The sequence below is a fragment of the Oenanthe melanoleuca genome, chromosome 28 (genome assembly GCF_029582105.1).
Source record: "Oenanthe melanoleuca isolate GR-GAL-2019-014 chromosome 28, OMel1.0, whole genome shotgun sequence".
Classification (NCBI taxonomy): Eukaryota; Metazoa; Chordata; class Aves; order Passeriformes; family Muscicapidae; genus Oenanthe; species Oenanthe melanoleuca.
This window is the reverse complement of record NC_079361.1, coordinates 2,255,693-2,388,079: the sequence shown is the minus strand read 5'-3', so window position 1 is coordinate 2,388,079 and position 132,387 is coordinate 2,255,693. Positions and strand designations below refer to the sequence as shown.

The 132,387-nt window shown below is 53.4% G+C and overlaps 5 protein-coding genes across 22 annotated transcripts; 3 read left to right on the top strand and 2 right to left on the bottom strand.

Annotated features, from left to right (window-relative positions):
• The first annotated feature begins 259 nt into the window (after positions 1-259).
• MAST3 (microtubule associated serine/threonine kinase 3) lies at positions 260-27,559 on the top strand. Of its 9 annotated transcripts, none has more exons than XM_056512817.1 (28): positions 260-303; positions 3,234-3,265; positions 12,819-12,907; positions 13,144-13,216; positions 13,398-13,418; positions 14,550-14,628; positions 15,563-15,720; positions 17,471-17,546; positions 18,427-18,636; positions 18,715-18,816; positions 19,313-19,445; positions 19,954-20,021; positions 20,339-20,424; positions 20,554-20,762; positions 21,051-21,189; positions 21,385-21,517; positions 21,619-21,784; positions 22,019-22,120; positions 22,387-22,509; positions 22,829-22,938; positions 23,079-23,224; positions 23,818-24,050; positions 24,172-24,372; positions 24,456-24,682; positions 24,786-24,908; positions 25,031-25,167; positions 25,467-25,648; positions 25,755-27,559. In XM_056512817.1, exons 1-28 carry the CDS (start codon positions 265-267, stop codon positions 26,717-26,719), a joined length of 4,362 nt encoding a protein of 1,453 aa, XP_056368792.1. In that variant the 5' UTR covers positions 260-264; the 3' UTR covers positions 26,720-27,559. The 9 variants fall into 9 exon arrangements, with proteins under 9 accessions (XP_056368792.1, XP_056368791.1, XP_056368789.1 ...); XM_056512816.1 differs by lacking the exons at positions 260-303; positions 3,234-3,265 and adding exons at positions 4,083-4,187; positions 4,648-4,737; XM_056512814.1 differs by lacking the exons at positions 260-303; positions 3,234-3,265 and adding exons at positions 4,083-4,187; positions 4,648-4,737 and having other exon boundaries at positions 25,464-25,648.
• A 1,489-nt stretch (positions 27,560-29,048) lies between these two features.
• PIK3R2 (phosphoinositide-3-kinase regulatory subunit 2) lies at positions 29,049-50,471 on the top strand. Its single transcript, XM_056512777.1, has 16 exons — positions 29,049-29,265; positions 37,197-37,918; positions 41,857-41,949; positions 42,339-42,401; positions 43,375-43,506; positions 43,707-43,908; positions 44,200-44,285; positions 44,568-44,673; positions 44,770-44,868; positions 45,021-45,201; positions 45,388-45,513; positions 45,780-45,922; positions 46,122-46,298; positions 46,517-46,588; positions 46,803-46,973; positions 47,230-50,471. The coding sequence occupies exons 2-16, from the start codon at positions 37,579-37,581 to the stop codon at positions 47,420-47,422; spliced, it is 2,184 nt and encodes a 727-aa protein (XP_056368752.1). The 5' UTR covers positions 29,049-29,265; positions 37,197-37,578; the 3' UTR covers positions 47,423-50,471.
• Positions 50,472-51,046: 575 nt separating this feature from the next.
• IFI30 (IFI30 lysosomal thiol reductase) lies at positions 51,047-53,062 on the top strand. Of its 2 annotated transcripts, none has more exons than XM_056512871.1 (7): positions 51,047-51,269; positions 51,969-52,148; positions 52,223-52,297; positions 52,372-52,467; positions 52,553-52,705; positions 52,786-52,854; positions 52,937-53,062. In XM_056512871.1, exons 1-7 carry the CDS (start codon positions 51,135-51,137, stop codon positions 53,000-53,002), a joined length of 774 nt encoding a protein of 257 aa, XP_056368846.1. In that variant the 5' UTR covers positions 51,047-51,134; the 3' UTR covers positions 53,003-53,062. The 2 variants fall into 2 exon arrangements, with proteins under 2 accessions (XP_056368846.1, XP_056368845.1); XM_056512870.1 differs by having other exon boundaries at positions 51,096-51,269; positions 52,768-52,854.
• A 1,072-nt stretch (positions 53,063-54,134) lies between these two features.
• Positions 54,135-56,777, bottom strand: LOC130264504 (la-related protein 6-like). Its single transcript, XM_056512733.1, has 3 exons — positions 56,330-56,777; positions 55,864-56,062; positions 54,135-55,345 (listed from the first exon to the last, which is right to left on the bottom strand). The coding sequence occupies exons 1-3, from the start codon at positions 56,494-56,496 to the stop codon at positions 54,470-54,472; spliced, it is 1,242 nt and encodes a 413-aa protein (XP_056368708.1). The 5' UTR covers positions 56,497-56,777; the 3' UTR covers positions 54,135-54,469.
• A 1,890-nt stretch (positions 56,778-58,667) lies between these two features.
• On the bottom strand, positions 58,668-129,245 carry LOC130264502 (DNA-binding protein RFX2-like). Of its 9 annotated transcripts, none has more exons than XM_056512731.1 (18): positions 129,120-129,245; positions 91,287-91,387; positions 88,611-88,700; positions 87,608-87,687; positions 85,279-85,381; positions 81,184-81,258; positions 75,416-75,597; positions 73,195-73,314; positions 72,193-72,308; positions 71,361-71,479; positions 70,932-71,044; positions 68,747-68,898; positions 67,720-67,817; positions 66,756-66,905; positions 64,907-65,115; positions 64,454-64,607; positions 62,457-62,499; positions 58,668-61,031 (listed from the first exon to the last, which is right to left on the bottom strand). In XM_056512731.1, exons 2-18 carry the CDS (start codon positions 91,380-91,382, stop codon positions 60,925-60,927), a joined length of 2,007 nt encoding a protein of 668 aa, XP_056368706.1. In that variant the 5' UTR covers positions 91,383-91,387; positions 129,120-129,245; the 3' UTR covers positions 58,668-60,924. The 9 variants fall into 9 exon arrangements, with proteins under 9 accessions (XP_056368706.1, XP_056368707.1, XP_056368705.1 ...); XM_056512732.1 differs by having other exon boundaries at positions 85,105-85,381; positions 91,287-91,390; positions 129,120-129,234; XM_056512730.1 differs by having other exon boundaries at positions 91,287-91,390; positions 129,120-129,226.
• Positions 129,246-132,387: the final 3,142 nt, after the last annotated feature.

The following is a 132,387-nucleotide window of genomic DNA, read 5'->3' as shown; positions in this document are numbered from 1 at the left end:
GCCGTGCCAGCCCCATGCCATGTCAGCCCATGCCGGTGCCGTGCCAGCCCCGTGCTGTACCAGCCCGATGCTGTGCTGTGCCAGCCCCGTGCCGTGCCAGCCCCGAGCCGTGCCGTGCCGTGCCAGCCCCGGGCTCGGTGCTGATGCGCGTCCGGTGACGCGCTGGGGCCGCTGGGCGGCGCCCCGGGCGCACCGGCGGGGCGGACCGGGCGCACCGGGCGGAGCGGGCGCAGCGGGAGGCGGCGGCGGCGGCGGCGCGGCGGGATGGACGAGCCCAGCATCCTGCGGCGCCGGGGCCTCCAGGTGAGCACCGGGCACAGGCACCGGCACCGGCAGCGCTGCCCGGCGCGGCGGGGGCGGGAGGGAGCGCGGGCAGCCCGCTCCCGGTGAGCCCGGGCTGGGGGTGCTCGGGTCTGCGAGGGGTGGGCGCTGCGGGGGCGCGGGGGGCGGGCGCCGTGGGTGGGAGGTGGGTGCTGTGAGTGAGAGGTGGGTGCTCCGGGTGGGAGGTGGGTGTTCGGGGTGAGGGGTGGGTGTTCCGGATGCGGGTCTGCGGGGGGTGGGTGCTGTGAGTTGAGAGGTGGGTGCTCCGGGTGGGAGGTGGGTGTTCGGGGTGAGGGGTGGGTGTTCCGGATGCGGGTCTGCGGGGGGTGGGTGCTGTGAGTTGAGAGGTGGGTGCTCCGGGAGTGGGTGTGCGAAGGGTGGGTGCTGTAGGTGAGCAGTGGGTGCTCCGGGTGCGTGTGAAGCGGGTGCTGCGTGTGCTATAGAGGGGTGCTGCGGGTGGGAGTCGGGTGCTCTGCGTGAGGGTGCGGGAAGTGGGTGCTGTGTGTGAGAGTGGGGGGCTCTGCGTGGGTGCGTGTGAGAGGTGGGTGCTGTGGGTGAGAGGTGGGTGCTGCGGGGGCCAGAGGTGGGTGCAGTGTGTGAGCAGCGTGGCACAGGTGGGACGGGAGCCGGGCACCCACCTGGGAGCCTGGCCCGGTCCGAGCCCCAGCTATGCCGTGGGATGTTGCGGGGGGGCTCCCGTGGAGCACCGTGGTCCCTCCAGCCCCGCTCCCGATGCCGGTTCGTACCGAGCCGCTGTGCCAGTCCTCTCCGAGCCCCTCTATTGCCTGGCGTTCCTGCCCCCTTAGGCAGAGGGACACCGCTCATCCTCCTGCCCATCCCGATCCGCTCCCGCAGGAACCCGGCGCTCAGCGCCGCGCTCGGAGCGGGGATGACCGGGGACCCCCCGGCTCGCAGAGCTGAGTGCTGAGCCGGATTTTCCGGGTGACCTGACGCCTCCATCCCCATCTGCAGTATCCGGGGGGCCCGGGCGGAGCTGTCGGAGCTGTTGGAGGATGGCACGGCGCTGCCTTCATCCGAGCTGGCAGCTCCGCGGGCAGCTGCGCTCCGCTGCACGCTCAGCCCGGGAGAGAGCCCTGTGCGGGAGCTGCCTCCCCGCGGATGCGGATGGACAGAGCCATGGCCGTGGGCTTTGGGGCTTCTGGCTGTGGGTGTCGTTCCTGGCAGTCCCGGGAAGCGCAGAGCCGTGGGACCCGGCTGGGTGCCCACATGCCCACGGCAGGAGGGGTGGGAAGGGACTCCGAGCAGGGGCTTAATCCCACAGCGCTGCCCGATACTGCCCCAATGCCATCGCCGATTCCATCCCTGATGCCATCTCTAATGCCATCACTGATGCCATCCTCTGTGCTGTCCCTAATGCTGTTCTCACAGGGATCAGCTGATGGTTAATCCTGGCTCCCACTGGCACTTGCTGAAGGGAGATGCACAGTGCTGGACAGGAGCATCAGGCACCCTGTGGGTGCTGGCCCTGTGACACTACCCCACATGGGTCCTCTGGGCCACGGGGGGATGCTCTAGGTGTCCCTGGGGACACAGAATGGCCGGAGAGCCCCTGGCAGTGAAGGGTGTTGGGTTTTCTGTGCTCTTGCACTCATAGACGGATGTGGGGGAGCACAGGGGACAGTCCCCTGTTCCATCTGAGCAGTAAAACCTCAGCGTGACCCTCCTCTGCCTCCTCCCCCGCACAGGGCTGGTGGCCAGCGGCACAGCTCCGGGTGCGGGTGGGGATCCGGGCTGGGTGACAGCGGGGCTGGCTGAGGGTGCTGGGGGGGCTCCCCGTCCATGCAAGAACCCCTCATCCCCTCGCCCAGCCGGGTTCAGCCCGTGCTGGGTGCGCAGGGACACCCACACCCACGCCTGTCCCTGTCCCCGCACCCACAGACAGGTCCCCCCCACCCCGGGGCAGACACGCACCCGTGGGCCCGGGGCTGCCGAGTCCCCGTGCACCCAGGCATGATGTCACCCGTTGCCATGGCGATGCTGCTGCATCACTGCGTTGCAGCGCGCCCCAATCCCGGGATTTCCACAGGGGCTGCGTGGCGTGGGCAGCGGGATGGGGCACGGATACCCCGGGGATTGAGGGGTGTATGGGCGCTGCTGGAGGCCCCCGCACGGGGGGCAGCAGCTCCAGCCCACAGGGAGCTCCGTGCCTGTGCCAAAAATGGGTCTGGGCTGCTCAGGGGTAGAGGAGCAGTGGGCACATGATCCGGGCAATGATAGGGCATTAACCAGCACTTGCAGCTGCCACAGGTCCCTGCGTCCCACAGTGTGCCAGGGCACACATCAGCCTGTCCACGTTGTGCCACTCACAGCGTGCTGGTGGAATCTGTGACACTCTGTGGGGTGACAGGTGGCACACGGGTGGGCACCAGAGCAGTGCTGGAGTCTGAAGGTGCCCAACACGCCAGGAGGATGGCACTGGCCTGGGCTCCTGTCCCCAGGTGCCCTTTGGCCCGTTGCACCACCTGTGAGCAAACAGTTCTCACAAGAAATATTCCCAGAGGCTGGAAAAATAAATAACGTAGGGGATGTTGGCTGCTTCCCGCACCTGGGATGGGGGGATAAGGTGGGGGACAGGGTGAAGCCACCATCCTGGGGCCATGCTCCAGCTGGGCACAGGGGTGCTGCTCCCACTGCACCACTCTTGTGGCATCACTCCTGGGCCTGGCCACGGGGCCACCAGCCCTGGGGACATTAGAAGATGTCCTCTTGTGCTGGCCCGGGGTGGATGATTTGCCACCCTCCCCTGGCACTGCGGGTGGGGATCGATCCTGTGGTGACAGCCAGGTGTGGCAGTGGGGGTGCTGCCAGGTGTGTGGGTGTGGGGTCCTGCAGGTGGGCACCCCCTGACTCCCAGGGCCACACTCTGACCCCCCCTCGCTTTTTTGTTGCAGAAGGAGCTGAGCCTGCCGCGCCGAGGAAGAGCGTAAGTCCCCGAGCTGGACCACCCTGGGCGAGGGGTGGGGTGTCACCGAGAGGGCCACACTTGGGGACACAGCACTGGCACCGTGGGTGGCAGCAGGAATGGCTGTTGAATGGCACCAGGGCTTGTTGTCCTGAAATCTGGAGTGGCATCAATCATATTGTCTGGCACTGGAGGGACCTGACTGCTCATCTCCTAGGGTGCACTGGGATGTGCTGGGGTGTACTGGGGTGTACTGGGGTGTACTGGGGTGTGCTCTGCTGTAGGTGTGTTGGGGTGTTCTAAGCAGTACTGGGATTGTACTGGGGTGTGTCGGGGTGTTCTAAGGATTGGAGTGTACTGGGGTGTAGGGGGGTGTACTGGGGTGTGTTGGGGTGCTCTAAGCAGTACTGGGGTGTATTGGGGTACCCCGGGGTGTGGTAGGAGGCTGCCGAGCTGCCCTGGGTGTTTGTGCTGGGGATGCACGGCAGGAGCACCGGGCCGGTGTTAGGGATGCACTGCAGCCGCAGCGGCACGTTAGGGATGCACCGGGGCTGTACCGAGGCTGTGCCGGGGCTGTACCGGGGCTGTACCAGGGCTTGCGGGGTCTCGGCAGCGGCAGCGCCCCTTCACATCCCGGGAGCGGCGGGGATCGGGGCCGGGTACGCGGGGACCCGGGGGCTGCCGTGCCGAGCCGAACCGAGCCGAACCGTGCCGTACCGACCCGAGCCGTACCGTACCGTGCCGTGCCGTGCCGTGCCGTGCCGAGCCGCGGGGGCGGGCCCGGGCCCGGCGGGCCGAGCAGGGAGCTCCGTCGAGGCCGCCGGTGCCGCCCGCCCGCGGGAGCCGCCCAGCGCGGGGGCAGCCGGTGCGGCGGGAGCGGAGCGGGCGGCGGCGGGATGAAGTCGCGTCGGGACAGGCTGAGGATCCCCTCGCTGACCTTGGAGTGAGTCGGAGCCAGGGCGGGGCGCGCCGGCACCGGCACCGGCACCGGCACCGGCACCGGCACCGGGGGAGGGCGGCAGGACCCCGGCCCATCCCCGTCCCGCTGTTTCCCTGTCCCGGCACATGCCCCATCCCGGTCCACTCCTACCCCGCTGCACCCCCACCCCCGGGCCGCAGGTCCTGGTCCTTTCTCCCGCAGTCACAGCCCCGGACCCTCCCGGTGACGGCCCCCGCGGCAGAGCCAGACCACCCGCTGTCTTTCTCAGACCCTGCAGTGTCCCTGCTGTCCTCTGCGCTCCACCTGCAGCCCTGCCTCACTTTGCTTGCCTGAACCCCCACAGCCCATGTCCCCTCCTCTCTGGGCCCCCGGCCCCCTCCAGAGCCAGGGGACTGTGCCACCGGGGGGCCGCCAGCGCCATCCATCACCCACTGACACCGCGCCGGCACGTCTTGCCTTGCAGCTTGTCTCCGAGCAGCCAGAGCCCGACGCTGCTGAGCCCCTGCAGCCCCTGCAGCCCCTGCAGCCCCTTACTAACCCTGCACCCCTGGAGGTAAGAGCCCCCCAAACCCTCCCTAGGAACCGTGGCCACCTCCAGGGAATGAGGGGGAAGAGGTGGCGATGGGGACAGAAAGATGGGTCCTCTCCACCAGGGATATCCTGGAGCGCCCCAAAAGGGTATGACTGTCATTGATGGGACACATGGAGTGATATTGCTGGGTCTGTGCCAACCCCTGCACACCCCAAAACCAGCCTGGCTGTGCTGCTGGCTTTGTTCTGCTACTGACTGGTCCATTTTGGGGAGCCCCAGTGGGGATGCTGTGGCAGCAGCTCAAGCTCAGCTCTGAGCACCCTGTTGTGAAGGGGCTTTGAGAACGGACCAGGGCAGGGCACTGTGATGGGAGCAGGATGGGAGTGGGGATGGCGCCTGGGAAACCTCCTTTGTCACCTTTCATGCTCCACTACGGGTTGAAGGTGAGGAGGGGCTGCTCCGAGGGGGTGAGTTCCGCCTGTCTACTCCCTCCTCTACCTTCCCCCAAAAAGCCCCTTGTGGTGCCGCGCCGGTGGAGGCGGTGGCCGGGCCCTGTGCCCTGTGCCAGCTGCGCTCTGCCCTAGGGACAAGGTGCAGCAGCTGTGCTGGCACCGGCGGTCACACCCCGCCCCGTGTGCCCCGTGGCACCCGCGGCACGGAGCTGCACCCGGGGGTGCCGCCGGTGCCTCTGTCCGTGCCGGGGAGCGAGCAGCTGGTGCCGGCAGCGCGGGATCCGTGGGGAGCTCTGCCGCTGCTCAGCAACAGGCAGAGCCATTTGTGGGCAGCTCGGCAGGGGCCCGGGTGCTGCCTGTGCCCTGCCTGCACACGGGAGCCCTGCCTGCTGGCCCCCTCCGCTAGCCCTGCCTGGCCACCGCTTGCCCCACAGTGACTGCAGGGTGTGGGAAAGCCAGCGTGGCCTTGTGAATGCTCAGCTGAGGTCTTGAGAGTTTTTGGGATGCTCGCTGTGGGGATGAGGTGGTGACAGGGAGGGGGATGAGTATGGGGACAAGGACAGGCAGTCTGTGCTGGTGGCTCCTGGCTGCTGGGCAGGATCCAAGGGGAAAGGTGCTGACCCCTGCCCAACCCAGCAGCACCGGGATTTCTGGCTGTGGCACCGGCCTGGTGAGTGTGGCCGTGCCATCCCACACAGCTCGGGAGGTTCTGGTGGCCCTGGAGTGCCACCATGCAGGAGGATGGGTGTCACTGGGTCTGTGCTGGGATCTCCCTGCTGAACGGGAACGCTGCTGTGGTGGGAGGCTGCAGGGTGGGTGCCCTCGGAGGATGCATCCCATGGGTGCCAGGGTGCTCCCAGGGAGCCCCAGGCTTTGGGGCTGCCCCCACTGGCTTATTTGTACCCCTCGAATGCATCAGCAGCCGATGTTGAATCTCCCTGGTAATCCTGACCCCATTTTGGGGTGCTGCCCTGTCTCTATGGTAACCCGAAACCCATTTTGGGGTGCTGCCCCATGTCTGGGTTAACCCTGACCCCATTTTGGGGGGCTGCCCTGTCTCTACGGCAATCTCCATCTCCTCTTGGGGTGCTGCCCACCTCCAGGCCAGCCCTGACCTTACTTTGGGGTGATGCCCCATCCCTCCCGTAACCCCGACCAGTTTTGTTCCGCTGCCGCCTTTCCGCGGTAACCCCCCCCACCCCCACTTCCTCTCCTTTTGGGGGGTGATCCCCCCATCTCCATGGAAACCCCGACCCCGTTTCGGGGCGCTGCCCGTTTCCATGGTAACCCCTTCGCCGCCGGGCGGGAAGGGGCGGGCGGCAGCGGGAGGCGGCGGCGGCGGCGGCGGGAGCCCGGCCCCGCTCCCGGCCCCGCTCCGGCCCCGCTCCGGCCCCGCTCCGGCCCCGCTCAGGGCCCCGCACGGTCCCGGGGGCGCCGCTCGGTGCCGGAGGACGCGGCCGGGCCCCGGCGGGGCCGCGATGTCGGACCCGAGCTGCTGGGGAGCCGCCCCGCCCGGTTACCGGGGCCAGCGGGCGGCCGGCGCCCTCCTCCAGCGCTCCAAGAGGTACCGGCGGCGCCACCGGCAGCGGGGGGCTCCGGCGGGAGGGCTCCGGGTGGTCTGGGGAGGGTTCACCGGGGTGTGTGGTTTGTGGGGGGATTCATCGGGCTGCGTGGTTTGTGGGGGGTTCACCGGGGTGCGTGGTTTGGGGGGTGGGCACCGCTGTGCGTGGCTGGGAGGGGGGGATGTGTCTTTGCACCGGGGGCACACGTGGTGTGTGGGTTTGGGGGTCCTTACACCGCGGGGATGTGTGTTTTTGGGGGGGTCTGAGTGCACCAGAGGATGGAGCAGAGTGTGTGGTCTGGGGGGAGCACGTGTGTGGTGTTTTAGCACAATGGGGTGTGTGGTTTGAGGGGGTCTGTGTGCACCGTGGGATGCAGCAGGGTGCTTGGTTTGGGAGAGGCAACAATGCATGGGGGGCTGGGCACCAGATTGTGTGATATAGAGGGGGGCTGTGCACCAGGGTGTGTGGTTTTTGGGGTGGTCACAGCACTGGGGGCCACATGTGGGTGTGTGGGTTTGGAGGGGCTGTGCACCACAGCTGCATCTTTTTGGGGGGTGCTGGTGGAGGCAACATCCTCCAGATCCCGAGTGTGGTGGGGTGGGCTGGGCAGTGTTGGGTGGGTTGCTTGGGACCCCAGTGCCATAAGGGATGTGGGGTTTAGGGTTCTTGGGCATTAGGGGATATTTTGGGGTGCTCTGTATCCATCCTTGGTGTCTGTGGGTTTGGAGGGGGTGTCTTACACGTTCAAGGGGAGGCATACCCTGGTGACCCCCTGTGCCAAGGTGGGATAGTGGTGGGATGGATCCCATGTGGCACATGGGCTGAGCCAGGGTGAGGGTCCCCAGGGTGCCTGGAGGGGTGGGAAGGCACCAGGGCTCCAGGGGGACAAAGAACTCCCACCCCCTTTGGCAGCAGGGCTGGGGCAGTGCTGGGGGATGCATAAATGGGGTGCAATGGGGCTCCCCAGGTTTCCAGCTGCAAGGCCAGGCCTGACCCAGGCAGGCTGGGGGGACACACCCCTGAGAAGGGGGACAGGAGGTGCAGAGCACCCCCTGAGCTCCCCAGGTGTGGGTGGTGGAGGCTGGGACCTCCATCCAGCAGGCTGGGGGGGCTGTAGCTGGCTCAGGCATCAAACCCTGCCAAAGCTTTGTGTGACTGAGGTGTTGAAGCCGCTGCGGAGGCAGAGCAGAGAGATTCCCATTGTTGCTGTCTCTCAGTGTCAGTGTGAGCTGGCACAAAGCAACACGGTTGCTTAGCAAAGGTATCCATCCCATCCCAGCCCTGCCTCACCTGGGCTGTGGGAATTCCTGCTGCCAGTGCACCAGGACAGGCAAAAAGGGCCCTTAATAATTAAGAAAAGGCACTGGATGGGGTTTTCCAATCTGAGGTGGCCAAGCCGGGGGGGCTCTGGGAGAGATGTGTAATTGGAAAGATGATCTAGGCAGTCATCTGTCTCCAGCTGAGCATGATGAGGTTGTAATTCTCATGAAGGGCAGAGGATTTGCTCTTCTTTCATTGGTATTCCTAGAATCCACGGTGAGGATCGCTCTGGCCTATTTAACAGAAAGCATATGATGTTATTTAGGGGGATTAAGAGGTTTGAGGGTTCCTAATTTCCCGTGGGGGGATGTGGAGATGGGCAGGAGAGCTGGTGCTCGATGCTGACGAGGTTCTCCTTCTCCGTGGATGCTGCCCGTGGCTGCTCACACCTCAGACAGCACAGGAGAACAGCCCAGCTCACCTGACAGGTACATTTCCTACCCACCCCAGGGAACCCGCGGTGCAGGGATGGGCAGGGATACTGCTGGGCAGGTTCTTGAGGCTTTCTTTGCAGTGCAAAGAAATAAATCAGTCCATACTCGCCTTGTTACCCTGTGATTCCCTTTGAGGATTTAGGATTTTGCTCTTTGGAGGTGCCTGATATGTGACTTGGTTCTCCAGGGTGGGTTGATAGGAAAACCCACAGTGCTTTTGGCTGGGGTGGGATGAGAGGTCAGAGTGAAGGTGTGGTGGGGTCTGTGCCAGGCAGCGAGTTGCATTTCACCATCACCATCCGGATCCTATTCCTCTTCCCAGCCCCATTCCAGCCCTCTCCCATCCCCATCCCTGGGGGCAGCCGAGTTCAGCGCTGTCACAAGTCATGGAGGACAAATGTCATGGAGAAACTTGGGATGCAGCTGCTTGGTTCAGCGGGTTTCAAAGTTAAACATGAATTTTTCCTATTGGAAAGCAATTTTTTTTTTTTCCAGAACGCGGTGATCCATGGCACTTCCCCAGATCTCCAGGCACATTAGAGCTGTTGGGGGATAAGGAGCCAGCAGGGAAGGGAGCTGGGAGCACAGACACGTGCTCCCGGTCACGCAGCAGGAGCGGAGCCGCCCGCTCTGCCCTTTGAGATTGCGCCTATTCCCTTATCACCGCCCGACCCGCCCTGCTCCCTCCACCCCGCACCCACTGTGTCCCAAACCGGCTGTTTTCTGCCTGGGATTCACCTGCCTGCAGCGCCCGGCACGGGCTGGCAGCTGGCACACGGTGCTCTGATATCCTGGGGAGTTTTAGGGGCGGAGAGCAGCGGGAGCTGCAGCCCCTTTGTGCGTTCCCACAGCCCTGACCCCGAGCCGCCCATCCCTGCTCGCCCAGGTCCTGGCAGAGCCCTTTGAGCCAGCCGAGCCATCGGCGCTGTGCTGTGCAGCCGCATCCTGCCCTTCCCTGAGCTCCAGGGAGGATCCCGCGGGAGCATCCCCAGGGAGCTGCTCGTGGTACCCAGCCTGAGCTCCAGCAGCGTTTGGACAACTCCAAACAGGCTCCAGGCGCTCCAGGCACAGCGTGGGGATGGGTGGGGTGTTCCGTGCAGGGCCAGGAGTTGGACTCGGTGATCCCTGTGGATCCCTTCCAACTCCAGGATATTCTGGGATTCAGTGGAGCCGCCAGGTTCTGCTCCATCTCCTGCCTCTGGACATCCCGTGCCGAGGCCGGTGCTGGAGATGCCGGCTCCTCCTCCCAGGCAGCCTCCGGACGGGTGACACACGGTTTTGCTGCAGGCTTTGGGGTCACACTGGCTGTCACACACTTTCCATATCCCTTGAAACAAGCGCTGGATGGCAGCGGCAGCGCCGCGGCCAAGGCAGCCTCAGCACGGTGCGGGAGATGCTGACAGCGATTTTCCACTCCATTTTTGGTACCGAACGTGCAATTAAGTGATGGAGGCAGAACGGGGAGGCAGAATCGGGGCTCGGCAGCTCGGCTGTGCCCCGGGGCTGGGTTTAGCCCGAGGTTTCCGTGCGGGAAGGATGGGAAGCAGCTGTGGATGGTGCTCGGGAGGGGGGTTGCAGTGGTTGTGGGAGTGAGGGTGGAGCGCGCGGAAACAGGAAACGTCGGCCCCGCTCTGTGTCACCATTACTGGAACTTGCTTCACTAAAGGTTTGTTTTCACTTCCAAAACGAAAGCGAGGGAGGAGAGGTGAGCCCCTCGCTGTCCCCTGTGCAGGGCACAGACGCACACACCACGGTCCCTGCGGCAGGGCTGGCAGTGGAGCAGTGTCAGAGCCGGCAGAGCTCTTTGCAGCCCCCTGCTTCCCAAACCCCTTCCTGTGCCCCTGCGGTGCTGGGGCAGGGCTGCTCACGCTGCCTCAGTTTCCCATCCTGCAGAGCCGAGGCTGTGGGTTCTGCCTGCGAGTTTGCAGCTCTAATTGGGGTTCAAGCTTGGGTTTAAGTGAGAAAATCAAGCGGCAGAGGCAGGAAAGAGAGTAGGGTTAGATGGGATGTTGGATTGTTCCCTGGGAGGGTGGGGAGCCCTGGCACAGGGTGCCCAGAGCAGCTGTGGCTGTCCCTGGATCCCTGGCAGTGTCCAAGACCAGGTTGGACAGGATTTGGAGCAGCCTGGGGACAGTGGAAGGTGTCCCTGCCATGGCAGGGAGTGGGATGAGAGGTCTTAAAGCTCTCTCCCAACCCAAACCATTCTGGGATTCTGTGATTCCAGGAAGGGGCAGGGGAATGGTCAGGGAGGGGAAGGTTTCTGTCTCCCCCTCAACATCTCAGCCTAAGTGATGAGGGTGAATCTCTGAGCCCTCCAGGGTCACTGCAGCTCCTGGTGAGCTCAGAGCAGTCCCAGGAGCACTCACAGAGACCCCTCAACCTGGGTGCAGGAAGGTGAAGAGGAGAGGTTTGAGGGGCCCCAAGCAGCTTCCCTGGTGGCCAAGACCTTCAAAGAGGTTGGGGCTCCTGGTTTTAGCCCCACTAAAACCAGAGCAGAAGGAGCCCTGCAGGGGAGAGATGCCAGAGGGAGGTAAGGGGTGCTGGATGTCAGGCATGGAGCTCTGTCCATGTGTGTGGAGCTCTGTCCATGTGTGTGAAGCTCTGTCCATGTGTGTGGAGCTCTGTCCATGCCTGTGGAGCTCTCTCTATGTGTGTGGAGCTCTGTCCATGCCTGTGGAGCTCTGTCCATGCCTGTGGAGCTCTGTCCATGCCTGTGGAGCTCTGTCCATGTGTGTGGAGCTCTGTCCATTCCTGTGGAGCTCTGTCCATGTGTGTGGAGCTCTGTCCATTCCTGTGGAGCTCTCTCTATGTGTGTGGAGCTCTGTCCATGTGTGTGAAGCTCTGTCCATTCCTGTGGAGCTCTGTCCATGTGGTGGAGCTCTGTCCATGCCTATGGAGCTCTGTCCATGTGTGTGGAGCTCTGTCCATGTGTGTGGAGCTCTGTCCATGTGTGTGGAGCTCTGTCCATGTGTGTGGAGCTCTCTCCATGTGTGTGGAGCTCTGTCCATTCCTGTGGAGCTCTGTCCATGTGGTGGAGCTCTGTCCATGTGTGTGGAGCTCTGTCCATGTGTGTGGGGCTCTGTCCATGCCTGTGGAGCTCTGTCCATGCCTGTGGAGCTCTGACCACGCCTTGCTGGCACTGGCTGCTCATCAGTGTCTTGTACATCCACCTGGAGGGACCTGTTGTGAGTCACTGTCCTTTACACCCTGGATGCCACATCTGCCACTCCTTCCTGCTTTTGGGATCTGTGGAGAATCCCTTCACTTCCATTCACCACCTCAGTGCTGTGGGTGTTTGTGGCATGGTGTGATGTTAAAGGTGTCCTTTAATTAGCAGCATCTGTGTGGGTTCCTGTTCCCAGCTTGGTGAGGAAACTCGGTGTCTTTGCGGAGTCTGCAGCTTGGGGAAGCGGAAATAGAGGAAGGGGAGGGTTGTCCTCGTGCTTGAGCTTCTGCTCTGTGCTTTGGATATTTGCAGTTTCCTCTTGGCAGAGTGAAAGAGAACTTAAGTGAGCCTGTGGTGTTTTAAACCGGGTTGAAATGTGGGAGTGGGGTCAGACAGGAGTGGGGATTTTTGAGGCTGAGCCTCTCTTGCAAAGCAGCCTTGGGCTCAGGGCTGAAAGGAAAGGAAGAACAAAATTCCTGTGAGGATTGAACCTAGGAGGGTGGGAATGGAGACAGGGATGTGAACACCCCAGATGTGGCCTTGCAGAGATGCCCTGTGGGATGCTGGGCTGTGGTACCAGGATGGGATTTGGGGGAGTTTTGGGGTGTCAGGGTGCTGGTGCTGCTTTTCACCTGGAGCTGCTGCACATGGCTCCCTCCTGCTGCCAGACAGAGCACGGCCCAGATGGGGCAAAATTCCCACAAATTCCTGGTGGCACTGCAGCCTCAGAGGGCTGGGACTGTCCTCTCTGCTGTGACATGGGGACCACCAAGGACAGGGAGGTTTATAGGAACTGGGGGTATTTTCCATGCACTGGAGCAGGCCATTGTGGCTGCTTGGGATTTCCACTGCTTCCTCCTTTTACATCCCTTTTTCTATTCCTGTCCTGGGGCTGTTGCCCAAGGTACCTCCTGCTTCTGCCCTCTCCAGCAGCCAAAACCAGAAGTGGGACCTTGATGGGACAGTTCTTTGTTAAAAATAACCCTGTCTGCCCATCTCCAGCAGTGCTGGGCCTGGGGATGGATCTTCCCTGTGGCAGGAGATCTGTAACCAGTGGGGTGGCAGCAGCTGTGTTCTCTGGCACAGGAATTCATGTGCAAGCAGATCCTTACGTGCCTGAGCCCACCCAGCTCTGGCTGGCCTTGAACTCCCTCTCTCTCTCCCCCAGTTGCCGGAGCAGCAATAGGAAGAGCTTAGTGGTGGGCACCCCCTCTCCAACCCTCTCACGGCCTCTCTCCCCGCTCTCCGTGCCAACAGGTAAGGGATTATCCCAGTGGAAGGGTTCAGCATCTCCCAGAATTACCCAAATATTTTGCAGGGCTTCAGCACCTTGTTAGCAGCAGTGGCCTGGCTCCTGGATGCCAGGTGCCTTTTTCAGGGAGGAAATAGGTTGGGAAGTGACTTAAACACTTTCCCCTGAAGGAGCAGCCTGAAGCACCCTGGACATTGTCCTGGGGTGTTTTGGAATGAATTTTCCCCTTTTCTCCCTGCAGCTGGGAGCAGTCCCTTGGACAGCCCACGAAACTTCTCTGCCAGCACCTCCATCAACTTCCCCTTCGCTCGCAGGTGAGCTCCCAACCCCAGTCCCAGAGCAGTAAATTCTCACTAGTGAAGATCATTTCCCCATTAGGGAACTGTTCTGTTGATCACAAGTGACTTGTTTTGCTTTGATTTTTGTTTTTATTCTGCCTGGTTTCTGGCCTGGTGGTGTTTCCTCTGCCACGACTGGTTCCTCCCACCACCCCAGCCATGCTCCTCGGACTGACAGGCAAGTACCAGGGATGGCCATGGGCTGCATTTTGGGGAGGTGTCTGTTCCACATCATCAGGGACCTTCTTTTCTAAGTGTTCAAGGCCAAGCTGGACAGGGCTTGGAGCAATCTGGTCAAGTGGAAGGTGTCTCTGCACATGGCAGGGAGTGGCACTGGGTCTTTGAGGTCCTTTCCAATGCAAACCCTCCCATCTGGGACTCTGTGATTCTTTGTTTGCATCCCTGGGTGGGAAATTTTGCAGCAGGACTGGGCTGCCTGCAGCTCTGGGGGCAGAAATGACACAGTTCCCATCACGTCACCCCTGGCCATGTGTTCAGCCCCATCTCAGACTCCTGATGGATTCTCAGGGGTGGGTGCTCATCCAGATCCCCACAGAGACAGATCCTGCTGCTCCCCTCCCCAGCTCACACTGCCCCAGATGCAGCCACCAAACCCTGTTTAACTAATTAATTAATTGCTGACATGGAGAGCAGCTGGCTGATTTTAACCCATCGATCGTGACATGGAAAAACGCCGGAGGCTCTGGCGTGGTTCACACACTCCTGCCAGAGGGAGCAGCCAGGCTGTGGGGTCAGGAGTTTGCTGGAGCTGGATGTGGCACCCTGCCAGCTCCTGCTGTCCTTGACCCCGCACGGGAAATGCACTGGGAGGTGAAGGGCCTGCTCTTGACCTGGATGTGTCCCCATCCCTCGGAAGCATCTCCAGGAGGCAGCATTCGCCTGCAATGAGCAGTTCCCTTCCTGTTTATGGCCAGGATCTGCTCCCCGGCGCCTGCTGTCTCAGGATGTATCTTTGGGAATCCCAGTTTCTCACCAAGAAAATTCCCAGAGGGCTGAGTTTTGCTCTAATTAAAAATCAGACTCTGTCAGGCATTTCTTTTTGCCTGACATGGATTTGATGCTCTGTCCCTTGGCAGTGACCCTGCTGCCTGCCAGTGTCCCTGCAGCCCCCCTTGCCTGCAAACCCCTTATTTCATCCAATTTCAGTCCATTCTGAAAAGAGGTTTCAGGGCTTTATTCCTCAAGCCATGCCTATGTCCTGTTCCCTAGCTTTTGGCTCTGATGTTGTTGATTTGCATTTAGATGTTGGGATTTTCCCTGTGTGTGATTGTCACGTTTGCACTGGCAGGGCTGATGGCAGAAGGTGGTCACTGGCTTCGTTACCCTCCTCTGGCTATGGGACCAACACCCCCAGCTCCACGGTCTCGGTAACCTCTGCTTTCTCATGGTGGTGGATAAGATCCTAAACCCCCTGATTTTTGGCCAAATGCCTCCCAAGCTCCATGGTGCTGGGTTTTAAAGGATGATGTGCTTTAGCTGCATCCTGCTTCCCAAATGAGCTTTTAAGAAAGCCATAAGGCTTGGCTGTGGGCTTGCAGCATCCCTGGGGGTTACAGTGTCCCATTGCAGCATCCCTGGGTTAACTTCATCCCTGGGGTTACAGCATCTCTGGGAGTTACTGTGTTCTAGGGTTACAGTGTTCCTGGGGTTACAGCATCCCTGAATGTTAGAGAGTCCTTGGGAGTTAGAGCAACCCTGGGCATTAGAGCATCTCTGGGAGTTACAGCATCCCTGGATATTAGAGCATCCCTGGGGTTACAGCATGTCTGGGAGTTACTGTGTCCTAGAGTTACAGTCTTCCTGGGGTTACAGCATCCCTGGATATTAGAGCATCCCTGGGAATTACAGCAACCCTGGGCATTAGAGGATCCCTGGGGTTACAGCATCTCTGGGCATTAGAGCACCCCTGGGAATTACAGTGTTCCATTACAGCATCTCTGGGTTAACTTCATCCCTGGGGTTACAGCATCCCTGGATGTTAGAGCATCCCTGGACATTAGAGCATCCTTGGGAATTACAGGATTCCTGGGAGTTAGAGCATCCCTGGGTGTGACAGGACTGAGCTGCCTGGGATGCTGGAGTTACCAGGGATGGGGCTTAGTGGATCCAAACCGAGTGGGAGAAGGGAGGATTTCGGGCAGTGCAGACCTCCCCAGACTGCTCCTCTCCACATTCCACACTCCCAAGCCCAGCCCCTGCTGCCTGCCAGTGTTTCCACCTTCCTTAGAGCCTCCTAACTTCCCTCACGGGCTTGCTGCTTCCCACCCCATCCACTGACGCCCTTCACCCCTCTCTCTGCAGTCATCTTCATCCTCCCAGGAGCGCCTGCACCAGCTGCCGTACCAGCCCACCCCCGACGAGCTGCATTTCCTTTCTAAGCATTTCCGCAGTACGGAGAGCGTCACGGACGAGGAGGGCAGGCACTCGCCCTGCCTGCGGCCCCGATCCAGGAGCCTCAGGTGGGCCACCTGGCCTGGGGGGCTCCCAGCACAATGCCCTGGGTGCTGGCACAGCCAGGGCATCCTCTGTCCTCTCACCAGCTGCTCCTGGAGTGTCCTGGTCCTGCTGCTGGCCCAAACCCTGATACGGGTTTTCCCCTTGCAGGGAAGTGGAAAAACTTTAGTTTGAGGTTGTAGGTGCCTCATCCCTGGAAATATTCAAGGTCTGATTGACCTGGCCTGGTGGAAGGTGTCCCAAGGGTTTTCCCCTTGCAGGGAAGTGGAGAAACTTTGGTTTGAGGTTTGGAAATATTCAAGGTCTGAGTGACCTTGCCTGGTGGAAGGTGTCCCAAGAGTTTCCCCCTTGCAGGGAAGTGGAAAAACTTTAGTTTGAGGTTGTAGGTGCCTCATCCTTGGAAATATTCAAGGTCTGAGTGACCTGGCCTGGTGGATGGTGTCCCAAAGTATTCCATGGTTCTGTGATCCTAAGCTCCATGGTCTGGTTCTGAGCATCTTCCCAGCTGTTGGGACAGGGCATTGCTCTCCTGGCAGCAGGCAATACCTGTCTCCTAGAGCTGAAGCTGGAGAAACTGGGGTTTGTTCCACAGTAGTTGGTTTGCAGCCTCTTGCTTAGTTGTCTGAAGGATTTTGGAGGTGAGGAAGGGATCACCAAGCAGAAGCCCAAGCAGTGGCCATCCTTGTATGACTTGCCTGCTGTTAAAAAAATAAAAATCCCATTTCTGGGCTTGGATCAGAAAAATCACCTTTTCTTGCTGGGACTGGCCTTTGCCTCTGCAAAAAAAAAAAAAAAAAAAAGAAAAGAAAAAAAACCTACAAGGAGTGCAGGTGAATGGACATGTGTGAGCTGGAGAGAGGAAACATTTGGAGAAGGCATGGAGCCAGTGGCCATAGCATGTGTGAGCTGCCCCTCAGCTGTGCCTGCTGAGCTCCCCTTGCAGGCAACACCTCAGCCTGTGCAGTGAGCCACACACATTGCCCAGCACCAGAGGCTTGTGCTTTTTGCAGGGGATGTTTTGGTTAAATCCTCTTTTCCCTCTGAAAAATCTCCTGACCCTCTTTGCTACCAGAGGCAGAGCCACAGCCCTGCATGTTGCTGGCCTAAATTTCATTAAAATCAGATTAATTATCTGACAAGGGTTTGTAGGTGGCGAGATTTTCACTGAGGAGATGCCAGTTCTGCAGTTGGCACAGCAAAGGCTGGGGCAGGGCTGGGGCTGGTTTTAATCACTATTTTATAGTGGTTAATGTGTTGCTGGCTGCTCCTGTGACTTGCTTTGCATAACGGGATCACCAAGCAGAGCCCTGGGAGGGGCAGTGCTGGGTGAGGGAAGGAGGAAAGCCACGTTTAATGAAAGTTGCTGTGTCCACCACAAGGTTCAGTTGGGTTTTTTGTTTGCTGGTGAGCTGCAAAAATGGCAACAATGGCAAGAAACTGTGGGATCCAGAGGAAGGAAAAAATGAGCTTGTTCTTCAAGGCTGAGTGGATGATGGGACAGCCTCTCAGTTCTGGATTTCCAAGTGATTTGTGTTTAGGGACCTGGGTTAAGCTTCCCTAGACCACATCCCAGGGATCTCCAGTGGCTGGGATGCTGCTGGGTGTGCTGGCCCAAGGCTGATGGCTCCACTTGTATAAGTTTTTACCACTTGGAACCAGGAGTTAGGAGGAGGGACCAGACTGCTGTCTAGGGTAGGACTATTTGCACAGATGTAAATGACCTGAACCTCTAACACCTCTGTTCTCCCTCTGCAGCCCTGGAAGGACGGGTGGAACGTTTGATAATGAGGTGGTGATGATGAACCACGTCTACAAGGAGAGGTTCCCCAAGGTAACTGCATCCCCAAGCACCTGGGGCAAGGGGGTTGGTGCCTCCATGCATGGGTAGATCATGGGGGTGTTGGACACTGGAGACATAATAAACCTGTGGTTGGTTACCCACACAAGCAGGCAGAGGTCTCTGGAGATTCTGGTGGAGACTTGGCAGCCTGTTGGAAGCTGGGTCCCTGCTGGGGCTTTGATTTGGATATTTGAGCTGCAGGAAGGGGTGGGATGAGATTCTGGATGGTCAAACACAATCCAGGAGGTAGAGTGAGATCCTGGATGGTCAAATCAAATGCAGGAGGTGGTAGAGTGAGATCCTGACAAAACCCAATGCAGGAGTTTGTAGGGTAAGATCCTGACTGATAAAACCCAGTGCAGGAGGTGGTAGGATGAGATCCTGATAAAATCCAGTGCAGGACTGATAAAACCTGTGCTGACTGATAAAACCCAATGCAAGAGGTGGTAGATTGAGATCCTGGGTGCCCAAATGCAATCCAGGAGGTAGACTGAGATCCTGGATGCTCAAATCAAATGCAGAGGATGGTAGGATGAGATCCTCATAAAACCCAGTGCAGGACTGGTAAAACCTGTGCTGACTGATAAAACCTAGTGCAGGAGGTGCTGATTGATAAAAGCCAGTACAAGAGGTAGGGTGAGATCCTGGATGGTCAAATAAAATGCAGAGGATGGTAGGATGAGATCCTGATAAAACCCAGTGCATGAATTTGTAGGGTGAGATCCTGACTGATAAACCCAGTACAGGAGTTTGTAGGGTGAGATCCTGGCTGGCCAAGCACAGTCCAGGAGGTGGGGTGGGATCCTGGCTGGCCAAACCCATGGCATGGGGCCGTGTGTTCCTGGCCATCACCATCCACTCCTCCTTGCAGGCCACAGCCCAGATGGAAGAGCGCCTGCAGGACACCATCACAAACTTCTCCCCAAGCAGCACCCTGCCCCTGGCAGATGGGGTGCTGGGCTTCATCCACCACCAGATCATCGAGCTGGCCCGAGACTGCCTGGCCAAGTCCCAGGGAGCTCTCATCACCTCCCGCTACTTCATGGAGCTGCAGGAGAAACTGGAGAAGATGCTCCGAGACGTGAGTACAGGGCCACCTGCCTGGGGCCACCTCCTGAGGCCACCAAGAGACACCTGGCTTTGTCTCCATCCCCAACAGGCCCAGGAGCGTTCTGAGAGTGAGGAAGTGAAGTTCATTGACCAGCTGGTGAGGAAGCTGCTGATCATCATCTCCCGCCCTGCCCGACTTCTGGAGTGCCTGGTAAGACATGGAAGCTGCTGTCTTGTCTTTCATGGTCTGTGCCAGCCTGGAGAGGAGGCAAAGACTCCAGGATGCTCCTGAATCCCTGGAAATGTCCAAGGCCGGGTTGCATTGGGCTTGGAGCAGGCTGGGATAGAGGCAGGTGTCCCTGCCCATGGCAGGGGGTGGAACGAAATGAACTTTTAAGTTCCCTTCCAGCCCAAACCATTCTGTGATTCTGTGGTTTTCAGGGCTTTTTGTTTGCTGTTGATTTGCTGAATTTCTAAAGCAGTGACCTTGTGCTGTGGTTCCTGATGAAATTTTCATCTCCCTTAGTTTTCCTTCCAAGGCCAACTCACAGAGACACAATTTTTTTTTTTCACATCACCCTTGACATGGGGAATGACGGGGGAACGATGCATCCCACCCACGCCTGTCCCCAGATACAAGTGCTTAGAGGAAAAGTTCAACTTTGCAAAATCTCTCTCTTCAACTGTGCTTGGTTTTCCCCATGCAGGAGTTCGACCCAGAGGAGTTTTACCATCTCCTGGAAGCTGCAGAAGGGCACGCCAAAGTTGGACAGGGAATAAAGACCGATATCCCCCGATACATCATCAGCCAACTGGGGCTCGTCAAGGACCCTCTGGAGGGTAGGGAAGCACTTGGGCTGGGGGATCTGAGGTCTGCAGCAGGGTGTGGACTTCCAGTTTGGTCACTGGTGATCACACCTGAGCGCTGGGAGGTGTCAGGGAGACTTGTAGGGCTGAGCTGGTGTCATGGCGGGGAGGTCACAGCAGGACCAGGATGATGGCCAAGTCCTTCTGGCCAGCCCCACATCCCTTATTATTGCTTCCAACACGTTCAGCAAAGCAGATTAAGCTCAAAAACACTTAATCCGTGGCCCTGGGGGGGAATCATAATCCCTGGAGAACGCAGGAATGACTATCAAAAAAAAAAAAAAAAAGAATTATATAAATGTTTAACCTTGTGCTGAACCTCTTAACGTCATGACCTCAATTTCTCCATACAATGGCTTGAGCAAAGCATGTGGCTAAATCCCCATGGGGTCTCTGAGTTTGGAGGGAGAGTGGTTGGGCAGGGGGTGATTTTAGGGGTGTTGAGCATGAGGAAAGTGAATTCCATCCCTGTGATCTGCAGAAATGGGGCAGCTGGATCACTTTGACAGTGGGAACACCATCACACCGGAGAACGATGACACCTGTGAGGTGAGTGTGGTCCCACCTGGTGCCTCCAGCTTCAATCACCCCACACCAGAGCTCCTTGCAGCTGTCCTAGACTGGGAGATGTTCATTTTGGATTGTCCCCTGGGGTGATTTATGCATTCAAGGGGAAGATCTCACAGCCCTCATTTGGCTTCTTGAGTGGACAGAGCTCAGAGTGGGCTCTTGATCTGCAGAGCATCTTGGGCTTCTGGTTTGGGGTTTGTGGCTGGAGAGGGCTCTGGCAGAAAGAAGCCTCTGGAGGTGGTACATGATGGTGCTGGTGAGTTCCTGCCTGCATTAAAGACCCTTGTCTTCCTCAGAGCCAGCCCTCGGTCACCGTCCCGCGGAGGAAGCCCTGCGAGGGGGACTTTGAGACCATCAAGCTGATCAGCAATGGGGCTTATGGGTGAGTTGGGGAGTTCCCATCAGTTGTCTCCATCTGTAAATGACTCCAAACCCCCTCTTTGTCCCAGCCCCACTGTGTGGGGTGGCTGGTGGCTGGAGGACCTGTGCTGAGGTCCAGCTGTTCCTCCAGGGCCGTGTACCTGGTAAGGCACAGGGAGACGCGGCAGCGCTTCGCCCTGAAGAAAATCAACAAGCAGAACCTCATCCTGAGGAACCAGATCCAGCAGGTGTTTGTGGAGAGGGACATCCTCACCTTTGCTGAGAACCCCTTTGTGGTCAGCATGTTCTGCTCCTTCGAGACGAAGCGACACCTCTGCATGGTGATGGAGTACGTGGAAGGTGAGAGCAGCACTCGGGGCTGGACGGAGCAGGGAGGAGGGGAGGATATCAAAATCTGAGCATCAAGGACACCACCTGGACATCTCCTGCCCTGCTTTGCTCCAGGGGGCAGAGGAAAGCACAAGGAGATGATTTTGGGATCCTGATCTTGATGAAGGTGGTGGCCATGGTCACCTAGGAGAGCGTTTGTGCTCCATGCCTGGGGATCAGCTGCTCAGAGGGGCTGGCTGGGAGCCTGCTGCTCCTGTTGACCTCACTGCCTTCCCTGAGCCCTCTGTGCTCCCACAGGGGGGGATTGTGCCACGCTGCTGAAGAACATGGGCCCACTGCCCGTGGACATGGCCAAGATGTACTTTGCTGAGACCGTCCTTGCACTGGAGTATCTGCACAACTACGGCATCGTCCACCGGGACCTCAAACCTGACAAGTGAGGATGTGGGTCAGGTCTGAGCAAGGGTGGGGGTGGCTTTGGATGGGGAAGGGCCAAAGGGAAGGGTTTTGTTCCCCAGAGACTGGTTCTGTGCTGTTGCATCAGGACCAGAGGCCCTGGGGTGCGGCTGGTCCACCTCAGGTCTCCCCAGAACAAACAGCAGCATGGTGGGGTGTCTGTCTTCTCCTGCAGTTTGCTCATCACCTCCATGGGCCACATAAAGCTGACAGACTTTGGTCTGTCAAAGATTGGCCTGATGAACATGACCACCAACCTCTACGAAGGGCACATGGAGAAGGACACGCGGGAGTTCATGGACAAGCAGGTACGAGGTCCTACTCCTTGTGGGTGACCTGTCACCTCAGATAGCCTGGGGATTTACTGCAAAGATCACTGCAGAGGTGTCAGCCCCTGCTTCCCACACAGGTGTGTGGCACTCCAGAGTACATTGCCCCCGAAGTCATCCTCATCCAGGGCTACGGGAAGCCCGTGGACTGGTGGGCCATGGGCATCATCCTCTACGAGTTCCTGGTGGGCTGCGTCCCCTTCTTCGGAGACACCCCCGAGGAGCTCTTCGGGCAGGTCATCAGTGGTGAGTGTCAGGGGCAAGGTTGTGTTCCCAGCAGCCAGGGCTTGTCCTTTAACACGTGGGAAGCTTCATTCCTTCCTCTCACACTCGGCTGAACCATTGAGGAGGCTCCTCAAGCTTTGATTCCCACTTTGGGAGGGCCCTTCCTCTGCTGCAGCTCCCAGGCGATTTTCCTGTTGCCCAGAAGTGCCCAAACCCTTTCAGCCATCCCAAACCCCTTTTGCTTTTTCCTTGCAGATGAGATTATGTGGCCAGAAGGGGACGAGGCTCTCCCTGCAGATGCCCAGGACCTGATCACACGGTTGCTGAGGCAGTGTCCCCTGGAGCGCCTGGGCACTGGTAGGCACAGCAGCCCCCTCAGGGGGTCACCTGGCACCTTGATTCCCATCACATTTGCATGGCTTCATGTCCATAGCATGTCCTACCATGCTGAGGGTGCTCAGAGGAGTTCTCCTGCTCGGGGTTCCCCCCAGGAAGGCTGCACAGGGCTCCTGTCCATTTTTTTTTAAGCTCTGTGTGGAGGAGACACTGTGCTGTTTGGGGTGGGAGTGGGAGCATCCTGGATCCCACCCCATGCCTCTGACACAGGGTTCTCTGCCTGGCAGGAGGTGCACATGAGGTGAAGCACCATTCCTTCTTCCTCCATCTGGACTGGAACGGGCTGCTGCGGCAGAAGGCTGAGTTCATCCCCCAGCTGGAGTCGGAGGATGACACCAGCTACTTTGACAGTGAGGCCAAATCCATCCCTCTTCCTCCTCTGCCAATCCATTATCCCAGCTGCACTTTGGATACTCCCATGGGGGATGAAAATCTCCTGGGTGGAGCTTTACAACCCAAGTCACCAAGCAGACACAACCCTATTTCCAGGCTGCTCACCCTTACCAGCTTCCTCCCCCCAAAACTCCCCTGGGATTTGGGACTGGGCTGTCACCCTGTGGGTGCAGGTCCCACCTGGCCCTGCTGCAGGCAGGCTGTGGGGTGTTGCAGGCAGGCTGTGGGGTGTTGCAGGCAGGGTGACATCCTTTCCCCTCTGGCTCCTGCTTTCAGCTCGCTCCGAGAGGTATCGTCACTTGGATTCAGAGGATGAGGAAACCAACGATGAGGAATCATCAGTGGAGATTGGGCAGTTCTCCTCCTGCTCCCACCGCTTCAGCAAGGTGCTCCAGTCCCTCCTGCAGCACCCAAAATGCTTTGGCACTGCAAACAGTGTGGCTGTGCCGAGCATCGGTGTCTTGGACACTAGAACACCCAGATTCCAAAATTTCTGCTCCTTGCTGATGGCTCCTCTCCTTCTCAGGTGTACAGCAGCTCAGAGTTCCTGGCAGTCAACTCCACCCTGAGCCTCTCCTCCTCTGACCGGAGTCACTGCGATGACAAAGAGGAGCGGTGGGACCGGCACTCGGGAGACGAGGACAGGAGCCGGCCAGCGGGCACTGAGCCCCGGTGTGTGCTCAGGGGCTGCACTGCTGGGCTGGCTCTTGCCAGTGCCCAGGGCTGTGACAGCACCCAGGGCTTGTGACAGCACCCAGGGCTTGTGACAGCACCCAGGGCTTGTGACAGGACCCAGGGCTTGTGTCAGGAACAAGGGCTTGTGTCAGAACAAAGGGTTTGTGCCACAACCAAGGGTTTGTGCCAGGACTAAGGGTCTGTGCCACAACTAAGGGTTTGTGCCAGGACCAAGAGTTTGTGTCAGGACCAAAGGTTTGTGTCAGGACCAAGGGTTTGTGCCACAACTAAGGGTTTGTGCCAGGACCAAGGGTCTGTGCCACAACCAAGGGTTTGTGTCAGGACCAAGGGTTTGTGTCAGGACCAAGGGTCTGTGCCACCACCAAGGGTTTGTGCCAGGACCAAAGGTTTGTGCCAGGACCAAGGATTGGTGCTGACATCACGGGTTTGTGATGCCACTGAAGGGTTTGTGTTATTTCTAAGGGTTTGGTGAGGTCAGTGGGATGTGTCCTGGGGGTGCTGCAGTGGCTCAGTGCCACCCCCCTTGCCCACCCTGGTTTGTCCTGAGCCCTCCTGCTCTTCCCACGCAGCCTCCGCTCCTGGACGTCGGGCAGCACCGCGCCGTACACCTCCCGGCACGAGCGGAGCCGCAGCCCCACCGCCCTGCCCAGCACCCTCAGCCTGGACACCATGCCCAAGTTTGCCTTCTCCTCAGAGGATGAGAGCCCTTGTGTGGCGTCCTCCAAGCCAGAGAGACCCAAGTTTGTGGTGGGAGACTCGGACGCGGGGACTGGCGGCGCGGTGAAGCAGTCGGCGTTATCTGGTGCGTAGGCTGTGGGGTTCTCTGGGGGCCAGTGTGGGGTTCTCTGGGGGCAGCCAGGGTCCTGCATGGTATGAAGTGGCTTCTCCACATCCCCAAACTCTCCCTCCTCCCCTCTGTGCAGCCGATCTTGTCAGCCTGAACCGCATCCGCCTGCGGAGCAACAGCACCGGCACCAAGAACTCGACTCCCCGGAGCCTGGAGCCGAGCGGGGGCCGGCGGCTGAGCACCCAGAGGGACGTGCCGGACAGGCAGAGAGCCTCCCTGGGCAGCCGTGTGCCCAAATCTGCCTCAGTCTCAGCCCTGTCCCTCATCATCACCTCAGGTCTGTGTGCTGTGGGATTCATCCTCCTGCATGGCCACTGTTGCATGGTTTTACCAGGCTGAGCTGGCTCCTTCTGCTTGCAGATGACTTTGGTGGTAGTGCCCTGATGAGCCCCATCTCCCCTCACTCCCTCTCGTCCAACCCCTCTTCCCGGGACTCGTCCCCGAGCCGAGACTCCTCGCTGGCCATCGCCAGCCTGCGGCCGCCCATCATCATCCACAGCTCGGGGAAGAAGTACGGCTTCACCCTGCGAGCCATCCGCGTCTACATGGGCGACAGCGACGTCTACACCGTCCACCACATGGTCTGGGTACGTGCCCCGGGGTCCAGTGGTGCCAAACACTGCCTTTCCCAGTGGGAAAACCCCAGGAGGAGGCTTGCATCCAAATAAAATGGCTGTGTTTGGGTTGCAGAGCGTGGAGGAGGGGAGCCCTGCACAGGAGGCCGGGCTGAGGGCAGGAGATCTCATCACACATGTGAATGGAGAGTCTGTGCTGGGTTTGGTGCATCGGGACGTCGTGGAGCTGCTGCTGAAGGTGGGTGACCAGAGCCACTCTGCTCTGCCAATTCTGCAGCTCCCTGGCATTGCCTTTGCTGGCAGCTGAGGCAGGAGATGGCACGGATCTGGTGCTGCAAAGATTTGTTTTCTATCCCCCAGAGTGGGAATAAAGTGGCCCTGCGGACTACTGCTCTGGAAAACACCTCCATTAAAATTGGTCCTGCACGGAAAAACAGCTCCAAGACAAGGATGGCACGGAGGAGTAAAAAGAGCAGGAAAAGGGATGGCCAAGACAGGTAGGTAAAACCAGGATAAAATGGCATTTGTTACAGTGTGTGGGGTACTGGAGGAATGCTCTGGATCTGCCATACTGGCATGTTCAGTGGGGTCTGGTCCTGTCAGCACTGGGTTGGATGCTCTGGATCTGCCATACTGGGATATTCAGTAGGGTCTGGTCCTGTCAGCACTGGGTTGGATGCTCTGGATCTGCCATACTGGGATGTCCAGTGGAGTCTGGTGCTGCTGCCACCAGGTCAGCAGACTTGAGACTAACAGCTTTAAAGAGAAGCCAAAGTTATTCTCGTCCCCTCAGCAGGAGAAAGTCCCTTTTCAAGAAGATCTCCAAGCAGTCGTCGGTGCTGCACACCAGCCGCAGCTTCTCCTCTGGTCTCCACCACTCTCTGTCCTCCAGCGAGAGCCTCCCGGAGTCCCCCACGCACAGCCTGTCCCCGGGTCCCACCACGCCGTGCCGCAGCCCCGCTCCCGACCTGCCCTCAGGTACCCACGGGGGGATGCTGGCTCGGGGCAGGGCAGGATGCTGCGTGTCCCTCGGGGAGGCCGTGTCACTCCGCCCCTACAGTGACCTTTTCTCTTTGTACGGCAGATGCTGTGTCCCCTCAGAGCACCTCTCCCTCCTCCAGCACCCCAACGTCACCCGCCGGCCACGTGCGCCCCAGCTCCCTGCACGGGCTGGCCCCCAAACTGGGTGGGCAGCGCTACAAAGTGGGACGTCGCAAATCCACCAGCAGCATCCCCCCCTCGCCCCTGGCCTGCACCCCTTCCTCGGCCCAGCGCCCGCCTTCGCCCCAGCGCTCCCCATCCCCGCTGCACGGGTACCCCAAAACCCCGCATTCCTTCCAGGGCAAGACCCTGTCCCCCCCCACCATCGTCCGGCAGAGCTCCCGGCCCCGCAGCGCCGACTGCCCCCGCTCCCCCCTGCTCAAGCGCGTCCAGTCGGCCGAGAAGATCGTCACCATCCTGGCCGAGAAGAAAACCGGCGGCGGCCGCAAGCTGGGGCTGGAGATGTCCACGCTGGATGGGGAGGCCATCGGGGAGGGCGACCCCGGGGAGCACGGCTACCACCCCGCCAGGCACGACCGGGACCAGGAGATGGTGGTGATGCGGCGCCTGAACCTGTCGGAGCGCCGGGACTCCTTCAAGAAGCAGGAGGCGGTTCAAGAAGTGAGTTTTGACGAGCAGGAGACGGCGGCGGGGAGCGAAGACAAGAGCGAGGAAGGGCAGGGCGCGGCGGAGCCGCCGGCGAGGCCCAAGCCCAGCACGGTGCCGCAGATCGCGGTGCAGGGCTCGGAGAGCGACGAGCAGGAGCCGGCGGTGGCCGAGTGGGAGTGCCAGGGCTCCTACCCCATCAGCAGCGCCGAGCAGCCAAACAGCAGCGTCTCCTCGCCGTGCTGGGATGGGTGTGAGCACCGGGACCGTGGCTCCCAGCAGCAGCGGAACTGCGGGCAGGGGTCACCCGGCCACTGGCAAGTGCCAGCCCAGGGCCAGCAGCCGCCTGGCGCTCATCTCCCGGCTCCCCGGGGCGTGTGGAGCGGGGCCAAGCACGCCTGAGCCCCACGCTGGCACCAGGGATGGTTCAGGCTCCCTGTGACATCCCCAGCACCCTGTCCTGTGCAGCAGATCCATGAGAGAAACGTCCCCGGAGCCACTCTGGACGCTGGCCGGGCCGGCTGTGCCCCGGCTCTTCGCCCCCCTGGAAGGCTTTTTGTACTCCCTGAAAGATGCTCATATTTTTATAGAGATGCAGGAGCTTTTCCGGCAGCGGCTTTTCCCCAGCTGGGCCCCAACCTCTGTGTACAGAAAGGACTCGATGCAAATATTCCTTAATTAATTTATTACTTTTTATAAGCTAAACGGGCAGTGCAGGACTGTCGCAGGGGCCAACCCAGCTCTGGGAGTCCCAGCCTTTCCCGTGCGTCTCCCAGCTCCCAGCCCACTGTTTTCTAACCCACTCGCTTTTCCCTACTTTTTAACTTCAATTCTAGCTGGAAACAGCCTGGATCTCTTAAGAACCCCATAATTCTAATATTTAAAATTAAATCAAAACCCCAAATCCACAGCAACATCCCCCAAATGCTGGTGCTTCAGGCTGGGATGCAGAGGGGGGGGATATTTTTTGCATATGGATCATCAGATGATGAGCATATGGATCATTTTATAAGCTTATAGGAGATATAAAAAAGGTTCAGTTATTTTAATTTAGAGGTTTTATAGCAACCTGGCTCCATTGGCTCTTCCAGGTGAGGAAAATTCAGACATTCCACAGGCAGGAATATTAATGGAATTTTTAGGGTCAGTTTTTGCTCTTTCCATTTCTCTCACACAAAATCCCATGGTGTTGCTTGGTGAGTGTACAGACACCTACAAAATTCCAATTTATCTTTTTTTTTTTTTTTTTTTAAAAAAAATCACCCCAACCCAGTGAGCACCTATGCTGCTTCACTTGTAATTTGGGAATTTCATCCATTTCTTTCCCTCCCTGTTGCTCTTTATCCAACAACCAACAGCTCAACCCAGCATTTCTCCCCCATTTCTACTGGTTTCTGGGATATAAACGTTTCCATTTGTTGATGCATGTTCTGGCTTTCCCCCCTCTGCCGTGGTTTGGTGCCGTGGTGATCTGAGCACTGTGATGGTGACAGGGGGACATCCCTGGTTTGCCATCAGGCATCACCGTGCCCCCGGTGGATTTTTGGGCTGCGTGTTGGATTCTCTTGTGCACGTGTGGTTTGTGCCAGGCTCTGTATCCCGCTTCTCCCGTTCTACTGGTGCTGTTAACCCCCCCAAAAACGAGCAACCAGAGCTGCTCTGTGTTCCCTTTGCTTCTCCCTCCACTCTCTGTTTTAAGGTCTTGGAAAGGCAGCGGGGTTTTGGGGAGACACTGGGCACCCCCTGCCCGCTGGCACGGCGGGATGGGGCAGCTTGGCTGTGCACTGGTGGTGTGGATAGGGTGGGAAGAGGATTTTTTGAATGGGAAATGTCTTAAAAGCCAAGGAGACTGTGTCTTCCTGCCCAGCACCCGGATCTGTTCGTACCTTTGGGAAGTTTTATGTTGGATTAAAATTGTCCCTTGCGCTGAGTGTGGTGTCCAGTGGCACTGGAGGGTGCAGGGCAGCGAGAGCTCTGTGGGTGATGGCAAGGGCTGAACGGGGTCCCAGCACAGGTGGGACAGGAGGGGAGGTGGCCCTGCAGTGGCACTGGGGTGGCTGGCACCCAGCCTGGCTCCGGAAGGGTCCTGGCTGTGGGTGTTCCGTGTGGTACCAGCGCCCAGAGCAGCGTTCCACACCCCTGGTGCTGTCCCAGTGCCGTGACCTGTGCCCAGGGTAGTGCCCCATGCTGGTGCCATGCCCTATTCCCAGGTATGGCCCATTCCCAAATCTGTGCCCCATGCTCTGCTCCCTGTGCAGTGCCCCATGTCTGGTGCTGTGCCCCATGTCCGGTGCTGTGCCCTGTGTCCGGTGCTGTGCCCAGTGCCCATTGCCCGGTGCAGTGCCTGGTGCTGTGTCCTGTTCCTGGTGCAATCCTGGTACAATCCCAGTTCAATCCTGCTGCTGTGCCCAGTGCCTGGTGCAATCCCAGTTCAATCCTGGTTCAATCCCAGTGCTATGCCCCATTCCTGGTACAATCCCAGTGCGATTCCGGTGCTGTGCCCTATTCCCAGTTCAATCCCAGTTTAATCCCGATTCAATCTCGGTTCAGTCCCAGTTCAATCCCAGTTCAATCCCGGTTCAATCCCGGTTCAATCCGGGTGCCCGATGCAGTACCCGCTCCGCTCGCCACCAGGGGGCGCGACCGCGCTCTCCCTCCGAACCCCCTCGGCTCCTTCCGGAGCGGCTCGCGAGAGGGGCGGGGCCCCGATTACCATCGGCCCCGGGGAGGGGCGGGGCCGGGATCTTCGGGCACCTCCGTTCTCTGTCGTCTGTTCTCGGTTATTTCCGGGATAGATTCGGGTTGTTCCGTTTTCTCTCGGCTGCTGTCGGCTGTTTCCGGGGCGGGTTCGGGCCGTTCCGGCGGCGCTCGGGCCTGTCCAAGGCTCCGCCGGGCCGGAGGCAGCAGCGGGCTGGCGGCGAGCGGCGGCGGATGGGGCCGGCGGAGAGGTGCGGAGGGGCCGGGAGCGGCGGGATCGGGAGCGGGGGGATCGGGATCGGAGACAGCGGACCCGGATCGGAACCAGGCCCAGGGTGGGCGTCGGGACCCCCTCAGCGTGAGGCGCCCCGGGGCTCGGCGGGGAGCACCAGGGTGGGCCCTGGGCCGAGGCTCTGTCCCTCATGGGGCAGCCTGGAGGATGTCCCCGCACCCTTCGGGAGCTGCAGGCACAGGGTGTCCCGCTGCCAGGGCAGTGCCACTGCCGTGTGGCTTCGCCGTGATGCCAGGGCTGTGCCTCCCGATTCCCCCCCGGGGTGTCTCTGTCCCCCCCGGTGCCGGGGCTGTGTCCCCCGATTCCTCCCGGGCTGTCCTTGTCCCCCCCGGTGCCGGGGCTGTGTCCCCCGATCCGTCCTGGTTATCTGCAGCCCAGCAGTGCCATCGCAGATTCCCCCCCTGTGCCGCTGTCCCCACCGCGGTGACAGTGCAGGGACCCCCTCAGCACGGCACAGTCCCCATTACCGAGAGTCCCGGGGACCCTCTGGAGGCGAAGGCAGAAAATTGAAGAGCTAAAAAAGAGTGGTCTCTCAGGGTCCCAGCCCTGTTCCCCTGCCCTGCCCTGGGGGCAGTTCGCCCCCAGCAGGTCCCAGGCTGGAGCTGGTGCCCCAGGGATGTGCCAAGTTCAGCCCAAGGGTGGCTTTGCTGTGCATCCCCCGAACCCTGGCTCGGGCATGAGCCCCCCCACCGCTTCCCAGGGAGGTTGGTCATTGCATTTCTTCTCTTCCTGTGGATGTTCCTCAGCCCCGTAAGGAAGAAGATTCCCATGGTCATCTACTCCTAAACTGGGGGTCTGTGATCGATGGGAGATAAAGCCAGGGGACAAAACTATCGAAAAATGGGAGCTGTGAAGAGCTGGAGCGGCCCCAGCGTTGCCTTTCAATGGAGCCGTGGCTGCCTCTCCTCCCATTAATGCGCGGCTTTGATTTCCCAAGCAGCTCTCGGAGCCGCTGGGGAACTGGCCCTGTGACTTTCTCTGTGAGAGCAGAGAATGGAGACAGCTGAGTAAATATAGCCTAAATCACTGCTTTCCTGGCCATTCCCCCACCCCTCCCTGACATGCCAAGGGCTGGTGTGTCCCCGAGGCTGGATTGGGCTCTGCTCTAGCCTTCCACGGTGTGGGAAAGTCCAAGCCACGGTTTGGTTTCTTTGGTGACTCTCTTTGACGTGGGCAGCTCGTGCTTCCATCTCCCTGCGCGGTTCGTGGCACGGACTCGTTCCTCCTAAAGCTGCTCTCTGCCCCCAAACCCCGCGTTCCCAACTGGCTGGAACACGGTTTTAAGCACACAGGAAAATCCTCTCTGCCTGCAGTTGGGTCTCGCTTGGACAAAAGCGCTGGGTTGGAAGGGAAAGCGCGGCTCAGCTGGAATGTGGCGAGGAGCAGAGTGGTTTGTGGAGCCAGTTTGGAGCCGTGTCAGAGCTCTGAGTGCCGGGGTGTGTTTACAATGAAAAAGAGTATTTATAATATCGAGGGCTCTTTTAATTCCTCTGGGAATCTCTGAAGCCACAGCTTGGAGCTAAAGTAGCTGGGTAATGGAAGATGAAAAGCAGACAGAGGAAGGGATGTGGATTTCTCAAGTTGGAAGGTCTTGGCTCTCTCACCAATATCCAAATCATGCTGATCTATTAACTTGGGTGCTTCTTACCTCGTCGGTTACTTCATGTGATTGCTGAGCTGTGCAGAGCTGCTAATAAATCATATAAATTCCAAATACCCTGGGGAATGTGATTTTAAGCAGATAAGTTAGCAAGAGCAGTTGGATTTTTTTTCATGTACTCAGGTTTTTTTTAGAACTGTAATTTTTTTGCCAAAATACATCTCCTGGGTTTCTGTATCCCTAAAGCCAGCTCCATGAATGCTCCTAAAATGGAATTAGTGTGTTCTTGCTGCATGGGGGATGGTGTAAGAGCAGCCTGGAGTGAGGTGATGGGGCTGGTGTTGGGTGCTCTGCCTGCTGCCAGCAAATAAAAGTCTCTGGCCAAGTAAAAAGCTCTTGTAAGCAGGAGGAGAAAGTTTGTGAGGTGGTTAAGAAAGAACAAGTTTCAGCTGGAGCAAGGAAGTTCAGTGTCAGGAGAAGCCTCTGGACAGTATAAGAAGACTTGGAGTAGGTATACAGACTGCCTGAGGTGCTCTCATGCTGTCCAGCCTTTGAGCAGGAGATCTCTGGGACCTGCAATGGTCTCCCAAAAGTGTGGAAGGTGTTGGTCATCCTGATTTATTCAGCTCCTCGTGTCCCTGCTAATCACGGCATTGACCTTTTCAGTGAAATATTTCAGATATCCCTTCACTTCCTCGGTCTTTGGTGAATAAAGCAAAATATTTAATGAAACTCAGGCATGAGCAGTAAATGCTCTGTGTCCCTGGCAGAGGGTGGCTTGTGGCTGTGGGCAGGAGCTGCTGCTCCTGGGGATCTGGCTGGCTGGGGGAAACATTTCTGGGGAAGAGAAGAGGTGAAAACGGCCTCGACTGTCCCATGCCTGGCTGGGCCATGGCTCAGGCATAACTCCCCTCCTCCCCTGCAGCTTTTCCCTGTTTGGAAGGAAATACCAGCTGGCTTGGCAGCGCCGTGTTCTGCCCGGGCTGCAGCTCTCGCTGCTCCGCTGGCCGCGTCCCCAGGGGCAGCTGCTGGAGCGTGTCCAGCTCCGCTTCCCGCCCGCCCCAGCTCCCTGCAGGCTTTCCCAGCTCCTTCCCCCACAGCTCCTCGTGCCACTGCTGCCTCTTCCACGGCCTCGCTCATGGCTCCAGCCTCGCCAGACGTTTTTCCAGTCATTGTTCCTGCTGGGGAGGCAGCAGGCCCGGGGAGCTGCCTGGGAGCACAGGGATTTGCTGTGCTCTTTGTCCTGACTGTAAATCAGGGGCTGCCAAGCTCTTGCCCTGGGTGCTGGTGGGCACAGGATGATCCATTATGTTCTTGCCATTGCCAGCTTCAGAAGCTGAGGCCATCAGAGCTGCCCTGGCTGCATGGGTCAGAAGGATGTGATGCAGCAGCAGATGTCACCATGGCAGGCAGTTCCCTGTCCATTTTTATTCCCATCCATCATTGCATTGTTCTATTTTCTTTTTTTATTAAAGGAAAAATTTGTTCTTTTTGTCTGTAACTTGCAGTTCAAACTCGATATGGTGTTTGTTTTGCTCACTGAGGGTCTGATGTAACTTGGAGAGGTGGGAGCTGTGTATACTTTCGTGAGCATATTCTTCTTTTAAATGTTTTTATGCATTCTTTCCCCTCTCTGGAAGGAAAGTAACTCAGTCTTGCTTCAAGTCAAGCTGCACTTTGAACTGCATTTGGAACTGGGTTAAAAAGCACAGGAACCACATTTAAAATGTTAAGATGCTTTTATTTATGTGCTGGGCACAGACAAAAAGACTTGTAATGTGTTTTTTGTTTCAAACCGATGTATTAAACAAAGAAAGTATTGACAGCAGTTAATGAATCGAGGGATTGTTTCTGGGCGCTGAGATAGATTTACCAAAGGTATTTAGCTGTCTGATGCATGGGATTTTCTGAGCAGCCTAAGCAAGTGCTCGCCAGCACAGACACACAAGGTTCCTCTCCGAGAGCCGAGCAAACCTGGAGCTGGGCCCAGCAGAAATCTTTTGGCAAGGTGCTGCCTCTCTCCTGCTCGGAGGTGTGCTTCCAGCCGACAGGCTCGTGCGTGTCCCGGCCTCTCGGCGCTGCCTTCCCTCCAAAGAGCTGTTCAGGGTTTGGGAAGTGTGTGTTCCCAATCCCCAAAGATTCTGTCAGCTGCTCTCCGAGGGTGCAGAGCTTTCCTGCAGCTCAGCCAGGGAAGCCTCTGGCTGGGTCCGTGGCAGGACAGAGGACAACTGTTCCCCCTGAAAAGGACGGTGCCAACATTAGCCATGAGGATTTGGGTCTCCTGGGGGGCTCCTCACTCAAGTTCACGAGCACTCAGTGCCCACCTGGGCTGAGTGTGGCAAAAGCAGGTGAGGCTTCTCCAGGAATAGCCTGGCTCTGAGTTCTCTGGATTTTTTTGTGTGTCCAGTGACTGCTGGGATGTGGGGAGCGTGGTGGCACCGAGCTGAGCCTGAGTTCCCACCCCAGGGAAGAAGGCTGTGGAAGGAGTCGGTTGGAAGAAGCTGTGGGACCTGCTCTTTGGAGACACTCGGTGCTCTGGAGTCACTCTCCTCTTCCCACCCCTCCGTGCAGATCTGCTTTTAAAAGCTACTGAACAAGTTTGCCAGGCCTGAGCATTTTGTCCTTCCAGCCTCTTCAGCTGCACCGGCTTGTTGGAGGCGCCTGGAGTCGGGGCTGGGATCTGCAGGTGGAAGGTGGGGGGTGCCTGCAGGGGAGCATCGACCCTGCTGGGGCTGGGCTCTGCTGCTTCTGGGTGCACTCTGGGGTCTGTGTTCCCTGGGAGGAGCCACTCTGGGGTCTGTGCTCCCCGGGAGGAGTCACTCTGGGGTCTGTGCTCCCTGAGAGGAGCCACTCTGGGGTCTGTGCTCCCCGAGAGGAGTCACTCTGGGGTCTGTGCTCCCCGGGAGGAGCCACTCTGGGGTCTGTGCTCCCTGAGAGGAGTCACTCTGGGGTCTGTGCTCCCCAGGAGGAGCCACTCTGGGGTCTGTGCTCCCCAGGAGGAGCCACTCTGGGGTCTGTGCTCCCCAGGAGGAGTCACTCTGGGGTCTGTGCTCCCTGAGAGGAGCCACTCTGGGGTCTGTGCTCCCCGGGAGGAGCCACTCTGGGGTCTGTGCTCCCCGGGAGGAGCCACTCTGGGGTCTGTGCTCCCCGGGAGGAGTCACTCTGGGGTCTGTGCTCCCCGGGAGGAGCCACTCTGGGGTCTGTGCTCCCCGGGAGGAGTCACTCTGGGGTCTGTGCTCCCTGAGAGGAGCCACTCTGGGGTCTGTGCTCCCCGGGAGGAGTCACTCTGGGGTCTGTGCTCCCCAGGAGGAGCCACTCTGGGGTCTGTGCTCCCCGGGAGGAGTCACTCTGGGGTCTGTGCTCCCTGAGAGGAGCCACTCTGGGGTCTGTGCTCCCCGGGAGGAGTCACTCTGGGGTCTGTGCTCCCCGGGAGGAGTCACTCTGGGGTCTGTGCTCCCCGAGAGGAGTCACTCTGGGGTCTGTGCTCCCCGGGAGGAGCCACTCTGGGGTCTGTGCTCCCCGGGAGGAGTCACTCTGGGGTCTGTGCTCCCTGGGAGGAGTCACTGGGGTCTGTGCTCCCCAGGAGGAGCCACTCTGGGGTCTGTGCTCCCCGGGAGGAGTCACTCTGGGGTCTGTGCTCCCCGGGAGGAGTCACTGGGGTCTGTGCTCCCCGGGAGGAGCCACTCTGGGGTCTGTGCTCCCCGGGAGGAGCCACTCTGGGGTCTGTGCTCCCCGGGAGGAGTCACTCTGGGGTCTGTGCTCCCCGGGAGGAGTCACTCTGGGGTCTGTGCTCCCTGAGAGGAGCCACTCTGGGGTCTGTGCTCCCCGGGAGGAGTCACTCTGGGGTCTGTGCTCCCCGGGAGGAGTCACTCTGGGGTCTGTGCTCCCTGAGAGGAGCCACTCTGGGGTCTGTGCTCCCCGGGAGGAGCCACTCTGGGGTCTGTGCTCCCCGGGAGGAGCCACTCTGGGGTCTGTGCTCCCCGGGAGGAGTCACTCTGGGGTCTGTGCTCCCTGGGAGGAGGGGGAGTGCCAGTGCCGTGCCCAGCAGGCAGCAGCCACTCAGGCCCTTGGCATTCAGACAGTGCCCCCGGCACGGTGACTCTGCTCTGGGGGACCCTGACAGGCAGCACTCAGAGGGGCAGCCAGTGAGTGTACTCATAAATCTCTCTTTATGCTCTGGATTATGAAGTAATATTTTCCTGGCTGGGGCTGGTTGGACTGGGGAAATGCAGGCTCTGCTGCGAGTTCCCTGCAGCCACCATCCCAGCATGCTGGGAGCTTTCACAGCGGCCATGCTGGGATGTGCTGCTTCCCCTGTGAACATCAGAAACCTCTGCAGGGTCTCTCCATGAATTCTGCAGTCTGGTGTTGCTCCTGGAGTTCTGGAGAAGCTCTCCAGCAAGCTGGATCAGGCTCAATCCTGTTCCCCACCCGCCTCTGGCCGCAAGTGCCTCACCTCCCCGCAGGCACTGCCTGTTCATTCATGGCAAAGACAGCCCGGCTGGGACGCCTGCCCGAGCTCAGGCAGGCGGTGCGGGCTCTGGCTGCTGCACAGGTTTCCTGTGCCATGGCCTCTTTGTGCCTTTTGTCCTTGTCAAGGGAAGGAGCCCTGGTGCCGGGCTGGAGAGCCTGGCTGAGAGGTGGGGCTGGCTCCTCTCAGGGGACTCACCCTGATCTCTGACTTTGTGGCAGCATGTGCAGATGTGGTGACACGTGCAGGAGGAAAGAGGGATTTGTAGCTGATATGAACTGTAATGTATTGCTGGCCCGGGAGGGTTATTTTGAAATCCTACAGATCACCACCGTTGGTGCCTGTCACAGAGTCCAACCAGCAGTCAGAGCAGCCCTGGCTTTGTGCCATGCTTGGTTGTTCACTGACCCCTCTGGGAATGGTGTCTTGGCTCCCTTTGCCTCCTCGCCTCCCTCTGCCCAGGCTCCCAGCCCTGAGAAGCACCTTCCTGCTCATTAATAGTTCCCAGATGAAACTCAAGAGTTTGAGCTGGGTTTGGTGGCTTCTGGGCCAGAACAGCTCAAGCCTTTACCAGGACCTGCAGCATTTGAGCAGGCCCAGGGTGTCCCTGGGAAGGCTGGGGTCTGGGGGAAGCCTGGGGTCTGGAGGAAGGCTGGGTTCTGGGGGAATGCTGGGCTCTGGGGGAATGCTGGGTTCTGGGGGAAGGCTGGGATCTGGGGGAATGCTGGGTTCTGGGGGAATGCTGGGTTCTGGGGGAAGGCTGGAATCTGGGGGAATGCTGGGTTCTGGGGGAAGGCTGGGATCTCAGGGAATGCTGGGTTCTGCTCCCCCAGTGCCTTGTAGGTCCGGTCCTCGGCCGCACTCCGTTTCTGCAGGAACCAGAGCTCTGGGATTTGCCTGAGGGAGGTGGAAAACTGGCCTGTGAAGCCAGGAGGGGATGGGAAAAGAGGACGTGCCTGGCTGGTGGGAATGTCCCAGCTCGTACATCTCTTCAACAGCATGTTATAACCCAGGTTTATTCTTTTTGGTGGATTTCTGGGCAGGGCAGGCAGCATATTTAATTTCTCTCTGAATAGCTGAAAGGCAGTTATAGACTTGAAGGCTTCTAAGGATTATTTTAACTCCTTTTGCCTCCATCTCTGCAAAAAGAACCTATGCCTGCACTTGATGCTGCTGCTGCTGCTGCTGCTGCTTTTGAAAAGTTCAAAAATTGACTTTTTGCTCAGAGCAAAGCTTTGAAGTGCTGCTCTGTGGGAATGGCAGCACATCTCGAAAGCCTTTTGCTGAAAGCGTGGTTAACCTACATTTGTGGGCAGCTCCCTTCAGAAGAAGCCTTTGTGGGGGATTGCATGGCAAGATGTAAAGGTGAACTGTGAAATTTAATCGATTTAACAAGGGAAGGTTAAATCTGTTTGTTCTGCTCCTATTCAGGGCCTGCAGCTGGTGGGTGCAGGGTCACCCTTTTCTGTATGCAAAAGTTATCCTGCATAAAGGCTGTTTTGTCCCACTTGTTGTCTCCTTGTTTGCATAAGTGCTGCGAGGAGGGTAAGCTGAAGAAGCAGGGGTGAACCTCTTTAAGATGCAGAGCTGGTGCTTGGCTGTAGCAGAGAGGAGGCAGCGTTCCTGCCCGCAGCCACTCGCTTTTGGGAGTGTAAATCAGGATTAGCATGCCCTGCTTGGATCCAGGGCTCAGCATCAGCTGTAGGTAGGAGAGAAACGAGTCCTGCCTCTCTCAGGTGAACCCCTGGTTTGAATGCTGGCGTGTCAGGAGGGTGTGAGGTGCCTGGCTGTGCAGTGACAATTCTTCTTCTCTTTGCAGGCACTGGGAAGGGAAACGTAGCGTGCCACGCTATTCCAGGCTGGAAGCCTACTGTGCTTTTCCTCCCCACATTCCAAGAGACTGGCTTTTTTGGTGAAACAGACCCTGATCTCGGGTTTCTTTGCTGTATGCCCGCTCACCAGTGCTGGATTATGTTCGTCTCCTTCTCCCTTTGCTCCATAATTTGGTTGAATCGTGGTTTCAAGCTGAGGAAAAGGGGCTGCACCTAAGCGCTCCGGTGCACCCAGACCAGGCTCCTGGGGTGCCGGTTCACACAGACAGTTCAGAGTGCTGATGGGGGAGAGCTGCCTCTGAGGGCCCTCCTCTCCCACCTGGAACGTGCTGCCTCACTCTTCAGAGCCCTTCTCCCCCAGCAGAGAGGATGGGCAGCACCGACGGCTTCCAGTACCGCGCGCTCTACCCGTACCGCAAGGAGCGCGAGGAGGACATTGACCTGCTGCCCGGGGACATCCTGGTCGTGAGCAAGGGGGCCCTGCAAGCCTTGGGCTTCAAAGATGGAGATGAGCAGACCCCCAATCAGATCGGGTGGATCCTGGGCGTCAACGAGCGCACCAAGCAGAAGGGGGACTTTCCTGGCACCTATGTGGAGTACGTGGGGCCGGTGAAAATCGCTGTCCCCTCCCACCGGCCCCGAGTGCAGCGACCCCTGCCTGCCACGCCGGGGGCCAGCGGCTGCCGCCTGCCCGAGGCTCTGGAGCAAGGTAAGCCCTGCTGTGTGCCCTGTTGCTTTGGGACACCTCCAGTCTCGCTGTGTGACAGATGGGAGTGTGTGAGTGGCTTCATAGGACAGCAGTGAAACCTTCAGCTCTGCAGCAGTGCAGTTGACTCGCAACCAAAAGCCAGCCTCTCTCAGTCCTGGCCCAGAGAAAAGCACTTTGTTCCTCCAGCTTGTCAGTCTGCCCAGCAGAGCTTCCTGGGGCAAGCCTTGTCCCACTCTTGCATCTCCAAGATTCTTTTCTCTCTCTATTCTGCAACCAGCCAGGATCCCCATGGTCCTTCTCCCTGCTCCACTGAGTTTTGCCAGGCTCCCTCCCTTCAGGATAAGTCCTGACCTCTCCCAACCACCACCTCCCCGCCTCTGCAGCGCCTGGGGCAGTGCTCCCTGCCAAGAGCTGCTCAGCCCCGCTGAGAGACACAATTACTTGTCTCTGGGCAAGAGGAGAAAAGTCAGGGTCTAAAAGAGTGCTTCTGAGAACTGGAGCTAATTGCTTGTCTGCCTGGCAGCCAGCCCACCCCGCGGGTCGCTGAGCCCTCGCTGGGGCTGGGCAGCCACCCTGGGGCTGGGCATGGGCTGAACTGCACCTGCAGCTGCCTCCCAGCCCCTGGCCTTGGCACGGGCCTGGGCCAGGAGAGCCAATGTGCCTTAGCCCTGCCTGTGGTGCTGTGGCAGCTGCCTGCTCTTAGCCTGTTTTTTTGGCTCCCAGGCACATAAACCCTGTGGCCAGGGCTCAGCAGCTCCTGGGTTTCCCCCTTCTACTCTTCCTTTGTGAGACCCTCCATCTGCAGTGCTGAGTCTGGGTCTGGGCTAGACAAGAAAGATGTGGATCTGTTGGAGCGAGTCCAGGGGCAGCACAGAAATGCTGCTAGGGCTGGAGTCCCTCTGCTCGAGACCCAGGCTGGGAGAGCTGGGGATGTTCACCTGGAGAAGAGAAGGCTCTGGGAGACCTTATTGTGGCCTTTCAGTACTTAGAGAGAGCTTATATAAAAGAGGGAGAGAGGCTTCTTTTACAGGCAGATAGGACAAGGGGGAAGTTTTAAATTAAAAGAGGGAGAGATTCAGATTAGATGTTAGGAAGAAATTCCTGACTGTGAGGGTGGTGAGGCCCTGGCACAGGTTTCCCAGAGCAGCTGTGGCTGCCCCATCCCTGGAAGTGTTCCAAGTCAAGCTGTGTGGGGCTTGGAGCAACCTGATCTAGTGGAGGGTGTCCCTGCACAAGGCAGGGGGGTTTAAAATGGGTGATCTTTTAAGGTCCTTTCCAATCCAAACCATTCTGTGATTCTCTGAGGGGTGACAGCCACACTTTGCCTTCCCATGCCTTGCAGAAGACTCGTGCTGGTGTGCATGGGAGGAGTGGGGTCAGCAGCAGGAGCTGCAGGGTGCCAGGGAACGCTCCCAGCTGGCAGTGCTGCATCCTCCCCCTCCCTCTCAGCCTGGGAGCCACGGCTACCCCAGCAGATGCTTCTGGCTGTGTGAAAACACCTCTGGGGTCTGACGAAACCGGGGCTGTGGGGCTGGTGCAGCTCCCTGCAGCTGCCTCCCTCGCTGCTGAGCCGGAGGGGCGGCCCCAGGAAACGTCTCCGCAGGGTGGGAATGTGGCCGGGCCCTGCGTGCGTTTGGGTTGGCAGCCAGAGCCTGACCTGAGTCATCCAGCTCACAACCTGCCTTTCCAAGAAAGCTGCTCCTCTCAGGAGCCTGGGATGTGCTCTGTGCTGGCTGTGCTGGCCTTGCCTGCATGCATCTCAGCACTCCCTCAGGGGCTGCATTTCTGCCCTCCTCAGCTCTCCCCTCTGCTCAAGGGGGCTTGCTGCAGGTGCGTCTGCACGGTCAAAGCCACTGGTGGGGTCTCTGGGGAGTGGAACAAGATACATGCCAAAGCTCCTGAAGCACAGAAAAGGCAAATTTGGGAAGGAAACCAAAAGCCAGACTCTCTGCATCCTGCCCATGGATGGAGGGTGGGGTACTAGGGCACGTGAGACCAGTGCCAGCCCTGTCCCCTGTGGTGGCATCCCCAGAGCCAGCCTCCACTCTGGGCACAGGCAGGGCCTGCAGGGAGAGAGTTCAAACACCCAGAGCCATTTTACACTCAGCCTGCAGGTTTGATTCCTGTATGGGCCATTTGCTTAAGAGCTGGACTTGATGATCCTTGCGGTTCCCTTCCAGCTCAGCATATTCTGTGATTCTTTATTTCTATATTCTGCTGGAGAGACACATTTTTGCAATGGAAAAACCATATTTGAGCCAAGCCTGTCTTATTTCTTCATGGTGTGCACTTCAGGAGGTGCAGAACCGTCTCCTGGCAGTCCCACGAAACTCCTTCCCTGCTTCCCAGCTCCTGCCCTGGCTGGCAGGAACCCCTTAGCCCCTCAGTGTCCCTGGTGGAGCAGGGCCAGCCCCACAGCTGTCCCGGGAGCAGGGCTGGCCCCGCGGAGCAGCGAGCCCCAGCGCGTTCTGCCAGTGGATTTACGAGCTGCTGGTGTTTGCCTTCCGCAGAGAACACGAGCGGAAAATGCGGCTGGGGAATATTTCCGCAGCTGCCCGGGCCGTGCTGTGAGCAGCCTTGTTCGCGGCGGCCCAGCCCGGAGGCCCGGCAGGCTCAGGAGCTGCTGCTGGCTCCCGCTCTCTGCCTGACAAAAAAAGACAAGCTGCTGCCTGCTGAAGCAGCACATTCCCGGCCGGGCCACGTGGGCAACGCCAGTATTTACTCTCCTTTCAGCCCTTCCCAAGGGTCAGGCTGGGAGCTGCCAGCCTGGAATCTTGCCCGCAGCTTCCCCACACTGACCCACACCACGCTGGGCCCCTTCCCGTGCCCAGGAGCTCGCTCCAGTGGGGAATTGTCCCCTCCTCCCCAGCAGCACAGGCCTTTGCAGAGCTGCTGGGTGCCTGAGCCGTGTGCTTCCCTTCCCATGGCTGTCCTGTCTCCCCTCGAGGCCGTGGGTGCAGGAGGCTGAGCTGGGTGCGCAGTTCCAGCTTGCTGCGCCTTGTGGTGAGACCACACCAGGCGAGTTCGGGTCAGATCCATGACAACGGAGCTGTTTCGCAACGGGGAGCAGCCTCTTGGCTCTGCCTCTGCAGAGTGGAGTGTGCTGGGTGTCCTCCCCCACTGCGGGCTCCCCAGGGTCTGCCAGGTGCTGTGGACCAGCCTGGAGGAACCTCCTGCTCCAACTGTGCTCCTTTGGAATTGGGATGGAGCCTGGCACTGCTTATCCTTCAGCAAACCTCCTGCTGGCAGCTCCTCAGCCAGGCCTGCGTGCTCCTGCCCTGGCATGCATAGGGGAAGGGGGTGCCTGGAGCCAGAACCTCAAGATTTTCTGGAAGTGGCAGTGAAATACCACCTGACACGGGGCTGCAGATCCCCCAGGAGCCGGGGGACCCTGGTGCCGTGCCACAGGCTATCTGTGCCCTGTAGCAGCTTGCACAGAGGCTGTGGGCTCACGGGGAGGGGGAGGCACAGGGCCGGTTTCCATGTTAAACGAGCAATCAAGGGCAGGAATTTGCTGACACGGCGTTCTGTCTGAATGGCTGGATTAATCACAGCTCACCCTGCTCTGCTGCCAGCCCTGCGCAGCCCCTGTGCTGGGCAGGGACCCAGCCCTGAGCTCCAGGAGCCCTGGTAACCCCTGTGCTGCCTGCTGGGGGGTATGGCTCCCCAGGGGGATGGGCTCTGTCTCCAAGCCTCTGCACGGAGCAGCAGATATCCCTGTGCACACCCAGTCAGGGCTGGAGCTCGACAAGTGCTGTGCTGGCTCCTGGGCAGGTTCCTTGCAGGCTCCATGCTGTGTTTGCCTGGGCCACAGCCTCACAGCGATAGCCACGGCTTTCCTTGCTCCTGTTGGGAGTTGCCTGGGTCATGCCCTGGCCCAGCTCTGCTGCTGAGGGCTGAGCTGGTGCTGAGCCCTTCTCTCCCTCCCTCTCCCCAAGGGTCTCCTCTGCCAGACTTGCAGGAGCAGTTCAGCCCTCCCGAGATTGCTCCGCCGCTCCTGGTGAAGCTGGTGGAAGCTATTGAGAAGAAAGGTAAGGGGGCAATGCTGAGCACTGGGGAGGCTGATACACCCCATAACCCCACAATGAAAGCTGAGCTCTCTGGGACCACAGGACACAGCTGCTCTTGTGTTCATCCCTGGGTTGAGCTGCTGAATCCCATGAGGGTGTTTGGTTTCAGCACCTACACACACTGGGTGGGTGCTGGGGTTTGGGAAGTGCTTCCAGCCTGGATCTGTGCCATGGTGGAGAAATGGGGCCATTGAACCAGGTGTCCTGGGGGACAGGGGGGCTGCAGCAGCTTCTGCAGGGGCTTGACTTGGACACCATCCAGGCCAGGTTGGACGTGCCACAGCCATTGCCCAGCTGGCACCGAAGCAGTGCCTGTGCTGAAGCTGACAGCAGTGTCCCCCCTTCTGCAGGCTTGGACAGCGAGATGTTGTACAGGACATCTGGCTCCGAACTGAGGCAGGCGCTGAGAACCGGTAAGAACCAGCTCGGCGCGGTGGAGGCGAATCGGCTCAGATGGAGGAGATTAGTGGATGTGACAGCGCCAGCAGTAATGCAATCCAGGCCAGGCTCGCCTGTCCCTGGCAGTTCCTGACTCCCAGCACGCTGCCTCTGGGGCTGGGCTGTCCCCATCCCAACATGTCTGTCCTGCGTGGAAGGGATGGGACGGGGGGAATTCCTGGCACTGTCCGTGGGGGGCAACAGAGGGATGTGCTGTTGGCCCAGAGACTTGTAGGCAAACAAGTGAACCCTCATGCTGGTCCCCTGCTGTCTTTGGGGTGCTCTGCTGGTACCTGGTGGAGGCTTCTCTGCCTCTGTCATGCCACTAATAGGGAGGGGAGGATCTTTCAGCTCGGTTTGGTGGCTGGAGCTGTGGCTCCATGGTGCTGGCAGCCCGCGTCTCTGCTGGGGAGCCCTGGGAGCCGTCTGCCTCTCGCCTGGGCTGGGGCCTCATCCGGCACCACGCTGGCGAGTCCCCTCCCACAGACGTTCCTGCAAACCCCAACCACGCTGTGCTGCCAGCCCAGACTGGGCTCTTGGGGCAGGCTTGATGTGCTTCCCAAAATCCTGCATTCGAGGGAGGTGTTTCCCCAGTGGGTTCAGTGTGTGGCTGCTCAGTCTGTGCTTGACCTGTGCTGGCAGCAGGGAGCAAAACTCTCACCCAAGCTATGCCTGCCCAGAATTCCTGTTTTGGGGCTCAGGGCAAAGGTTGTGGGTACACAGAATGACCTATGCCCTCTCCCAAGGGGAGCTGCTGGGGTTCCCAGAGCCAGCTTATTTCTGGGATGCACATCCTCTGTCACATGGGCTGCCTGAAGGCTGCCTGAGCTCCCTCGTGGTGCTGATGAGCTCTCACGATAGCTGGCTGCTGTGTGATGGTTTCTGGGATGGGTGTTGGCAGCACCAGTGCTATGTCCACCCTCCCATGGGAAATCTGTGCTCTGACAGATTGGACCCTGGGTGACCTGGAGCCCCTGGACGTGCACTCCTTGGGCGAGGCACTGCGAGGTTACCTGCAGGACCTGCCCTCCCCCGTGGTGCCAGTGTCAGTGCATGGAGATATCCTTCGCATCCTGCAGGGTAAGGGCCTCCCCTGGCTGCCTGGGGAATGGGTGGCTCGGTGGGGTGGACACATCTGGGATGTTAGAATGAGCCCTGTCCCTCTGGGGCCTGGCACACGGCCCTTGCTGCTGACAGCGCTCCGGTGCCGTGACGCAGCCGGAGCGCGGAGAGTGGTGCCGGCTGTCCCAGCTCTTCCCTTGTGTCTGTTCTCTCCCCAGAGATCCCCCAGGCAGAGAATTGCCGGAAGCAGCTGCTGCTGGCCCTGGAGTCGCCTGCGGTGCCGCTCCAGAACACGCTCACCCTGCAGTTCCTGCTGCGGCATCTGGGGAAGGTATCGCAGCAGGCCGAGAGCAGCAGCCTCCACCCTCGGGCCCTGGCAGAGATCTTCGGCCCCCTTCTGCTCCGGCTGCCTGGCGCCAGGTACGTCAGGCTTTTGGTCCCAGCAGTGTTCCCAGCTCTGGCCACTGCCTGCCAGGACAAGGAGTCCAGCCTGGAGCAACAGGGCTGCCCACGGCCCCTGCTGGGCTGACATGAGATTAAACTGCTGGCAGCACACACAGGTGGGACTCAGAGCTGGGACAGAGCCCTTGCTGCCCTGTCAGCCTGGGGTCTGGCAGCTGGGATGAACCAGCTGACCGCAGGGGATATGGGAGCAGAGCCATATTCTACCCCACAACTGCTGTTCTTAACCTGCCTCTTCTCTCCCTGCAGCCCAGAGCTGAGCCCTGACTTCTCTGTGCTGTTTCTGGAGACACTTCTGCAGACAAAGGAGGTGGAACCAGAACAGTTGCCTCCAGGTACTGAGATACCTCTTCCTTGGGGCCTGAGGCACTGGCATTTGTGGGTGTGGACTCTCTGCCCCCATGATTGGGTTGCCCAGGGTGTTTTGGTAGCCCAGCTGTGCCTAGAGGCCAGCTCAAGGTGTTCAGCTGCTGGAGGTTGCATGGAGCAGCTCTAGGAATGTGGGTGGCCAAGGAGCCTTCCAGTCACTGCAGGGAGGGGGACTCAGCACTCTAAGGGATTGCCAGTGGGGAGCTGGGATTTGGGCTCATCCTGTTTCATCCCTCCTCCTCTCACAGCCCTGCCTCCCAAACCAACAAAGCCAAAGCCCAGCGCAGCCAGCCTGGCCAACGGGAACAACGCGCCCTTGCAGGACGCCGAGTGGTACTGGGGGGACATTTCTCGGTAAGGGGGTGACTGGCAGCTCACACCTGGGGTGCTCTGTCCATCACGTGAGCCTTGGGGCCACCTCCCGGGCCGTGACAATCCTGTTCCTTGCAGGGAGGAGGTGAACGAGAAGCTCCGGGACACACCAGATGGGACCTTCTTGGTGCGTGATGCCTCCAGCAAGATCCAGGGGGAATACACACTCACACTCAGGTAGGGCTTTGGGATCCTCTGGGAGCTGGCATCCCCTGGGAGCCTCAGGGGTGCACCTCTTGGTGCTTCCAGCTGAGGGGATGCCGAGGTCTCTGGCTGGTGTAGGGTGCTGGGGTGGTGGTAAGTGCCCTCTCCTCTCCCCTCCACTGCAGGAAGGGAGGCAATAACAAGCTGATCAAGATCTTCCATCGGGAAGGCAAGTACGGCTTCTCGGAGCCCCTGACTTTCGGCTCGGTGGTGGAGCTCATCACCCACTACCGGCATGAGTCACTCGCCCAGTACAACGCCAAGCTGGACACCAGGCTGCTCTACCCCATCTCCAAGTACCAGCAGGTGAGGCCTGTGCTGCAGGGACATGGCTGGTGAGCACAGCCTGAGCCAGGGGCGTTTGTTCATCCATCCTTGCCCCTGTGGTAGATGACAATGTTCCATCCCTCTCCCTGTGTGCTGGAATGTTTCGTTGTTGGGTTTTGTGGGACCAGCTGGAGCAGGTCCTGACTGGGGCTGTGCCTGTGGCAGGACCAGGTGGTGAAGGAGGACAGCGTGGAAGCTGTGGGGGAGCAGCTGAAGGTTTATCACCAGCAGTACCAGGACAAGAGCTGGGAGTACGACCTGCTGTATGAGGAGTACACACGCACGTCCCAGGTATGTGGGCCCTGCCTGAGACCCCCAAGGGCTGCTCTGTCACCCCCTGAGTGCTGGCAGCCACCCTGCTGGGCACAGGAGAGACCAGAGATGTGGCACCTGTTGCCTCATTTGTCAGCTCATGGACTTGCAGGGACTCTCCAGAGGACAGGCTTTGATGAGGGGTATATTTTACCTTCAGCAAGGACAGAGCTGCCTTGGGGAAGTTGAAAGAGGGGAGCAAATGTGCAAAAATGTTCCTCAGCTTTTTCCTCCCTTCTCCCCAGGAGCTGCAGATGAAGAGGACTGCAATTGAGGCCTTCAATGAGACGATCAAGATCTTTGAGGAGCAGTGTCAGACACAGGAGAAGTGCAGCAAGGAGTACATTGAGCGCTTCCGGAGGGAGGGCAATGAGAAGGAGGTGCAACGGTGAGGATGGGGGTGGTGGTGGCGTGCTCTGCCTGGAGAAGGGCCCCAGGGGCTGGAAGGAGCCTCCTGGCTCAGCACAGAGCCGAGGCACGTGGACTTCTTGTCTCTCCAGCAGCATGCTGTGGGCTGCAGCTGGCAGGCTGCCTCCTCTGCCTCCCCCACTCTGGCTCACAGCCTAAACCCCCCCCCTCTCTCCCAGGATCCTCATGAACTCGGAGAAGCTCAAGTCCCGCATCACAGAGATCCACGACAGCAAGATGAAGCTGGAGCAGGACCTGAAGAAACAAGCCTCGGAGAACCGGGAGATCGACAAGCGCATGAACAGCCTCAAGCCAGACCTGATGCAGCTGCGCAAGCTGCGGGACCAGTACTTGGTGTACGTAGTGCCCCTGGAGCCCGGCCCGGGAGCCATCCAGCTGCCTCCCCCGGGGCTCCGCGGCTCGTTGGACCGGCTCACAGCCCGCTGCGGGCGGGAGCCGCTCCCACAGCGGCCTCGGGGCTCGGCGGGCCCCGGCAGCGGCGGCTGCTGCCCTCTGCTGATGGCCACGCCCGGGGCTCGCTGCAGCCGCGCTCAGCTCTGCCCTCCTTCCCCAGGTGGCTGACGCAGAAGGGTGCCCGGCAGAAGAAGATCAACGAGTGGCTGGGCATCAAGAACGAGACAGAGGAGTGAGTGTCCTGCTCGTGTGCTGTGGAGTTTGGGGGATGTGGGAGCAGAGGCTGTGCAGCTGGTTCTGCCTGCACTGTGCCCCTGGGCAAATCCTGCCTGGGGGCTGGGGATGTCTTCCCTGCCAGATGGGCAATGGCAGATAGCAGTGTGCGGAGATGTGGGGGCCACACACCCAAATTCAGGGAGTCTGACCCTGCCTGTTCTCCATTACAGTCAGTACTCCATGATGGATGACGAGGAGGAGCTGCCCCACCACGAGGAGCGGACGTGGTACGTGGGGAAGATCAACCGTGTGCAGGCAGAGGAGATGCTGTGTGGGAAACGGGATGGCACCTTCCTGATCCGTGAGAGCAGCCAGAAGGGGTGCTATGCCTGCTCTGTGGTGTGAGTATCCCTGTGCAGGTGGGATGGGATGGGATGGGATGGGATGGGATGGGATGGGATGGGATGGGATGGGATGGGATGGGGCTGGCCCAGGTTGTATTCCCACATCGTTCCACTCTCCAGATGCTGTAGGTGACAGTTCCCATCTGCCTTGGCTTCTCCTGCCAGGGCCAGCTGTATCTTCACTCTGCTTTGGTGGCTCTGCTTGTGCTCCCCTGTCCCACTGCTGACCCAGGCTCCTGTGTCTCCCTGGCAGGGTGGATGGTGACACCAAGCACTGCGTGATCTACAAGACGGCGACGGGCTATGGGTTTGCTGAGCCCTACAACCTCTATGCCTCCCTCAAGGACCTGGTCTTGCACTACAAGCACACGTCCCTGGTGCAGCACAATGACTCCCTGAATGTCACGCTGGCTCACCCGGTCCTTTCCCAGCCACCAGCCAGATGAGCAGCCCATGCACAACACAACAGCTGCCTTCAGCTTCTTCCCAGGGCGCTGCTTTCTGGCTCTGGACTCTTGCACCCTGTATAGTTGAGTCTCTGTGCTCCTGCTCCTTCAGAGCCTCTGAGATGTCTGTGACCGTTCCTGATGTCCCTCTTGGTCAGTAGCTGAAACCCGTGTTGGCTGATGGGACACAAAGGCTGGGCTGTAGATTTGCAGTGGGCTCCAGCCTCTAGGAGGTGGGATCCAGTTGTGATTGAATTGCTGGAGGTGAGCACAGCCCCCTCCCCTTCCCTGACAAGCAGGTCAGATCCCCTTCTTAGCTGGCAGGTCGCCCCGCTATGCATCACTGTAGAGCTTTCGTTCCTGATCCCTCGGTGCTGTGACCGAGGGGTTCCCTGCCTGGACACTGGAGGAGGCAGAGGAGGAGGCTCCATTGAGTGTGTGCATCCTTCACTCTCACTTCCCTTGGTGGCCTTGCAGGCTGTGATGGTGTCTGGTACGAGGGGTGCTGCTCTTGCACGCAGAGACACATTTAGGAAGGAGAAACCTCATCCTCCATGGGGCTTCCCAGCTGAGATCTTCGCTCCGTGCTGTGCCCCACCTCGCCACCATTCCCTCTTGTCATAACCACCTCTGGAGTGTTGCTGCCTGGGCAGGGAGGATCTGCTTAGCCGTGAATCTCCCACCTCAGTTGTGCCAGCGAAGCTGTGAAACCCGTGTTGGTACCCGTGTTTTTCCTGGCAGGATCTGTGGGATGCACAGCTCGTTGTTTCCGGCCGGTTGCGGTGACTCTCTGCACACATAACCCATTGAAGCTGACTGTAGCTCTGTAAATATGGTTCTTTTTGTGACCAGCTGCTCCCCTGGTGCTGGTGTTTGCTGAGCCCCCAGTGCCACCCCCAGCATGGGCAGCAGCTGCCAGGCTGCCACAGCCCCGGGCCCTGCAGCTGAAGCAGGAGAGGGCTGGAGTCCAGCACACACTACGAGCCCTACCTGCAATGAAGGACCTCTCTGCTGCAGGAGGACACATCTGTGGGGCCCAGGGCATGCTGAAATGTATCTGCATGATGGTGAACTACGTATGCAAAGCACTTACAATCGTGGGTACTGTATGGGGCTGGGGCAGGGCGCTGTGTGCTGGCTCAGAGGGCCCCAGGGCAGCCCAGGTGGGCCTAGAAGAGCTTTAAAAGCTAAGCTGAGAGTTGAGGCCATGGTGGCATTGGCTTTCCTGGGTTATCTCAGCTGCCTGACTGGAGGAGAGCATTCTTGGTCCTCTTGATTTGCCAGAGTGGCTCGTTCCCTCTTGGAGGCTCCTCCTTGGGACAGGCCGGTGGATGCCGTGGACTTTGACACTTCTGTTTCCCGTTGCAGCTTGGATTCTGCTGGATCCATGGGGTGCTCTGTGCTCATGCTGTGCCTGCATCCTGTCCTTGATGTGCCCCCTGCCTTGGGGGCCACACTGTGTCTCCCTCCCCAGCCAGCTCTGCTGCTTGCCTTGCTCTGGGCTGGTCCCCAAATCCTTCTGGAGCTGGGGCTGCTGGAGCAAACATCCCATTCCTGTTGCTTGTGGCAGCTCTCCTATGCCCAACTGTACAGCCCTGTTCCCTGCCCTGCATGTCTTCTCCAGGCCCTGGGCCTGGTTTTTGGGTTTGGTTTATCAGTGTTTGGTGCTCAGGTGCAGGCAGTGGGTCAGGGGAGCTGTGGGGGCACGGCCCAGGAGAGGCTGTGGTTGGCTTCGGGGATCACTTGGGAAAAGCTGCCAGGGATGATTAAGGGAATAGTTTGGACTTGGGCACGTGAGAAATGAGGGCACCTGGGACTGGGGCAGGGAGGCTCAGTCCTCACAGCTCTATCCAGAGGCCTCCTGGGCCTGTGGAGTGGCCAGGGGGCTGCACCAACACTCCAAAGCTTTGTTAGTGTTCCACACCTTTTCAGCCTGGGGACTCTGCTGGTCCTGTGCTAGTTCCTGCACTTCCAGCATGTCCCCACATCACAGGACAGGCTGTAGGCAGATGGGATCCTCAGCTTCTCATCCCATGGGCTCCACATTCCTCCACCACCACTCCTGAATGTGAGCTTGGGGCCAGTCCTGCCTGGAGGGGGGGATTGCTCCCCACTCATGCCAGGACCTGCTGAGCATCTGGAAGAGTCTCAGCTTGAAGCTGTCGCCTGTCAACACTTGCTTGGTGCTCACCTGGCTCTGCTGCCCAGGGAAATTCCAGCTTCTCTTTATCCTGTGTTTTTCTCCTTTTGGCTGAAATTTGGCCAGTTTCTGTTGTTGTCCCCATGCTGTCCCTTCCTGCTGTCCAGCCACAGCCCAAGGGGGGGGGTCACAGTGACCCCTCTGCACCTTCCAGCACTGCCTTCCTTGCCCACTGGCAGCCTGTGCTTGACAGGGCACTGCTCACGTCCTGTGTACGACGAGGAGGAAGATGCCCTTCCCCAGGGCTGCCTTTCCCTGACGGTGCTTCACTCGGCTCCCTGAACAGCAGCTTTCCTGCTCTCCCCGGGGTGGAAGCCCAGCCCGGAGCTCCCCCAGCATCAGCTCGTTGTGATTTGTCCTTTGCTGCTTTGGCTCGTTCTGAACCCGGCCGTGTTTCGAGGCGCTGGGCTGTGCTTTGCTGCTTGTGACCCCCACGTCCCCCAGCCGAGCCGCACACCCGCGTCCCGTGGGTGCCACATGGCTGTTCCTGCTCCCCGGGGCACAGTCTGGGGCTTGTCCCTCCGTGTCCCTGCTCTTGGAGGGCTCCAGGCTCCCCATGTAACCCCAAGGTGCCAGTGGAGGCTCTGTGCTCGGAGAGGATGTGGCGGCTGCGTGAGGTTTTAGTTTCTAGGTATATGCAATAAAGAATAACCTGCCCCCCGAGCTGTCCGTTACCAGCAGTAGTGCTCTCTGCTCTTTCTGTTGATGTTTACTAATGTAAACCCAGTATTTGTTACTGTAAGAGGATTTTTTTTTTTTTGTACGGTACTTTGAAAAAACCCACGAAAACAACTAAAAAAAAAAAAAAAAAAAAAAAAAAAAAAAAAGGAAATAAACAGAGTTAATGAACCAGGCTGCTGGATTGCTGTGGGAGGTTGTGCGGGGGCAGGAGGCTGGTGGGGCTGTGCCCCAGTTTCTGGGCTGGGTGCAGGATGTGACCCATCGTGCCAGGATTGTGCTCCCGGGTTTGTAGGGCTGGGGCACGTGTGGACGAGGGCTGAGAAACGGCCGGAAACAGCGGCTACAAACCGGGGAACGACGAGGTTCCTCCTCCCCCGGCCCCGCAGCTGAGCTCGGGATGTCTTGGGCTGCACCCCCATCCCGCACCCGGAGCCGCGCTGGGAGCCAGCCCCGCTTCCCTGCTCGGGGAACTCCAGCTCCAGGCTGGGTTTCACTGCCGGACCGGCCACAACCCGCGGGGACTCGGGTCGTGAGCCCCAAGCCGCAGTTCAGGGGACAGAGGGACCCGGTGGCTGCGGGCAGGGCTGTGAGCCCCGAGCTGCAGACAGGGGACAGCGGGACCCGGTGGCTGCGGGCAGGGCTGTGAGCCCCGAGCTCAGGGGACAGCGGGACTCGGTGGCCGGACCCGGCGGCCCCACGTGGGGCGGCGGCGTCACGGGAGGCGGTGGCTGGGGCGGCACAAGGGCAGGAAGGGCGCAGGGAGGCGGGCACAGCCCAGCTTTAAAAGCCCCCGCTGGGACGCGCTCATTTCCGCGTCACCCCGGCGTCCTCATGGCCCCCACGGTGCCGCTGGCCGTCCTGGCGCTGGTGGCCCTGGTGGCCCCGGGGCTCGGCGTGGCCCCCCCCGGCTGTGATTACCCTGCCCACCGCTGGTGCAGCTCGAGGGACGCCGCCGCCGCCTGCCAGGTCAGAGCCGCCGCTGCTGCCGGGGCTGGGGACAAGGGCAGGGTCAGCCGGCCACCTCCCTGGCTGGGACAAGGGCAGGGGGCCACCTCCCGCCTGCCCCGCAGCGGGGACGAGGGACGCGGGGACAGGGTTGGGGCAGCGCCTGGCCACGATGCCCGGAGCGAGTGCCAGCTGCGAGCATCGCTGAGGCACGGCTGTCACACCCGCAGGGATGCTCAGAGCCTCCGGTGCCACACGGCATTGCCCAGCATCCCTGAGGAATGGCTGTGGTCCAGCTAGACGCTGACCGCGGCCCCATTCAGCTACCGCTGGCACTTCTGCTTTTCCAGTGTAAAACCACTTTTTGGCTTACTCTGCCCCAAACAGACCCGGGCGGTGGCAGCGCCCTGTGAGCCCCACGGGGCCGCAGCGTCCCCCTGGCAGTGGGTGCTGGGCCGTACCCCCACCCAGGCATGTCCTGGTCTAAATTTGTTTTCCCCTGAAATATTTTGGGGAAGTTCTGGTGGAAAGCCCCGCGCTGGGTGTCAGCCACGCACAGGATCCTGTGGCAGCAGAAAGCTCCCGGCCACTCTCACTTCCCTCTAGCCCTGCACACCCTCATCCCCTTTCTTCCCTGCATCCCTGGAGCTTTGTAGAGATACTGGGAAGGGGGGCTGCAGCCGTATCCCCCCCGTGCACCCCAAACCTTCCCGTGTGCAGGTGCAGAGCCGCTGTCCCAGCCTCCCGCGCCCCGCGGCCGCGCCCGTGCAGCTGAGCCTGTACTACGAGAGCCTGTGCCCGGCGTGCCGCCAGTTCCTGGTCCTCAAGCTCTTCCCCACCTGGCTGCTGCTGCCCGCAGAGATGCTGAACATCACCCTGGTGCCCTACGGCAACGCCCAGGTAGGAGCCGGCCCTCCCGGCGCCGCGGGCTCGCCCCGCTGCCCCCGCCCCGCTCAGACCGGTTGGTCCCGCAGGAGAGGAACGTCAGCGGCAAGTGGGACTTCAGGTGCCAGCACGGCCCCGAGGAATGTTTGGGCAACATGATGGAGGTGACGGTCCCCGTTCCCACGGTGCTGGCACGGGGGGGTCCAGCGGCCCCTCACCGTCCCCCCTGTCCCCGTAGGCCTGCCTGATGCACGAGGCCCAGAACTTCAGCACCTACTTCCCCGTCATCTTCTGCCTGGAGTCGGGCAGCTCTGTCACCAAGAACCTGGAGGCTGTATGTCCCCCTGCCCGCCCCTCGTGCCCCGCTGTGGGGGTGCCCCTGTCCCCCTGAGCGCCCCCATGTCCCCTGTGCCCGGCAGTGCCTGCAGATCTACGCCCCAGAGCTGGACAGCGGCCGCGTCACCGCCTGCGTGCAGGGGGACACGGGCATGGCCCTGATGCACCACAACGCCCAGGCGACCGAGGCACTGCAGCCCCCACACCAGTACGTGCCCTGGATCACCGTCAATGGGGTATGGCAGGGGGGCACCAGGGCTCCAGCGAGGGCTGGGACACTGTGGGCCCCCCTGAGCAGCCCTGTGTCCCCCCACAGAAGCACACGGACGAGCTGCAGGCGCAGGCAGAGGCCTCGCTGCTGGGGCTGGTTTGTCAGCTCTACGAGGTAGGACAAGGCTCTGGGGGAGCAGCAGGGCTTGGGGACACATCCCCATCCCTGCTGGGGCTCTAAGGGCTGCTCTCTGCAGGGGGAGAAGCCTGAGGTCTGTGGGGGCTCCAAGGCCCCAAAGCTCCCATCTGGCTGCAGTCGCTGAGGGATGTGTTTGGAGCACCAAGAGAGATGCCAATAAAAAGGATATTTTTGTTGAAAACCACCAGAATCTGGAGTGGTGTGGCAGGGGGAAGAGGGGTTTTTGCCCTGCCACAGTGGGAAGAGGAAAGGGGCTGGGCACTGAGGCAATGGGACTGACCTCCAGACCCAGGAATTACCTGTTCTGGAGGTTCACAAAGAAGCCTCTTGAAGATTCCCAGGGAACTCTGCTGAGCAGCTCCCTGAGGAGCAGAACATTTCCTCTCTCCAAGTCTTGGGAAGCAGCTCTTTCCATCTTTCTCCTCACACTGACAGCATTAAACTCAACCACTTCAGCAGCACTGGGGCCAAGACCATCCCAGTTCCCCCCAGTCCTTCTCCATTCCCAACCAGCAGGTTTAGGATGGCATCTTTCCTGGTGGCTCCCCGAGCATGCATGACAAGAAGTTCTCTCCAGCAGACTTCAGGGACTTCCCAAACCTGCTTGCCCCAGCTAGAGGCCATTCCCAGCAGGGGTCTGGGAGGCTCAAATTCACCACAAGGACAAGGAATTCCTGACCCAGAGAATTCTCCTCACTAGCTGGAGAACAACTCCTCAGTGCCAGGGTCCTGGCTGGGTGATGGGCAGCACAACCTGCCTGGTTTTCCATCCCCCTCAACCTCTCCTCACACAAGGTGTGGCCCCATCCCCTCACCAGCCCTGCAGGCATGGGACTCATCCCAGCTCTGGGCACAGACCAAGGGCACTGGCAGACCCCTGAGAGCCACCTGTAGCGTCCCTCAACCCTTTCCCAGAGGAGCTGGGGAGGCTGTGGAAGCAGGAGGGACACAGGAAACCCCCACATTGCATCCTGAGAGATGCCAGAGAGCCTTGAGCAGCCAGGAGGAACCACACCCTGCCACCACAGCCATCACTCCTCTTGTCTTCCCCAGGCTCAGCCTCAGGACATCTGTCCTGGGCACCCCTCAGTGTCCCCAGCACCCCAAGGACAGCAAGGGAAGCAGCTGCAGGCAGGCAGGGAGCCTCCTTCCCTTGTCTGGCTGCACCTCAGGCAGCAGCAAGACCTGGAAAGATAAGGGAAAAAAAAAAAAAAACCCACCCAGAAACAAAACAAAACAAAAAAAAAACCAAAAAAAAAAAAAAAAAAAAAAAAAAAAAATCACAGCAACAACCAGAGAGTGCCTGGAAACTTCATCTCTCTTTATTGTCCATTTCTCATCCAAAATCTGGACCCCAAACCCAGCTCTGGGCCCTGAGCAAGCACAGTCCCACTGGCATGAGCACAGCATGGCACAGCTCCTGCTGCTGCTCAGCCTCTGCCTCGAGCATCGTCCCTGCCCCAAAACTTCTGTCCCCTGGATCAGCTGCACTGCCACTGCCCACAGCTCGCAGGGCCACAGAAAATTCTTCTGCTCGAGAGAAGGGAAGAGAAACAAAACAACGAACCCTAACGGTGAATTGGAAGGAGTTTCAGCGGCGGAGGGCGAGCTCCCCCCTGGCCAAGCTGCTGCCGAAGCCCGCGGTGCCCTGGGGGCTGCGGGGCAGGCGCAGGACCCCGTCCCACAGCCCCAGGGGCTCGGAGCCCCACGCTGCGGCCAGGGCAGCGCTGGGAGCACAGAGGCCGCTGGCCCAGGGGCTCCAGGAGCCCGCGGCGCTCGCCCGGCGGCTCTCGGCGCCCGCCCCGAGCGGGGAGAAGCCTTTGCTGGGGAGAGCGCTGGAATTCCCAGCCGTGAAGTCGCCGCCAGGCCAGGCGGGTGCCATCAGATCCTGGTTCAGAAGGAGGGACAGCGAGCCTGAGGCATCATCGCGCTGCGGAGAGCTGCTGGGCAGGGAATCCTCGAGGCTGCAGGGGAAGGGCAGAGCCTCCTTCCACCCCGGCCGCTCCTCCCCGGGTTTCTTCTTGCCCCCTTTCCCGCAGAGCCGCACCACCCTGATGCTGTGCCAGTCGCGCTGCCCGAGGCTCTCGAAGGCTCTGCGGGCGCTCTCCAGGCTCTCGTACTCCACCAGGGCACAGCAGCGGCTCAGCAGCTCGGGGAACCGCGAGCAGAACTTGCGCACGTCCGAGGGCAGCTTGCGGCCCGGCCGCAGCAGGCGGATGGAGGCGATGGCGCCGAAGGGGCTGAACATCCTCGTGATGGTCTCCAGGAAGTTTTTCTGCACAGGCAGGTCCTGCTCCCGCGGCTGCAGCTCCCAGGCCAGCAGCAGTTTGCTGGGGGGGACGCTCAGCAGGTACTCGGGGATGGGGAGCCGCCGCCTCACTTTGGTGCCCTCCTTGTTCACCTCCAGCAGCGCCGAGAACTTGAGGGCGTAGAGGGTGAGGCGCCAGTCCCGGGTCAGGTATTTCACCTGGGCAGAGAGGGTGGAATCCCCGTCAGTCTGCGTGCCCTGCTCTCCCCAGGCAGGGACCACCCAAACCCACCCCCAGGCAGGCTGTGACCCCAGCCAATATCCCCCTTCTATGGGACCAACATAAACCCATCCTCCAGGTAGGGTGTGACCCCATCCAACATCCCCCTTCTATGGGGCCACCCTAAACCCACCCCAAACTCACTCTCCAGGTAGGGTGTGACCCCATCCAATGTCCCCCACACCAATATCCCCCTTCCACAGGAGCAGCTTTGGGATCTGCAGACAGCCCCCAGTGTCCCCTAGGCTCTGGCAAGGAGCTACAACTTTCTAAGCCACACCACCAGCACTTCCCTGTTTTTTTTTAGTTAAGGCATTATCACTTCCAAAGCAGTCCAGGGGTAGAAGAGGTGAACCCAGCCCTGGGGTGTTTTGAGGAGTGTTCCCTGCTCCCCCAGCCACAGAGCTGCTGCAGGGTATTGGGGGCAGAGCCCAGCCCAGACCTCCCCAGCACCCACCTTCTTGAAGGACGTCAGCAGCTTGATGCTGACAAAGCCCATCTTGTTCTTCTGCACGTGTTTGAGGAGGAAGGCGTCCTTGGCCAGGTTCTCGTCCGACAGGTAGAACTCCACCTGGGCCACGATCCTGCGCACCAGCTGCGGGTCCGGGGCCGAGCAGCTGCAGTCCAGCAGAGCCACCCCCAGCTCGCAGGAGTCCCTGCACAGCGGTGGGGACACAGGGCTGAGCTGCTGCCTGGGCCGGGGGGGGACAGCAGGGACACCACGGGCACGCAGGGCTGCCCTGGGCACAGGGAACAGCTCCAGCCTGTGCCTTGTGAGCATCCCGGGAGAGCCAGGCTGAATTAAACACACCCCAGGCTGAATTAACACACCCCAGAGCAGGGACACATCCCAGAGTAGGGACACCTCCCAGTCCCCTGGAGGACAGACATGCAAGGAGCAGGCTCAGCCCCTCCCCACCTACCCAGTGTAGCTCTCCACGATGTCCTCCCGGCCGAGCAGGGTGAGGGAGCAGCTCCACTGGGAAGGGAAAGGCCGTGCCAGGAAGGAATTCCTTGGGACGGGCACTGGAGTGCTGCAGCCGGGCTGGGAGTCGAGCCCCAAGGCCACTCCAGAGTCGTAGGAAGACATTGTCCTTCACCTGGGAAAGGACATTGCTGGGACATCCTGACCACACCAGCCCTGGGACACAGCCCTGCTCTGGCTGCAGCCCCCAAACCCAGCCCAGGGGCACTGAAAGAGGGTAATTGTTGTGTCCTTACCTGCTTGGTAGCACTGAAGGGTGGAAATTCTAACTTCTAGCAGTACATCCCAGACACCCCGAGGTAGCAACTCCCAAATTCCCCTCAGTTCCAAACTAAGGCTCCCAAAACACAAAGGCAAAAAAAAAAAAAAAAAAAAAAAAAAAAAGAAAAAAATAGATAGGAAAGAATGAGAGAAAGAGAGAAAGCCCCCAGGGTGAGGGGGATGTGGGTTTATAAACACACCCTGAAGGCAATGCAGGGGTGGTTGAGGACCTGCCCCCAGCCTGCCTGCTCCAGGTGAAAGCTGTTTGGTGTTAAACTGCCCCAGCTGAGCCCTGGGATGAGCCAGGCTCCTCCTGCCTGGGCTGCAGGGAGCAGGCAGGGCAGGGCCAGCAGGACCTGTTCCCTCTGGTACCCAGGGGAGCAGTGAATTGCAGCCACGAGGCCTCTCAGTCTGTGCAGGGACGGTGACAGCCACGTGGAGGGGAGGGAACTTCTGTCCAGGGAATCCTTTGGGCTCTGAGTGCTGCCAGAGCAGCAGGGAAAGGCCCTTCTCCCTGCAGCAGGGATGGTGTGAAGCCCAGGGCAGGGGGACAGGAGGGCCCTGGCTCCATGGGGAAGGGGCTGGAATGAAACATCCCCATGGCCTGAGCCCCGTGCTGGGCAGCAGAGGGAAGGTGAGGACACAGGGCTGGGGCAGGCAGGGGGTGACACTGGGCTGGGGACAATGCCAGGGTGGAAACTGGAGCTGCCACTGCAAGGGCTGGTGCTGGGAGCCCTCCTGAGCCTCTCAGCCTCTCCACCCAGGCTTGGCTGATGTTCCTGTGCCCTGTGGCCACTTGGACAGGCCCAGGGCTCCACTGGCACAAGAGAAGGTTCTGTTCCAGACCAGGTGACAGGAGAAATTGCAAGCAAACAACAGAAAGTGGTTCAGGCTCCTGTTTTCAAATCTGTATTTTTGTGTTGGTTCATTTTGAGAACTTCATCTCATTTCTCTGTGCAAGTCCCCCTTCCCAGAGGCCTCCTAGATGTAGATCCTGTTCTCTGATGCTGTGGGGACAATCCAGGAGTGCCAGTGCCTGACCATGAACCTAAAGCCAGCCAAGGGACACATTCCCCAGGGGACAAACAGGAGGCAAGTCCAGGGCTCATCCCCCCTCACCCCTGGCTCAGGCTGAAGCTCTCCAAGGAGTCCTGGCTGTCCCAGGGCAGCAGCACCTCCCAGGCTGGTGGCTCTGCAGTGTCCCCTGCCCCTTGGGCTGCTCCCAAGGAATCCCTGGGCTGTCCCTCCCTGCCCTTCTGGGATGAGCACAGGGACTGGCAATGTCCAGCTGCTTCTGGAATGTTGTATCCCTCTGATTTCCCCGGGCTTGGTGTCACCCCCTGGCCACCCCCCATTCTCCTGGCACCTCCTGGTGTTCTCTGCCAGCTGGGAAGGGGTGGAAGACAAAACCCTGGGATGTTTGTGCTGAAATCTCTGCAGGATTTGCCCATCTGGGAGGGCAGAGCCAGAGGCAGGCTGAGGATGGGGGTGTAGGGACTAACAGGAGGACTTTGAGCTGTGTTTGCTCTCTCCTTAGAGGCAGATTTTCTCAGGGTTAGGAGGTGCTGCCCAGCTCCCCTGGGGGAAACAATTTCCTGCTTCCAGACCTGAGATTCCCAAAGGAAGAGGCTCTAACTGGTCCAGCCAGACTGGGTGTGATGCAGAGGGAAAGTGAAGCTGAGGCTGAACCTTCCCAAGGGGTCAGAGCAGGAATGTCCCAGCACTTGTCACATCCCTCCCATCCTCACTGCTCCTATCCTCTCAATTAGTCTGGAAGCTTAATTAGAAAATCCTCCTGTGGCCCTGTGCTCAGTCTGATCCTTCAGCCTCTCCTCCCCTCTGAGCCTGCCTGTGATGGGGTTACCCCCACACACAGCTGCTGCCCCAGGGGAATCTGCCTCCCTAAAACTGCTTTAATTACCCTGCCCTGGGCAGCTCCTGCATCCCCCTGAGGCTGCTGCAGCATCTCCTGGCACCTCTCAGGGGTCTCAGAAGAAATGGGACCACGACACTCCTTGTGCAGGCCTGAGCATTGGATACACATTTATTGCTGTTCAGGTTTAGCTGGGAATTCTGTGCAAGGGGGTTTGGGTGCTTCCCCAGCCTCCCCACACGCTGCTGCAGAGCTCCAGAGCATCTCCTTTGCACGCTGGCTTCCCTCAGAGGAAGAGCTGAACTTCCTATGGCCCTCAGTGGGAGCAGGGCAGTTAAGATCTGGTTGCTCAGTTGTTTATTTAGACTCTCTTATCTCATCAGCAGGATCCCAAGTGTGGACTCTGACCCAGGGAGTTTTCATGGTTATGTACATTTAAATCTGTGTCTCTCACTTCTCTCCTGCCACTTCCATGTGAGACATTTACAGACAAACATCACCCTGGCACAGCATGGGACAGAGGGAAGTTGTGCCACTGCACACACTCTTGTTTCACTTGCCATTAGGAACGTGTTTGAAAGTGTCACAGCTGCCTTAGTGCCACTGGGAACAAGAAAATCAGAGATTTGGATAGAATATACTCTGCTAGGCAAATGTACACGAGACCCCTGGAAAAGCTCACACCAACACTGCATCATTAGAAACCATAATAATAAAAGCTATTTATGATACGGCCTTTATTCACAGAGAGATTTGCCCCAGGGCTTTGATGACAGATCCCCCCTCCTCCTCTGCCCTGTAGCCCACAGCACCCCAGTGTAGCCCACAGCATCCCAGGGCAATCCCCGTCAGCACAGACCCCACAGGACGTGGGAAAGGGGAAAATCCCTGCTGAGCTCCCCCAGCTCAGCCCCATGGAGCCACCCCTGCACTGTCACTGCAGGAAAAGGCAAAGGGATCCAGAGAGGGAAATGCCATTGGAGTGCTGAGCCCCGGGGTCTGTGCCAGCCCCTCCCTGCTGGGCTGGGCTGCTGGGCCAGCCTGAGCTGTGCTGGGCCACCTGGAGCAGGGGAAATGGGAACAAGCCCCACCCTAAGGCACTGTGGTCACACACCCTGACCCCTGCTCTGCACCCTCCATCATCCTCAGAGCAGGACATGGAGTGGGAATTTCACAAACCCCCGGGTGTGGGACCAGTTCCTGTCTGCCTGGGCAGCGTGGAGGATGGGATTGCCATGGGATTGCCATGGGATTGCCATGGGATTGCCATGGGGTTACCATGGGATTGCCATGGGGTTACCATGGGATTGCCATGGGGTTACCATAGGGTTGCCATGGGGTTACCATGGGATTGCCATGGGGCTGCCATGGGGTTGCCATGGGATTGCCATGGGGCTGCCATGGGATTGCCATGGGATTGCCATGGGGTTACCATGGGATTGCCATGGAGCTGCCATGGGGTTGCCACGGGGTTGCCATGGGATTGCCATGGGGTTACCATGGGATTGCCATGGGGTTACCACGGGGTTGCCATGGGATTGCCATGGGATTGCCATGGGGTTGCCATGGGGTTGCCATGGGGTTGCCATGGGGTTGCCATGGGATTGCCATGGGGCTGCCATGGGGTTGCCATGGGGCTGCCATGGGGCTGCCATGGGGTTGCCATGGGGTTACCATGGGGTTACCATGGGGTTGCCATGGGTTGCCCCCAGGCACTGTGGCACAGGGACAAGCTGCCTCCAGCTGCCACCACCTCGGAGTCCTTTGGTATCCTGAGCTGGCCTGATGGCATCCCAGGAGCATGGGGTGAAGTGCCAAGCTGGGGAGGCATGGAAGCAGGTGGGGATGCTCATCCCATAGTCCCAGAGCACGCCTGTGCCTGAGGGATGTGCGGCCTGGAGCCTCTCCCCAGGTGGGGACACGGGACACCGGCTGTCCTGAGCTCCCTGGTGCAAGAGATTTGGCAAAGCCAGAGCCAGAACAGCCTGTCGGAAAGGCTGCAGGAGGAGGGCCGGGTATTCTTCCTTCTTCTTGGGCACTGATTGGTTCAAGTCTGTATCACAGTGAAGTCTGAGAGGCGGGGAAGGAGCCCGAAGCACCTTCCCTGACAGAGGAAGCCTGGTTTGTGCGCCTGGCTGAGCTGGGGAGCGAGGACGGCTCCTCCCGCCAGGCACATCCCACCTGCTGCTGGCACACGGGCTTCCATCCCTCGGGAGCAGACTGCAGCTTCTCCTGCGCTCTGCAGGGACACTGGCGGCCAAAGCAGCGCCTGCCCGGCTCAGCCCATCCTCACACACGAGTAAACATACAGAGAAACTAAGAGGCACTATAATAACGCGGATCCGGGGCTCGCAGGCGGGGCGCGCTCCGGAGGGCTCGGTCCAAGGCGAGTCCCGGTGTCAGATGTCCTGCAGGGAGTGCCCGGGCTCGCAGCGCTCCCGCTTCACCAGCGGCTCCCCCAGCGCCCGCTCCGCCTCCGCCTCCGTGCCCAGCTCGCTGATCTCGTCTGCGAAGGACAGGACACGGCTCAGGGCAGGGAATGGAGCAACTGGGAGCTTCTTCCCAGCACAGCCAGGGCCAGCAGAGCTCCCCTGTCACAGCCAGGGCCAGCAGGGGCTCCTCTCCCATAGCCAGGGCCAGCAGAGCTCCCCTGTTACAGCCAGGGCCAGCAGGGGCTCCTCTCCCATAGCCAGGGCCAGCAGAGGTTCCTCTCCCATAGCCAGGGCCAGCAGAGGTTCCCCTCCCATAGCCAGGGCCAGCAGAGGCTCCTCTCCCATAGCCAGGGCCAGCAGAGGCTCCTCTCCCATAGCCAGGGCCAGCAGGGGCTCCTCTCTCACAGCCAGGGCCAGCAGAGCTCCCCTCTCCCATAGCCAGGGCCAGCAGAGGTTCCTCTCCCATAGCCAGGGCCAGCAGAGGCTTGTCTCCCATAGCCAGGGCCAGCAGGGGCTCCTTTCTCACAGCCAGGGCCAGCAGGGGCTCCTCTCCCATAGCCAGGGCCAGCAGAGCTCCCCTCTCCCATAGCCAGGGCCAGCAGGAGCTCCTCTCCCATAGCCAGGGCCAGCAGAGCTCCCCTCTCCCATAGCCAGGGCCAGCAGGGGCTCCTCTCCCATAGCCAGGGCCAGCAGAGGCTCCTCTCCCATAGCCAGGGCCAGCAGGGGCTCCTCTCTCACAGCCAGGGCCAGCAGGGGCTCCCCTGTCACAGCCAGGGCCAGCAGAGGCTCCTCTCCCATAGCCAGGGCCAGCAGAGGTTCCTCTCCCATATCCAGGGCCAGCAGGGGCTCCCCTGTCACAGCCAGGGCCAGCAGGGGCTCCTCTCCCATAGCCAGGGCCAGCAGAGCTCCCCTGTCACAGCCACGGCCAGCAGAGGTTCCTCTCCCATAGCCAGGGCCAGCAGAGCTCCCCTGTCACAGCCACGGCCAGCAGAGGTTCCTCTCCCATAGCCAGGGCCAGCAGAGGTTCCTGTCCCATATCCAGGGCCAGCAGAGCTCCTCTCCCATAGCCAGGGCCAGCAGAGCTCCCCTGTCACAGCCAGGGCCAGCAGGGGCTCCTCTCTCATAGCCAGGGCCAGCAGAGGCTCCTCTCCCATAGCCAGGGCCAGCAGAGCTCCTCTCCCATAGCCAGGGCCAGCAGGGGCTCCTCTCCCATAGCCAGGGCCAGCAGGGGCCCCTCTCCCATAGCCAGGGCCAGCAGGGGCTCCTCTCCCATAGCCAGGGCCAGCAGGGGCCCCTCTCCCATAGCCAGGGCCAGCAGGGGCTCCTCTCTCACAGCCAGGGCCAGCAGAGGTTCCTCTCCCATAGCCAGGGCCAGCAGAGGTTCCTCTCCCATAGCCAGGGCCAGCAGAGCTCCCCTCTCCCATAGCCAGGGCCAGCAGGGGCTCCTCTCCCAGCCAGCCCAGCCCCACCCAGCAGAGCTCCCCGAGGGAGGGCGGTACCTTTGTCCAGCAGTGTCGGGGACAGCGATGTGAGGTCACCAAACTGAAAGAAAAAGGAGTCACGGGGTGAGTGGGGCTCTGGGGAGCCAGACCTGCTCGGTGGCATCACCAATCAACCTCATCAGTGCTGCTGGTGGAGAGCAGGAATCCAAACCAGCCACAGGTTTGCGGGGAAAAGCCTTTTGTTGCCATTTAAACCTCTGGGCAAACACCAGGATTTGACTCTGGAATGAAGGGAGAAATGTTTCCATGTCCCTTCCACCTCTCAGACATTCCCCCTGAGAGGAATGTCAGATTTGTCTTTACAAACAAGCTGTGGATCTGCTGGTAGGCAAAACCAGCACAAAGAGATAAAATAAACAATGGGATGGATTCCACTGATTGATGAATGGAAAAAAGATATTTGCCTTTACAAACAAACTGTAGGTTTGCTGGAAAATGAAATTGGATATTGGAAGATAAAAGAAGCAATGGGGAAAAACTATGTATTCTATAAGAATTAAAAATTAAAAGGGAGGGTTGTACAGTAGAGGGGAATCTCAGGTATCAGGTGTTTGGGAAGTGTGTGCCTCTCAAGTACCTCAGCAATGGGGAAAGAGTGAAGGAAATTGGGATAAAAAGAGAGAGGGAAATTGGGATAAAAAGAGAGAGGGAAATTGGGATAAAAAGGAGGCTGCATCCCCAAAAATTGGAGAGATCCCAGGGGAACACCCCATGGCCTCTCCCTTTATTTGAGTAAAGCAAAAAGGACTCCTCTGTCTCCTTTGTGGACATAAACCTCTGGTGTTTGTGGATTGATTTTCCTGACACCCCTCTCCTGGACTCCACCTTCCCCTCTCTGCAAACAGTGATGTCAGAGGGAGTTTGGCCAGCAAGGCTGTGGTGCCAAGTGGAACCAGAAGCTCCCTGGTTCTGGAGATGTGGTGTCCCTCTCAATGGTGAGACACCAAATTACTGTGACAACAATGCTGAAAAATCATGGAAAGCTGAGCATCAGCAGGAGCTGAGAGTGGGAATTGCAGAGTTCAGTGGGAATGGAAGGACAGGATCCATCCTTTGCTGGGAAGAATCAGCCTCCTCCTGGAGAACAGGAATATTGCAAGGGTTCAGTGAAGGAAAAGCCTGAGGCATGAGAGCCTCCCACAGCTGGGTTTTGCTGGGAGCCACTCTCTGCCTTTCATGTTCCTTTAATACCAATAAAGGTGGAGGTTTGGCAGGGAACAGGGGACTCAGCACTGCAGTTGGAGCAGCGTGGGAGGGGGAGGGAAGGCAGAACCAACAGGCTTTGGTTTGCCTGGCTCCCTACCCGAGCTCTGTGGAAGCTTCAAGGAGCAAATCAGATCAATTTTGAGCACATGAGCTCAGTTTTAAACTCACAGTAGTTTCAACATTGCTGTCACAGGTTCATCTGGGGATTTTAACTCTATTTCAGAGAGAAAAACTGCATGTGGCTTCAGCTAGGCAGGACAGGACCTGCCTGCAAGCCAGGCACCAGACTTACTGTCTGGTGAACCAAAAAAAAAACCCCAAACCCTCACAAAGAGCCCAAACAACCCCATCATCCTCTTCTTCACCTCAAAAACAGAGAGAGTGGCTGACTGTGCACATAATGCTGGAGCTTGTAGAGGCCTGGAGAAGTTCAGTTGCTGAGAGCAACTTTTGGACCATTTTTGCCTGATTTAGATGGACTTTGCCCTGTCAGGAGTCCCAAAGTCAGGGCTGGCAGTCACAGTGGTGCAGAGAAGTGGGGAGATCCTTTCCCTCCCTCTCTAGGCCTCCAAAGCCCAAATGATGCTCAACCACCCCAAACCCAAAACCCACCAGCTCAGGGAAGATTCTCCAGGAGCTCTATCCTGGTGCCAGGCACTCAAAACAACTCAGTAAATAATTTTTGTTGTAAAAACACAACACACCGAGGGCACAGCGCGGTTTGTGAACCAGAGGTGCCTCTTGAGGAGCTGCTTTGGGCTGGTTTGTGGGGAATGAAGGGTTCTCACCTCTCCCATGACAGCAATGGGGGTCTCCCCTGTTGCCTGGGCCACACGATGCTCCACCAGGTAGAACATGTACTCGTCGTAGAGCAGGCGGATCAGGTGGAAGGAGCCGAAGCTGGCGGCGCTGCGCAGGGTGAGGTCCCGGATCACCATGGAGCTGGCAAACAGCAGGAGGCAGAAATTTGGGTTGTTTTACACCTGAGCTGTGGCTGATCTGAGTTCTGGACACAGGGGGTACTGTGGGACCCACCACTGTCTCTGCCTCTGACCCAAAAGTATCAAAATGCTTTAAGTAATTCATTTATTGAGTGTTCTATCCCCATCCTGAAAGGATACCAGAACCACAGATAATCAGAGTTTTATGGAGTAAAGAACTTGGCCTTGGCTTTTCAAGGAGCTCTTTACATGCCCCAAGCCTGGTGCAGAAATAGCCCCAAAATGAGAAAGCAAATGTACCTGTAGAAGGACCACTTCAGCAGGAACTGCCTGGCTGCCTTGGGGAAGCTGGGGCTGCCCTCGTGGTGTTTCAGCACTTGAGTGACCACATTGTCCAGCCAGCTGGCCCACTGGTCCAGAGAGCTCTGCTGCTGCAGAGTCAGCTTGAAATCCTGCTCCAGCTTCTGCACCATGCCCTCCTCACACTGGCACACCCACGAGGCCTGTTCCTGCTCAGAGGAAAAGCTCACAGTTACTCCTGCCCTGCTCCTGCTCAGAGGAAAAGCTCACAGTTACTCCTGCCCTGCTCCTGCTCAGAGGAAAGGTTCACAGTTACTCCTGCCCTGTTCCTGCTCAGAGGAAAGGTTCACAGTTACTCCTGCCCTGTTCCTGCTCAGAGGAAGAGCTCACAGTTACTCCTGCCCTGTTCCTGCTCAGAGGAAAAGCTCACAGTTACTCCTGCCCTGCTCCTGCTCAGAGGAAAGGTTCACAGTTATTCCTGCCCTGCTCCTGCTCAGAGGAAGAGCTCACAGTTATTCCTGCCCTGCTCCTGCTCAGAGGAAAGGTTCACAGTTACTCCTGCCCTGTTCCTGCTCAGAGGAAAGGCTCACAGTTACTCCTGTCCTGCTCCTGCTCAGAGGAAAAGCTCACAGTTACTCCTGCCCTGTTCCTGCTCAGAGGAAGGGCTCACAGTTATTCCTGTCCTGTTCCTGTTCAGAGGAAAGGTTCACAGTTACTCCTGCCCTGCTCCTGCTCACAAGGAAGGGCTCACAGTTATTCCTGTCCTGTTCCTGTTCAGAGGAAAGGCTCACAGTTACTCCTGCCCTGCTCCTGCTCAGAGGAAGAGCTCACAGTTACTCATGCCAGGCCTGCATGGTGTTGTATCCCAACCCAGGAATTAATTCCTAGCAGGGCTGCAAATCAGCTTTAAATCATGGCCCCCTCTGATCTGTCTGGCCACAGTATTTTTAGAACTACATAATTGATGGTAATAATATAATATATATTATTCTTCACTGGAAACATAATTCTTCACTGGAAAAGTTGTGAAGCATTGGAATGGGGTGCCCAGGGAAGTGGTGGAGCCATCACCCCTGAAGTGTTCAAATAATGAGTGGACATGGGGACATGGTTTAGTGGGCATGGTTGGACTGGATGGTCTTGGAGATCTTTTCCAGCCTTAATGATCAGTGAGTCCTACAGAAGCTCCTTTTCCACTGCTCACAGAGAGGTGGAAAATTTACCCAGTGAAGTAACAGCAAACCCATCCCCTTGTTCATTCAGCTGGGGATTGAACACTGCAGAGAATATGGATATGGAGCAGGTGAGGACAGGAACCTTTGGTCACCATTAGAGACCTGCCCATGGGTTACCTGGGTACCATCAGAGAACCTGGATATGGATCCCCAGCGTGGAGCGTGAGGACAGGAGCCAAAGGTTTACCTGGTTACTATCAGAGAACCTGGATATGGAGGCCCAGTGAGGAGGTGAGGACAGGAGCCTGTGGGTTGCCTGGGTTCCATCAGAGAACTTGGCTGAGAATCCCAGTGAGCAGGAGAGGACAGGAGCCCTGCCCAGGGGTTACCTGGGTGTCATCAGAGAACCTGGCTGAGGATCCCAGTGAGCAGGAGAGGACAGGAGCCCTGCCCAGGGGTTACCTGGGTGTCATCAGAGAACCTGGCTGAGGATCCCAGTGAGCAGGAGAGGACAGGAGCCCTGCCCAGGGGTTACCTGGGTGTCATCAGAGAACCTGGCTGAGGAGCCCAGTGAGCAGGAGAGGACAGGAGCCCATGGTTTACCTGGGTTCCACCAGAGAACCTGGCTGAGGAGCCCAGTGAGCAGGAGAGGACAGCAGCCCTGCCCAGGTTACCTGCACGTTGGCGAAGTCCACGCGGTTGAGGTCGCTGAGCATCTGGTTGATCTGGGACGTGTTCTGCAGCACGGCGCGCGCCGCCTGCGCCAGGTGGTTGAGGGACGTGTACCTGCGCAGGGTCTGGGCAAAGGCACTGACCACCCCCACCTGCAACACAGCACAGGGCTGCAGGGCTCTGCTCCCTGCACAGCACAGCACAGCCCAGCACAGCACAGCACAGCACAGCACAGGGCTGCAGGGCTCTGCTCCCTGCACAGCCCAGCACAGCCCAGCACAGCACAGCACAGCCCAGGGCTGCAGGCTCTGCTCCCTGCACAGCACAGCACAGAACAGCACAGCCCAGCACAGCACAGCACAGCCCAGGGCTGCAGGCTCTGCTCCCTGCACAGCACAGCACAGCACAGCACAGCACAGCACAGCACAGCACAGCACAGCACAGCACAGCAGCACAGCACAGCCCAGGGCTGCAGGGCTCTGCTCCCTGCACAGCACAGCCCAGGGCTGCAGGGCTCTGCTCCCTGCACAGCCCAGGGCTGCAGGGCTCTGCTCCCTGCCCAGCCCAGCACAGCACAGCCCAGGGGCTTGCAGGAATGGTCCCCAAGGCTGCCAGAGCTGCAGGAGCGTTTGGACAGTGCTCTCAGGGATGCTCAGGGTGGGGCTGTTGGGGGGTCTGTGCAGAGCCAGGGGTTGGATTTGATCCTTGTGGGTCCCTCCCAGCTCAGGATATTCTGTGGCTCTATGATTTTCTCCCACAGAGCTTTATCTGCAATTTCAGGACACAGGAAGGGCTCCATGGACAGAGCATCACCAGCTTCTGGCACAAAGGAATTGCCCCACGTGTCCTCCCACCCCTGGCTGATTTTGGCTTAGAATCAATCACTGCACCAAACCCCAGCAGGAATTTCCAATCCCTGTGGAAAACTGCAAGGTGCAGACACACACTGGGCCCATCTGTGCTCACCTTGGTCTGCACGACCTGCGGGGGGAATTCACTCATGGCATTCATCAGCCACCCCTCCAAACTCTTGGCAAAGTTCCGGATGGCCTGGGTCAGGGTGCCTGCAAAGAAGGCTGGAAGTCACAAAAGCTGCTCTGTAGCATTTTTGGGAACCACTTTCTAGCTTGGGACTGCTGGGAAAGCACAGTCTGTGAGCTGGTTAGCTGAGGGGTCAACCCAGCACCAAGGAAATCAGCTGGGTTGATGCACCCAAATTATTTTTTATATTACTCAAATTCTTCTTATTCTTATTCTTATTCTTATTCTTATTCTTATTCTTATTCTTATTCTTATTCTTATTCTTATTCTTATTCTTACTTTTATTCTTATTCTTATTCTTATTCTTATTCTTATTCTTATTCTTATTCTTATTCTTATTCTTATTCTTATTCTTACTCTTACTCTTACTCTTATTCTTTTTTATCCTTATTCATACTCTTATGACAATTGGACTTAATGATCTTAGAGGTAATTTTTAAATTTTTAAAATTATTCTTATTTTCTTTTGTTCTTTTCTTATTTATGGCCTTTCTGAGAATTTTCCAAGCATTGAAATTCACTCTTCAAAGACATTCTCATGTCCCAGTTTGTGACAGCCCTCAGAGGGACATTTGGGAATCCAAAACCCTCAATATCCCATCATTAATCTTCCAAAAATTGACCCCTAATTTCCAGGAGTGCAGTCAGAGCATAGGATGGTTCTGTGCAAAGATCTCCAAAGGACCACATCCCAAAGAGTCCCATACCCAAATTGTGGTTTTTCATCTGACTCCTGGCCAAAATCAGGAGATGTGATATGCAACACACCAAATTTAAAAGGGAGGGGAATTAGGGGGTACAAAATATCCCCCCAGAGCAAGGAGGAACACTGCTGCTGCCATTACATTTCAGCCAAGACAAACACCTCCAAGTGGGTTTTCACAGTGGAAATCTTTGTGGCAAGTGGCAGCCAGAGTGAGATCAGAGCCAGGATGGGGCTGTGGGTACTCACTGGGCACTGGCCTGAGCACGTCAGGGATCAGGATCTCCACCAGGGCTTGGTACAAGATGTGGTCACAGCTCCTCATCCACTTGAGGATGGGCTCATACTTGCACAGGGTGATCAGTTTGTCCTTTGGGAGGGTCCCTTCGGGCTCCTCTTCACTGCAGGAGGAGGAGGAGGGAGACAGAGTTAGCAGCAGAGTTTGCACTCAGTGATTTCCCCTTCCCTCTGTATTTCTAGCTGGAATTTTCAGCAGAAAAAAGATATTTGTGTGCCTTGCACAAGGAAATGTGGGACTGCTTGTACAGGTCTTGTCTCTGCCAGCACCTCCCTGTCCTTGGGGCCAGAGCTTGGAGCAGTTTTCCCTCAAATCCACACTCCTGGTGCTTGGCCTGCCTTCCCCTCTTCCCTTTTTAACTTCTCACATCCCCTGTTCATGTGGGAACTGAGCTCCAGCTCAGTCATTTCAGCCAGCAGAGGCTCAGCTGGTTCCTCCTTGCAGCCCCAGCTGTCCCCAAACCTTCCCACCCCTCTCCTCCCTCCTCTGCTCCCACAGCACAGGGACAAAAACCCTGCAGCCAATGCAGGGGCAGACTGGCTGATACTGAGATGTTCTCAGGTGTCCAACACCTCCCAGTGCTGGATGGTTTCAGAAGGAAGGAGACTGAATGTTTGGATGAGAACAGAACAGATTGTCTGTGACTGGCTGAGGTCAATCCAGCTTCCATTATTTTCACTGTGTAGATGTATAAAGGTACAAGGTATTTGTTACACAACAAGCAGAAAAAGCTGAAACCTGAATTCCCTGCCAGAGCATCACAGCAGAGCTGCTCACCCACACATCATGCCAGGAATTGGGAATTTGGAAGGGTCTTTCCCCATGCATTGCATCAAAATCATCAAAGCCAAGCCTGGGACATGCTCTAAAGGGGAACTTTGAGCCTCAGCCTGCAGAATTTTAGAATTTTAGAACCCCATGGGCATAACTACTGGAAAATCCCACATGGAGAAACAGGTCATGGAACTTGCTGTGAAGTGCATCCATGTTCTACATCTTCCAATGCTTTCAGTGCCACTTCCCTAATATTTGGGGTTTATACTCATGTATTAAGAAGGGGAGGGAGTGTTTATTTACCTCTCTGGGTTACTGGCAGACCCCTGCAGAAAAGCTGCCTCCATTTTCCCCTCTGTACCCAGAAACAGCTCCTGGGGTGTTGCAATCTGCCTGGGAGCTGTTCCCTCAAGAAAATGAGATTTCAAACCAAGCAAACACAGCTGCAGTGATTCCTTGCAGGAAAATATCCCCTGGGCAACATCTACAGGGCCATATTCTACAGATTTTTGAGGATTTTTTGCTTATTGCTCTATGTTTTATCATTTTTCTTCTGAATAGAAAACCTTCATCTTTATAGCATCAATAAGAGTGGACAGATTTGTGATAGAAATTTTAAGAAGAAACCTTCACTTTTTCAATTTTCTCTGTTTTCACTTATTTCCATTTCTCTGGCAGCAGCTCCCAATGCATAAAGGATGAGGAAGAGACACAGCAACAAGCCAGGCAGGAATGAAAAGATTAAAGCAGCTTCATTTGCAATGATCTGCCTCAAAACACGAGGCACTGACAGGTCCAGGAAAGGCAGAGGGTCAGTCTGGATATCCCTAAAACCTCAGAGAGTCCCTAAAATCTGAGCCAGAGGATGGCACTGATCCCTGGCAGGGAATCATCACTGGCTGCCCCTCAGCACCTGGGGAAGCAGGAGGTACAGGGGACACGAATGTGCAGTCTCAGGGTGAGAGAAACAGCCTCAAGTCACCCCAGGGGAGTTTAGATTGGATTTGAGGGACAATTTCTTCACTAAAGAGTGGCCAGGCATTGGAACAGGCTGTGGTGGAGTCACCATCCCTGGAAATGTCCAAAAATCCTGTGGCTGTGGCAGTTGGGGATGTGGCTGGGTGGACTTGATGATCCTGGAGGATTTTCCAGCCTCAGTGACCCCACAATTCTCTAACCAGAGCAGGCACTTGCCCAGAGCTCTGAACTTTGCATTACAACATTAAACACTTCCAGCTCTCTTTGTCACTGCTCTGCAGGGCAGAAAATACTCCCAAATTCTGCAATGCACTCAGAAAGGCTGAGATGCATCTGAAAAAGAGATCTATCAGCAAGAGGAGGAGCAGGGAAGGCTGGCAGTACCTGGAAGGCAGAGCAGTGGGGCCATCACTAGGGGGTGCCTTGGGACTCCAGAAGGATTGCCACAGCTTCTCGATGTAGTGAAACTGGAGATTCATCACCACATCCAGAGTGGCCTGACCAAAGAACAGCACGGGGTCAGCACTCAGCCCGAGGGCTGCCACTCACAGTAAATCATTTACATGAAAAACAACGGAATTGGCAGAGTTTTAGTAGCAAACTAACAAAAAACAGGTGACATGCTGAAAAAAAAAAACCACAAAAAGCACAATATTTGAGTTGTAATTCCTGGCAAATGAAGCATTCCCGATTATATTCCAGCTTTTCCTGAGAGTGGGATATGAGCTGGTCACATGAATGATGCCCCACATCAGTTAATAAATCAATAAATCAATAAATCAATAATCCCCAGAGAATATTGCAAACAGTCACCTCACAGTGTCTCCTGTAGAGAACCTGCAGAGTTTTCACATCGTTCAAGGTGAAACCTTCTTGCAAGAGGACATTGCCAAGATCAGGGGCTGGGAACTCAGGAAAGACATGGGTTACATCTGGGAAAAGAAATTGGGAAAGGTGCTGGGGGTTAGGAAAGCTCAGAGTACAGGTGAGCACAAGGTGCTGCTGTCACTGGAGGCTCTTTCATGTTCCAGCTGGGATGAGACAGGAAAAATGAGATAATTTAGTCCTTTCCTTGATTTGTGCTGATTGAGAAAAAGCAAACAACCACAGCCCAGTGGATCCAGTGGGGAAAGGAAACATTTTCCTTTCTGTTTGTAATAAAAGAAACAAGAAAACATTATCCTCATCTACCATCCACTAGAATTTCCCCACAGCCTGGAAAATGTCTCTCCAGTATTTAAGGAGTATTTGGGAAATAGACTTGGGCAGCAGAGGTGTCAGGAGGGAATTGCTTCCCCCCTCTGCCAGGACCTCCACTCTTCCATGGAATTTAGATAATTTAGATAAGCAGAGGGATTAAAAACAGATTATGAGGGACCCAACAGACCTGTGGGCTCAAGGAAAAAGCCTTTCTGGGGAGACAGGAGTCAGCAGATAAATAATAAATAAATAATAAAGTTAGCAAATGTGACACTACAAACACCTATAGAACACACAGTATATATAAAATACATATATCTGCAAAAAACAAATTGCTGCAGATTTATTAGGAAAGCACAGCAGTCAGAACTTGCTGCATAAAACCTTCCCCTTAAAGGCCAAATCCCATCTGTGGAATAATTCATCACCAAAGGAGTGTCCTCACCTATGAACTGCTGGTGGTGCTGGCTCTGAGCAGCCACAGACTGCTCAGGTGTGGTGTGGGGGGTGCTGTTGGATGCACTCTCTGCCATCCCATCCATCTTCTGGGCTGCTCTGTACCTAAACCCCAGCAGAATTAGGATGGATTAGGATCCACACAGGCAGGGGAAAACACCTACACAATGTTTATTTGTTATTTACAGCACACATCTGTGGTACATTCAAGGTAAATGTTGAGGGCTGATCATTTATATCATGGACTCAAATGGGGGGGATATGAGAAGCTCATTTGGAAAAGCTTCCCCAAACAGAATTAAAGGCCCTAAGAACTTTTGTTCTTAAAAAGTCAAAAAAGAGGAGCAGAGCTGCAGTGGATTCCAGAGCAGACTCTGTCTCCAGCACTGACTTTTTGCATTTACTTTCTGTTTGGGAGCTGAAGAAATAAATTCTGCTCCTTCTGCACTTCAGCAACAACCAGAAGTGTCCATGCTTGCAGGAAGCAATTCCAAATCCCTTTCCACACTGGGTATTATCTTTAAAATTACTCAGGCACAAGACTAAGCATGGCACTTCAACTTTCACACAGAAAAACACCCAAACCCCCAAAATCCACTCAAATCCAGCACAAGCCCCCAGGCCCTTCACATTGACTTGGCACCACCATCTCCATAGCTGAGATCCTAAACCATTCTGGCTACAGGGAAAGGTGGAATATGTCACTGGCAAGGAGAATAGGCAGAAAAACCCCATTCCATGGAATTCCAGAAGGCTTTGGTTGGAAAAGTCCTTTGAAGGCCAACTGGTCCAACCCCCTGCAGTGAACAGGGACATTTTCCACCAGAACAAGTTGTTCCAAGTCTCATCCAGCTTGGCTTGAATATTTCCAGGGATGGGGCATTACCTGGGATAGGTTTTGGCTCTTCAGCACCACCTGGTTTGAACTTCCCAAGCAGAGCCACATCCCAGGGAGCTGCTGATATTTTGGGCAGGGCCTGGGAGCACCTACCTCTGTTTCTGGTGGATGGGCTGCTGCCTCATGGCCATGTACTGGGTGTCCTCCTGCAGGCGGTTCAGCGGCGACTCCGGCTTCAGGCGGATCCCGTAGTAGTGATATTTGGAATTCCCCCTGGGAATGTCAATTCAGTCAGTGCAAGGGGCACTGTGGACCTGCTTGTTTGGACAACACACCCCTGTTTTGTGCAGCACATGGCTGCCAAGCACTGCTGGAGTGGCTGAAGGGATGAACTAATGAAAATTTAAATCCAAGTGGGATCCACGCTTAAACCTGGCCAGGTTTGTTCCAAGCAACCCGTGGTGACTGGGGAAGAGAGAAGGGAAGTGCTACAACAAATTATTAAACAGTGATTGTAAGACCACAGGGGCCACTTTGCTATTTGATTTGTTTTTTTCCATAAAAACAAGTGTCCATCTTTATCCAGACTTGGATAAAATGAGCCTGACTGACCCACAGTGAAAAGAAAAATGTCTTTCTGCTGCCAGCACTTCTGCAGCAACAGCACCAGGCTTTGATGTGGTTTTGTCCTTGGAGCTGCTCATTTTTGTAGCTTTTGTAAAAACTGAAAGCTTTCTCCAAGCACAGGGGAATTCTTTCTCCTTTGCTGCTGTGGAGCTCCTTGGGAGGATGTGATTCCACCACACTGGAGAGAGATGTGTCAGCTGAATTTTCCCACCAAACTGGAATCCTTTGGTCCCAGTAGGAGGAAGGACAGTTCTGCAGCCATGGGCACGTGGTGACAGTGTGTCCAACTTGGCTTCAGCCCATTTGTCACCATAAATGGGTGAATTGAGTCCTCAGAGGAAGAAGAGACCAAGCCAGGGAAGCACAACAGAGCACAGAGTAGGGAGGCTTAAAATTCCTTTGCTATGTCGCTAAAACTGGGACTGGAGGCACCTTAAATCCAAGGATGCTTCCCATTGGAAAATTAAAGAAATAAAAGACAGGAGTATTTATCAAATTGGGTTCTTTTTTTGGGGGGGAATTTGCTGTTTTCAAGGGCCCAGATGAATTGTTGGGTCTTTGTCACTGCACCAAAGGGTTTTACATTGACCATGTTCAGCCCTGTCCTGAGTGATTGAAGTGCCTGCAAATTAAATAACAGCTGCTTTTATAACCTAAAAGTACATACAATAAGTAAGAAAAAATTGGGAGTCAGCTTTTGGTCAGAATTGAGGTTCACTGTCCCCTTCCCAGCCTGCACATTTCCAATTTTCAGTGGGGTTTTTTTGCTCATTTGTTTATTCTTCAGTCCTTGATGGGATTAAAGAATTCCTCTCCTCCAAAGAAATTACTTCAGAGATCTTGCATTTGAATGCTGCCCTGCTCTTCCTACAACTGTTACCTCCATATTCCAGCTGTGGAATGCCCTGGTCACATCTGGTTTTGTTCTCATTGAAAAGCCCAGATATTTAAGTTTGAATTTTATTATCAAATCTTCATCAATCAGAGCAATGACTGCTTTACCAAAATATTATAACTTGGGATAAAGTTCACACTCAGCTGTGCAGAAGCTTTGGATGCTCCCTTGAAGGACACATCTGTAATTACAGGAGTTTGTTTTCTTTTCTTGTAACATCTTACAGATCTTTGATGGTTTAGAAGAAAAAACCCTCTTGCAAGATTCAGCCTGATGTTTTGGGTATTTCAGAAACAAACCATTTGTAACTCTACAACTTGTCTGCACCAAAGCTGTGGGCACAGGGTCTGTCATGGGGAATCTTCACTGGATTCAAAGGGAGAAATGCTTCAGTGACTGAGAATTTAGGGATCTGCAGTGGAATCTGTGAGGATGAGTTACCTCATCTGACAAAGATGAGAATGAGATACAGAATTCCAGAATATCCTGCTTGGAAGGGAGCACAAGGATCACTGAGGCTCTGCCTGACTCCCCTGAGCATCCCTGGGAACGCTGCCCAAACGCTCCTGCAGCTCTGGGGACATTCCCTGGGGAGCCTGGGCAGTGCCAGCACCCTGGGGGGAAGAACCTTTCCCTGAGCTCCATCCCTGACACAGCTCCAGCTGCTCCCTGGGGTAATGGGATCCTCATGGCACGAGAAGAATTTCCAGCTCACATAAAACCCATTTTCCCACCAGGTCAGGATCTGTTATTTCCATAAATCTCAACACTGAACTTTCTAAAGACCCTCAGGAGGTTCTGAATGCACCAGAGGTGCTGCAGTGGGGCTGATTTTTGTTTTTGCCCACCCACCTGGTGCCCAGGCGCCGAGTCCTCAGCCCCATGAAGACGGAGCGGATGAGTTTCCCGAAGGAGGCGGCGTTGACGGGGTCCAGCTTGTGCTCCTGGCAGTGCCTCAGGTAATGGTTGTACAGGGAGCTCCTGGGCAGGCTCACACCCTCTGCAGTCTCATAGTTATCCAGCAGCCACTGCAGCTTCAGGCAGGGAAAAATAGACAACATGCAAGTCTAAAGAGGGCTGGGATGGCAGGCGGGGTCGGATCGAGGAGTTCAAGAGAACGGAGTAATTCATTTATATGAGTTCAATTCACATAACTTATATATTTATAATATGTCATTATATCTATATTTATATATTATTATAATATATAAAATTATTATGATTTATATAACTTTATGTTAGGATGGCAAAATCACCCCCAGCCCAAACAAAACCAGTCAGATTTTTCATTATTTAAACACATTCCTGCTGCCACCTCAGTGTCCACCTCAGGTTCAGCTGAATTCCTGCAGAGCCAAAATAAAGCTGTAAAAACTCACATTTTCCAAGGAAAAGAGATCTTGAGATACTGCCTAAGAGAAAATAATTTTAGGGGAAGCAAATTGATGCAAAGTCTTTATTAATTGGAAGATTGGCATGTCTGCAGCAGCTCTCTTAACAATAAAATTAATGGTTGCCAAAGCAACCTTCAAAATCTGAGGGAATCCATCTACTTTGCAAAATTTACTGTCTGAACTTCTGACATGGCTGTTGATTAAAATTTGCAATTAATATAAATTATTTATACTGAGATAGTCTGAAAGGGCAGGTCCAGCACACGGTGTCAGAGCAGGAATTCAAATGCAGAGCCCCCAATTTCCTTTAACTGACTAAACGACTTCAGCATCAATAAAATGAGTGTTGTAATAATTGAATTTTGGAAGGAACTGGATGCACACATGGGCTAGTATCAGCAGGGTGGGTAAGAGCCCTTTCACTGCCATGAGGGATGTCTGGGATTAACATTTTCCAGGCTTCCCTCTCCCCCCAGATCTCATCCCTGCACCAGAACCAGCTGCATTCCCACCAGATCAGGGCACAACAGTCTTGGGTTGTGGATGCCAAATATCAGCCACAGCATCTCCACACAACTCAGAGTCTTGGGTAAAAATGGGAACTGAGCATGGATTTAGTTTAGAAATCAGTGGGATTTGACAAAGCCCACGGATCTGCACTCAAACCCTCTCCACTCCATCCCGTTGTCCCTCTCTTTTCTCCCATTTTCTTTTGGTGACACTCCCAGGTCCCAATCCACCACAAGGCAGGAGTTTTACACCAAGAATTCTCTGAAGGACAACCTGAGCTGTGGGTGACATCTCTGGCACCTCTCTCCCCTGAGCAGTTTCCAGTTTCTGTGTTTCATGTCCCACTCTGCTCTCACACGGAGGCTCTGCAGCACCCTCAGGGTGTTCACACATCCAAATTTAAACTGCTGCTTCACAAAGTCAGCTGGATCCAAACCCCTGCACTTTAAGCTCTGCAATAAAACTATTCCATTCAGTTGGAGAAGAGAAGCTCCAGGGAGAGCTCAGAGCCCCTGGCAGGGCCTGAAGGGGCTCCAGGAGAGCTGGAGAGGGACTGGGGACAAGGGATGGAGGGACAGGACCCAGGGAATGGCTGCCACTGGCAGAGGGCAGGGCTGGATGGGATATTGGGCAGGAGTTGTTCCCTGGGAGGGTGGGGAGCCCTGGCACAGGGTGCCCAGAGCAGCTGTGGCTGCCCCTGGATCCCTGGCAGTGTCCCAGGCCAGGCTGGACATTGGGGCTGGAGCAGCCTGGGACAGTGGGAGGTGTCCCTGCCATGGCAGGGGTGGCACTGGGTGGGATTTAAGGTTTTTCCAACCCCAACCATTCCAGGATTTGTTTGCTGGAGCTGACCCAAATCCAAGCACAAATTCCCAGCAGCCCTGGTGGCCTTTGGAGCAGACCAGGGGCTGCCACAGCTGGAGGAACAAAAACCTCCTGGCCACGTTTCCCTCTGCCCTGCTCCTCTCCTCCTGCCACCTTCCCCCAGCTCCACAGCACCCAAGACACTTTTTGAGGTGATCTCCCACAGACAAAGATCATTTCCAAGAAATGGTTTGTTAATGATCCATAAGGATCCTTCCTGCTCCCATCTGCAGCACAGACACCCCTGGAAGCCCCAAAAAATCTTCCTGTGGCCCTGAGCCTCCCCCAGCCATTCAGTTCCCTCTAACAAAAGGAGACCCCAGTGGTTTTGCCATAAAACACCAGGAATTCAGTTTTTAAGTTGTCCACATCTATGTTAATTTTGGCCCATCCCCTGTATTTAAAAGATTATTGCTTAAGATCCTTTCAAATTTTCAAACCAGCTATTTTATTTATCCTATGGAAAATACTGAATGTGCATCAGCTATTTATCTCCTAAATCTTAAGCCTTAAGCCTTAAAAAAAATATAAAAGTTTTGTATTACTATGGAAAATTCAGATATAGATAAACCCTCACATTTAAATTTGATCCTGGGCATTTTTCTTCTAATCCCTGATATTTCTAGAAGATTCCCTTCATCTCCCAGCTTCCTTTTCCTGCAAATGTCTTTTTATATTCCCTTAAACACTGCAGAGTTTCACAATATGAACTCCCACTATTGAATTAGAAATTTATTATGAAGCACACAAAAGAGCTTGAAACAGAGATCTGTCAGAATATAAATAATTTTCCAAACGTGATTTTTGCTCTTCCTGCACAACTAATAACACACTGGGCACTTAAAATGAGAAAATTAAAAACTCCTTCCATTTGAATTTCTTATTCTGTTTGCTTTCTGAATCCTGTTCAGTTGTGACAATCAGTTTATTTCTGTTTATGCCATGATCAAGTTCCAATAAAATCACTCTACAGCCATATGCTGCAGTGGTTGTTATAGGCACTACAGGGGAACATTTAATTTTCATTTCTTCCTTAAGTTTATTTCTATTTGACTGTTTGGTTTCCTTTGGAAAAAAAAAAAACACGGGCAAAAATCTGGTCCTGGTTCTATCCAAAGGTGGAAAAAACCATTCTTGGGGCTGGCTGAGAAAATAAAAACCTTTTTTTTCAGGTCCAAGATTGGAGAAGTTTTCTTGTATATAAAAATATAAAAAAGAAACCATTTGTGGGTCATATTAAGGTGTTTTTAGCTGGGACCATGAGCAGCAGGTTCCTAAATTTCCACTCATAGTTAGGACAGGAAAGAATTCCAGTGGGGGTTGTTTTGTGAGATTTCATTTTTCAGATAATGAGGAAAAATTTACATTTTCTCCCTACCCTTCCTTGTGCTGTGGATATCCCAGTGCCACAGGGCCTCAACTCCTCCAACTCCCTGCTCTTGTGTACAAAAATTGCAGTTCTTTTTCTCTGATTTTTTTGCATCATCTGCAAGATCATAACTGCAGCCCCACATGGAGATGATTCCATCAGACCCATCCCCTGTCACTGGGGCTCAGCAGGAGCTGCATCCTCCCCTCTGCATATTTCAAGTGCACTTGAACAACCTCTCAGGGAGGTTTTGAAGCCAAATTCAGTTATCAAGCTCCATTTCTTATTGATTTTAGTTAAATTATGTGAAAAATTCCCTCTGGACTGAGATACCTTTAATTGTCCTCTTATTTTTTTTTAAAACCCCAAAGATTCCTGGCATGAACCATCTGCTGATGGTAACAAAATAAACCTCATTATCCCGAGAACTTGCACATTTCCAAAATGTCAAATTTCAAATAAGGGACAGAAGACAATGAAGAACTCTGAGACTCAGAGCAATTAAGTCACAACTCAGTGCAATTAGCATCCTCTTGCTTTTGTCAAGCTGGAATTTGCTTTCAGCCTTGACAAACTGCAGTCACCTGCAGCTCCCCTCTGCTCCTCCAGCACAGCCTGACCATGCTGTGCAGAGGGGGATTTGGGGTGGGTCGTGCTCTCCCTGCTCTGGGGTTTTGTTCTCTGCCAAGGAGAGGTGGGAACTGGAACATCCTGGAGAGCAGGAGCTGGGGAAGGTGGCTGGGATATCCCACACCTGCCCTGGGAACCAGCTCTGGCCACCAGTGGTGGCTGCTCCATCCCTGGAGCACCCAAGGCTGGTTTGGGCAGAGCTCTGAGCACTCTGCTCTGCTGGAAGGTGGCAGGAGGTTGCATTTAAATAAGCTTTAATGTCCTTTCCAACCCAAACCATGTTAGTGCAGCTTCCTGCTCAAATCAGAGCACAATTCCATGGGTGCCTCACTCAGATGAGTCCTAAAAGAGCCTCCCTGGGCAGAGCCACTGGAGCTCCTCCAGCTCTGGACCTGCTGGTTCCCCAGGGTCTGTGTTCCTCCAGGCACTGCTCATCCCTCTTTTTGTGCCCAGACACCTCCCTGTGCCCTGGGAGGGCTGAGCAGGGACACTGGGGACAGCAAGGACCCTGTGGGGTTCCTCAGGCTCTGTGCCCTGGGGGGAATCACCCACCCCAGCCCTGGCAGGAGTTTGTTTGCTCCAGAGTTTGTGAGAGCACTTAAACCTCAGGCCAGACTCTGAACCATCACCTAGAACCAGGGACATCAAGTCCCTGCAAAACCAGAGGGGGGAAGGTTGATCAGGGCTGAATGAGGCCCCACTCCATCCTGCACAGCTTGTGGTGAGTGAAATCTCTTTTCTACCTTTTGCTTTCTTTCCTCTGCGCTTTTCCTGATTTTTTTTTCAAAGTTTGTCTATGATGAAAACCCTGCAGAGCAACACAATCCATGTGCACACTTCAGGAGTGTGAGCCTGGCACAGCCTGGGGTGGGAGGGATGCAGGAGATGCTCAGAACAGGGATTGCCTGATCCTGCAGCTTTGGAACCTTCACTCTCCACCAGCTGAAATAAAGACTGAGCTCCCCCAGGAGCCCTGGCCTGGAGCTTGAAATCAGCTGAAGGAATCAGACTGGTTTAAAGTTCCTTTTGTTGTCTCAGGCTATTTATTTAGCCAAAGATTTTGGTTTGTTTTTTTTTTGCAGGCCCTAAGAATGACAAAGCAGCCCCCAAACACAGAGGAAATCTGTTAGAACAGAGCAGCAGCACTTTGTGCACTGGGATTTATGGGTGCAGGACATGCTTGAGCTTAATCCAAACACAGGGGAACCAAAGCAATCCATGGGAAACCAAATCCATCCATGACCTGGATCAACCCAAATCTCCCCCAAGCACGTGCTCACCCCTCAGTGCTGCTGCTTGGGAGCCACAACACCAAATGCAAAGGCCCAGCAGAACAGTGGCAATGTCACACAAAGCAGGGAAATGGCTGCAGAGAGAGAAGCCCAGCACAGCATTGTGGATTTAGCACAGCATTGACAGGAAGGGCCTTCCTGAGGCACAGACAGAGGGAAAAAGGCAGCCACAGGCTTTTGGTGTGTGCTGGCTGAGGGGAACCTGTCACAATTCACACCCAGTCCTGGCTGAGGATTTACAAGGAATTTTCCAGCCATTTTTCAGTTGCAGTGAAAGGCAAAGAACTTCCTCAAATGTGTTTATCTGATTGCCAGCAATTTCCATTGCAAGATGAAATAAATAAACACAGGGCAGAGGCAGTTAACAGACTCCTGAGCATCTCAGCAGCAAACATTCTCATTTGGCACTTTTTGCAGACTCTTTTTCCCTGGGATGGGTTTTTTTGGGCAGCACAGCTCAATCACTGCTGCTTTTGAGTGCTTTGTGCTGTTGAATCCACCAAAGAAATAATTCTCCTACCAAAGCAGGGGAAAAGGTTGTAAATTCTGATTGTAACTTACATGGCTGTTGAGCAAACTGCTTTTGTGTGATGTAATCCCTTCATTTTTTTGTAGGTTTTCAATCGCCATTTCAAGCTAAAGAAAAATGTGCACAGGAGAGAGAGAAAAAAAAAAAAAAAAAAGGAGAAAGAAAGGAAATCAGATAGTTAGCAACAGCCAGGATTATTGTTTCTTTATTAATATTTGAATGATTAATGCTTTATATCAACAAGCTTGTGAAAAAGAGGCAAACAGATGAGCACAGTTGGTGTGGATGGAGCTGCAGAGGCGTTTCTGGGACATGCAAATGGACACAAAGCAGGAATCCCCACAGGGTGACAAAGCCAGGCCAGGGGGGGGTTAATCTTCCCCTAAAAGTGCTGCCTATTTATTAAAAAATAAAGTGATTTTCCTCCTCTTTTTCCCCTTCCTGCTGAGAGCAGGGTCAGACTGGCTGCAGCTGTACCCAAAGAGAGCTGGCAGTAATGACCTGGTTGCTGTCACCTCTTCATATTTTGTCAAAAATCCTACAAAATGAAATAAAACTGGGGTGCAAGGAGAGTGCATGAAACTGGAATGGGTAAGGGCTCTCTGATGCTGAGAAATGCAAAGGGAAGAAGGGAGGAGCCAGGCTTCAGCTGAGCTCTCCCCCACGAGGCAGGATGGAATATTTGATGCTGCCTGTGCTCGTTTCTCTGGATCTCAGAGATCCAAGGTGAGGTTTGCTGGCTCCTGAGGAGCCTCCTGACTCCTGTCTGGCTCCTGTTCCACTCCAGCCCAGCTGTGGCTGTGCCTTGTGCCTCAGCCCTCTCCTGAACCCTTCTTGTCTTCTCCATTCTGCTGCTGGGGCAGAATCTGGGATGCTGCTGCTCCCAAAGCTCCAGTGCTCCTCTACAAGCTTTGTGCAAGAAAAAAACAATCCCCAAACCTCCCCAAAGCCCCCATTAGAGGCTGGCAGGAGCAGAACCTACTGTTTGTGCCCAGCAGATGTTCCCAAGCCCTGTCCAGTGCAGGACAAAGCAGGAGCACAGAACTGCAGCCTGAGCTCTGCTGCCTCTGTCCCCACTGAACACACAAACTTGCAGGTGTCTGTCCATGGCCTCCTGCCCACATCCACAGCCTGACTCACCCCTCAGTGCAGATTTAGGCTGAGATAAAGCCAGCCCTTACAAAGCCAGGCTCTGTCCCAGGAGGGTGGCAGAGAACAGATCAGAGCCAGCCTCTGAAGTGACACCCAGCAAGCACAGGCACCGTGCCACAGCCAGCTGGGAAGGTGGCACCACCTCCAGCACCCCAGAGTGGAACTGGAACCACTTCTCGAGGTGTTCTCACCAAATTCAATCTCAGATTTGTGATGGACCCCAAGGAACCAAAGCCTGAGTGCTGACACAGCCTTCAGGAAATGAGTCAGAGGGAGACCCAATTTCCTTCCTCTGCTCAGTTTGAGGCAAGCACAGAGACACTGCCTGGCCTTCTGCTGCTGGCAGCTGTCCCATCCAAAAGGACACCTTGCATTTGCAATAAAAATGGTGCAGGGGAAGGACTAAAAGCTTGCAAGCAGCCCTGCAGGAAGGTGGAGGACCCACTTATGGGAGATCTCAAGGATTTCCTCTCTTGGTCCAGACTCATTTAGGTGAAGATTAATAGTGCTGTGTTGGCACAGATATTGAGTGGGGCTGTTCCCTGTGCTGTTTCACCCATCTGGTGGAGCACAACTTTGGGATTCCAGCAGACAGGGAAGGTTTCTTAAGAGGTTTCTCCAAGTATCTGTTCAGTGCACACACAGATTTACCAAACATCTCTCCTGAGGCACTCTTGCACCACTGCTAATCCTGAAATTTCCCTTGTTTCCATTCTCCTCTGGAGGTGCCTCCTTGCTCTTGAGGCCTCTTCCCCAAGCTCCCAACATCTCCAGTCCCTCCCCACTGCTGACCACTCCAGTGTCCATCCCCAAGGCCACTGCAAACACTTTGGCTCCCCTGGCTCCATCTGCATGAGCTCTGCTCTCCTTCCCTCCCACAAACTCCCAGTCCTGCCCCAAAATTTCTGCCAGGACCACCAGAGCCCCTCTGGTCTCATTAACATCAGTCTGTTTAGGCTGAACATTACACAGAAAATAATGTCCTGCCCATGGATCTGATTCAGTGCCACCCATCCTTTCTTGTGGGTGCCCAGAGCAGCTCTGGCTGCCCCTGGACCCCTGAAGTGTCCCAGGCTGGACAGGGCTTGGAGCAGCCTGGGACAGTGAAGGTGTCCCTGCCATGGCAGGGGTGGCACTGGATGGGCTCTAAAATCCCAAACCAAATGGTTAAGTGAAATTCCAAAATTCCAAATAGTCAAGGCTCTGCTCCATCCCCCTCTGACCCTGTCTTGCTGGAAGGACTGAAATCCACACACAGACACAGCCCTGGACTGCCTGCCAGGCTCTTTTCCACCTTTCCCAGCCCTTCCTCAGATATTTTGTGTTAAAATACCTGCAGAAAGCTCATTCCTGTATGCAACAGTATGAATTTATCTCAGATGTATTTCCATAAAGGTTGCTTTCTAATTTTTTTTTTCTGAACAGCCTTATCTCATGTAATAACCACCAACTAAATCTGTTCATGGGATATTTCTACTGACATATTTTCCACTTGGGCTTTTATATTGTGCTTATCACCATGGAAATTACAAAAACCATAAACAACAGCAACAAAAAAAATCCCCCCAAAATCCAAGAATATAGTTGTGCAGTTTTGTAAGGTGAAGTCCCACACCAGTGATGCTTCCAAATGATAACTTTGAGCAAAAACCAAATGGTCCAGTGCTGAATTTTAACTAGGAGAAGTTAAAATACACAGACACACAATTCTCACCCAGAAATGAACCTCAGCATCTGTCATTTTCTCTTCCACCCAAACTAAGGACTTTTCTACCCAAGGAAGAGCACATTTACTCCAGGATCAAAGCAACCTTTCAAGGCACAAAGATTCAAAAAACATAAACTGTGTATTCTAAAACTCAGTGGGAAAAGAAAGTACAACTTAACAGGCCAGATTTACAAGATTCTCAGTAGCAACAGCTCCAGTTTTTCTCCCTAGTGATGCTGCTCACATTTTAAATTCTGGCTACATACCCTGAATTACACCTACATTGGTATTTATATTTATATATGAATGCATAAACACACAGAAGTCTGCAGAGGGAGGTGTCCCAGGAAATGAGCTCCCAGCACTCCTGGCAGCTGCTAAGGGCTGGGAGATCCCCCAGCCAAAGCCCTGGTGCTTCTTACTGCAAAAAGTCCCTTTTGGGTGAAGAGCTGAAAGCCCTCAGTCCCCCACAGCTGCACAGATGTGCTCCCAGCCCCTGCCACCTCACTGGCAGCTGGAGGGACACGATGTAAAGAAATCAGAACTTTAAACCATTTCTGTTTGATCAGTATTACCCCTAAAAGACATTTTCTAAACATATGGCAAGGACAGAATACACAGTGGTGTAGGAGATATACAGACAGAATTTTTGATCACTGTGCATGATCAGCTTGACATGACTTAGGTGACAATTATCCCCTGGGTTAAGGAAAGATTTCTCAGGTCTCTTCATAATTGAGGACATATTTCAATATTTTGGGTAAGCACGTGTGAGATGTTTGAAAACACAGAGACAAATCTTTAAAAGCCAAAATATTTTGCTTGGGGAGGGGGGAGAAAACCCCCAAACCAAATCAAATGCTTTATTAATATTGGAATGATTAATGCTTTCTGCATAATTTCAATGATCTGCTGAGCGAGAGGGACAGCCCAAACACAAAAAAATGTAAAAATAAGTGTGGTACACCAGTGTGCATTCTCTCCCTTGCACTCATGGCATGTTACAGACATAAACAAGGTCAGATTTATTTTCTGCAGGTTTTCAGTGCCCTTGGGAAGCACTGCTGGCCCCCAGGCTGTGGTGCCTACATACCGTTGCTGGAGAGGAGCGTGAGGTGTGTGACAGGGAATGTCTAGAGTTCTCCAGCCCCCCATGAATGAGATAGGCGCCCGAGCCGGAGAGGATCTGACTTCCCCCAATGTCCATGGTGATGCCCACCATGTTGTGAGAGGGAATGGCTGTAGGAGAGGATGTCGCTGTAGTCACCTGAGCTCCTCCTCCTCCTCCTCCTCCCTGCGCTTCGAAATAGGGCGCGGCGCCGGCGGGAGCGTAAACCTGCGCCTCGCTGCTGTACGAGTAGGCAGCTCGTCTGTGGGGACACAAGGGGACATGGAGAGCAGCTGTGCCTTGGCTTGGAGCACAGGGTGTGGCCAGAAATGTGAATTCTATCACCATCTGTAGAACCCTTATCTCCTGGCACATATTATCTGCTAATGGGCCATCTTTAAACCAGCTGCAATCATCTTTATCTTCCCACAGCCCATCCTCCCTCCAGGAGATATCTCCTGTTAATGGACCATGTGTTAAAAAACCAGCTGGGCAATCATCTTTATCTTTCCACAGCCCATCCTCCCTCCAGGAGATATCTCCTGTTCATGGCCACTGAGTCCCAGGGCATGACTGATAAAATTCCATCATCCCACTGGGAGATGCTCCAGCCAGGGGAGCAGCCAAGCCTTTCCTACCCAGATAAAAACTGAGATTTGGGACAGCAAGTTTCCATCTTCCTACTGGATCCCAGAGGAAAACCAGACCTTTGCACATCATCCCTGGAGCTTCAGAGGAAACTGCACCTTCTCCAGGAGCACTGCTCCAGCTGAACCACATCTGCCCCTGCAGGAGGATGCAGCCACCATGGAATGGGACTGTGCCAACACCCTGACTGACTGACGGGTGTCAGCTTGGATTCTGACTCTGGTAGGGCTGGGATTGTTCTTTGTAATACTGCATTTCTATTTTAATTTTCCTAATAAAGAACTGTTATTCCTAATTCCCATATCTTTGCCTGAGAGCCTCTTAATTTCAAAATTATAATAATTTGGAGGGAGGGGGTTTCCATTCTCCATTTCAAAGAGAAGTTTCTGCCTTTATTGGCAGACACCTGTCCTTCAGACCAGGACAAGCTGCCAGAGGGAACCTCGTATGTGAGGTTCTGACTTCTGGTGCTCTAAGGCACAACTCTGGAGCTCTTGGCTCCTACTTTGCTGGGTTATTTTAAATAATCAAAGCAGCTAATAGTTGTTAAAAACATTATTTATTACAAAGCACATCAGTCTTAAAAGGCATGCAGGAAAGCAATAGCAAAAGCAGTAGCAAAAGCAAAAGCAAAAGGTAAGAGCAAATGGCTAAAAGCCCTGGCAAAAGCTGATGGTTAAAAGTACTAACTCTCCCCAGTACATACTTTTCTATAGGATTTTCTCAACAAACTAAGACACAAACTCAGACTATCACTCCTTAAACTATTAGAATTTTAGTTTCTTAGTAGGCTAGGTTATGTATAAGACTATGTACACAACTTATTTTGTTCTATCTGAAAAATGTAAGCAATATTCTTACTATAGCTCTATTATGTTTAAGTTTTGTCTACAACAGTGGGCCTGGAGCCTTTACTGAAAAACATTAGCATGTTTGCAACCTTCACTAGAACTTGCATTGTTACTGTGGAATCTAAACCTTTCACATACTAAAAGCATTAGAGCTCACTCTAAAACTTACTGACTTACTTCTGCTTAAACATCTACTTTATGTGTGAGTGGCTTAATGTACTTCAATCCATCTAAAGGCTTTAATTCAATCTTTACACTGATTTCACCCTTGACTCACTGACTCCAACACTCGTGTTTGACAGCTTCTAAAAGCTGGGCAAGTGTCAGAAAAGCCCCAGCTCTGCTGGAATGGGAGCTGTGCTGGGATCACTGGGCCACGCAGGAGCACAAGTGGGGGCACAGCCTGGAGCTCTTGGAAGGGAACTGGGGTGAGGAGGCCAAAAGGAGGCAGAAAATGGGGCACAGCAGACAGGAGGAAGAGGAAATTTTAAGGGTGGAGAGGCTCTGGCACAGCTGTGGCTGTCCCTGGATCACTGGAAGTGTCCAAGGCCAGGCTGGACGAGGCTTGGAGCTGCCTGGGATGGTGGAAGGTGTTGGGGGGTTGGAAGGAGATGAACTTTAAGGTCTTTTCCAACCCAAGCCATTCTGGCATTCCACATGGCTCTATAAAATCTTCCAACACCCCCTTTTTCCTCTAGAAAAATGACCTCTAGAAGTTCCACTGCTAAAGCTGCCCATGTCACCACACAAAGTGCATGGCACAGGGAACAACTTCATGATTCCCTGGAGAACAGGGAACAACATCCCCAGGGCTGGAGTGCGGCTGGAACCACCCTCACAGCCAAGAGAACACCTGAAACACTCCTCCTCTTCCTCACAGCCAAGAGAACACCTGAAACACTCCTCCTCTTCCTCCTCCCACCGTGGGGCCGGGCTGGGGGAGGGCAGGGCTGGGAGGTGGCAGGGGGACAGCTCAGAGAGGCTCTTACATGGTTCCATTGGTGTAAACAGCTTCTCCTCCTTCCACATACTGCACCTGGGCTGGATAAACGTGCTGCACAGACTGCACCTGCAACAGGCACCAAGAAATCAGGGACTGCTCAAACTGCACCACTCCAACCTGACCTTGACACTCAGGCTTTAATTTGTAGAAAAAAGGAAAAAAAAATAAATAAAACACCCTCCCTGCCCTCCCCTCCATGCTTAGGAATCTCAAAGGAGGTTTTTATTTTCAAAGGTCAAGTTAAAATAGATAAATAAGTGGTTGCTCCATGAGCAGTGGAAACAATGGAGCAGGGTTTCCTCTGGACACATGTCTAGGGGTGACTAAGAGGGGTGAGCTCATGCTGCAGCCTTTCCTTCAGAGGGGAGCCTGGCAGTGTCCAGCTGCACCCCAGCCCCTTTTTAATTTGCTCTGAGAGGGATGGAGTTGCCCTCTGTCAATTTTTTTTCCCCCTGGAATGGAGCAACCAAATATAAAATCACTAAAGAAAAAAAAATTAAAGAGAGTCAGACTCGCTGTCCACATGGAGCAGCAGCACATATCCCTGGTTTCTTAGGAAACAAGCCCAGGAAAAGGCAAAGTTCAAATAAATAAAAACAATTGCATGGCTCTCTGGCACCAAACCTTTCCATGGAGCCACGTGCAGTCAGTAAATTGTTTAATTTAAAAAAAACCCCAAACATTTCGCCTTTAAAAAAATCTTTACCAAAGGAGATTGCTTTTAATTTAACTTTGATTTAATAAATGCTTTTAAATGTAAGTTGAAAGCATCCATCAAATCTTCAAATACATGAAAGACAGCAAACAGATACAGCAAAGGTTCTTCTTTTGTCATCTAAGAAAGAAGGAGGGAGCTGGAGAAAGTGATCCCAGCTCTCTGACTGCCCACAACTCTTTAATTAAGATATTTTCTAGCTCTGGCACAGTTTCAGAGTCGTGTGGGACGTGGGGATGTGCTGGTGCAGGGGTTCTCTCCCCAGGTTCATTACCTGCTGTGGAACCTGCTGGACTCTGGGAACAGAGATTTGCTGCATCTGTGCCCCTTTGGGAGCGGGGCCTGTGGCTTGGACCAAAACCCTCTGCAAGAAGAAGACACAGGAAGAGACAATTTCAGTCCATAACACAGGTGAGGCAGGTGTTCTCTTCCAAAATTTCATGGCCAACTTGCCTCTGACACCAGCAGCAGCATCCTGTAATTAGTGGAGGGACAGCATGAGCTCAGCCCCCTGAATTTGGGCAAAGCTGCCTCCACAATTTCTGACAGGAATCATCTTCAAACCTCCATGAAAGGAAACAGCAGCTCATTGATCAGCTCAGCCCCAGCTAAACAAGGATCACTCCTCACACATCCACATGTGGCTGCCAAATTCCTTCTCTCAGAGCTGCTAAACCCACACTCTGCCTCCTGCAACGAGAAATGGCACCAAATCCTGCCAGCCCCAGAGCTCAGCTGGCTCTGCCTGTCCCTGCAGTGCCACCAAGGGCACAGGGACCTTGCCTGCTGCTGCCTCTGTCACTTCCATCATCCCTGTCTCACACTCCACTTCCAGTCTGAGGTTGTCAACACATCTCAGAGTGCTCAGCACCTTCAGATCCAGCAAAACAAACGTGGGGATGGAAAGAAAGGATTCAGTGGGAACAGAGCCAAGCATCTCCTGGCCTTTTAAACCTTCTCCAAGGAGACACATCCTCCATGGCTGGAGGCCTTAAAAACACCCAGAAGACTGGGCCAACAGAACAAAGAGCCAGAAAACAGCCCCAGAAGTAACCTTGATAATTAGTGGCTACCTTATCCATGGATATTTAGGATTTTTAGCCCTCCCAACATATCTGTAACAACCAGAAATCCAATTCTAGCAGAATTCCAGCTTTATGGAATTGCCCAGATCTCCAGGCAGCTGCTCCACCTGCATTCCCTGGAGCTCCTGCACTGAGGACACCTACACTAATGTCACCTGGCTGTGTTCCCTCCCCTGCAGGATGGGGACATCACAAGCCCTTCTTGAAGTCAAGCCTTGGCAGTGCCACCTGCACCAAAGTCTCTTTCCTTTCTTCTGCTTTTTTCCCATTTTCCAGCATTGCTTTTGCCAAATGTCAGATCCCTGGCTCAGCTGCCCAGCTCAGCTCCTCACTGCCTGTCCAGCTGCTCCAGCCAAAATAAGGAATCATCCCCAACCCGGAAGGTGAGGCCATCCTGCCCAAACAGCCTCTGCTCTCTCTGAAAGGGGCACCAGTGCTCAACAACCCCGAGGGCTTCAGCCTCACACCATTCCTGCTGCCAGCAGCTCATTCCCAGGGTTTTCTTTGTCCTGCTGCTGAGAAGGGAAGGCTCTGGATGCTCCTCCTCTCCAGCAGTCTTCCACCATCCCTTGGATTTTCCAGGGTTCCACTCGTGCTCCATGTCCCAACGACAGCACAGGCAAAGGCTGGATGGGTGATTTCACAATCCAGAGGTTTTCCAGCCTTTGTTCCCAGCCAAATCCACACTGCTGATCCTGGGGACACTGCTGGGCACTGCTGTCCCCATCCCTGCCACGCCAGCAAGGCTGGGAGGTGACAGCAGCCCTCTGGGTCACCTGGTGGGAATGTCCATGGCTCCTGCAGAGTCCAACATTCCTCCCAATTCCCAATCTTTAATTGCTCCTTTTCATCAGCATCCAATGGCAGCTGCTGCTCACTTGGGACTTGGAGAAGGATGAAGCTGTTACACCCACCCATCCTCTCATCCCTCCAGCTTCCTGTGACAGAAATTTCTTTTCAAAGTTCCCCAAAAGGCATAAAAAGGAACAAAAGGGAACCAGTTTCATTTAACCCTTCCTGTTTTGCACTGGGTGTTCCCATTCCTCATTGAAGCCATCACTTGTCTCCTGTTGTGTCTCCCAAATGCAGCACATTCATGGGCACTAATCACAAATTCCCCCTCTGCAAATTAAAATCTTGGGATCCAAGGAAGAGACCATGGAATGCTTAGGGTTGGGAGGCACCTCAAAGCACATCCATTTCCACCCCTGCCCTGGCAGGGACACCTCCCACTGTCCCAGGCTGCTCCAGCCCCAATGTCCAGCCTGGCCTGGGACACTGCCAGGGATCCAGGGGCAGCCACAGCTGCTCTGGGCACCCTGTGCCAGGGCTCCCCACCCTCCCAGAGAACAATTCCTGCCCAATATCCCACCTAGCTCCCTTTAGACCCTGCCAGGGGCTCTGAGCTCTCCCTGGAGCCTTCTCTTCTCCAGGTGAGCACCCCCAGCTGTCCCAGCCTGTCCCCAGAGCAGAGGGGCTCCAGCCCTTGGAGCAGCTCCATGATCTCCTCTGGACCTGCTCAAACCTGTCCCTGCCCTTCTTGTGCTCAGGACCCAAACCTGGCCCCAGCAGTGCAGGGGGAGAATCCCCTCCCTGGCCTGCAGCCCCTCCCTGGGGATGCACCACCTCTCCCCTCCCAGCACTGTTCCATCTCCCCCTGCTGTTATTGACACTCCAAACCACACCAGGAAATCCACCCAGGACCTAAACTCACCCCAAACCCCACTCTGTGAACTGGCACGTGAGCTCACACCCTTTACCAACACCAAGGCCAGCAACACGTTATCCCCACTGCCTCAAGGAGCCAAACCCCTCTCCCCAGGATGGAAACCCTGGCAGGGGCAGCAGGGCTGGGCACACTTTACCTGCTGGGAGGCTGGCACTGCCTGCACCACCGGAGCCTGCGCCGGCGCCGACGGGTGAAGAGCTGCTGAGTCTGATCCAGCCTCGGCACTCTGCATGCTCACTGCTGGGACAGCACAGGGACATCACTGGGACAGCACAGCCACACCCCCAAACCCCCTTCAAACCCTTCCTTCAAACCCTTCAAACCCCAGAGTTTTGATGGCAACACTCCATTCCCCCAGTGGAAAATCCAGGGGGAAGCGCTGGGAAGGGAGGCAGCTCCCCGTCCTACACACAGGACTCTTTTTAGTCCTGCAGCTAATTTTAATGTAGAATTATATTAAGGAAAAAGAAAGTTGCACAATTGTTTCAGGGAGAGGAGAGGGAAGGAACAGAAAATGCATTTCTATATTTAACCGAAAAGTGGCGTTGGAAAATTATTGTGTCACGGTGAGCATCACACATGGTGGGGAAGAGTAGGGGCAGGATTTAAAATAATGCTTTCTCTGCCTCGTCACCTTTAACTATTGCAAAAAATGCTCCATCCCTTCCTGGAGTCCAGCTGAGATTTCAATTAGTGAAATGGGGTGGCCAGCTTGGGTTTATAACCAGAAAAAATCAAGGATGAAGAACAAGAACAGCAATTCAGCATCATTTCAGAACCCCTGAAGCAGCATCTCCAGCCTCCCATCCCATCCCATCCCATCCCATCCCATCCCATCCCATCCCATCCCATCCCATCCCATCCCATCCCATCCCATCCCATCCCATCCCATCCCATCCCATCCCATCCCAGCCCTGGTGCCAGCTCTGCCTCCTGGCACTGCCCCAGCCCGTGCCCAGCCCTGGGGACACCAAGGGATGCTGACACAGCACACAACAACACTTGGAGGGAATTTTTTGGGGGTGGGGGAGCCTTTTTCCCCCAGTTTCTTGTGAAACTTCCTGCTTAATAAACTATTTTAGGAGAGTTTCTGCTGTCACTTCAAAATCAAAAGGTTAAAAACATCCAGATTTTTGGCAGTGCCATTTCTGCTTTCTCAGCCTCACTGCTGAGCCTCCAAACAATATTATGATGTCTTTTGTTTATTTCCCTTCTCTCCTTCCTCAACTTTGTGCAAGTTAAGAGGAAAAAGGAAAAATTAGAAACTGAAGGACACGGGACCTGTTCAAAAGAAATTCAAGGGGAGTGTGAAGTTATAGCATTTACCTGTTTATTCCTTCAGACACTGACAAAATTCCCACCAAATATTAAAATTCTCCAAAACCCAGGTTTTTAAAGGTTTTTTTCCCAATACTCCATACTCCCATCAGCAATTTACAACTACTCCCCTAACTTTCCCAAAACCCTAGAGCTTGCAAATCATTTTTCTCACATCTGGGAGAAAAAGTAGATACAGAACCCACACAGTCACAGCTACCAGATGAATCCAACAAGCCAGAAATGAAGGAAATTAAATCAATATTTATTCCTGTGTCCCCCAGGCCCCTCAGCACCCCCATCCTGCAGCTCTGCTATATAAAGGCAGCACCTGCCTCTCCCCATCACTGCTCTTCTGGGCTTTAGCCAAAACCTCCACGTGAGGAGATTCCAAGTGCTGTGGAATCAGCAAATAATTCTCCCAGTAAATGAAGGGAACAGCTCCTTGCCTGCTCCAGCCCCCAAATTATTTGCAATTAAATGCAAAACTGCTGGATTTGGGATGCTCAGGTAGAGATGCTTGGCAGGAGAGGATGGCACTTTTACCACATCTACTTCCCTAACTTTTCCAAAAGTGTTTTTTGTCTGTCCCTTGTGCCCAGGGTTTGAAACTTTCCAGGATTTTCTGAGTGTAAAATGTAGCATGGTGAGGTTACAGAAAAGAAAAAACTCTCTTGAGTTGACAAAGATATTTTAATCATCTATTAATGGTTCTGGCAGGGTCAGCTCTTGGCATTCTAAGTCTACAAAAGGTTTCCTTTTAAGTGTAGCTATAACCAGAAAAGAACATCAGGAAAGATGGAGTTGGATTTGATGATCCTGCCAGCCCAGAATATTCCATGGTTCTGTGATTCAAACTACCACCAACTCATCTTTGCTGATACATTTTGAATTCTGCTTTCCCTCAGTGACCAGAAGAGAGCAGAGAGATGTGGGCAGGGTAGAAGGTGAATTGTTTGCTGCCAAGACAAATCCCCAGGGTGATTCTCAGGTTTGCTGCACAGGGCAGTGATGACAGCCACACCAGACACAAAGACTCCCAGGAAATCTGCAGATGGCACTTCCAGACAAGGCAGACAGACAGAGAAGTCCTGCACTGCCAAGCCACATGTACAGGACTTGTTATTATTTTATTTATCAGTGCAACATCCTGGAGAAAGGATCATTCACTTCTCATTAAAGCCATCCTGTGCTTCCTGAGAATTGGATTCAGATCTGTGTGTGCCATCTGCTCTGCTTAATTTGTGTGATGGAAAGCTGACAGCACACACAGAATTCCTGTGCTCCCAGAGAGCAGCACAAGGTGCTGCAGAGCTCTGCTCTGCCCTGGCACCTGAGCCAAGGCTCCAGAGATGGAGAGAGCAGCAGCTGCCAAGGAGGAGAGGAAATGTGGCTCCCAAAGTCCTGCTCTCTCCTCTTCACCTGGTTTTTATTTATTAGGAACAGGTCACATAAATCAGAGGTGGGGCTGGCATGGCCTTGGCTCTCATGGGGTATTTCAGTTTTGTGTTTCCATTGCTTTGGGTTGGACTGGACCTTAAAGCTCATCCCATTGCACCCCTGCCATGGCAGGGACACCCCCAGCAGTCCAGGGTGCCCCAAGCCCAATGTCCAGCCTGGCCTTGGTCATTCCTGGGATCCAGGGGCTGTTCCTGTCTCAGACTCATCAATTCCAGGGTCAGGAGCTCCCCTGAGCTCTGCCACATCTCTAAAGCAAACAGCCAAGAAAGGACTCCCTGCTTATCACCCTCTACAACTCCCTGAATGTTGTTCTCAGGTGGGTTTGGTCTCTTTTCACCAGGCAGCACTGACAGAACCAGAGGACACAGTCCCAAGCTGTGCCAGGGGAGATACAGGCTGGACATTAGGAAAAAGTTTTTCACAGAAAGAGTGATAAAGTACTGGAATCATCTGCCTGGGTGGAGTCATCACCCCTGGATGTGTTTATAAACACACTGGATGTGGCACTGGGTGCCATGGTCTAGTTGAGGTGTTAGGGCTGGGTTGGACTTGATCTTGAAGGTCTCTTCCAACCTGGGCATTCTGTGCAATTCTGTGAAATTCTGTGCTCTCCTCCCAGCCACTTCTCACCTCACAGTGTTTTGGATCATCCTCTGAGCAGAAACTCACTGGCTCAGAACCAGCTCTCCTGATTCCCACAGAGCAGAGTTTTGCTTCTTCCTCTTAGACCTGGCCTAAGACACAGGGGTTTGTCCCACATGCAGCTCTCTCACAGAAGGGACTGACAGGAGCCATTAAAAGGTGTCTCATGGCCTCTGACAGCCATGTTAATTAATAGTTAATTAATAATCACCAAAGCTGCTGGTGGGTCACACAGAGGATCAGCAGCATCCACAGGTGATATTCTCAGTTCCAGGGTCCCTTGCTGGGTGAAGTAGAGCACAATAAGTCAGTTATTGTGGAGAAATGAGCAGATGGACCTGACTATGGAAAAGCAATAAAATCATGGTGAGAATCCCAGAATGGTTTAGGTAGGAAGAGACCTTAAAGCTCTTCTTGTTCCAATCCCCTTCCACTATCCCAGGCTGCTCCAAGCCCTGTCCAGCCTGGCCTTGGGCACTGCCAGGGATACAGAGCCAGCCACAGCTGCTCTGGGCACCTGTGCCAGAGCCTCACTGCCCTCACAGACAGAAATTCCTTTTTAATTTCTAATATCTAATCTAAATCTGCCCTCCTTCACCTTAAAGCCATTTCCCTTGTTCTGTCACTGCATTTTTTAATAAAAAATCCCTCTCCAGCTCTTTCATAGGCACCTTTTAGACACTAAAAAGCTGCTACAAGGTCTCCTTACAGTGGATTTATTCAACACATTGGCATTTCAGAGAGAGACAAGTTTAAAGCCCTGGTTGCTCAACGTGGCCAGTGATGTCACACGGGCCACCAGGGTCCTGGAAGGCATCACAGACATCTGGATTCCAGGTTGCATCATCACTGAATGAATCAGGCAGATATGGAGGCTGCTGCCTCTGGAAACCTTCTGTTTACACACAGCTATCTTGGTATCCAAGCAAACAGCAGGGACAGGAAAGGAAATTCAGGGGAAAAAAAAAAACCCTAATAACTTCTGGGTGCTATTTCTGGTCCTGCCACCAGCTCGCTCCATGACCTTGAACAGGATGCTTCCCTTTCCCTGGTGCTTCAATTTTCCCACTCCTAAAAAAGCCACAAATACTCCCCTAGGCAAGGTTTGTCAAGCAGTGCTCTCTGAGGGCTGTCAGAGCCTTTCAGAAACACAAGGAGGAGCAGAGCAAGCCTTGAGGGTTGATAAAAACTCATTTCATTCATGAGGCACCGCTGCCTCCATGTAAATGGCCTTGCCTTTGTTCATCTCTCCTGCCTCAAGCAGCTCCAAAACGCTGGGAAAACAGAGATAAGAGGAGCAGCTCCAAATATTTTCTATGTTGAGGTTTGAATGGGGAGTGGGGGGAAAGGAGGAGGCAGCAGGGGGAGATCACAGAGTGACTCCTTCAAGTGCTGAGGATGAGGATGGAGCAGCATCCCCTGCACCCCAAAAAAATCTGGGGAGGTGGGGCTGATGCCACCCAGGAGATGGATTTTTCCACACACTGCTTTACCAGAACCATCAACTCCTGAGACCTCAAATACAAATATTTGGGAGCTGAATGTGGAGCCCTGAAATGTGGAAGGAGCTCTGAGGCAGAGCAGGGCACAGGGAAATGTTGTTTTATCTCTGTGTGACCTGGTCCAGCAGCAGCCACCCATCCCAGGCAGCTCCCAACTCCAAATTCAAGGGGATTTATGTCCCTGCCTTCCTCAGGCCCAGAGCTGCTCCTGCTCTAATTGTGACCACAATACTTTTTGGTTTTATTCTATTTGTCTATCTGTATTCATTGTCTTTGTCCAGGTCACCACTGGACATGGACAGAACTCCCTCTCCACCTTATCTGTAATTTTTAAAAGCAGGACACATAAATCAGAGGTGAGACTGGCACAGCCTTGGTTCTCCTGGGGTATTTAGGTCTTGTATTTGTATATCTTGTAAATCTTTTTATATCTTATTTCTTTGAGGTGAAAATGTAAAACCTATGAGCTACCCTACAGCAGCAGCCAACTCAGAAAATCATGGAATATGGAATGGTTTGGATGGGAAAGGCTCTTAAAGCTCATCCCATCCCACCCCTGCCCTGGCAGGGACACCTCCCACTGTCCCAGGCTGCTCCAGCCCCAATGTCCAGCCTGGCCTGGGACACTGCCAGGGATCCAGGGGCAGCCACAGCTGCTCTGGGAATTCTGTGCCAGGGCTCCCCACCCTTCCAGGCAGGAATTTCCCCTCTACAGAATCACACAGTTCTATTAGTGCTGCTTTCAAAACATTAAAATTGTTGCTGTTCCAGTGAATCACTTGCTCATTTGAAGAAAAAAAACAGATCATGAACTATTTTATTTAATTTGTTCAAAGCTTACTAGGTTGGTCATCCTTTGATCTTATTTAAACTTTTCAAATTTCTTTATTACATCCTTTTATTTCTGCCAGGACTTTTGAAATAGAATATAATACTGGGATATAAATGAGGGAAAGGAAAATATCCTCAGAGTTTTTTGTTAGTTTTAAGAACAATCAATTATTTGACCTCTGGGATGAAGTTTTTTTATAGCTACTTATATTTAAGCTTCCCAGTAAAGCTTGATGGGTGTTATTACCTCCATGGGTAAGAAATCCACTGCCCCTGTCCTTGCCATTCATAAATGGGCTTAACAACTTCTCAAAGGGGATTTAAATGTGGGGCATAAAAATCCAACAGGAAAACGACTGCCTAGAGGTACAGGAAATGTTAAATCAGATTTTTGATGCCTGAAGAATGTATTTATAGAATAATTTCAGTTGGAAAAGACCTTTTCCAAAAAAAGACCTTTGCCCAAAAAGATCATTAAGTCCAACCATCATCACTGCCAAGTCCACCATGAAACTCCACAATTTTATTTAAAATTAAGATCTAAAGGTGGGAAAAGTTTATTTTTCCAGGTGAAGCTGCTCTAATGATGCTGGATTTTTTATTTCTGGTGTTCTTCAAATGCCAACAGCCTTGGCTCTCCAGGTAAACCCAGGCATCCTGAATTTCAAATCATCACCTGTGCAGGCTGTCAGACACTTCCTGTTGTGAAAATTGAAAATAAATCTGCAGCTAAAATCTCTACAGACACAGAAGAGAGACAAACTCAACTACAGCAAGATTTGTATTTATTGGACTTGATTTTACAGGTCTTTTCCAACCTTAAAAATTCCATGGCAGAGCTAAAAGTGTTGCATGCACCAGAATTGCAGGAAACCTGGAGGTGGATGGGATTGCCAATGGCATTTTGTGCAGGAAAATTCCCCTTCAATTAATACAGCAAATAACCTTTGTTCATCTTAATATTATCAGGAATTAATGAGGTTTAGTGCAGCCAACAGCCTCAGCTGGCACAGTCTGTGCTTCACATTTTCTTTTTGCTGAATGGATCTCAGGCTGACCAGGGGGTGAATTACCCAGGGAATCTCATCCAGCCCTATTTCCATATGCAAGTCCATGATACAGCTATGAATTTTTAATAAAAATCTCCTGGTATCTGTTATTTTGCTGAAAATAACAGGAAGGCTGCAGTATAACTAAAAACAAAACAAAACAATTTCTCATTTCCATCACTGACCTGCAAGGATCAAAATTGAAATCCAGTTTTTTCCTCATTTTTTGGTTGATTTTGTGCATTTTTTGGCATGTTTTGAAGGGAAGGCTTAAATTTAAAAATAGTTTTTTGGTTATTTTATTCAGGTTTAGTTGGCTTGGAGCTTAGATAAATGGGAAAACCAGAACAGCAATAACAAAATGCAGGAGAAATAAAAATGCTATTTAACCATCATGTTCTAGATGAGCTCTAAATGGTATTTTCTCCCCTGACTGCAGAAAAAGGAACCAGGGAATTTACATTTAATGGTTTCACTACTGAGAATTCTCAACACTCTCAAAACAGACTGAAAATAATAAAAGTAATGCAAGGAATGGCTGATTTTGATTATTTTCTAACAGTTGCAAATATCCATCTACTTCACCCACCACATTCTAGGCCACAGTTATTTTACTAAAGAAAACTTACTTAAATATTTTCCATTTCATTCAACATTTCTGGCTCAGCCTTGATGCAATAACTTGCCCTGAAAAGGCATTGGTTGTGCTTGAAGCAGGGCACAGAAAGGAAGTGTTTCATTCTTTGGAAGGAGGAACTGGTTTATTTGATGTGAATGAAAATGGATTGAGTGGCTTCTTCCTCCTCAAATATTTGTGTTAGACCCAGCCTGGCTCCTGCCTCACACACATCCTTCATTCCTGCTGCTCATGTCTCCAAAGGTTGAGACTTCCAAGGAATAACAGAAATTCCAACCAGGAAAACACCAATTTCATTTTTTCCACTGCTCAGTGTCCTGGGTTACAATGTAAAGATGTGCCCAAAGTCTGAATTCTGTCACCATCTGTCAAACCAGGAGGGGCAGTGATCCTTGTCTCTGTGGGAGATATCTCCTGTTAATGGGCAGCTGTTTAAAAAAATGTTCTTTATCTTTCCCCAGCCCATCCTCCCTCCAGGAGATATCTCCTGTTAATGGCCACTGAGTCCCAGGGCATGACTGATAAAATTCCATCATCCCACTGGGAGATGCTCCAGCCAGGGGAGGAGCCAAGCCTTTCCTACCCAGATAAAAACTGAGATTTGGAACACCAGTGCAGCCCTTAACCACTGGATTCCAGGGGACAAGAGCTACCAGGATCACTGCCAGGATTTCTACAGAAAGACCAATTCATCTGGACTGCCACCACCCTGACTAGTGGGGTGTCAGGTTGGATTCTGATTGTCAGTGATTTTTTTCTTTTGTATTATTGCATGTATTTTATTTTTCTCTTTTTTTTCCTATTAAATTGTATTTCTGACTTGGAGTCTCTCACTGGTTTTGCTTTCAAAACCATCACACCCAAAAAAAGTTCCCAAGGTAGAGGAGCACGGGAGCAGAACACGGCTCCCAACCAAGACCATGGGGTGCTCCCACCTCTGTTTTGGAACAACATTATTCCAGCTCCCTCAGATGGGAAATCAAAAGAAACTCTGGTTTTGATGGCTGAGCCAAGGAGAGCCTGTTCTGCCCAGTATTCCCACTTAGAAATTCTCTTTTCCTCAGGGATGCTGAGAGAGCAGAGCTCCCACCTCGGCTGTGAGCAGTGGGTGCAGCTCAAATCATTTGGGAGTCTGCTTGTTCAGCACCTGAACTCATTCAATCCCTGTCCATGGTGTTTGTACAGCTGCCAGTCCTGACATTCCCCCTGGGCACAGCAATTCCTGGGATCCCAACTGCTCTGAAAGCCCTGAAGATGAGCTGCTGCTCTGCCTTTGAGAGGGAGCCAGGAAATCTCAGAGAATCCTGGAATGGTTTGGGTTGGAGGGACCTCAAATCCCATCCATCCCACCCCTGCCCCGGCAGGGACACCTCCCACTGTCCCAGGCTGCTCCAGCCCCAATGTCCAGCCTGGCCTGGGACACTGCCAGGGATCCAGGGGCAGCCACAGCTGCTCTGGGCACCCTGTGCCAGGGCTCCCCACCCTCCCAGGGAACAATTCCTGCCCAATATCCCATCCAGCCCTGCCCTCTGCCAGTGGCAGCCATTCCCTGGGTCCTGTCCCTCCAGTTCCTGACAAAGAGCCCCTCTCCAGTTCCCCTGCCAGCCCCTCAGGCCCTGGAAGGACATGGGAGCAGGTTAAGATCAGACAGAGCCTTGGCTCACCCAAACCTTGACCTCAGCACCAGAACCCTCCATCCCACACTGAGGTGCCACCCCTGGAGCCTGGGACAGAGCAGGACAGTGCCTGGCACCCCCAGAGCAGCTCAGCCCCATCCCAAGGGGATGCACACCCCTGCTCACAGCCAGCCCCTCCCCACCCAGCAGCCAAGGTGAAGCTTTGGGCCATCTCTGACACACAGGACATGTCCTTGTCCCCTCCCAGGCTGCTGGGAGCTGGCACCTGAGCCAGCTCACCCTCAGTGTCCTCTCCCCTTCCCACCAGTGCTGTTAAGTGGAGGGGAATGCACATGGGAAGCAAACATGCCAAGAAACTTGAAAAGAAGCTTTCTGAAGAGACTACTCATTACACTGCTTCAAAATTTTATAAACAAGAGAAGGCACCAGACCCTGCCACTGATTAGGTTAAATTAATTTAAAACAGAAGCAAACACTGCTTGTCTACGAGCTCCAGTTACCTGGAAACACAGATAAACCCAAAACACACTTTTCAAGGGCAGCAGGCACTATAGCTGGGGTTGGGTTTTATTTTTCCAGAAACCTGGTCCTCATGGAAAAATACAAATTTGGAAATAGCTTTTATTAGCAAGTTAATAATATACTGAAATACAAATATACACTCAGTCTTTAATTAGATTTCACAGAATTAAGTCAAGTAATATATATACACACACATAACTGTTGTGTAACAGCAGTGCACTAATCTCTGCTGTTTCTTTAAAAGTAACTTTGAGGACAGAAAAGAGTCAGGAATGGATCTGTGCTGGCCCTGTAATTTGGAGTTTCCTTAAGAGCCAGATAAAATTGAAGAGCAGAAGCCACAACAGTTTAAGAGTTGCTGGCAAAATCCAAACCCCACGTGCAGGAATCTCAGACATGAACAGGGGCAAAGCATTGTTGGGAACGTCCTTCCCATACAAAAACTTGTTTTCTTTTGGGTTAATAACCTGAACAATCTCCAAGCATCAAAAGCCAGGATTAGATTCCTTCAGGGCTGAAAGTGCCCCTGTTCCTGCCCTGCTGCTCTTCAACAGAGAATCCCAGAATATTCTGAGTTGGAAGGGACCCTCAGGGATCATCAGTGCAGCCCCTGGTCCTGCCCAGACCCCCAACAATCCCATTGCTGTTTATTGCTAGGAAAAATCCAAGAGATTCCAGATTTTTAGTGTAGCACAACCCTGGCAACAAGTGGAACTCTTTATTTCTTTCCTATGAACCACCTGAACCTTGACTTCAGAAAGGTTTTGCTACAGTGATGGCAAATGTTAGCTAAGAAACAACATCTGGGTATCTGCTGAGCAGTGAGGATGCTTTCACATATGGAAGGAGGAATTAAAAGTCACACTCCAGTGCTGTCCATGTCCAGGCTGTAACAAACACATTGGTGTTACCTGGTGAAAACAAGCACAAGTTCTGGGCTTGAATTAATTGTTTACCATATTCTTATTATGTGCACTGTAGGGGTTTCCCAGGATTGTGATTGAATGGGGGAAATACAATTTCTGAAAACAGAAATATTCTGAAATAGAATCCCCCAATGGTTGGGTTGGGAAGGGACCTTAAATCCCATCCAGTGTCAGCCCTGCCATGGCAGGGACACCTCCCACTGTCCCAGGCTGCTCCAAGCTCAGTGCTTGGGCACAGGGATCCACAGCTGCTCTGGGAATTCCATCCCAGCCCCTCCCCACCCTCCAGAGAACAATTCCTGCCCAATATCCCATCCAGCCCTGCCCTCTGGCAGTAAGAAGCCATTCCCTGTGTCCTGTCCCTCCAGGCCCATGGGAGAAAACAGCACCTCCAGGAAAAATCTGGCACAAAAACATTTCAAAGGTTTCTTTCCAAGACACATCAAAAAGTTTCCATCATCAGCCTCTGGTTCTTTGTCCCCTGCAGTGTGTGGCTCTGCTGGTGCCTGCTCCCAGGACAATCCCAGGTACCTGGGTACAGCCAATCCTCCTCTGGCTGAATTGGGCTCATTTTGGAACAAGGAACTGCAAAACTTGCTGCTGCTTTTTATAGCTTGTCCTATGGCTTTTATAGCTTGTCTGACGTCAGAGAGCTATGGAAAGTGTCACTTGTTTGAGATGAATTCCAAGAGATCAGTTTAACTCACACCTGTAGCTCACCAGCCCTCCTTTGTTACTTGCTCAGACTAGACAGTCCTGCACTGGCTTTAGACCAAGCAGCCTTCTGAGATTTCAGTGTGAAGCAGGAATTGCTGCAGTATTCCATAGGGATTGGCTGCAGTATTCCATAGGGATTGGCTGCAGTATTCCATAGAGAATTGCTGCAGTATTCCATAGGGATTGGCTGCAGTATTCCATAGGGATTGGCTGCAGTATTCCATAGGGATTGCTGCAGTATTCCATAGGGATTGGCTGCAGTATTCCCTAGGGATTGCTGCAGTATTCCATAGGGGATTGCTGCAGTATTCCAAGGGGATTGCTGCAGTATTCCATAGAGAATTGCTGCAGTATTCCCTAGGGATTGGCTGCAGTATTCCATAGGGATTGCTGCAGTATTCCATAGGGAATTGCGGCAGTATTCCATAGGGATTGGCTGCAGTATTCCATTGGGATTGGCTGCAGTATTCCATAGGGATTGCTGCAGTATTCCATAGGGATTGGCTGCAGTATTCCAGAGGGATTGCTGCAGTATTCCAGAGGGATTGGCTGCAGTATTCCATAGAGAATTGCTGCAGTATTCCATAGGGATTGGCTGCAGTATTCCATGGGGATTGGCTGCAGTATTCCATAGGGATTGGCTGCAGTATTCCAAGGGGATTGCTGCAGTATTCCATAGGGATTGCTGCAGTATTCCATAGGGATTGCTGCAGTATTCCAGAGGGATTGCTGCAGTATTCCGTGGGGATTGGCTGCAGTATTCCCTAGGGATTGCTGCAGTATTCCATGGGGATTGCTGCAGTATTCCATAGGGATTGCTGCAGTATTCCATGGGGATTGCTGCAGTATTCCATAGGGATTGCTGCAGTATTCCATAGGGATTGGCTGCAGTATTCCAGAGGGATTGCTGCAGTATTCCATAGGGATTGGCTGCAGTATTCCCTAGGGATTGCTGCAGTATTCCATAGGGGATTGCTGCAGTATTCCATAGGGATTGCTGCAGTATTCCATAGGGGATTGCTGCAGTATTCCATAGGGATTGGCTGCAGTATTCCAGAGGGATTGCTGCAGTATTCCATAGGGGATTGGCTGCAGTATTCCATAGGGATTGGCTGCAGTATTCCATAGAGAATTGCTGCAGTATTCCCTAGGGATTGGCTGCAGTATTCCATAGGGATTGGCTGCAGTATTCCACAGGGATTGCTGCAGTATTCCATAGGGATTGGCTGCAGTATTCCATAGGGATTGGCTGCAGTATTCCATAGGGATTGGCTGCAGTATTCCACAGGGATTGCTGCAGTATTCCATAGGAATTGCTGCAGTATTCCATAGGGATTGGCTGCAGTATTCCATAGGGATTGGCTGCAGTATTCCCTAGGGATTGGCTGCAGTATTCCACAGGGATTGCTGCAGTATTCCATAGAGAATTGCTGCAGTATTCCATGGGGATTGGCTGCAGTATTCCATAGGGATTGGCTGCAGTATTCCATGGGAACTGCTGCAGTATTCCATAGGGATTGGCTGCAGTATTCCACAGGGAATTGCTGCAGTATTCCATAGAGAATTGCTGCAGTATTCCATAGGGATTGGCTGCAGTATTCCATAGGGAATTGCTGCAGTATTCCATAGGGATTGGCTGCAGTATTCCATAGGGATTGCTGCAGTATTCCAGAGGGATTGCTGCAGTATTCCAGAGGGATTGCTGCAGTATTCCATAGGGGATTGCTGCAGTATTCCATAGAGAATTGCTGCAGTATTCCATAGGGATTGGCTGCAGTATTCCATAGGGATTGCTGCAGTATTCCATAGGGATTGGCTGCAGTATTCCATTGGGATTGGTTGCAGTATTCCATAGGGATTGGCTGCAGTATTCCATTGGGATTGGCTGCAGTATTCCATGGGGAATGGCTGCAGTATTCCATAGGGATTGGCTGCAGTATTCCATAGGGATTGGCTGCAGTATTCCAGAGGGATTGCTGCAGTATTCCAGAGGGATTGCTGCAGTATTCCATAGGGATTGGCTGCAGTATTCCAGAGGGATTGCTGCAGTATTCCATAGGGGTGAGGGGCAGCACAGCAGCTGGTCCCAGCCAGCACAGCAGGAACTGCTGCCAGCACAGCCCAGGGTGTTGCTATTTATTTACACTGCACCACTCATGAGCGTGGTGGTGCCCCACAAAGTGAAGCAGAACAAGAACAAACACAAACTGGGGCTGTTTGGAGAAGAGATGACTTTGTCTCAGATTTTACAGCATCAGTGGAGTCAGATCTCCAGAAGATCCCACCATGGGGTGAACCCTGGGATGAACTGGGGATTTGTACTTTGGGAGGCAGAAGAGGAGGAGGAAAAGGAGGAAGAAGATAAGGAAGAGGAGGAAGAGGTTCCAGGTTGTCCCAGCTCAGCACAACACAGGCAGCATTGCCCTGACCAGAACTGGTGTAACTGGGGAGCAACAACCACGAAAATCTGAGCTCTGCTCCTGCTCTCCACAGAAAATGGAGAAGGATTTTGGACAAGGGCCTGGAGGGACAGGACACAGGGAATGGCTTCAAACTACCAGGAGGCAGGGTTAGATGGGATATTGGGCAGGAATTGTTCCCTAGGAGGGTGGGGAGGGGCTGGGATGGAATTCCCAGAGCAGCTGTGGCTGCCCCTGGATCCCTGGCAGTGCCCAAGCACTGAGCTTGGAGCAGCCTGGGACAGTGGAAGGAGCCCCTGCCCATGGCAGGGGTGGCACTGGATGGGCTTCAAGGACCTTTCCAGCCCAAACCATTCCAGGATTCTGTGATCTCCAGTCACTCCTCAGTCACACAGGGTGGCCCAAAATTAAACTCCCAGCAGCTCTTCAACCACTCCATGACTGTGTCCAGTGCACATTTCAGCAGTACAGGGACATCAGCAATTGCTTCCCCAGCACTGCACTGCTCCAGTGAGGAGGAGGAAGGAGCTGGGGATTTTTTTGTGGGAATTTAAGGTTCATAAAGCTGCTGGTGACTGGCACAGATTCCAGGACTAAACAAGACCCCAAATAGAAGATGGAAACTATCTAGAGACAGGCAATTCTCCCTGGAAAGGCAAAGATGTAGATGTCCTAGAAATGCAGTTTGGGAACATGGATTTGAATATTCTGCACTTGGAGAACAGCACTGGTGGATTTTTGGTGAGGACAGCAATAAGACAAACTGTAAGGAACTCTGCAGGAATGGGAGATAAAGGCTTCCAACAGCTCCACACTGCAACAGCTCCCACTGTCCCAAAGAAAGAGAATTGACTGTGACAGAACTGGAATTAACTGAGTGAGATCGTTTATCCAGGCAATAAATTCATGTAGGCACCATTTGTGGCCTGGAGAACGAGGGGGTGCTTTGTGCTGGGCAGCTCAGCTCACCCCAGTGACCTTTCTGTCTCTGCTCTGGATGGACAGGGGCCCTGAGACCCCAAACCCCACCTCATCCCATCCTGCCCTAAACCCACCTCATCCCACTAAACCCAAACCTCATCCCACCATCCCCAAACCCCACCTCATCCCATCCTGCCCTAAACCCACCTCATCCCACCATGCCCTAAATTCACCTCATCCCACCAAACCCAAACCTCATCCCACCATCCCCAGTTCCACCTCATCCCACCATCCCCACCACAGGCTGGGTCATTTGGGGAAGATTTTAACCCTTTTGAACTATAAACTGGGAGAGGGGTTGAGTGGGGGGGGAAATGCCTTTACTGCTCATTCTGAAACCCCTCTGAGGAGTTTTGGGGACCCCTCTGAGAGGTTTTGGGGAATCCTCTGAGAGGTTTTGGGGACCCTTCTGAGGAGTTTTGAGGACCCCCCTGATGAGTTTTGAGGAATCCTCTGAGAGGTTTTGGGGACTCCTCTGAGGGATTTTGGGGATTCCTCTGAGGGGTTTTGGGACCCCTCTTGAGTGATTTTGGGGACCCCTCTGAAGAGTTTTGAGGCCCCTCTGAAGGATTTTGGGGACCCCTCTGAGTGATTCTGGGAACCCCTCTGAGGGATTTTGGGAACTCCTCTGAGGGATTTTGGGGATTCCTCTGAGAGGTTTTGGGGACTCCTCTGAGGGATTTTGGGGATTCCTCTGAGAGGTTTTGGGGACCCCTCTGAGCGGTTCTGTGGAGCACCCAAAGCTCCCAGATCCCCGTGGCGAACGAGGAAGAGGCCGGGGCGGGGAGGAAGGCGCGGCTGGCGGGAGGACGCGGGGGGAGGAGGAGGAGGATGCGATGTTTGGGGCGCCGTTGCCATGGTGACGCGGTCCCCTCCCGTTGCCGGGAGACGCGGGCGGCGTTTCCCAAACCAAACATCCCCATCCCCGCCCGCCGAAGATGTCAGCGGCTATTTGGGTATTTGCAGGAGCCCTTCCAGGGGAAGGACAAATAACGCCTTTGCCATGGGAACCGCGAGGGGGGGGCCCCGCGGGCGCCGCCGCCGCTGCTTTGTTTCGCTTGGGGTTTATTTTATTGAATTGTCATTTCAGAATAAACGGATTAGCTCGTCAAAGCAGATGCTCGGCAGAGAAATCTTTTTGTTCGGTTGGGGTTTTTGAAAATAATAATATTGAGGAATTAAGCTTTTTTTGGAGCTGGGGGTAAACTACTCAAGTCCCTCAGCAAGTTCTCTTTCAACTTATTTCGTTTTTTTGGTTTTTTTCCCCACCTATTTGTAGATCCCTCCAAACAGAATGGTTTGGATTGGAAGGACCTTAAAGCCCATCCAGTGCCACCCCCTCCAAATTTTCCAGCAGAATTTAGATCTCTTTCAAGCAAGGTTGAGTTTACTTAAAGCAGTTTTGCTTTTCTTGGTGGTGGCTGTGAATGCAGGGAAGGCAGCCTGGCTGGGAAATCAGCTTTTGGAAGAGGGGTGTGTGGTTTTGGAGTGTCCTCTGATTTGATAAGAGGAGAAATTAATCACAAGGATGTTTTCTTCTAGTGCCACGAACATGGAAAGCTAATTTAAATTCTCCACATCGATTTTTTTTACATTAGAATTTGAGGTAATTAATCATAAGCCAAAATGTGGAGACACTTGGAGGATTTTAAGGGAGAGCTTGCTCTGGGGAAATAAAGAACAGGGCTGGTGGAAGCATCATTGTCCTGGGTGCTGTGGTCTGATCTAACACATAAAAGTTCTGCTGTGCTTGCTGATCACCAGTGAGACACAGACTGCAGCCACAGGTTCCCAGAATTTGTCTCTCCAGATTTTCAGTCTAAGCTTAGGCAGGGGCATCCCTTCAGCTCACCTTGGCAGTGAGAAGAAAAGCTCAGCACTGGGGATTTCCAGCTGTGGGTGCTTTCAGAGCTTCCTTTGGTGGTTCTCCAGGTGTTTTACCACTGATCACAGAATCACTAAATTGGGAAAGACCTCCAGGGTAAAGCCCAGCCTTTGATGGAATGCACAGTCCCCCAGGGTGCTCTGTCACTTCTTGTGTCATAAAAAGCTGGAATCACTCATCCACTGGATGAAAAATAAAAGTCAAAATCCTGAGCACATTTTAAATAAAATCTTCCAAAATTTTGGTTCTTTGTTTAAGGATATTTTTCCCTCAGCTATTGCTGACCCAGCCCTCAAACTACTCCTTGGTCTTTCAGCATTTATCTCCCTCTCAGAGGAACTGCCCTGCACGAGAAGAGGAAACCCAGAAAAATTGTTTTGCTGGAGTTCAGAGCAGCATTCAACAGAGAGCAGCTACTTATGGATGTCAGGCAAGAGCAACTTAAAAATGACAACTGGAAATGAAGAAGTGATGATTTGAAGCCTCTCCCTGACAAAGGGACAACACAGACAGCACCTGCAGCTCTCTGAGGTGATCTGAGAGCATTTACACTCATTAATGAAAAAGTCAATCAAACCAAGCTCATTCAACCCTTGCCCATCCCATCATTGCTTTAAGGCCACCTTCAGCACTGCAGCCCCCAAACTGTGTGAAAATGGTGAAAAGATGTTTTGGCACTGGGACATTTGGCCAAGTGAAGGACTTCAAAGAGAATTCACAAGAGCAGAATGTGACCAACCTCCAGCCAGCTCTGGTCTCACCCACAGCCCAGCCTGTAAAACTCCCTGCCAGACCCCCTTGCTCCTTACAGCAGAATTCCTACAGGGATATCTCTGCTGGCACTGACCCAAGAGCCATCAGCTCCTCTCAGAGTGTAAAACAGACCAGCTGCCCTCAAAGACCCACTATATTTATTCTAAATTCAGTCCAAGATGCTTCTCACTTCATTCCTTTCTCCTAAGTGCCCTTTTCCCTGTTTTAATATGCTAAAAATTACTGCTGGGATGAGGGAAACACATTAAAATTGAGAGTTCACACCTCTCAAGTGTGGATGGCAGAGGAGGTTTTAGGATTCCAGTTGCTGGAGTCCTGTAACTCCCACAAGTGCCTGACAAGGAAAAGGGTTTCCAGCTTTCCAACTTTCACTGAAAAAAAAAAAAAAAAAAAAAAGTCAAGAGAAGAACACGATTTCAGAAAATCACTATTTAAACTGTCAGCCTTCCTTATTTTTATCTCCTAGTGGGTTTTAACCCAACCTTATACTTTGGGGAATTTCTGGTCTCATGGGGGAAGGAGTTTATTTGCACTCATAGAGGAGCTCAAACCCCCCCCCTCTTTTTTTTTTTTTTTTTTTTTTTTTCAAAAGTTTCTTTTTACTTTTGCTTTTCAGAAGATGAAATGAACTTCTTGCAGGAAGGAGAGCAATGCAAAGAGTGTTAAGTGGGACTGCAGGAGTTATTTCCAGTCTCTACAGCATTTACTGAGCAGTATATTGAAGAGACCAGGAAATGCTAATGATCTCCAGACTGCCAGAGATACCATCCTAAATAGAAGGAAAAAATCTCTTTGAGAGGATTTTTTTTTTTTTTTTTGCCTATTCCATCTCCAGAAAAACCACATAAAACTTTAACACCTCCCTTTGGCTAAAGCTCTCCAAGTTACACTTGAAAAAAAAAAAACCTGAAAAGGAAAACCAGATGGGGGTGGGGGAGTGGATAGAGATGATCCAGAGCTAAAATATCCATTAGTGGTAAATTCCATCTCCTCCCCCTCCCAAAAAAAAAAAAAAAAAAAGGCTGCATGGGTCAGATTCCACCCGCAGACCAAGGAAGCAGCTCCAAACACATTCACTCAGCCCTTTTTATTCTCTTGCTTGTCTAAGTGGCTGCTAGGCAACCCCAGCAGCATCACTGCTCATATGCATTAAGTATTAACTATTATTTCATTCCTTCCCCCCTTTCCACAAAAAGGCAGCAACCTCAATTCGTGGCAGATCATTCTTTTCCCAAAAGGAAATGCTGGCTGAAGGAAGCTGGGAATGGAGCTGTAGATAATTCCCAGTTTAGTTCCAGCATGGGATGTATCCACCACCCTGCACTACCCACCTGGAGCTCTCCTTAGGGGATGAAAAACTCATTTTTGATACAGCAGGAGATGCAGCTGCTCCCAGCCAAGCTCGGAGGGAACTGCAGTGCTGCCCACACAGGGAGCCAAAAATTCCAGTGTCAGTTTGGTGAAGCAGCAACCACCCCCAGAGCTGCAGCCCTCGTGTCCCTCTGCAGGTGGGAATTCTCCTGTGGGAATAACCCTGATTTTGCCAGAGATGGGCAGCAGGAAGATGCTGCTGCCCTGCCCACGGCAGGATTTGAGATATAATTCCAAAATTTCTGCTCCCCTTACTCTGAGAGCCAGTTCTGGGGGCAGCATCCCCTTCCCTGCCAAAGGCAACTCTTCCAGCCATTCCAGTGGCTGTTTTGTCCGAAGAAATAAATATAAAAATTGGGATGGGACAGACGAAAGCAGAAGCTGGTGGTGTTTAAAAATGCCTGGGACACTTTAGCTCAGCAAAGAAATTCAGTGATGTATGCAGCTCCCCTGAGGCTGGTCCCTCACTTTGGTGACACTCCTGTACCATTATTAGGATAATCATTACAACAAGGTGCTGCTCAGGACAACAAAACCCCAAAAAATGAATTTTTCACCTGCAGGAAGACTCCAAGAAGCAGGAGAGGGAAGGCTGCTGACAGGCAGAGCCCTGCAGGCTTCCAGCCCAGTGACATTTCTGAGTAATTACAAACCCTTCCAATCCATTCTAATGTTAATTTACAGGCCAGTTGTTGTGGAGAAGTGTGATTAGATGTTTGTAGCTACGGTGCAGACTGGAAGGAATGCTAAGAATGCCTCCACTCTGAACTGAAGTGAGGAGGGAGGAGCAGAGAGGAGCAGAGAGGGGCAGAGAGGAGCATCCCACAGGCACCTCCAGAGCCTGGACAGCATCACAGGGCAGGTCCTGGCAGCACAAAGTTTAGGGATCAGACTCTCCTCTGCTGCAGGGGGCTCCAGAGAAGCTGCCAAGCAATGGAAATATTCACAGTAACTCTGTGGGTTTGGGTGGGAGGGACATTAAATCCCACCCAGTGCCACCCCTGCCATGGCAGGGACACCTCCCACTGTCCCAGGCTGCTCCAACCCCAATGTTCAACCTGGCCTGGGATGCAATGATGGCAAATGTTAGCTAAGAAACAACATCTGGTATCTGCTGAACAGTGAGGAAGCTTTCACATCTGGAAGGAGGAATTAAAAGTGCTGTCCATGTCCAGGCTGTAACAAACACATTGGTGTTACCTGGTGAAAACAAGCACAAGTTCTGGGCTTGAATTAATTGTTTCCCATATTCTTATTATGTGAACTGTAGGGGTTTCCCAGACTGTGATTCAATGGGGGAAATACAATTTCTGAAAACAGAAATATTCTGAAATAGAATCCCAGGATGGTTTGGGTTGGAAGGGACATTAAATCCCATCCAGTGCCACCCCTGCCCTGGCAGGGACACCTCCCACTGTCCCAGGCTGCTCCAGCCCCAATGTCCAGCCTGGCCTGGGACACTGCCAGGGATCCAGGGGCAGCCACAGCTGCTCTGGGCACCCTGTGCCAGGGCTCCCCACCCTCCCAGGGAACAATTCCTGCCCAGTATCTTTTGTGTGATACCTTCACACTGTGTGGGAGGGACTGGGGATGAGAGGGTCCCATTTGTGTCACTGCTCACATCTTCCAAACAAAGAAATGAGTATTTGCCTCAGCTTGGAGCATCTTATTGATTTATGTCACCAGCCCAATCCAAAATTCCAGGCTAAGTGTTTTCTCTAATACAAGCCAGCCAGAAAATGTTTGTTTTTCCAATTATGAGACATTTCTTATGCTGGGGCTCCACTTCTAACCAGTATCAGTTGAGGATGACAAAAACTATTAAAAATGTTTTAAAGGGTGATAAAACCTGTTAAAAAGGTTTAAAAACTGAAACAATTCTCTTTATACACAATGCCTGCCCATTTCACAATGAAGAGAAGCAAAACTTGTAATTTTAATTTTTCTTTTAAACACGAATGTCACAGCACATTTGGAACCAGAATCAGGCATAATTTCATTTCTGAAACATACCCATTAAAAGGGCTGCCAGATTTGATATAGATTTTCCTCCACAAAACAAATTGATTAAATGCAGACTGAACTGGAGTCCCTAAAGCAAACTTCACGCAGCAGTTTTGTAATTTGCAGGTGGAAATACATCAGAACATTCATTTTCAGCCTCATACAATCACCTCGTTACTCTGCAAAGTAACATTTTTAAGCTATGAATAGTATCTAAATTATTCAGGGAGGGAAAAAACAAATCCATCTCCTCTGGAAAGGAAAGCCACCAGCTGCTGAGAGCAGAGCAACTCTTCTCCTAAGGCCAAATAATCAGCAATGCAAATACCAGTGGAGCAAAGAGAAAGGTTTTCTAGGAATATTCTTGCAGGGGAAAAAGGGTTTTGTAAGAGAGAATCATTTAGGCTGGAAAAAAACCTCCCAGCCCATGGAGTCCAAGCTGTGACTGGTCCTCAGCTTATCACCAGCCCAGAGCACTGAGTGCTGTGAAGAAGTCCTAAAATCAGTCACTGGACACCCAAAATCTGCAATGAAACAGCCCAAACCTGCCAAAATTCTGAGGATTTAGGGGGAAAAGAATCAGGGAAAAATCCAGGAAAAATTCAGCTTAAAAAATCTCACTAAGAAATGCACAAATGCCCCAAAAATCATGCAAAAAATGGCCAAAAAAGTCCTAAAATTTGCACTAAAAAACCTCCAAATGGGCCCAAATGCCAGCGAGATTCCAGGAATTTCTGAGGGAAAAAAATGGGGAAAATGGGTGGGAAAAACTCCAAGGGAAATCTGACTTAAAATGGCAGAAAACCCCACAAAAATTGCATTAAGAATGGTCCAAAAAGTCCTAAAATCTGCACTAAAATACTCAAAATCTGCCAAAATTCCAAGAATTTCTGGGAAAAATATTAGGAAAGAGCTCCTTTAAAATCCACACTATAACAGAGAAAAAAAATAATAATAAAAAAAAATTTCCCCTCAGCTCCTAAAGGAGCAGAAAAGGCAGAGGGAGGAGGAATCTCCTCAGCATCACCTGAGGTTCTGGCACAGCCAGCACACCTGGAATTGCTTTTTTTTTCCAGGATATTTCAAATATCAATCTCCTGCCACACTTGAATGGGACTGGGAGGTCTCTGCCGTGCCACTCCAGCCCCAAAGCTGTGCCTGTCATTGAATTTGCACAGATTTAATTCTATGATCACATGAAGGAGATGCCAGTGCTTCTCTTGGCCACTTAAATATTCTCAAATTCCCACAAGGAGCCCAATTCCCAGTGCAAGGATTAACTCATTTTTGTTCTGAGCAAGACCAGCCTCCCTTCCAGCCACAGCCCAGCTGATTCCAAAGAGTTTTGTGCCAAAAGAAGCAGGAACACATCTTTTCTTTCCAGGAGGATGCTGCCCATGCTGTAGCTCCTGGATATTTGTGTCTCCAGGAACAGCAGGTGAATATTGCTGGGTTTAAACCCCTCAGACCTGCCTGAGGCATTGACTCATTCTGGATTTTGGAAAATCACAGTGCAAGAACACTGAAGCAGCAGCAGCTTTCCCCCCCTTATGCTGCTGTGAAGAATATTGAAGATCTGTCATCACAAGAAGCAGAGGGAGATCAGTCTGAGGCACTGAGAGCCAAGACCCTGCTCTGTGTGGGCTGGGAAGCTTTCAAAGGATTTTTTTCCATAGGAGAGATTGTAGAAGGTTTGATCAACTCACCTCAGGCTGAACTCTCCTGCCTGAGTGCACAGTTTCAAAAGGATCAGAGGAATCAGCATCCAGCTCTTCCACTGTACTAGGGATTCACTCTATTTTCCTTTTGAAATTAGGAATTGTTTGATTATCACCCCATTATTGCTCTGTTAACTTTCCTTTGTGACTGAATTGCATGAACCTGTATTTTAACGGATACAACCTGGCACTAATCTGACATTCCACAGGGTAAATCCCCTCTTCCCAAACACACAAAGAAGGAAAAGAGTTCTGTAGGGAGAAGGAAATTCTCCTGTAGGGGAGACAGGACAGGTGGCAGAGCATGGAACTCCACTTTATTCTGTTATTGAGGTTTTGGGATTGGGGTTTCTACAACATCCAGCCTCAACCCTTCCCTCTGTCTGACTCACAGGTCTCTGATGGGCCATGAGCTCTGGGTATTTCTGAGCCAAACGTGTTCCAACAGCTCAGAGCATTTCAGAACCAGCTTCCAGCAGCTCTGGAGAGCCTCAGAGCAGCAGGTAGCCAGGAAAGACCACGGTGCTGCCAATTTTAACAGCAGAATGATTTGTCCTCTTAAAAAAACTTAACCTTTCATTGGCTCCTTTATTTACCAAGGAGAGATTTGGGTGGGGAATAGAGGGAAGAATCTCTTCTGTGCAGCCAAGTGGAATTCCACACCCAGTTAGTTTAGGCAGGGAGCTAAGGGGAAGATGTCAAAATATGTTTTCCATTAACGTAAGAGAGGAAAACACAAGTGGTTTAAAATACAGTACACAAACAATTCCAGCTCTGCTACCAGAACCTGTGCCAGCCACAGGGATTTTATCATCATAGTTAGTTTAAACCAACAGCAACAGAGTTGTAAGTCAGAAATATGGTGTTTTATTCTGAAATATTTGCTTGGGGTGCTACTTGACATCAGACTTCAGTCAAAATAAGCTTTAGCAAATCATATGTTAAACGATCCCATCTGCCTGTTTCAAAGGCAAAAAAAAGCCAAGTAGATTTTGTTAATCCTGAATTTCCAGTTCAGCCTTCCAAATGAGAAGGGACATTTTTTGCTCTTATTCACCACATGGTGCTCAAATGAAAGGAGTGGTATAGGGCAGAGGAGTCCAGCAATCAAGACATCAACAGCCAATTTTTACAATCAATAGAACATTGAATTTTTTTTTTTACTGGAGAAGTTTTACTTTCTGCAGATGGAAGGGAGAAAAAAAGAGAGCACCATTAATCTTCCCTGCATCTGCACTCAGGTGCTGTGGCAGAAAGCACTCCAGGAGCAATAATTCCCATTGTTCTGCACTCACAGCTGAGGGGTTTTGTCTCTCACAATCACTTTGTGCCAGTGTGGGTGATTCCCCTCCAGGAGTGACACAAAGGTACAGAGGGAGCCTGGGATGACACAATTCAGGAAATGGACTCAAAGGAGCAACAATGGGAGGTTTATAGGAGCTACAAGAGGTGGTGGTGGCTGGGAAAGAGGCAGTGACAGCTGTGGGGGGAGAAGGGAAAAGGGGAAAAGAGGAGAGGGGGACAGGGGGGAAAAAGGGGAAAGGGGAAAGGGGAAAGGGGAAAGGGGAAAGAAGAGAAGAGAAGAGAAGAGAAGAGAAGAGAAGAGAAGAGAAGAGAAGAGAAGAGAAGAGAAGAGAAGAGAAGAGAAGAGAAGAGAAGAGAAGAGAAGAGAAGAGAAGAGAAGAGAAGAGAAGAGAAGAGAAGAGAAGAGAAGAGAAGAGAAGAGAAGAGAAATTTAATCAAATGGTGTTTGTAGCCAGGCTCTCCAGTCCCACGAGCCCTGTGTGTGCAAGGGCCAAAGCTGTTTGTGCTTCTGCAGTGGGAAAATGGCCCCAGATGTCCAAAACTCAGAGAATGGCAACCCTGGGGGTGATTCCCCTCCTTGCAGCACTCAGCATCCTCCAAGGACTCACAGAGCTGAGGCTGGACTGGGGGCAGACTTTTAAAATTAAAATCCTCTGTTATTACATTATTGGACATGATTGCTGCCTCTGTCCTCTAACCAGTCTGCACATGTTCCTGTTTTGGGGGAAATCATTCTTCCAGGGAACAGGCAGTAGCTCAACTCTTATATTAGCTTTCTGATGCAGGAAAAATTAGTAAAATTTTTATAAACCTGAGAAAGAAAAAGGTATAAAAATCACTGGAGAGTGGCCACAGGCTGTCAGTTGTCACCAACTTCCACTTCACTGCTGTGCTACAATGGTTATAAACCTGAAGTGTAAAGTGGAAACTCATCCACAGACAATTTACTCTTCCCCAGCAGAATATTGCATGATGTTCTGGCTAATCACATAATTCAATCCTCATATATTCAGAAAACACTCAGAAATCAAGAGAATGCATTCAAAACCTTCACTGTGTGCAACATTTCATTGCCCAAACATCACAATATAAATTCAAGCATGTAGCTGCCAAAATAAAAAGTTGGAACAGAAATTCCTTAATGATTGACTAAGGAGAGACTCATCACCAAGGTATTAAGCAATTCTTAGGGGAAAGTGAATTAGAATTGCAGTGTGTGATTATTTAATTATTTGGTGGCAGTTGAAGGAAAACCTTGGGGTTTTTAAGGACACAAGGTTAGAACACAGCTGGAGGAATTTAACCCATGATATAAATTGACTTTTTAAATGTGCAAAGAGGGAAATCTCCTGAGTTTCACTGGGTCCTGCAAACAGCAATATGGAACAATGGAGTTTTACTCATCTGCAGTTCATTTTTGTTCCAAAATTCCCTTTTTAGAGCATTCTAGCTGTGTGCTCATCTGGATTCTAAAACAGCCTGAAGAGTGATACTGGAGTCACTTCAGCAAGAAATGCCTCAGCCACTCTTCCCCCCAAATTTCTCTAATTAAACCATTTCTCCAGGGGTTTGTTGGCTATTTTCCCTCTCTCAGTTTTTTCAGCACCAAAACACAGCTCTGAGCATCACTCTGCATCTCCACCAGCTCAAGCCTTGCAGGATCCCCACCCCCAGCAAACTGGGGGAGGAAATTTTAAAATAGGAAAATAGGAAAGTCCTTTGGGTAGGGGCTTTCCCTGGGGGATCATTTTTAGGGAGCAGAAAGAAGCCAGGAGATCCTTTCCAACCAAACCATTCTGGGATTCTCTAAGTGCCTCTAAGTGCACAAAATACTCCAGCAGGGTGCAAAGCAGAAAAATAGTGACACCATTCCCCAAAAAAACTGGAAGCAGAGCAATAATGACAACATCCCCTAAAAATGTGTGTCTTGTTTTGATCAGTGAGTAAAGCAACAATCACCTGAGGCTTTCAAAGCACTTTACAAATATTAATCCAAGTTTGCCCATCTTAATTTTCTGGCTTCTAGGGGAAAAAAAAATTTTTAAAAAGCTGGGATTGAGTTATTCCCTACTGGAAAATGGAAATGAGAGCACAGAGCAAATGAAGCAGGGTTTCCCAAACATACTCTGCCAATGGATGTGGATTTTGGATCAGAAAAATATGAGACTGGCTAATTTATATTTATAAGATTAATTTATGCCTCAGAGCCCAGCCTGAGTGTGGAGGACCCCTGACACAGGGGAGTCTAAGGTGGCACAGAAACCCCAGAGAGGAGTCCAGAGGAAAAAAGATGAGTCAGAAATGTGGAATAAACACACTTGGAACTGCACTTGATCACAATTTACTCTTGGAAATACACTCTCTCATCATGTGTCTGTATATGTATGTACACAGGTGTATTTTTATACATCAGAATCTATAAATATCTAGAAAATAACCCAAAAATCCCAGGCACTGATACAGCTGCAGTTCCAGGGCCTGAAAACCCAGAGATTTTCTTGTGACAGTCACACCCTCAGATGTTTTGATATGAAAATATCTCCTTTCAGTGCCCAGCAAGGAAGTGGTGATTCGGATTTTCACAAAGACAGAGCCTGCAAGGAACCTGTGGGGCTGAAGACAAAGCACATTTCCCCACAGGGCAGCAGGCAGGGACTTCAAAATGCTGAGCATGACAAGGTGGATCGTGTTTGTGTGACAGATTTAATTCATGAAAAAAAAGGGCAGAAAAGGACAAAGCAGTCCACAGAGAGACTCACTCTGCAATCCACTCCTTGTCCTGGCTGTGATCACAGAATCATGGAATGCTTTGGGTGGGAAAGGATCCTGGAGATCCCATGGCAGGGACACCTTGCACCATCCCTGCTGCTGCAAACCCCAGTGCAGCCTGGCCTGGGACACTGCCAGGGATCCAGGGACCCAGCCCCTCCCCACCCTCACAGGGAGGAATTCCTTCCCAATATCCCACAAAAATCTCCCCTTTTCCAGTGGAAGCCATTCCCTATGCCCTGTCCCTCCATCCCTTATCCCAAGACTCTCTCCAGTTCTCCTGGAGGACCTGGAAGGGCTCTGAGCTCTCCCTGGATTCTCCCCTTCTCCAGGTGAGCACCCTGTGTTGGTGTGACCAGAAATGTGAATTCTGTCCCCATCTGGCTGGGACAGTGACCCTGATCTCCTGCACACATTATCTGCTCATGGGCCATCTTTAAACCAGCTGGGCAATCATCTTTATCTTCCCACAGCCCATCCTCCCTCCAGGAGATATCTCCTGTTCATGGCCAGTGAGTCCCAGGGCATGACTGATAAAATTCCATCATCCCACTGGGAGATGCTCCAGCCAGGGGAGCAGCCAAGCCTTTCCTACCCAGATAAAAACTGAGATTTTGGACAGCAAGTTTCCATCTTTGCACTGGATTCCAGAGGAAAACCAGACCTTTGCACATCATCCCTGGAGCTTCAGAGGAAACTGCACCTTCTCCAGGAGCACTGCTCCAGCTGAACCACATCTGCCCCTGCAGGAGGATGCAGCCACCATTGAATGGGACTGTGCCAACACCCTGACTGACTGACGGGTGTCAGCTTGGATTCTGACTCTGGCAGGGGCTGTGATTATTTTTTGTAATACTGCATTTCTATTTTAATTTTCCTAATAAAGAACTGTTATTCCTAATTCCCATATCTTTGCCTGAGAGCCCCTTAATTTCAAAATTATAATAATTTGGAGGGAGGGGGTTTCCATTCTCCATTTCAAAGAGAAGCTCCTGCCTTTATTGGCAGACACCTGTCCTTCAGACCAGGACAACCCCCAGCTCCAGAGCAGATTTCAGAGCAGATTTCAGAGCAGATCAGGATTTCTCCCAGACCCAAGATGCCACCACTGAGACCCCTGGCTGCCTTTGGAGCTCCAAACAGCCCCAAACTGGTATCAGCAAACTGGGAGGGTGAGTTTTATTTCACAGGGAAACAAGGCACTGTTCATGTCCAAGGGCTGTTCCTGCTAATTTCTGAACAGAATGATGTCCCTCTCCATGGGGTTCATCCCTAATTAACAGGGATTTAATTAACCCAAGGAGCCCTGAGGTTCCTCACTCAGCTGTGGCCCAGCCCAGCCCAGCAGAGGGTGACGCAGCAGTGCTGGAATGTCCTGGGTGGGATTGCACAGGAGCTCCTGTGACAGATGAAACCAGCACAGAATAATTCAATAATTAACCCTGTGAGGTGATCTTTGCTCTGCCTCTCCCACAAAACCTGAGAGCACACAGCAAACCCCACCCCATCCAGGGTGACATTACTGGGGGATCCTTTTGGGACTCCTGGCACTGCAACAGCTCAGAATTTTATGTTTTTTAACTAATATGAGTAATTTTATTTAAAATTATAAAAATTTTAATTAATATTTATCTAATATTAGATAATGAGACTTAAGCTATTTCTACTTAACTGCCCCTACCTCACTTTATAAGTTTTATACTTTATCAGTTTATAATCACTTTATAAGATTAAATAATGAACTGACTCTAAATTTCAGTAGCCAGGTAGAAATCTCTGGGAACACAGAGTTTTCTGATTGTTACAAAAAAAAAATTACTGCATTTTATACCTAAAACCAAGCTGGGATTTTGTGAGGTTCTTTATTTTTGTTTGTTTGGTTTTTTGGTTTTGGTTTTTTATGGGGATGTTTTAGGGTTTGTTGTTTGGTTTGGTTTGAGGGGTTCTTTTTGTTTTGTTGTTTTTGTTTTTAAGATTTTTACATTCTGTGCAGCATCTACACTGGGAGGAATGAAACTGTAGAGAACAGCAGTGGTAAGAATCAAAAAGCACTTTTGCTGTTCCAGCACAATTTGAAAAATGAATTTTTTGGTTTACAACTCCTCACTTTGCACAATTACCTGGCTTTGGACACTGCAGGGATCCAGGGGCAGCCACAGCTGTGACAGTCAGAGTGTTGGGAATGATCTTATGGAAACTCCCAGAGCTTCCCATAAAAACTATTCCAAAATGAAAATATGGACCCCAAGAAATCTCTAAGCTACACCAGGAGTAGCAACAACTTTGCTTTTGCAAGCCCAGCTCAGGTCAGAGTAGGGCAGGTCAATGTGACAAAGGAGGTGCCTAAAATATGAGGGTGAACTTTGCATTTCTGGTTTGAGGGGAGGTGATTCATATAGAAAAATTTAATTCTGAGTGCAAGCAGCTGTGAGAGCTGAGCAGCCTGCAGGCAAGCCCCAGGTTCTTCCAGGGGCTTAAGGAAATATTCTGTGGAGGATATTTCACCTTCCTGGCAGGTGGAAGTCTTCTAACAATGGTGCACATCTGTCACATTAAGGAGAATAAATATTTGCTAGGAAAAAGGAAGCTCTGAAGACCAGCCTGGTGACCAGGAACCATTAATTTTTCTTATTATTTGTACCTATTAAAGAAAAATTTCCTCCCATGATTGGTCATTTAAGGTCATGAATATTTGAAAAGATCTGCATTTCATCTCCTTTGGGGTGAAGGGTGGGGGTTTGTACAGCAAAATAAATTGTTAAAATGCAAGGACTGAAGATAAATTAGACAGAACCACTCCATGTGCACTTATTCCCATCTCTCCCCACATTTCACAGTCCAGAAGTGGATTTTGAGTTGTTTTTTTAGACTGGACCATCCCAGACAGCTCAGGGAAGGAGGAGAAAAACATCCTTGCACAGAGCAGTGAGGTGACAGCGCTGCCAAAGCACCTCCAGCACCCAGAGAGCCTGAGCTTATCTCCCAGCCTGCTTCCTCCCACCTTATCACAGGCTCTGCACAACCTCCCTTTGCTGCCCAAACAAGAGCCCTGGGGAACAGAAAATATGAGACTGTCAGAAAGGCCCCAGAGCTGGCTGGAATATCCAGCTCTGTGCAGAACCCATCCTTGATTCCATGCCTTGTTTCCCATGAGAAGGGGACACATCTCCAGGTGCCTCCTGCTCCAGCCTGGGTCACAGGATCCCAAATATCCTGAGTGGTTGGGACCCTCAGGGATGATCAGTGCAGCCCCTGGCCCTGCCCAGCCCCCAACAGCCCCACCCTGAGCATCCCTGAGAGCGCTGTCCAAACGCTCCTGCAGCTCTGGCAGCCTTGGGGACCATTCCCTGGGGAGCCTGGGCAGAGCAGCTCTGTTCATACACCAAGTAAAGGATAATTAATAAATATCTAACTGTGAAACTGTCCATTACCAGCCAGGAACTGAACCCATCCTAGGGACCATCAGCACTAAGCCAACCCACACATCATCAAGCATCAGCTCAGCTCAGGATCAGATATCGGAGAAAGCCAAAAAGGGAACAGAAGAAAAATCCCAGAATGGTTTGGGTTGGAAAGGACCTTAAAGCTCATCCTGTTCTGCTTTCTCCCACCTCCCACCAGACCAGGTTGCTCCAAGCCCCATCCAGCCTGGCCTGGAACACTTCCACACAGCTTCTCTGGGCAGCCTGTGCCACAGCCTCATCACTCACCCAGGCAACAATTCCTTCCTGATATTCATCTAAACCTCCTCTCCTTCAGCTTAAAGCCATTCCCTTTCACATGAGTGGATGCTCCATTCCAACAGCACCTAAAACTCGGGAAATCCTGTGTGCAAAAGCATCACCAGATGCTCAGGTCTGTTCCAGAAGACACTCATCCATCATAAATAACCCTCACAAATCAGGGGAGCACAGTAACTTCCACCAGCATTGCATTGAGGCCATCACTGTATTGCTGTGTAGCACTGCTGGATGTCTCTATAAGATAATAATAACATTTCAGTGCTTAGTGCCCTGGTTTCTCCAATCACTGTCTTAGGGGGAAAAATGTCCTTGTCAAATGTCCCACTCTGTCCCTGCTCAGCTGCACAGGGACAAGAGCAGTGCAGGGTTTTACCTGTCACTGTGAGGCTGCTTTATCTAAAGCCTCCAGGACTCCCAGACACCAGAGGTCAGAAGAATGAGAATAACTGATATAATTCCCTGGGCAGGGTGAATGTTTAATCAGCTGTGTGTTAAGCCAGAAATTCTCCAGAACAGTTCCAGGGTTGTCATGGTGGCAATGGGATCTTAAGCTGATACTAAGGAACAGTCTGACAATGACTAACCAGGTGGTGGTTAAGGAAATTGCTAATTCTGCTGAGGTTGTTTGCCTATAATCATTCCACCCCCACATTTTCCCTTCTCTCCTCTTCCCCTGATGTTTCTTGTCAGTCTTAACTAGTGACACCTCCAGAAGAGGCATCCCTAATTACAGGCTCCATTCAGCAGGACCCTTTGCCTCGTGTTAACCTCCAAGAACCACCAGCCACGTAATCCCAGACAAATTCCTGAATTACTGGTGCCTCTCTGCACAGCCTCAGCATTGACTTCACCCTCCTGCCCTTCCAAAACTCAGCCATGGGGACAGAACCATCTCTTTTCACACCTGGATTTGCTCCTGATGTGTGGAGTCCACAAGGGTTCCCTCATCCCAGCACAGCTGCAAATGGGATATTTGTGAGGTTTAGAGCATGGATTTGGTTCCTGATGGGAAAATGTGCACTCCAAAGCTGCTTGGGAGAGAAGTAAATCCAGCCAGGATTCTATTCTCTAGAAGGGATGGGGGAAATACAATTTTATGTGCAAACACAGAATCACAGAATGGTTTGGGCTGGAAGGGAAATTAAAGCTCCTCCCATCCCACTCCTGCCGTGGGCAGGGACAACTCCCACTACCCCAGGCTGCTCCAAACCCCATCCAGCCTGGCCTTGGACACTTCCAGGGATGAGGCAGGCACATCTCTGGAAAACCTGTGATTCACCCTCCTGACAGTGAAGAATTTCTTTGGTTATTAAACCTAAATTTCCTCTTTTTCAGTTTCAACCCATTCCCCCTTATCCTGCCACTCCAGCCCCTGACCCAGAGATGCTGCTGCATGCTGCCATCCCCTGAGCCTCTGCTTTGTTCCTGCTCATGTTCCACATTTTCTTTGCCAGGATGAGATTTTGTAAGGATCAGAGATGCCCTGAAGGAGTCAGAGCATGGTGTCACCCTGCCAGGGGAGACAGGGACGTGTGTCCAGCTGCTCCTCCCCAGAGCCTGCACACAGCTACCTGCTGCTGTTTGTCCTCACACACATCCACACATTCTGCACATGAAGCCAAAGAAAAAACCCCTCACACAAGAAAAAAAAAAAGATTAGTGGAACCTGGATGGTGGGAATATGTAAATGAGCTAAAAGCAGCATCACGGAGGAATATCTCCACAGTCAATATAGTTATTATTTCTATCAGCTTCTCGCTGGAGACACTGAGGATTTCTTTCACATTTGGGACATGAAAACAAAGCATCTGATTTTTGTTTGCATATTCTTTATATAAAAGTGATTATTGGTGCAGCATTCTGTGACCTGTTCCTTTGACTGCAATGTTCAGTCATTAACCTCTTGCAAAGCTTCCACCCACGACACAGTTGTACAATGCTGAGACTCCTCTGGCATTTATTAAGCTCAGAAAAACAAATTCCTAATAGAAATGTAACTCAGAAAAAAAGCAAACTTATTAATTGCCTTTAAATGACTTTTCAAATGCTTTCTTTGGCATTTCTGCAGCTCTTCACTCCTGTGGAACATTGGGAAATAACCAAGGGAACGACATGAAGCTGTGTCAGGGGGTTGGGATGGATCTCAGGGAAAGGTTCTTCTGTGATTTTCTGACCAGATCAAGGAACCAAAACAGTTTCTAAAGTTCTGTTTGGGAAACTTATTGCTTCTGCTGAAATTTAAAATACACCTTGTAACTTTATTGCTGGGCAGACACTGCCTAACCCTGCAGTGACATAAGTGAGCAGGAATACTGTGGGAAGATTTTCTCATTCATTGACATGAAACCACATGTCTAGACATAACTAGGCATTGTTTTAACAACTCAGCTGAATTAACAACATTTAAACTTTTCTAGAAATCATCACCTTTCATAAAACATCACCAAAAGCTGAAAGTGTTTTTTTTCTGCTTTCCCCTGTTATAAATGAAATATAATATTGGCTTTCACGTTCATAGATATTTTTTGTCCCTTGTTTTATCCCTTATTAAACTTCTAAAATTCTAAATTGTGAACTTTGTTTTTCTCACCCCTAAATGAAAATAATTTGACCCTGAAATAATTTCCTCTGTCTTTGTGTGCTAAGGGACTCTAGGAAGTGCCCTGTACAAATGGACTCCTCTTTGCTCAGAGAGTTAAAGTTTGTGCTGAAGGTTTTGTCATCTATTTATGAATTTAATAATGGATAATTAATCCATAAGATGCTTGGATTCCTCTGCTCAGTGGGTTAAGGGGTCCATGTGCTGAAGGAAGGTTTTGTCATCCATTTATGCATTTATGGAGAATTACTCCATAAGCTGCTTGGACGGACACATCCCGACGTGGGAAAGCCGGCACGTTCCCAGACAATAAGCTGGATTTGTGAGTGTTTGAACAAAGGAATAAAGACTTGCCAGTCCAAATAAAACAAAACAAAGCGCAGATTAGAGAGAGAGAGCCCTTCCCAGCGTGTCAAATATCGGCGAGGCAATCCCGGATCGCGATGGGTCCCGGCACGCCGGGCTCGGCTGGCCCGGATCCAGCCCGGCTCTGCTGCTCCGTTTGCTCCGAGGGTTAAACCTGACCCGGGAGGCTCGGCTGGAGTTAAACCTGACCCGGGAGGCTCGGCTCGGGTTAAACCTGACCCGGGAGGCTCGGCTGGGGTTAAACCTGACCCGGGAGGCTCGGCACGGGTTAAACCTGACCCGGGAGGCTCGGCTGGGGTTAAACCTGACCAGAAAGGCTCGGCACGGGTTAAACCTGACCCGGGAGGCTCGGCACGGGTTAAACCTGACCAGAAAGGCTCGGCACGGGTTAAACCTGACCCGGGAGGCTCGGCTGGGGTTAAACCTGACCCGGGAGGCTCGGCTCGGGTTAAACCTGACCAGAAAGGCTCGGCACGGGTTAAACCTGACCCGGGAGGCTCGGCTGGGGTTAAACCTGACCCGGGAGGCTCGGCTGGGGTTAAACCTGACCCGGGATGCTCGGATGGGGTTAAACCTGACCCGGGAGGCTCGGCACGGGTTAAACCTGACCCGGGAGGCTCGGCTGGAGTTAAACCTGACCCGGGAGGATCGGCACGGGTTAAAACTGACCCGGGAGGCTCGGCTGGGGTTAAACCTGACCCGGGATGCTCGGATGGGGTTAAACCTGACCCGGGAAGTTCGGCTCGGGTTAAACCTGACCCGGGAGGCTCGGCACGGGTTAAACCTGACCAGAAAGGCTCGGCACGGGTTAAACCTGACCCGGGAGGCTCGGCTGGGGTTAAACCTGACCCGGGAGGCTCGGCTGGGGTTAAACCTGACCCGGGATGCTCGGATGGGGTTAAACCTGACCCGGGAGGCTCGGCTCGGGTTAAACCTGACCTGGGAGGCTCGGCTCGGGTTAAACCTGACCAGAAAGGCTCGGCACGGGTTAAACCTGACCAGGGAGGCTCGGCACGGGTTAAACCTGACCCGGGAGGCTGGGCACGGGTTAAACCTGACCAGGGAGACTCGGCTCGGGTTAAACCTGACCCGGGATGCTCGGATGGGGTTAAACCTGACCCGGGATGTTCGGCTCGGGTTAAACCTGACCCGGGAGGCTCGGCACGGGTTAAACCTGACCAGGGAGACTCGGCTCGGGTTAAACCTGACCCAGGAGGCTCGGCTCGGGTTAAACCTGACCCGGGAGGCTCGGCCGGGGTTAAACCTGACCCGGGAGGCTCGGCTCGGGTTAAACCTGACCCGGGAGGCTCGGCACGGGTTAAACCTGACCAGGGAGACTCGGCTCGGGTTAAACCTGACCCGGGAAGTTCGGCTCGGGTTAAACCTGACCCGGGAGGCTCGGCCGGGGTTAAACCTGACCCGGGAGGCTCGGCTCGGGTTAAACCTGACCCGGGAAGTTCGGCTCGGGTTAAACCTGACCCGGGATGCTCGGCTTGGGTTAAACCTGACCCGGCAGGCTCGGCTCGGGTTAAACCTGACCCGGCAGGCTCGGATGGGGTTAAACCTGACCCGGGAGGCTCGGCCGGGGTTAAACCTGACCCGGGAGACTCGGCTCGGATTAAACCTGACCCGGGAGGCTCGGATGGGGTTAAACCTGACCCGGCAGGCTCGGCACGGGTTAAACCTGACCCGGGATGCTCGGATGGGGTTAAACCTGACCCGGCAGGCTCGGATGGGGTTAAACCTGACCCGGCAGGCTCGGCACAACCCCGGGCGGAGGAGCCGAGCGGGCGGGAGCCGCCTGTTGAATCAGCGGCGCGCCCGGACTCCGCTTTTAGCTGGAGCAGAGCGGGGGAAATGGGCTGGAATACGGGAAAGCAGCTCTGTTTACGGGCCTGGAGCGGCAGGGAAAACATGTTGTGATTAAACGTGGCAGCTGTCGGTGCTCAGAGGTGTTACAAGCAAGGGACTATTTAAAGACAATGACTGGCGCCGTCTATTCCGCCGCGCTTGTGGCAGCCTCGAAGTTATTTAGTGGCAGAAATGACTTTTAGTGGCAGGGAATGCTCTCAGCTGGAGGATTTCCCCCAAAAGCCAGGGCAAACGGCGACATCAGAGGCACTGGCTGCTCAGTGATTACAGAATCCCAGAATAGGTTGGGTTGGAAGGGAGCTGAAATCCCTCTTTGGTGCACCCTGTCCCAAGGGCAGGGACACCTTCCACTGGCCCAGGGTGCTCCAACCTGGCCTTGGACACTTCCAGGGATGGGTCTGATCCTGTTTACACACACAAAAGGACACAGAAAGTGTATTTCTGATGTACCTTCACATACCTAACACATGATTTAACAGCGACTCTCTCTAGACCACACTCAGTCTTGGAATGGTGACCCCATCGTTCCCTCCCAGCCCGGCTGCAGAGGCTCAGTGTGGAAGGAGGATCCTCCATTTTCAGGCCAAATCTACAAATTTATACAGCAATCCTACAAACGTATATGGCAAAGCAACAAAGCACTCTTTGAGAGGGCAGACCTGATGCTAAAGGAGAAGAACGTGCTGCTGTTGCGGCCCCAGTGTGCTGCCTGCAGGTCTCACCCCTCTCCAGGTGCTGCACATTTCCCACTGGCTCAGACCCCCAGGAGCAGAGCTGGCACAGGGGCCCCAGGACAGGGACACGCTCCTGGGAGAGGAATTCATGAGATGCAAATGGATCAGCAGGGAGATGCAAAGCAGGGACTGTCTGTGGGAGTGGCTGGGAGGGACCTGGCTCTGCCTTTCCTCCGCGGCAGGGGATCTCCTCTCCCTATCTCCAACTGGGATCATTCCTGTTCTGCAGGAAGCAAGCAGGGACAAAGAAATTCCAGCTGTCAACCCTTTCTGTCTGTGCTTTCAGCCTTCAGGCCACGATCCTGTTGTTACCTGAGAACCCAGATTCTGATTAAAAAGATGAGCAATTCCAAACCTCGTGGTTATGGGAACAGCTCTGACAACACCAACTCCAAACAACAAACCCCCAGAGCCTCCCACAGCTGTGTAACCCCAAGGCAAATGCAACACATCTCACAGAATTCCAATACATGTCCCCTCCCTTGGGACAGCAACACTGAGAGGTAAAGACTCAGCTGGATGTGTTGGTTTTTTTAAAACATGAACTAAGATTTTCATGTATCCAATGCCCCACAGGCTGCTCCTACAAGGTCCACTTTCACTTTAGAAATCAAACTGCTCATCCCAAACTCTCTCAGCAGACACAGTCAGAGGTTGATTGAATCTTGAACGAGATAACCATGAAAGAGCCTCCCAAAATGCCTCCCCTTCCACTAAACCTGCCACTTTAAAATAAAACCTGAGACTAAACTGATCCTGAACTGGCTGAGGCAAACTCAGACTGAAAAGTGAAACAGCAGAGGCAGAGAGAGAAGCCCAGGAGTTTAGGTTGGTATTTAGAGACTGTTTTTTTCCTTTTTTCTAAGCCAGACGTTACTCTCTATTCTCAAATGATTTGTAACCAAGACAGAGTTGAAAAGTTTGGGCAGAAGCAGATGAAAAAAGCCTTGACTAAATGATTCCGAACCTGAGCTCTCAGTTTAACCTACCAGTTAAAGCCTCAGTTTAAGGACATTCCAAATGCAAAAAGGTAAAGTAGATTTAACAATATTTAATAAAATTATTATTTATTCTGCTCTTTAATTAGTAAGTCTCACCGCTTTCAATAGCAAAGTCAAAATAAAGGCTTCAGAGCGCTATCTAAATAAAAAGAATGGAAAGATTTAATCAGGCAGCAGGAACTCACGCTTGAAACAGGCACGTCCACAAAATCCCACTCTAACAGGAGATGAATCTTGTTTCACAACACACTTTATTCAAAACAAACAGGAGAAACCACGGCAAGAACAGACGGCAGATGCTCGCAAATAGGTCTCGCTGCGATTTCCCCTCGTTTCTAAGACCGACACGACACCGAGCGCCGGGATCTCCCAGCTCTGGCAAACTCCAGGGATGAGCTGGAGTTGAAATCACCTCCCTCCACCCCCAAAGAGGAGGAGGAGGAGCGCTCGGGGGGTCGGGGACAGCACGGGGAGGGGGACGGGGACAGAACGGGGAGGGGGATGGCAGAAAAAGAGGGAGAGGGACAAGAACAGCATGGGCAGGGGGACAGCATGGGGAAGGGGACAGCAGGAAGAGAGGGACAGGGACAGCACGGGGAGAGCATGGAGAGAGAGGGATGGGGACAGCAGGAAGAGAGAGGGACGGGAACAGCGGGAAGAAAGGGACAGGGACAGCACAGCGAGGGGGACGGCAGGAAGAGAGAGACAGAGACAGCGTGGAGAGAGGGACAGGGGCAGCACGGGGACAGGAAAGCACCGAGAGGGGCACGGGCGCACTGCCGACCCCGAGCCCCGTGCCCCTCCCGACCCTGAGCGGACACTCCGGGGCTCGCAGCCGCGCAGTTCCGGGAGCCCCCGGCGGCCGGGCGGAGCCGTTCCCGGGCCCGGGCGGGGCCGCGCTGCGGGCGGTGCCCCGGGGCAGCGCCGCCGGCCGGGGAGGGGGAGCCCGGGGCGGTTCGGCGCTGCCGCCTCCGCCGCTCTCCCGCTCCCAACTTTCCGGGGGCGGCGCGTTCGGTGCCCCCCGCCCCGGCGAGCAGCGGGGCCGCGCATCCCGCGCCGGGACAAGCGGGGTGAGCGCCGCCGGCCCGAGCCGCGCCGGCCCCGCGGACACCGCGCACATCCCCGGCACCCCCCCACCCCCGGCCGCGGTCCCACGTCCAGCCCGTCGCGGGGCGGCCCCGCTCACCTGCCGTCCCCGCCGGGTGCCGCGGGCTGCGCTGGGCTCCGGCCGCCGGGGCCGCGCGTTGCCGCCGTTGGCAAGTAACAGTCTCCAGGGCTACGGTCACTATGGCGCCGGGCGCCGGGTCTCGAGGCAACTGTTGCTACCCCGGCCCCTCGCGTCACGGCCCGGCCCCGCCCTAAAGGGCCGTGCCCAGCGCTTGTCTGCTTTCCATTGGTGCAGCGCCTGTCCATCATCCGAGGGGGCGGGACGCGCGGTGGGAGCACCAATGGGGCGGCGGAGGGGGCGTGGCCAGCGCTTGGCGCGCGGTTTGGCGCCTCGGCGCGGGGCGGGGCGGGCGCGTGACGCGCGCAGGCGCGCGGGGCAGGAGGGGAAGGGGCGGGGCCGGGCGCGCGCCTCGGTGATTTCACCTCAATAAATCACCCACCCTCCAAAAAAAGTTGATTTTCCGGCTGTTAAACGTTACAAAGTGGCGGCCTGGCGTTTTCTCCCGTTGCCGCTGAGGTTGTTTGGTTTTTTATTTAACCCGCTCCGCGTGACATCAAGGCGTCGTCATGGCGACGGGGCGTGACGTCACCGACAGCAAGTGGGGTTTGGGGTGAATTTGGGGGATATCGGTGAAAGGCTGCGGGCCCGGCACGCGCTGCTCGGAGCTCGGGGGTGCGGTGGGGATGAGGGGAGAAACAGCAGCAGCGCCCGTGACATAAAATCATAAATCAAAATCATAAAATCATAAAATCATAAAATCATCATCTGCGGACAAACAGAGCGAGCCCGGTGCTGGCGGTACTCAGAAGGATAAAGGCAGAGAGAGGCGCGGGGTAATTGCAGGGCTGGAGCCCCTCTGCTCTGGGAGAGGGAGAAGGGGAGAGGGAGAGGGAGAGGGAGAGGGAGAGGAAGAGAAGAGAAGAGAAGAGAAGAGAAGAGAAGAGAAGAGAAGAGAAGAGAAGAGAAGAGAAGAGAAGAGAAGAGAAGAGAAGAGAAGAGAAGAGAAGAGAAGAGAAGAGAAGAGAAGAGAAGAGAAGAGAAGAGAAAGAGAAGAGAGGAGAAGAAGAGAAAGAAGAGGAGAAAGAAAAGAGAAGAGGAAGAGACGAGAAGAGAAAGAAAAGAGAAAAGCAAGAGGAAGAGAAAGAGAAGAGAAAGGAAAGAAAATAAAAATAAGAAAAAGGAAAGGAAAGGAAAGGAAAGGAAAGGAAAGGAAAGGAAAGGAAAGGAAAGGAAAGGAAAGGAAAGGAAAGGAAAGGAAAGGAAAGGAAAGGAAAGGAAAGGAAAGGAAAGGAAAGGAAAGGAAAGGAAAAAGGAAAGGGGAAAGGAAGCTCCAGGGAGAGCTCAGAGCCCCTTGCAGGGCCTAAAGGGGCTCCAGGAGAGCTGGAGAGGGACTGGGGACAAGGGATGGAGGGACAGGACCCAGAGAACGGATTCCTGCTGCAAAAGTGAGATTTAGATGGAACATGGGATGGAATTGTTCCCTGAGGGCGGGCAGCCCTGGCACAGCTGGATCCCTGGAAGTGCCCAAGGCCAGGTTGGATGGGGATTCACTCCCCACATCCTGTCTTGTTTTATTTTTTTATTTTGTCAATGAAACCCAGCACAAGCCCTGAGTCACTCTCACATTTTTGAATGCAGGTGCTGCCAAGGAAAGCAACATTTTTTATAAAGCTTTACAAAATATCTTTCTTTGTGGGGTTTTTATGGGGTTTTCCCCTACAGGTAAATTCAGCAGAATCACCACCACTTGCTCTGAAAAATGAGGAAATTCACGATTTCCAGGATCACCTTCCTGACATGCAATAAAAAAAAAAAACAACAAAACTTTTATGATGGTTTTTTTTTTTTTTGCAACGTTTTCTGAAAAGTATGTCCCAGCCTCAGCCAAGGAAGTGTGTGGAATTTGTACCCATGGAGACTCCAATAACACAGCCTGCTCAAACACCACAGGAGTATTACTTTTCTTACCTAACACTTCAGGAAAGGAATTACTGGAAAAGGAAGTGACTGAGAGCAGCAATATAAATTGGAGACACTGGTTAGAGTGTGGTCCATCTGCAAATTTGGGCTTGGTGTTCTTGCTTTTGGGAGATTACCATGAAAATTACACTGGTAAAAATTCATGGAGTTGTGTGTCTGACCATCATGGACACACTGAGTGAGATTTTTGAGAAGCTCCTGAGAAAAATATTTTATTTTATGGTTAAGCCATAGATATTTTAAAAGAACAACTTTTAGATGAGTGAAATATACAGTAAAAGAGAAAATAGAGGTGGAATAGTTTTTATAAAATCACCTAGTACATACAAACATCCACTTTACTCCTGGAATCTTAAACCAGATTAATAGATTTGCCTTAAAAACTGATGTGTTTGAAGCTTGTTCTCATTCCTTCCCTCAATCTCTTGTTTTACAAATCAAGCAATCCTCTGGTTTTCCCACTGGAAAATCCCAGACCTTCCCTAAAAACACTCAATAAACAGCAATTTTTTAATCCTGTGGTCATTTATTCCTACTTGAGCACCATGCATTGGGTTTGGCCACACTGAATTGCACCAGGCTGATTTTGAATTATCACTCAAATTTACCAGGAGCTGAATGAATTTCCTCAGTCCTCTCCCCTTTAATATCCCCTACAATGTGTTATTGCAGCTCTGTTATATCTTTATTTCAGGGCACAATTCCCCACTGAACAGCATCCATTCCTCTGGAAAATAAATATAAACCACACTTGGATGTGCTCCTGTTCCTCCAAAGTGCCAATTACTGCCTGAAACCCAAAGCACAGGTGACAACAACATCCTGAAATCCAAATTCAACCCCAAGCCCAGCACTGCCCAGGCCACCCTCAATCCTGTCCCCAAGTGCCACAGCCACGGAGTTCTGAACACTTGAGAATTGAAATTTTTGGTAATGCTGAGCACAACAGCTTTGGGAAACCCTGGGGTCAGGCAGCTCCAGGGAATCAGCCCAGCACTGTCATTTTTAATTCAGGACCTGCCTTAAGGATCTGCTTGTGCCAAGATGATCACTGGGATGAATTTTCAGCCTGTTCATGAGCCAGATCTCACTCCCCTCACACAGGGGCTCGGGGAAGGAGATTCATTTCAAAAAGTTGGTGGTAAAGAAAGAGAAGTTTGATTCCTTCCTTCCTTCCTTCCTTCCTTCCTTCCTTCCTTCCTTCCTTCCTTCCTTCCTTCCTTCCTTCCTTCCTTCCTTCCCTCTTCTCTTCTTCTCTTCTCTTCTCTTCTCTTCTCTTCTCTTCTCTTCTCTTCTCTTCTCTTCT

What these genes read in the sequence shown, in the direction of transcription:
- MAST3 (XM_056512813.1), top strand. Translation starts at nt 4,141, where the DNA reads ATGAAGTCGCGTCGGGACAGGCTGAGGATCCCCTCGCTGACCTTGGA. An exon ending in GCTCCCACCGCTTCAGCAAG is followed by an intron (nt 22,939 to 23,078) that starts GTGCTCCAGTCC and finishes TCTCCTTCTCAG; the next exon opens with GTGTACAGCAGCTCAGAGTT. An exon ending in GAAGCAGTCGGCGTTATCTG is followed by an intron (nt 24,051 to 24,171) that starts GTGCGTAGGCTG and finishes CCCTCTGTGCAG; the next exon opens with CCGATCTTGTCAGCCTGAAC.
- PIK3R2 (XM_056512777.1), top strand. Translation starts at nt 37,579, where the DNA reads ATGGGCAGCACCGACGGCTTCCAGTACCGCGCGCTCTACCCGTACCGC. An exon ending in GAGGCAGGCGCTGAGAACCG is followed by an intron (nt 42,402 to 43,374) that starts GTAAGAACCAGC and finishes GTGCTCTGACAG; the next exon opens with ATTGGACCCTGGGTGACCTG. An exon ending in GAATACACACTCACACTCAG is followed by an intron (nt 44,869 to 45,020) that starts GTAGGGCTTTGG and finishes CCTCCACTGCAG; the next exon opens with GAAGGGAGGCAATAACAAGC.
- IFI30 (XM_056512870.1), top strand. Translation starts at nt 51,135, where the DNA reads ATGGCCCCCACGGTGCCGCTGGCCGTCCTGGCGCTGGTGGCCCTGGTG. An exon ending in ACGCCGCCGCCGCCTGCCAG is followed by an intron (nt 51,270 to 51,968) that starts GTCAGAGCCGCC and finishes TCCCGTGTGCAG; the next exon opens with GTGCAGAGCCGCTGTCCCAG. An exon ending in GTTTGGGCAACATGATGGAG is followed by an intron (nt 52,298 to 52,371) that starts GTGACGGTCCCC and finishes CTGTCCCCGTAG; the next exon opens with GCCTGCCTGATGCACGAGGC.
- LOC130264504 (XM_056512733.1), bottom strand. Translation starts at nt 56,496, where the DNA reads ATGTCTTCCTACGACTCTGGAGTGGCCTTGGGGCTCGACTCCCAGCCC. An exon ending in ATCGTGGAGAGCTACACTGG is followed by an intron (nt 56,063 to 56,329) that starts GTAGGTGGGGAG and finishes ACCGCTGTGCAG; the next exon opens with GGACTCCTGCGAGCTGGGGG. An exon ending in TGCTGACGTCCTTCAAGAAG is followed by an intron (nt 55,346 to 55,863) that starts GTGGGTGCTGGG and finishes CTCTCTGCCCAG; the next exon opens with GTGAAATACCTGACCCGGGA.
- LOC130264502 (XM_056512724.1), bottom strand. Translation starts at nt 90,022, where the DNA reads ATGGAGCACGAGTGGAACCCTGGAAAATCCAAGGGATGGTGGAAGACT. An exon ending in CCCACTGCTCTGCCTTCCAG is followed by an intron (nt 68,899 to 70,931) that starts GTACTGCCAGCC and finishes CTCCTCCTGCAG; the next exon opens with TGAAGAGGAGCCCGAAGGGA. An exon ending in CCATTGCTGTCATGGGAGAG is followed by an intron (nt 62,500 to 64,453) that starts GTGAGAACCCTT and finishes TTTTTCTTTCAG; the next exon opens with TTTGGTGACCTCACATCGCT.